This window comes from Tamandua tetradactyla, chromosome 5 (genome assembly GCF_023851605.1).
Source record: "Tamandua tetradactyla isolate mTamTet1 chromosome 5, mTamTet1.pri, whole genome shotgun sequence".
NCBI classification, from domain to species: Eukaryota; Metazoa; Chordata; class Mammalia; order Pilosa; family Myrmecophagidae; genus Tamandua; species Tamandua tetradactyla.
The window spans coordinates 156822582-156949527 of record NC_135331.1 but is presented as its reverse complement, the minus strand read 5'-3'; the positions used below and the strand labels follow the sequence as shown (position 1 = coordinate 156949527).

Below are 126946 nucleotides of genomic sequence, written 5' to 3'. Positions count from 1 at the left end.
TAATGGGTAATTGGAGCTGAAGGGATACAGACTGTGCAACAGGACTAGATACAAAAACTCAAAAATGGACAGCACAATACTACCTAATTGCAATGTAATTATGTTAAAACACAGAATGAAGCTGCATCTGAGCTATAGTTTTTTTTTGTTTGCTTGTTCTGTTTTTTATATATATTTTTTGTATTTTTTATTTTTATTTTTTTTTCTATATTATCCTTTTATTTCTTTTTCTGTTGTCTTGCTATTTCTTTTTCTAAAGCCATGCAAATGTACTAAGAAATGATGATCATACATCTATGTGATGATATTAAGAATTACTGATTGCATATATAGAATGGAATGATTTCTAAATGTTGTGTTAGTTTATTTTTTTTTAATTAATAAAAAAAAAAAGAAAGAAAAGAAATGTCCAGGACCATATGACTTCACATGTGAATTCTACCAAGCATTCAAGAAAGAATTAGTACCAATAATCCTCAAACTCTTCAAAAAAATTGAAGAGTTGGGAAGGTTACCTAACTCATCCTATGAAGCCAACATCTCCCCAATACCAAAGCCAGACAAAGATATCACAAGAAAACAAAATTAAATATCAATCTCTATAATGAATATAGATACAAAAATCCTCAACAAAATTCATACAAACCAAATCCAGCAGCATGTTAAAAGAATTGTACACCATAATCAAGATGGATATATTCCACAATGTATAAGATTGTGGAATCTTATATATTGCCCTAGGTGTTCTTTAGGATTGGCTGGAATGGTCCTGGTTGGCGGTTGGAAGGTTAAGATAGGTAGCAAGATCTACCTGAAGCTTGCATAAGAGCAACCTCCTGAATAGCCTCTCAACTCTATTTGAACTCCCTCTGCCACTGAACTTTATTAATTACACATCTTTCCCCCTTTTTGTCAGGATGTAATTGTTGATCCCACAGTGCCAGGTCTGGATTCATCCCTGGGAGTCATGTCCCACATCGCAAGGGAAACTTTAAACCTGGGTGTCATGTCCCACGTAGAGGGAGGGCAGTGACTTCCCTTGCAGAGTTGGGCTTAGAGAGATTGAGGCCACATCTGAGCAACAACAGAGGTCCTCCAGATGTAACTCTTAGGCATGCCTATAGGTAGTCCAAGCTTCTCTGCTACCTACATAAGCTTCACAAGAGTAAGCCTCATGATCAAGGGCATGGCCAGTTGATTTGTGTATCCCTAAAGTTTGACACAGTATCAGGGGATTCCCTGATAGTAAGGTTTAATAGTTCCATATTCATTCTCCCCTCCCTCAGAAGACTTTGCAGTACTTTTTGATTATCTGCTTAATATACTCTAGGATGTTAACAGGCATTGCAATAATCTATACAGGATTAAAGGACCTCTTTCCTATTCTGTACTTCCTGTGTTTCAGTTGTTCAAATAAGCTATACAGATAGGTTGAATTAGATTATGCAGTACAGAAAATTTCCGTTCCAGATCAAATAAACCTTTCTTCCATTGGTCTCAAGGAGAATGTGTGGTTCTAAAATATAGACACTGTGTTCCTTGCCCCTATGTTCTGAAGTACTTTAACCCCAGCCTGCTCAACTTTGTTCTTATCTCTAAATATCAGGTTATATAAAACAGCCTCTCAATATCCAGAAATAATAATCACCACTACAGATTTAACGTGTCTGCTCTAAAAGCTTACAATCTAGGCCCCTGTATTCTTATAAGCATTTTCTAAAGGTGACCATACCATTCTTACTTTTTTGTTTCTGGCTTATTTTGTCTCACCAAATGTCCGAATGTTCATTCACATCATTGTATGCCTCATGACAGCGCACCCTTCGTTCATAAGTATACACCATCGTTTACCAATCTACTTCTCCGTCAGTGCATCCTTCAGCCACCTGCATTCATTAGGTATCGTATAGAGGACCCAAAGTCCACAGTCCATAAACATTCTCAATTTTAGATAATTTCACTGTTCCCAAGAGACAGAAACCAATAAACACAATTTCCTTGCCAAATAGGAAATAGAAACCTCCTCTTAACTCTTGTCATTCATCCCATTATATACCTCTCCTGTTGGTGTGGTAGTGCTGATGGTTTCCTTTTGAACATAGCTCATAGCATGTGTATTAGTTAGGGCTCTCTAGAGAAACAGAATCAAGAGAAAACACTCGCAAGTATAAAATTTTTAAGTGTCTCATGTAACTGTGAGAACGCAGAGTCCAAAATCCGCAGGATAGGCTGTGAAGCCAACGATTCCAATGGAGGGTCTGGATGAACACCACAGGAGAGGCTCACGGGCTGAAGTAGGAAGAGAGCCTGTCTCTTCTGAATCCACCTTAAAAGGCTTCCAGTGATTAGATTGAGCACCACTCATTGCAGAAGACACTCCCCTTGGCTGATTACAAATGGAATCAGCTGTGGATGCAGCTGACGTGATCATGATTTAATTCTATGAAATGTCCTCATCACAACAGACAGGCCAGCACTTGCCCAACCAGAAAAACAGGTACCACCACTTGGTCAAGTTGACACATGAACCTGACCATGACACCCTGCAATAGCAGTTTTCTCCCTGTACCCTGAACTTAAACACTCTTTATAAAAGAATCATATCTTTGAAGTAATTCTTATGAGAACTCATTCATATTTCTAGTGTGAGTCAGTGAGACACGTAGGTCTATACAACCCTTTTCAATCTTGTTCATCTTCAATTTGTTAATGCTTCTAGACCCACTAGAGAATGGGTCTCCTATCTATTCCCTTACATTGGAGTTTAACCTTGTTAGCTAACAGTTCACCCATTTCTAGCCTCTATGTATCTCTAAGTCTTGTATCTTCTGTATTATAAGCCTCTGATTATACATTTATGCTGGTCATAAAAGTAGACTCTTACAGTATCTATCCTTTTGTGTCTGGCTAACTCCACTCAGCATTATGTTCTCAAGGCTCATCCATCTTGTCATGTGCTTCATGACATCATTTTGTTTTACTGCTGCATAATATTCCATTGCATGTATATACCACATCTTGTGGATCCACTCGTCTGTTGATGGGCGTTTGGTTTGTTTCCATCTTTTGGTGATTGTGAATAATGCTGCTATGAACACTGGTGTGCAAATGTTTGTTTGTGTTGTTGCTTTCAGCTCTTCTGGATATATACCAAATAGTGCTATTGCTGGGTCATCAATTCAATATTTCCTAAGGAACCTCCAGTCTTCCATAGTGGCTGCACCATTGTTGTAGTTTGCTAGCAGCCGGAATGCAATATACCAGAAATAGAATGGCTTTTAAAGAGGGGAGTTTAATGAGTTGCTAGTTTACAGTTCTAAGACTGAGAGACTGTCCCAATTAAAACAAGCCTATAGAAATGTTCAATCATAGGCATCCAATCACAGGGAAAGATACCTTGATTCAAGAAGGCCGATGAAGTTCAGGGTTTCTCTCTCAAATGAGAAGGCACATGGCAGACACAGTCAGGGCTTCTCTCTCAGCTGGAAAAGCACATGGCAAACACGGTGTCATCTGCTAGCTTTCTCTCCTGGCTTCCGGTTTCATGGAGTTCCCCGGGAGGCGTTTTCCTTCTTCATCTCCAAAAGTCACTGCCTGGTGGGCTCTCTGCTTCATGGTGCTGCAGCATTCTCTGCTCTCTCTGAATCTCTTTCATTCTCCAGAATGTTTCCTCTTTTATAGGACTCCAGAAACTTATCAAGACCCATATCGTCACCTAATCCAGTTTAACAACCACTCTTGACTAAATCACATCATCCAGGGAGATGATCTGATTACAATTTCAAACATATAGTATTGAATAGGGATTACTCTACCTTTGTGAAATGGGATTTTGATTAAAACGTGCTTTTCTAGGGGGCATACATCCTTTTAAACCAGCACAACTATTATATATTCCCACCAGCAGTGCATAAGTTTCCCAGTTTCTCCATATCCTCTTCAACATTTATAGTTTCCTGTTTGTTTATAGCAGCTATTCTTAAAGGTGTGAAGTGGTATCTCGTAGTCTTGATCTGCATTTCCCTCATAGCCAGTGAAAATGAGCATCTCTTCGTGAGCCATCTGTATTTGCTCTTAAGAAAAATGTCTAGTCATATCTTTAGCCCATTTTATAATTGGATTGTTTGTTCTTTTGTTGTAGAGTTGTATGATTTCTTTGTATATACAGTACATCAAACCTTTGTCTGATATGTGATTTCCAAATACTTTCTCCCATTGAATTGACTGCCTCTTCACCTTTTTGACAACATTTTTTGAGGTGCAGAAGCATTTGATTTTTAGGGTTCCCATTTATCTATTTTTCTTTTGTTGCTTGTGCTTTGGGTGTAAAGTTTAGGAAGCTACCTCCTATTATTAGGTCTTGAAGAAGTTTACTTATGTTTTCTTCTAGAAGCTTTATGGTGCTAGTTCTTATATTTAGGTGTTCGATCCACTTTGAGTTAATTTCTGTGTAGGGTGTAAGAGAGGGGTCCTCTTTCATTCTTTTGGCTATTGATATCCAGTTCTTCCATGCCAAATTATTGAAAAGACTATTTTGTCCCAGTTCGGAGGATTTGGGGGCCTTGTCAAAAATAAGTTGACCATATATTTGGTGGTCTATTTCTGCACTCTCAATTTGATTCCTTTGGTCAGTGCTTCTGTCTTTGTGCCAGTACCATGCTATTTTTACCACTGTGGATTAATAATAGGTTTTAAAGTGAGGGAGTGTTAATCCTCCCACTTTGGTCTTCTTTTTTAGGATGCTTTTTTAGCTATTCGAGGTCTCTTTCCCTTCCAGATGAATTTGGTATTAGCTTTTCCAAATCTTCAAAGTAAGTTGTTGGAATTTTGATTGGTACTGTGTTGAATCTGTAGATCAATTTGGGGAGAATTGACATCTCAACTATATTTAGCCTTCCTCTCCATGAGCAGGGAATGTCTTTCCAACTATTTAGATCTCCTTTGATTTCTTCTGGCAATGCTATGTAGTTTTCTGTGTACAAGTCCTTTATGTCCCTAATTAAGTTCATTCCTAAGTATCTGATTCTTTTAGTTGCTATTTTGAATGGAGTTTTTTCCTTAACTGATTCCTCAGATAGGTCATTACTTGTGTACGGAAATGTTACTGATTTTTGCACATTAATTTTATATACCGTCACCTTGCTGAATTTGTTTATTAGCTCAGGCAACTTTGCTGTAGATTTTCTCAGGATCTTCCAAGTATAGTATCATAACATCTGCAAATAATGAGAGTTTTACTTCTTCCATTCCAATTCGGATGCCTTCTATTTCTTTGTCTTGCCTGATTGCTCTAGCTGGAACTTCTAGCACAATGTTGAAAATAGTGGTGACAGTGGGCATCCTTGTCTTGCACCTGATCTTAGGGGGAAGACTTTCAGTCTCTCGCCACTGAGCATGATGCTGGCTATCGGTTTTTCATATATTCCCTTTATCATATTGAGGTAGTTACCTTTGATTCATATCCTAAACTTTCTTATAAGATCTTTCTTATCATATTTTACCCGGTTTTGGTATATTTTAATACCATTTTAGATATTAGCTTCACGAGATGAGTTAAGTAGAGTTCCTTTTTCCTAAAGTTTTTGGAAAAGTTTGAGCAGGATTGGTGTTGGTTTTTTTCTGGAATGTTTGATAAAATTCCCCTGTAAAGCCATCTGGCCCTGGGCTTTACTTTGTAGGAAGATTTTTGATAACTGATTGACTCTCTTGTGATTGGTTTGTTGAGATCTTCTATTTCTTCCTGAATCAGTATAGCTTGTTTGTGTGTCTCCAGGAATTTGTCCATTTCATCTAAGTTGTCTAATTTGTTGGTGTAGAATGTTTGTAGTATCCTCTTATGGTTTCTTTTATTTCCTCAGGATCTGTGGTAATGCACACTTTCTCATTTCTGATTTTGTTTATTTGCATCCTCTCTCATTTTTTCCTTTGTCAGTCTTGCTAGTGGCCCATCAATTTTATTGATTTTCTCAAAGAACCAACCTTTGGTTTTATTGATTCTTTCTATTGTTCTTTTGTTCTCCTATTGAATTATCTCAGCTTTAATCTTTGTTATTTTTCTTCTTCTATTTGCTTTGGGATTAGGTTCCTGTTCTTTCTCAACTTCCTCCAGGTTTGCTATTAAGTCCTCAATTTTTGCTCTTTCTTGTTTTTAAATATAGGCATTTAAGGCAATACATTTCCCTTTCAGCACAGCCTTTGCCACATCCCATAAGTTCTGATAAGTTGTATTCTCATTTTCATTGATCTCCAAATAACTACTGATTTCTCTAGCAATTTCTTCTTTGACCCACTGGTTGTTTAAGAGTGTGTTATTTAATTTCCATATATTTGTGAATGTTCTCGTTCTTTGGTGGTTATTGAGATCCAGCTTCATCCCATTGTGAGAAAGTGCTGTGAATCATTTCAATATTATTATATTTATAAAGACCTGTTTTGTGTCCCAGCATATGATCTATCCTGGAGAATGTTCCATGAGCACTAGAGAAGAATGTATAACCTTGTGCTTTGGGGTGTAATGACCTATATATGTCTGTTAGGTCTAATTCATTTATCAAAGTATTTAACTTCTCTATTTTCTTCTTGATCTTCTGTCTGGTTGTTCTAGCTATAGAGGAAAGAGGGGTTTTGAAGCCTCCTACTATTATTGTTGAAACATCTATCACTCCCTTCAGTTTTGCCAAAGTCTGTCTCATGTACTTTGGAGTTCCTTGATTGGGAGCATAAATATTTATGGTTGTTATATCTTCTTGGTGAACTGATGCTTTAAGTAGTATATAGTGTCCTTCTTTGTCTCTTATGATGTCTTTACATTTAAAGTCTATTTTGTCCGATATTAGTATAGCTACTCCTGCTTTCTTTTGGTTTCACCTTGCATGAAAAATCTTTTTCCATCCTTTCATTTTCAATCTATTTGTATCCTTGTGTCTAAAACGAGTCTTGTGCATGCAGCATATAGCTAGATTATGTTTCTTAATCCATTCTGCCAATTTATATCTTTTCATTGATAAGTTTAGTCTATTAATATTCAAAGTTATTACTGTAAAGGTGTTTCTTGATTCCATCATCTTATCTTTTTTATTGAATTTGTCAGATCTATATATTCTTTTCCCTCTTTCTCTGTATTCTTTAAAGTACCCTTAGTAGAGTGGCACCCTTCAATTCTGTGCCCTCCTCCAAACCTCTCTCTCCTTTTTTTTTTTTTTTTTTCAGCTGGCAGAACTCCTTTTAGTATTTCTTGTAGGGGTAGTCTCTTGTTGACAGATTCTTTCAGGACTTATTTGTCTGTGAAAACTTTAATCTCTTCCTCATTTTTGAAGGACAATTTGGCTGGGTATAGAATTCTTGACAGGAACTCTTTCTCTTTCAGGATCTTGAATATATCATGCCACTGCCTTCTTGCCTCCAGGGTGCTAGCTGAGCAGTCTGAAGTCAGTCTTATTTGATTTCCCTTGTATGTAATAGATTGCTTTTTTCTTGCCACTTTCAGAATTTTCTGCCTCTCTTAACATTTGACAGACCGATTAGTATGTGTCTCAGGGAAGACCTATTTGGATTTATTCTGTCTGGAGTTTGTGGTAGTTAGGTTCAGGTGTCAACTTGGCCAGGTGAAGATGTCTAGTTCTATTGTTGTGGACATGAGCCAATGGCATATGAACCTCATCAGTTGCTGATTACATCTGCAGTAGGCTAGGAGGTGTGCCTGCTGCAATGAATGATGTTTGATTTAATTGGCTGGTGCTTAAATGAGAGCGCTCAACGTAGCACAGCCCAACCAGCTAAGCATTCCTTATCTCAGCACTTGCAGCTCAGCCCAGGCCTTTGGAGATGCAGAAAGGAATCATCCCGGGGCAAGTTGTTGGAACCCAGAGGCCTGGAGCGAAGGCCAGCAGAGATTTCCCTGTGCTTTCCCATGTTAAGAAAGAATCTCAGTTGAAAGTTAGCTGACTTTCCTCTGAAGAACTATACATTAACTAAATAAATCCCCTTTTATTGAAAGTCAATCCATCTCTGGTGTGTTGCATTCTGGCAGCTAGCATACTAGAACAGAGTTATTTGGGCTTCTTTGACTTGCATATTTATGTCCTTTATGAGGGTTGGGAAGTTTTCACCCATTATATCCTCAACTACTCTTCCTAGCCCTTTACTTCTCTCTTCTTCTGAGACACCAATGATTCTTATATTTGCTTGCTTTGTCTTGTCTAGCATTTCCCTGACTTCCCATTCAGTTTTTTCCATCTTTTTTGCCATTTGCTGTTCTGAGTCTTCGAAGTCAATTATCCAGTCCTCTTCTTTCTTCTGTCTCTTCAAACCTGGTGTTTCGTGCCTCTAGTATGTTTTTTATTTGGTTAACAGAGTCTTTAATCTCTGTTATATCTGCTGTTTTCTATTTATTCTTTCAAATTCCTCTTTTTGCTCTTCAACTGGCTTCTTAATCTCTTTTATGTCATTTTCTATCCTACTTATTTTATTAAGTAGAGTTGTATGAACATCTTTGATCAGTTGTTCCAACATCTATGTCTCCTCTGGTATCTTAATTTGGTCATTAGGCAGGGCTATATCTGTCTGCATTGTGATATGCTTAATGATCTTCTGCTGTCTTCACAGCATGTAAATATCTTGATTAGTTTACTTTGGGAGTTGATTTCTTTCAGTAGTCTAAGGCCTTGTGTTTGCAGGATGAATGTACAGCAGGGAGCAGGGCATAGGGTGGAACACTCAGTACGGTGATATATTTCAGGGCAGGTATGGGCACAGGTTGGGGATGTTACACTAATACTTGTGAACATGGGTACCCAGCGGCCAGAGAGGATGTAGCTGTGCAGGTGTACTAGTATGGGGGGCGTAACCCTGGTGTGCACTGGTGTAAGACACGGGGCCCTTTGTGTGCATGCCTAAAGCTGTGGCAGCAGACTGGTTTTAGGCCTTCATGGATTGAGGGCAGATGTGATCCGGCTGTGCAGATTGGCACTTTCTAGAGCTGGAAAGTCAGGCTGAGGGCTGTGCACATGCTTGGTTCTAGGACTGAAGCAAAATGTGGTTCCCAGAGCTGAATGACGTGACTGGGGTTCTGTGCACATGCGTGGGCCTGGTCGTGTCATAAAGGGATGCACTGAGCTCAGGGAGGGTGGGGTGAAGCTGTGTGACACTATGGATGGGGGGGTGGTATCCTAGGTATGGAGATTAGTGCCTGTGACATTTATGCACTGGCAAAAGCCAGGGAACAGGGAAGGAAAGGTAGTGCTTGGAAGGTGTGCAGGAGAGCTGTGTTGGGCTGCACTTGGAGTGGGGGTATGGGGCAGGTACGTGCACTGGGGACTGGTGAAGTGGGGGCACCTGGGGCACAGGGAATGGGAGAGGGGAATGGGATTCAGGAGCTTGGGGTGTGGGGTGAGTCACTGGTCACAGGGCTGCACTGGTGAGGGTAGTGTGTCAAAGGAAATTGGCCTGGCTTACTTCCTAGTCCAGCGCTCCAGTTCATGCACTCCTGTGGCCTCTGTGGCTCCATTCCTCCACACTTCCGTGCCAGGCTCCAGCTTTCTGCCTCTTAGTTCCTCAGCCTCTGCAACCAAAGCTGCTTCACATGGTGCAGAAGTCTCTCCCAGGTCAGCTGCCCTCCCGAATTGTGACCTCAGTTGCCCTCCTGTCCCTTCTCTAATTTTTCCATGGAGCAGGGCTAATCTGAAGCTACTCTAGTCAGCCATCTTCCTGGAAGTCTGTCAACATCCTTTTTAATGAAAATACTTCAAAGGATAGGAATAGAAAGGAATTTCCTCAACATGATAAAGGGAATAAATGAAAAACCCACAGCTAACATCATCTTCAATGGGGAAAGACTGAAAGCTCTCCCCCTAAGATCAGGAAAAAGATAAGGATGTCCACCGTCACCATTGTTATTCAACATTGTGTAGGAAGTTCTAGCCAGAGCAATTAGACAAGAAAAAGAAATACAAGGCATTAAAATTGGAAAGGAAGACGTAAAACCCTCATTGTTTGCAGATGATATGATACTATATGTCAAAAACCCTGAAAAATCCACAGCAAACTACCAGAGCTAATAAATGAATACAACAAAGTGGCAGGTTACAAGATCAACACTCAAAAATCTGTAGCATTTCTATACACTAGTAATGAGCAATCTGAAGGGGAAATCAAGGAAAGAAATTCATTTACAATTGCAACCAAAAGAATAAAATATTTAGGAATAAAGCTAAGGATACAAAAGACCTATACAGTGTGGGTTATGGTGGCTCAGTGGCAGAGTTGTCACCTGCCATACGGAGACTCTGGTTCGATCCCAGTGCCTGCCCATGTTTAAAAAAAAAAAAAGGCATATACAAAGAAAACTACAAGGAATTGCTCAAGGAAATCACAGAAGACCTAAATAAATGCAGGGCACACTACATTCATGGATTGGAAGACTAAATGTAGTTAGTCTTCTAAATTTATTATAATTTAATTATAATTTAAATTAATATATTATTTATATTATATAAATATATTAATATAATATAATTTAAATTAATAATTATTAAATTATAATTTTACCTAAATTAATTTATAGATTGAATACAATACCAATTAAAAAATCCCAAAAACTTTGCAGAAATAGAAAAACCAATAACCAAATTTACTTGGGAGGGCAGCGTGCCCTGAATAGCTAAAAATATCTTGAGAAGTGAAAATGAAGTCAGAGGTCTTACACTACCTGACTTTAAGACATATTATGAAGCTAAGATGGTCAAACCAGCATGGTATTCACATAAAGATAGATATTCTGACCAATGGAATCAAACAGAGTTTTCAGATATAGATCCTCTCATCTATGGACAATTGATCTTTGATCAGGCAGACAAGCCAACTCACCTGGGACAGAACAGTCTCTTCAATAAATGGTGCTTTGAGAACTGGATATCCATATGCAAAAGAATGAAAGAGGATCCATATCTCACACTTTATACAAAAATTAACTCAAAATGGATCAAAGACCTAATCATCAGAGCTAAGACCATAAAACTTTTAGAAGAAAATGTAGAAAAATATCTTATAAAACTTGTAACAGAAGGTGGTTTCCTAGATCTTACACCTGAAGCAGGGGGTCTGAGAAAGAGATAAATGGGAACTCCTCAAAATTAAACATGTTTGTGCATCAAAGAATTTTGTCAAGAAAGTGAAAAGGCAGCCTATATTATGGGAGATAATATTTGGGAACCACATATCAGATAAGAGTCTAGTATCCAGAATATATAAAGAAATTCTTCATCTCAACAACAAAAAGACAAACAACCCAATTAACAAATGGGCAAAAGACATGAAGAGACACTTCTCAGAAAAGGAAATATAAATGGCTGAAGGGCACAGGAAAAGATGCTCAACTTCTCTGGCTATTAGGGAAATGCAAATCAAAACCACAATGAGATATCATCTCACACCCACCAGAATGGTCATTATCAAAAAAAAGAAAACAAAACAAAACAAAAAATAGAAAATGACAAGTGGTGGAGAGGATGTAGAGAAAGAGGCACACTTATCCACTGTTGGTGGGAATGTAAAATGGTACAACTGCTATGGAAGGCAGTTTGGTGGTTCCTCAGGAAGTTAAGTATAGAATTGCCCTAAGTTCCAGCAATACCATTAGCAGGTTTCTATTTAGAGGACGTGAGGGCAAGAACACAAATGAACATTTGCACACCACTATTTATAGCAGCGTTATTTACAATTGCCAAGAGATGGAAACAGCCCAAATGTCCATCAATAGAAGGGTGGCTAACAAGCTGTGTGTGCTCGTTTAAAAGAATGTATGCCCCCTAGAAAAGCCATGTTTTAATCAAAATCCCATTTCATAAAGGTAGAATAATCCCTATTCAATACTGTATGTTTGAAACTGTCATCAGATCATCTCCCTGTATGATGTGATTTAGTCAAGAGTGGTTGTTAAACTGGATTAGGTGACGACATGTCTCCACTCATTTGGGTGGGTCTTGATTGGTTTACTGGAGTCCTATAAAAGAGGAAACATTTTGGAGAATGAGAGATTTGGAGAGAGCAGAGAATGCTGCAGCACTACAAAGCAGAGAGTCCACAGCCAGCGACCTCTGGAGATGAAAAAGGAAAATGCCTCCTGGGGAGCTTCATGAAACAAGAAGCAGGCGAAGAAGCTTGCAGATGACACCGTGTTTGCCATGTGCCCTTCCAGATGAGAGAGAAACTGTGTTTGCCATGTGCCTTCTCACTTGAGAGAGAAACCCTGAGCTTCATCAGCCTTCCTGAACCAAGGTATCTTTCCCTGGATGGATGCCTTTGATTGGACATTTATATAGACTTGTTTTAATTGGGACATTTTCTTAGCCTTAGAACTGTAAACTAGCAACTTATTAAATTCCCCTTTTGAAAGCTGTTCCATTTCTGGTATATTGCATTCCGGCAGCTAGCAAACTAGAACACTGTGGTATATACATATGATGGAATATTATGCAGCTGTATGACAGAATAAAGTCATGAAGTATGTAACAATGTAGATGGACCGTTAGGATGTTATGCTGAATGAAATTAGCCAGAAACAAAAGGACACATACTGTATGGTCTCACTGATATGAACTATCATTAATGAGTGAACTTGGAGAATTTCAGTTAAGAACAGAGGTCATAAGAAGATAGAAATAGGATAGAGACTGGGTAATTGGAGCTGAAGGGATACAGATTATGCAAGGAGACTGACTAAAAATTCAGGAATGGATAGCACAATACTACCTGATTGTAGTACAATAAGTGCATTGAATGAAACTGAATGTGAGAATGATAGAGGGAGGAGGGCTGGGGGCACACATGAAACCAGAAGGAAAGATGGATGACAAAGACTGAGATGGTATAATCTAGGAACGCTTAGAGTGACCAATGATAGTGACTAAATGTACAAATTAAAAATGTTTTTGCATGAGGAAGAACAAAGGAATGTCAATATTGCAGGGTGTGAAAATAGATGGTCATTCGTATTTCAAAACTTCAAGTTGTGTGTGAGACTAAAGCAAGAAATGTTCATTTGGTACAAAATTTATATTTTGACTAGTGCATTTCCTAATTTAAATGATATGGACAGTTTAATTGAACACCGTAAGTACATGGAACCTCAAATATGGGATGAGAGTTTATATGTTTGTCCAGGTTAGTGTGATGCCCCTGTAAATTCCAGAGTGATTTGAACAGTGAATAAAGAGCTATTTGCAAAGTCCCCTTAGGGGAATGGAGATAAAGGGGGAAAAATTCAACTTCCCCATTTGGAGAATTCCTGATATTCTTGCAAGCAGTGGGGACAACCAAATCAATAGGCTGCACCCTCAATCTTAGGGTTTGTCCCAATGAAATTTATCCCTGCAAAGGACAGGCAAAGTCTACTTAAAATTAGGCCTGTCACCCCAAGGGAACCTGTTTCGTTGTTAGATGTGGCCTCTGTCAGCCAACATGGCAACTGAACTGACTGCCCTCTCCCTCTCTATGTGGGACATGACTCCTAGCAGTGTAAACCTCCCTGGCAAGGTGGGACAGAAATCCTAGAATGAGCTGGGACTCAGCATCAAGGGATTGAGAAAACCTTCTTGACCAAAAGGGGGAAGAGAGTAATGAAGCCATATAAAGGGTGAGTGGCTGAGAGATTTCAAACCGAGTGGAGTGGTTATTCTGGAGGCTATTCTTACGCATTATATAGATATCCCCTTTTTAGTTTATGGCGTATTTGAGTGGCTAGAGGGAAGTACCTGAAACTGTAGAGCTGTGTTCCAGTAGCCATGTTTCTTGATGTTTGTATAATGATACAGCTTTTGCAATGTGACTACGTGATTGTGAAAACCTTGGTCTGATGCTCCTTTTATCTATGGTATAGACAGATGAGTAAAAAAATATGCATTAACATTAAATAAATAATAGGGGGGGAAAAGGTTAAATTGGGTAGAGGGAAATAGTAGTGGTCAATGAGAGGGAGAGGTAAAGGGTACGGTATTATGAGTTTCTTCTTTTTTCTTTTTATTTCTTTTTCTGGAGTTATGCAAATGTTCTAAGAAATGATCATGGGGATGAATATACAACTATGTGCTGATATTGTGAGCCACTGATGGCAGACCAAGTATGGAATGTTCATATGTTAAGAATGTTCATGTTTATATGTTGTTTCGTTTTATCAATAAAAATTTAAAAATATATATATGGATAAGAAATAAATTATATGGGGAACAAATGTTAAAATAAATTGAGTAGACTGAAATACTAGTGATCAATGAAAGGAAGTGGTAATGGGTTTGGCATGTATGAGTTTTTCTTTTTTCTCTGTGATGATATTGTGAGGCTGTGACCATGTCAAGAATGTTTATATGCCAAGAATGTGTCTAAGTGTGTTTGCTTTTAATAAAAATATGAAAATAACCTAATCAAAATGTCCCACCCATAATAGGTTTGCACTTACAGATACAGATGCGCTTTAAGAACATGAGCTTCTGGAGTCCATGTGACTTTAAACTACCAAAAGAAAGACTGCATATCATCCATAGGGCATCTGTCTTTCCACATATATCTTTTTTACCCATCTAGCACACTTAATATTTTGTACCAATGTAATTTGCATATCAGAATTTGCACATTATTTTGCTTAAGTAACAATTTCCAGTGAACAATGTAGACAGTGAACTCTTCAGTCACACACAAAAAAGTTCCATGTTATACTCTGGAAAGGCACTTTTCAAGATTTACTTTAGAATTAATACAGTGACATAGGCACTTTTTATTTTCCTCGTAATTTGTACCGTCTAGCCTGGTAACGACATTTGAATAAAACACGGTGGAGTCGAAATATTCTTTTGGAGGTATTGCATTGCCGAAATCCTTTCCAGAAGCCATCTTGTAGTTTGGCGTACCGGAGTAGCAGGACGGAAACTTCACTGTCACCCTCCACGTTCTTTGACCAGAAAAGGAAAAATCCGGACTAGCTGGGCGAGGCACAGTGTAGCAAGTGTCCCCGGGAGAGGGCGCCCGGCTCTGACGATAACAAAGCCTGACACCGCTTCGGGGTCAGCTCAGGTCTCCGCCATTGCTTCCTATCCAGACTGGCCACCTTCAGTAAGGGCCTGCCTCCCCGAGGCGGCGACCTCGGTGGTCCTCAGTGAGAGTGAATGCTGGAATGTTCCAAGAAGATCCGATTAGACCCTGGCCTACCTGAAATCGAGCTCTGGGCGCACCAAAACCCAGCCGGAGTTGGTTCTCTTTGACCCTGGCGACCATCCGTAGTCCGAAAGTGGCGCTGCCAACCCAGCCTTCTTTAAAGAAGGAGTGTTCCTAGGGGAGAACAGACTTCCCCTTAAAGATATACTTTGCTAAATAACATGAAAATGGGTTGGCAAGGTACCCGCTACATGAGGTAACTTGCGAGACGATTCAGACAGTTGCACGATGTTGGCTACTGAGCGGAGGTGTTTGTACCCATATCAAAAATGGCGTGGATGTGCGTCAGCCGGGCAGAGTCACGTGTTCATAGACTCTCTTTAGGGATAATATGGCTTCGGAAGATAAACGGATGTTGTTATTATTCACTTCCGGGTGACACTAACCGGGCGCCATCTTGTCTTGTTCGTGAAGAAGTAGAAGCATCGAACGGGTTGGCGAAGGGTTTACGGGAGCGGTGGTGACAATAGTGTTCCGGCACCGGAGTGAGTAAGTAATGGAGAGCAATCACACGTGAGGACCTGCCGGGCCATTATGACCCTCTTGCTTTCTATGGCTGCTTGGCACAACCGCTAGAACCTCACCTTCTTAAAGCGGTGGTGTCCGCTTGACTTGGTGGATCAGAAAGGTGCTTTCCGTGAAAGGAAATCTTATTATCAAAGAGAGTGCTCGCAATTCCTTGTAACTACAATACTTTCTTCTCGGATGAAAAGATACTAATTGTTGGGCTCCTGACCGGCCGTTAAGCACTGCGCGTGCGCAGTGGGACGCCCCTTATGGGCAGGGGGTGCAGTGGGGCGGAGGAGGCTGGGGAGTCTGGGGCCCCGACCTGAAGCCCAGTGCGGTGCCGACTACGCAGGCGCGCCCCAAATCGAATTCTTCCTGTTGACTCTGATTCACTTTCTTAGTTGTGTTTTTCTTGTGTTCTTATCCAACGATGGAAATTATGTGTTAAGCTTTATGAGGGAAAAAGGTAGTAATAAGTATTTCAGTTATAATCTATAGTGATATTACTTACGGTCATCTGATAATGGGCACTCGACAGATTTTGATTGTCAGTTGGTAATTCATAGAACTTGTTAAATAAGCTTTCTTCTTTAAGATCTTAATTGCTCATTAATCTCTTCTCCCCCTTCCCCAATAACAATAAACTTGGAATTTATCATTTGAATGCAACAAGGCAAAAGCAATAAAAACCGGAACATTAGTCATTTGTAAGATTGTTCTGTTAAGTATCAAGGGGCTATAGGGAAAGCAACAGTAAATCAGTTTTTTAAAAGATGTTCCAGAGAGACTCTGCCTTAAAAAAAAGAAAAAGAAATTATTGATAGACTTTACATTTTAGAACGGTCAGAATTTAGAGCAAAATTGGATAGTGTATAGCCCTACACACAGTTTCTCTTAATACTACATCATATGTAAGTACTTAGTATAGTAGGTAAAGTACATTTATTATAATTAATGAACTGATATCGATAGCTCCATAGTTTATTCACAGTTCCTTAGTTTTTATTTAATGTCCTTTTTCTGTTCCAGGATCCCATCCAGGACACCACATTACCTATAGTTGTCATTTGTTCTTAAGCTCCTGTTAGCTGTGACAGTTCCTCAGACATTCCTTGGTTTTGATGACCTTGACAGTTTTGAGAGCTGGTCAGGTATATTGTAGGTTGCCCTTCCATTGGAATTTGTGTGATGTTTTTTCATGATTAGACTGGGGTTATGGATTATGGGGAGGAAAATCAGTAAGATAGTGTCTTTTTTATCCCATCATATCAAGGCTACATAGTATCAACATGATTTATCACTGTTGATTTACCTAGATCAAACATGTCTGAAATAGTGTTTGTCAGGTTTCTCCACTGTGAAATTACTCTTTTTCCCCTCTTTCCTTTCTGTACTCTTTGCATGGAAGTCACTGTGTGCAGCCTGCATTTAGGGAGTAGAGTAGTTTCCTTTAGGATAGAGATCTGCGTACTTAATTTGGAATTCTGCATGGAGATTTGTCTCCTCCCTCCCATTTATTTAATCATGTATATCAGTATGGACTCATGTTTATTTCATATTTCATAGTATTCAATAATACTTTATTTTATTGCTCAAATTATTTCAGTTTTAGCCGTTAGGAGTCCTTTTGATTGCCTTTTGTACCCCTTTGACATGCCCCCGTCGCTGTGTTTTATATATTTTGAGGACTTCCTTATTTCCTGGAATTACATGCCTGTTGGTTATGCAGTATTGTTTATTTTAGGCTCTGTCTCTATATTTATTTTTCAATTATTGCTGTTTTTTAATCTACCATCAGACTATTCAGTTTTCCATTATTTTTTGAGTACTTTTCTTGAGCTATAGCAGCAAAATATTACAATACTTATTGAAATACATGTCATATCAAGTAGCAAGAAGTTTTTTTTATCACATTCCAAAATGGTTACATGATAACCTAAACCATTTCTGAGTAACCTGAATTGGGCAAATTTATTTTTTTTGAGTTAGACATCAGTCAACTGGTATATAGGACCGAAATAGCAGGGTTGAAGAGGATTGTTACATTTTGTGGTCTCTGAGGTTTATGTTGGATATAAACCATATGCATCAAATGATGGGCGTGTTTCTGTATCTCTTTGACTTTGAAATTCACATGTAAAGGTTTTTAAATAAATAAATTTTATTTTTCATCCATCTCTTTGTCACATAGTCTATGAAATGACTTTTACAAATGATTTAAACAGTTTTAGGAGTCTCAGAATAATGAATTTTCTAATATAGAGTCATCTAAGGGAAAGATCGAGTAAATGATGGTCAAACTGGTGATAGTCATAAATTTGCTTTTCCAGAAATGTGATGGCTTTGTTAATAGGATGCAAACCTTGCTTTTTGATCTTTGTTCTTTCCAAATCCCAGTGGTTTTCCAAGGAAAGAGTAGTTAATTTGACCCCATGAAGGGTGATGCTCTTAAGGAAGTCTTGCAATTTAGCTCATCAATAATGGACTTTAACCTTGAGAAACTTAAACTTGAGAAATTGAGCCTGAAATCTTTAGAATTAAGTTGAAAAGAAGACCATATGAATTGGAATCAATTCTTGATGTCATAAAATTGTAGTAGTAGTATTAGAATTTTATTTTTGTGAACATTAATGTGTTTACTATATTACATCAGTGAATGAATAAACCATTTAACCACTTAATCTGGACAAAGCATTATGAAAATTTCAAAAAAGTTTATAAGACATTTCTTATGCCTTCAAGAGATTCTTTGAGCCAATACAAAAACATACAAAACTTTAATACAGTCCTTCTGTGATAAAGACTGTACATCATCTTGTATAATGGTAATATCTTGTATAATGGTCATTTTTGCAAAGGTAGAATAGTGTAGTGAAACCTAATGTACTCATCGCCTGTCTTTAGCAGTTGTCAGTGTTTTCCAAATCATTATTAAATCAATGTGTAAATGTCATTTTTAATGGTACAAAGCATATTATTCCATTAAACCATAATAAAATGACAAATTACCTGTGTTACATTTGTCAGCAAAGATTTTTATGATGAGGGAAGAAAAGAGTAGGGCTTCTAAATTGTTGCCGCCAAATCACTTATATTCATGTTCTATAATTTAAAAACAATTTATGAAACTTACCAAGCATTGTGGTAGGTTCCAAAACATAAAAAGTTTACATTAAATATTTGAATAACCTTGTTTTATACCAAGTCTTTCCCTAAAATCTGTCCTATTTCGACAAAATTTAGCATAATTCTAAATTTAGTTCTTATGATCAGAGATACCTTTTGGAGGGCTTAGAATTAGAGAAGACTAATCCAGATACCAAATAAAATAAGACAGGTCAGGTGAGTTGCCCAGTGTTTCAGTTAATTACTTTTGTTTAATTTTTATTGCCTATACCAGTCATTATGGACTGCGCTGAACAGCTTTATTTGTAAGAAATACACACTTGTGATCAAAGAATTAAAAAATGTGTGAAAATAGAAAATCTTAATTTTAAGAGTTTTTGTAATTTAGGAATTTTCTATAATAATTGCATTCTTGAAATGTATCATTTCATGTGGTATCATTATGCATGCTGTTTCATGTAATGTTATTTTCACTTAGTAATATAGTTGTACATCAGTACATGTGAGCTTATAAAAATCTTTTTGTTTTTAATGCTTGAATAGTTGTCTATTTCATGGTTCACTCTAATTTATTTAATGTTTCCCTTAATTAAACATCACTTGAAGTAGATATTTACTGCTAACAAAAAATGCTGCAGATATTTTAGTTACAGTGGAAGTTTATTCATCATGGTTTAAATCTCTGAAGAGGAATTGCTGGATCAGAGAAACTGAGGAATTGCATTTGAAATTCCAAAAAGACAATTTAGAGTTCTACCTACACCCTCATCTAATACCCAAACTCTGTAGCTTAATTAAGTTTCTCAACTCCAGTTTAATTATAGTACTTTATTAATTATAGTACTAACTTCTTACTTTCTGGACTTTTACTGTCCGTTTCTTTGCTCTGTTTTTATTGTGTACTGCCTCTCAAAATCCCACATCTTTTTATTTTCCTCAGCCTATGTATATCGAACACTACTTAAATAGTGGCCTCCATAAAAATTTTCTCAATAAATAAAAGTAGAAGTGGCTGGTTTAAACATATGGTATTGTAAGAAGTAGAGACAGGAAGACTAACTTAGACTACAGAAGAATTCTTCCAAAGATAAAACAAAATCCAGACAAATCTTAGGTTGCCCCTAAAGAAAATGAAGAGCTGAACAAGAAGTGGGTTGGCTTGTTCAATTTTTTTTTTGCCTAATAGTTGTAAACTTGGGGAGTGCTGCCAAAAGTGATATTGAGAAAATTCTGGTGGTGATATTAACCACCACTGATTGAAACTTCCTGTGCTGAGTGTTTCTTAGTTAATCCTCACAAGAACGCTATGCAATAGACACTATTTCACCCATTTTAGAGATGTGAAGACCAAGGGTTAGAGAGTAGTTTGCTCAGGTTTACATGGTGAGTGAATGGTATACCTGGGAATCATGAAACAGCTTGTGCTCTCAAGTATAGGTGACAAGTGATAATCAGAATACTTAAAAGGATTTCTGAAAAAGTCTGATAATTATTAAACATAAGTAAGAAAAGGAAACTTTTGTTTAGAGTAAATTTTTAAAATGTCAGTGTATTAGAAATGATGATAAAGAGTCAATACTCATCATTTCTCATTAAAATGGTTTTACTGTGTGCGTGTCTATCTACAACTCCAGGAGGCACTGTGTAAAACTGGTAATAATGCCTTGTTGAACAAGTTTACAGCCTGTAACAGAAAATTTTTTGTTATCTGATATACCTTTAAAGCTTTGAAAACACAGCAAGCAGTGCTTATGTGGGGTTTTTGGTTCTCATAAATACAGACCAACAACTTACGATCAATCTTTAAAAGTAAACAGAGAAAGGCATTAGAAACCATGAGTTTATTCATTTGGTGTTCATTCAGTGCCTCCTATATGCAAGATGCTGTACTGTACCTTGTGGAAGATAAAAAGGTGAATAAACTTGTCACTCTGTCTATTTTAAAAAGCTGTTGACTGGTCATTCCCTGAAACTTCGGGTATGTATGCGACACCTGAGACGTATACACATTCAGAGTTAGAGCTCTGAAGCTGTCACAGTCAGCATTACCCCATACAGCAACTGTTTAAAAAGTTGAAAAAGTGATCAGACTGACTATACTTAAGAATGAAGCTGATTTGGATAGGACTAAGGTATATCAGAATATAGGTTAAATGATGATATGGTCCATATTTTAAAACTTCGACTTCTCTGGATGAATCTCAGAAACATAATGTGGAACGAAAGAAGCCATACATGAGAACATCTTGTATGATTGCATATATATGAAGTTCAAAATGAGCAAGGCTGAACTTTACTATTAGAAATTAGGGTCATGCTTGCCTTCGGGTATGTATGTAAGGTCATTCTCTGCATGGGCAGAGAATAAAAGGTATGCCTTAGGTGTGAGTCATAACTGGAGAGAAAGGGCCACTGTAAGTTTGGGTAATGTTCTGTGCCTTCATTTAGGCAGTCTTTTTTCTTGGTGTAAGCTCATTAAGTTGGACAATTATGATTGTTCATTTTTATGGAATTATGTTATACATCAATGAAAGCAAACAAAAAACAAAAAGAAAAGAAAAGAAAAAACTTCAACTTCTGTGTGAGACCAAAGGAAGGGATGTTTATTTGATGCACAATTTATATTTTAGGTAGTGGATTACGTAATTTAATGTGTATGGAGAGTTTATTTGAATACCATAATTACACAGAATCTTGAATAGGGTGTGAGATCTTAATTGATTTATACAGGTTAGCATGATTCCCTGATATATCCCAGAGTAATTTGGGCAGAGAATAAAAAGTATTTATGAAGTCCCCTATGGAGACAGAGAGAAAGGAGTAAATATTAAACTTCCCCATCTGGGAAATTCCTGATATTCTTGCAAGGAGTGGGGACAATCAGTTCAGTAGGCTGAGCCATCGACTTTGGGGTTCTCCGCTGTGAAACTTATTCCTGAAAAGGAGAAGCTAAGCCTACTTAGCCTAAGAGTCGTTCCCAGAAAGCCTCATTTGTTCCTCAGATATGGCTTCTCTCTAAGCCAACTTGACAGGTGAACTCACTGCCCTCCCCTCACACACCCTACTCCCATGTTGGACATGACTCCCTGGGGTATAAATCTTCCTGGCAATGTGGGACAGGACTCCAGGGATGAGCTGGGACCCTGCATCATGGGATTGAGAAAGTCTCTTGACCAATGGGGGAAGAGAGAAAAAAGACAGTTTCAGTGGCTGAGAGATTTCAAATAGAGTGAGGAGGTTACCCTGGAGGTTATTCTTATGCATTGTATAGATATCCATTTTAGGTTATGTTGTATTGGAGTTGTTAGAGTACCTGAAAATGTTAAACTGTATTACTTGATTCTTGAAGATGATTGTGTAACTATATAAAGCTTTTACAGTGTGGCTGTGTGATTGTGAAAACCTTGTGTCTGATGCTCCTTTTATCCAGGATATGAACAGATAAATAAAAAAATAAAGGATAAAAAATAAATAATAAGGGGAAGATAAAGGGTAAAAAATTGGGTAGATGGAAATACCTAGTAGTCAGTGAGAGGAAGGGGTAAGAAGTATAAGATGTATGATTTTTTTCTTTTTTCTTTTTATTTTTCTGGAGTGATGCAAATGTTCTAAAAATGATCATGGTGATAAACACAACTATGTGATGATATTGTGAACCATTAATTGTATACCATGTATGGATTGTATATATGTGAAGATTTCTCAATAAAAATATTTTTTAAGAAAAGCTGTTAAGGTAATGAGAAGAAACTAAATAATTGCAGAGACTTATAATTCCATCTTAATTTGGTTATGTTTGTACTTTCACATTAAATCTTTAGAATTTATTTTTATTAACTTGAGGAAGTATTTCATAATATAAAAGAAAACATAATCTTTTTTTTTTTTCAGGGCATAAATAATCTTGCTGCTATGCCTCCAAGCTGGAGTCTAAATCAACCTAAGTTTTAAACAGAAGGTGAGTCTTTGAGATCAGTTAAAATAGCAGTTGGTGTTTCTCCTGGGTGTTTCTTCTTTATATAGTCTTTTAACTTAAAGTCGTAAGTGAAGTTACTTTTCAGGGGTTCTGATGACTTGTTTTGAAGGGCTTCAATGGTATGATTGGCAAAAGAAAGGAGAAAAAGGGAGAAGGAAGAAAAAACTGAAAAGAAGTTACAAAAAGAAGTATATTTAGTTTGGAGCTGATACTCAGTCCAGTTGTTGGCCTCAAGTGTAGTACTGTTTAGTGCCTGAATTTGTCATATCAATGCCATTATTATAGATTATAGCTAGAAGACAAGTGCGTAAGTAAATCAATGTAACATAACAGTGCATCTTCCTTAATTCAATGTTGAGAGCTCACACTCTGTCACTGATAGAAGTATATATACATTGTTCTGAGAATGCTGCAAAAGACTGTAATTGTAAAACTCTTAAGAGCCTGAATTATAACAGCCAGTTGTCCTATTTGAATTGGTGTTTCCTATATCCTTTTTACCTATTTTCCCTATTTTTTGTGAACTAAGGCTTGGTTTTGTTTTAATTTTTCGAATAGAGGAAGGATTCGTATAGAAGGGTTCATTTAGTAAATATTTCTTGAATGCCTGCAAAGTGCTAACCCCTGAGATACAAAAATGCACGTGAAACGTACCCTCTGCACTGTGTAGATCAAATATGAACCAATGTAGATCATTGGTTCTTGAACAGATTGTACATCAGTGTTGGTGAAAGCACAAAGTTACTAAATTTATAGGAATTTTAAACTTTTTATTATGAAAGTTTTAAAACTAGTTTACAGAAAAATAGACTAGTGTACTGAACCCTTTTACACCCATACTCATTATCTAGATTTAATAGTTATTAACATAAAGTACTATCATTCCTTTTACATAATATTTACATGTTAAGAAACCAGGTCTTGGTGAATATGTTGCCTTCTGGATTTGTCTAATTGTTTCTTTTTAATATTACTTACCTTGTTCCTTTATCCCTGTTATTCCTTTCCACTGGAAGGGTGATTAAAAAACTCAGTTGGATTCAGTTAAACATTTTGGTAAGAATATTCTTAGTGATGCTGGGTATATAATATTGTATCTCATGAGAGATACAAAACGCGTAATAATCTGTGGGAGTGATATTTTGGCAACCTTTGAATTTCCTGTTTCCCATCAACTTTTCATCTAAGGTTGCTTGAATTGTTGCAAGAAATCAATTATTTTGTTAGGTTTGGCAATATGACAATTTTTTGGTTCTTTTATACCCTCTGCATTTTTTACCTGTAATTTTTTTTATATGGAAGAATTTCCTTCATCAGCTAGAGCTATTTGGTTACCCTTTTAAAGGAGTCTCAGTTGAGGGAAGTTAAATCACTTTCTAAAATAATCTTCAAATTTATTTAATTAGATTTTCAGAGATTTATGTTGGGAAAAATTGATTTTTTTCCCTCTCTTTTTTGTACTAAACCATTTAGAGCTGTGCTTGCAACCACACTCTGAGATTAGCCAATTATACGGAATTTTCTACTCTTGCTTGCCAACCTAAAAATTCTTCTTGACTCTGGCAGTTTATTGGGATCAGAATTTTAGAACTCTGCTCACATAAATATATCACCGTATAATATTTTCTGATGTGTGATGTAAAATTAAAGAACTCACCCTTTAATTTTTTAACTGTGTTTAATTTGTTGAAGATAGAAAATCAGATATATTTAACGAGTCAGGATGTGGGATCAAGGTGGACAGCCTTGGCAGCAGTGGCCTTTGAACCAACAACAATGGATGCAGTCATTCCAGCACCAACAAGATCCAAGTATGGAAATAAATTGAATTGGGGGAGGGGAGGTAGTTACACAGTGCTATTAAGGGAACTAAAATTATGATTAATTTATTAGACTATTTTATGGTCAGAATTTTCATAAATAGCCTTGCTATAGCATATGTAGTAGGTAATGGATTTCCCTTTGAAGGAGTTTCTCAAAGAGCAGAAAGCTTTATGAAGTTTTTATGTCTTTCTTTTAAGAAAAAGGGAAATCTTTCTAAAATGTATTGCTTCATTTTCCTGACTTGTAAATAGAGCATACTCACTGTTAATTTCAAATCTTAAAGTGACTCAAGCTTAAGTTCTATATAGATTGTATTCAGCTATATGGTGTATCATTTTTAAATTTTCTTTTTATTATGGAGCATTTCAAGCCTCTGCAAAGGTAGAAGAGTTTTAAAGAAGACAGACCTATTTATCATTCAGCTTTAACTTATCACCATTACTACTGCTCTGCCCTGACTGGGTTAATTTGATGCTGTGTCTCTTTTTGTTGTTGTTATTTTTTTTCACATGGACGGGCACCGGGAATTGAACCTGGGTCCTCTGGCAGGGCAGGCAAGTATTCTTGCCTGCTTAGCCACCGTGGCCCGCCCGATGTGTCTCTTTTTAATAGCTACATGGCATTCTCTTGTAGGACTATACTATAATAATTTAACAAATCCACTTTTGGATATATAATTGTTTTCAGTTTTTGAAATAATTAGCACAATCTCATATACTTATCATTATTCCCTTTTCCTTGTATTTCTTCAGGAAAAATTCTAAGAATTGGGTTTACTTGGTCATAGTTACACATCTGAAAAGTTTTAAAAATTCATTGCATTGCTTAACTCCACATAGGTGATGCCAATTCATGTTTCTACTGAAGTGTGTGAGAATGCCTGCTTTTAAATCTTTACTAAAATGAGATGTGAAAAATTGTATCTTATTCTACTTTGTGTTTCCTTTATTAATAATATTAATCTTGAAACGTTAAGTATAGATACTTATGAAGGTAGGAAGACCTTTAAGATGGTGGGAACAGTGTATTTTGAGTAAAAAAATGGCTAAGAAGCTATTAAGGAGACCATATTGACTAGAGAAGGGAGCCATAGCTGGGATAGTTAGCTACACTTTCAAGGAATGTAGACTCATGGAAAAATAAATAGGACATGTTGATGGAAGAAATGACAGAATTTGATAATTTATTTTTATGGTGTTTTAAAAAAAAGGAATATGACTCAATAAGCTAGGGTGCATGGGATAAATTTCCTGTGTGTTGGTATTAGAAATGGGCTGAGTGTTTTATGGAGTGCATTATGAAAATCTTAAGTAGTTTATATGATTTTTGAACGTGTATATGGATTATTTTCTAAATGTCATTTCAGCCATAATCTATAATATTTCAGATTCCTGGTAAGGAATATCTGAGATGATTGGTATAGTTTCTATATGGTAGTGGCGCTACTCTTTTAGTGCCTACATTGTGAATGCTGAATTATGCCATGTTGACTTATGTTAGGCCAGATCGACTGGGCTGCATTGGCTCAAGCTTGGATTGCCCAAAGAGAAGCTTCAGGACAACAAAGCATGGTAGAACAACCACCAGGAATGATGCCAAATGGACAAGATATGTCTGCAATGGAATCTGGTCCAAACAATCATGGGAATTTTCAAGGGGATTCAAACTTTAACAGAATGTGGCAGCCAGGTTTGTTCATGTTTTCCATATTTAGAACTTTGTTTTTAAAATAAAATTAGTATTGAAAGTAAATTGTTTAATTTGCTTAGCTTTATGACTTCTTGAAATTAATGCTCCTTAAAGAATAGGCAGCCAATTTGATTTGACATTGACATTTTGTGGTTAAAATTATTCTGTACTCAGTTTACTAGCATTGTGCCACTCCATTTGATTCTTTTCTTGGTTCTTCATTCCTAGGCTGACAGGGGCTGGGAACACTCTGGAAACCTCACTTGGCATCTAGGGAAGAGAGCATTCTATGTCTCTCTGTTGCAACCTCTGGCCTTATCAGAAGCAGCACTGGCAGAGCAAAACATGTCTAGCCTCTAATTAAAGAAAAATTGTGTCACTATGTGACAGATTAGTCTGTCAAATATACTCTGCCCCTACCATCCACCTACCTTTTTCTTCCCTCTTATTTTAGATGACTTTTTGTCTCTTTTATTTTTTTGTTTGTTTGTTTTTTACTTCACAGTGTGATTTAGATTTCTTGAAACTAGTTCATTTCTCCATGGCTTGTGTTATTAATTTTAATAGTCACTTCAAATTATTTATAGAGGAATACCACATTTGGGTATGTTGATGGTGAAGTCATATCACCCTTTTCCCATTGATAATTATTATTGTTTCTCATTGTAAGAATGGAAAACTCAGGAAGTTATCCTCTAACATCACTCCTAAAAGGATAACAAATATTCCAATCTTTGATACTGTGAAGTGTTCCTAGTTTTCTGGAAGCTATGCCAAATTTCCCCAAGTTTGAAAATGTTTTGGTTCTGAAGTTCAAACTTATAAATGACTCACCTTGGAATCCCCACCACCTAGTTTTACTCTGCTGACTTTTTCTTTGACCCTGGGCAAGTGAATTACCTCTGTGTGCCTCAATTTCCCTGTCTGAAATTGGCAAAAATAATCCCTACCTCACAGGGATGTTGTGAGGATAAATATGTTCATGGAAGAAAGAAATCATATAAGATCTCAAGGTATTTTTTTGTGTGGTTGTTATTAAACAAAAATAGAAAATTTTAATGAAGAATTGCTTTGATTTTGTTACATTTATTAAAAATAATTTTGGACGTTTGGTTTCCATTTGTTTAGGGTATGGATTAGAGTAGATAGAATTAGCTCTTTTGGATTATTTATAAGCCAGTTAAACTAATTGCTTATTTTTATTACGATATGCAAAAGGAATTTGACCAAGAAGTCATAAACTTATCTGTTTCTTTACTGAAAACCTAGCTTTCTTGAAATCATAGCAGTTTGTTTTGATTTTCTTGTAACCCCCTGTTGAATGTTTTTATGCCTAAATCCTAAATAGAATGGGGAATGCATCAGCAACCCCCACACCCCCCTCCAGATCAGCCATGGATGCCACCAGCACCAGGCCCAATGGACATTGTTCCTCCTTCTGAAGACAGCAACAGTCAGGACAGTGGGGAATTTGCCCCTGACAACAGGCATATATTTAACCAGAACAATCACAACTTTGGTGGACCACCCGATAATTTTGCAGTGGGGCCAGTGAACCAGTTTGACTATCAGGTGAAAGATATTTTGTTGCTTTAATATTGTAGATGTGCACGTAATCCATTCTTTGGAAGTGTCTCATCAAAAAGAGTACCTAAGATGTATGTTACACTTTTCAGGCTTGTGCAGATAAACACATTTTTATGTTTTAGGACAGTAATCAATTCTTGAGTATTGGAATAGTTTTTATTTTCTGGTTATTTGTTTAGGAAAGTGGTATAAAGGGTCTTTAGGGAGAAAATTGGATAAAGTGAAAAATGTGAAAGTACAACAGCTATATGTTTTGTTCTCTAATTTATCATTTGAAAATGGCATTTTAAATATTAAATAAAGTTTAGAAAATGCACAGTAGTTGATTACATTATTTATCAATAATAGATTATTGTTAAGATGTGCATAAAATACATGAAGAATGTAGGCCATCTTCCTAGTTGCAGTTCCTTCTAATACATAGAATTATGACAGTACTTTTAGTGTTGTCTTTTATTTTCTTTTTCCATTCTGACATGACATGTTATGGAATTGTACATAATTTCCTTTGTAGCATCCAGTTCATTCCTAGGGACATAGAACTCTATGGGGAGTAGTATCATTATGTGGGATTTTATTTTCTCCATCTACTCTGTGAGATTTTACCCTGAAATTATAGTGCCGGTGTCATTTTGAAATAACTTTTAGTTGCTACCTTATAAACTGAGTTTGATAATTTAAAATTTTGAAAAAAAACCCAAACATTTAAGTGAATGATGGATTTGATAATGGACATAAATGTAAACAATAATTACCTTGAGGTAGTAGCCTCTTATTCATACATAATCATATACTTACTGTATACTTAAAATTGGTATACAGATATGACAGTTTTTTGTTTTGTTTTGTTTTTGAAGAATGTAGTGGCAGGAAGCTTCTTATACATTTGCTTGGTGTAGGTTCCCATATTTAGCAAGACAAGAAGTTCTCTTGCATCTGGCATAGAAAAGCCTCTGGAAATAGCAAAATTGCAAAAATATTTATAGATGATTTGGTAATTTCTACCTTTGCTTGCATATAGATATTTTTTGGAGGACTATGGAAGTGACTTAAGTTGACTGGAAACAACAAGTTGGAATTGATTAAAAACTTTTTTTTCCAATATTCACTAATTATAGAAAATTGGCATATATTTAATGGCGGTATAAGTTTATAAATGGATTCAGAATATATCCTTTTCTTTCTTGAAAATAGTGTATCAGATGGCTTTTAGTAGGCTCTTTGCATTTAAATAGACAGAAAATCTTTTTCTTAAGAAAAGTAAGCTTAGGTTCTTGGGGTTACAGAAATATCGGTGGATATTAGAACCATGGAATTCTTGGATTTGCTGCACACATGGATTTCTACTGTCCCAGTTCATAACACGCGTGTGTCCCAGAGAGTATATTGTATTAATGTGAAGAAAAATAAACTGCAATACTCTTTCAGCATGGGGCTGCTTTTGGTCCACCGCAAGGTGGATTTCATCCTCCTTATTGGCAACCAGGACCTCCAGGACCTCCAGCACCTCCCCAGAATCGAAGAGAAAGGCCATCATCTTTCAGGGATCGGCAGCGTTCACCTATTGCACTTCCTGTGAAGCAGGAGCCTCCACAAATTGGTAGCTATTTAAGTTTAATGAACCACAATTGCATGATTCTTGATCATGTAAAAAGGATGTCCTGTGCTTTCTTGAATTGTTCTCATGCCTTTAATATAGTAAGAACTATAAAGCCCTTTTTATAATTATAAACCTTAAGAAATATTTAAAAATTAGCTACATATCCTAAAATTCAAAAAAATTTAATAGTATTAAAATAAATCTTTACCTTTAACTCCAGACTTAGGGATGAAATTTAAATTTATATTTAAATAAATTTAAATTTATCTAATACTGACGATTTAATACATTGTACCAATCAATATATGAGCCAGTGCCCTTTTAAAAAAACCTTGTAATTGATCTCTCTTATCTTTAGTCTCTTTTTACTCTGAGGAGTTCATCTAATACATTGCTGCCAGATTAATTTTTCCTTTTGATTTTTTCATTTCCCATAAATATCCTGGTAGAAAAATTAAAATTTTAAATGACATCTTAGAGCTAACTTATTTCCAGTGGTGAGTTACAAATTTATGCCACTTTATATCTGCTAAGCCCCAAATCATCCAGCACCTAATGGACCACAAAATAGGCATTATAGGAAGATTTTAATTCACTGCGTAATAAACTTACTGAAAAATATTTGTTCAGATGAATTCTTATTCAGTGTGATAAACAGACTAATGCTTTTGTTTTACTATGTTCTGTTTTCACATTTTAGGAAGCAGTGTAGTGTAAGAATTTGGCTCTGAATTAGCCCACATCACTATTTACTGGCTATATAACCTTGGGTAAATCACTTTGCTCTTTGAGCCTCAGATTCCTCACCTGCAGAAAAGGATCATTAGTAGTCATCTCCAATGGCTTTTCTGAGGACATTATGATTTAACGTGCTTTGATGTGTCCATTGTGTTCACTGCTGCTGGTAATGGTGACAATTTTAAAGAAAAGCACAGTTTAATGGATTGTTTTTATTACTACTGTCTTGCTGGAGAGTGACAGTATTTTCTTACAAGAACTCAAGTAGCACCAAAATTCTCTCTCTTTTTTTTTTTTGATTTACTCAGAAAGGCTTTGTTTGTAGAAATTCAAGAACAAAACTCTTACATTTATGATTTATACTTAAATGATTTGTAAAAAAAGTTTCCCTTGTGAAACAGATGCGGTAAAACGTAGGACTCTTCCAGCTTGGATTCGTGAAGGTCTTGAAAAAATGGAACGTGAAAAGCAGAAGAAATTGGAGAAAGAAAGAATGGAACAACAGCGTTCACAATTGTCCAAGAAAGAAAAGAAGGCCTCTGAAGATGCTGAGGGAGGAGATGGCCCTCGTTTACCTCAGAGAAGTAAATTTGTGAGTAGAATCCCCTAACCTGAAACTCCATGTAAGAATTTTGTTCACATGAAAAGTTTATTGAGATAAACAGGTATGTTGGCCTGTAGAAGAGAATTAGAGTAATGCTCCTGAGATTACTTTCAGTAGTAAGAATATTAAGGATTATGTTTATATGTTTGTGTTCAGGAAGGTAGAATAAGGAGAAAAGAGGCATCCAGTAGTTTATAAAGCATTCCATTCCAAAGAGAAATCCTGCAGTGGAATGCTGGATAGGGTTCATCTTGTCAAACAAATCTGTTATCTTTTGTTGTGGTACAGCTAACTTCTTAGTGGTAGATTATAAAACAAAATTAAATTAAAATGTAGTAGAGAAGTAAATATGCCTTTTATGAGCATTTAAATATATACTTATACCCAAGGATGTAATAACTTTCATTGTTCCTGACATGAACACTGAAAGTAAAAAGTTTTAAATCTTTATCAGTTAGAAGGCATGAGTACTGGTTTAGGGATTTTTTTAACTTTAAGAATAGCATGCTCTTAGCTGGTGCAGTGGCCATGGCATTGGTCTATCTGCAATTCAGGAAATGAGTCTTCCTCTCTCTGCTTTACTGCTTTTCAGAAATAAATCTGAAAAACAGCAAGACAACTAGATTTAAGCAGACATTCTTTTTGCTTAAATTCAATAAATATAGATTAACTTTTATTTTTCCCAAAAGACTCATACTTAAACTATGATTTTATTCTGGGTATTATGAGAATAAGAGACAAGAAACTAACACCACTGAAGTTTACTTGTTCTTCTTTAATCTTTAAATGAAGTAGTGGATTTCTAAATTTGATTTTTTAGCATTGATAAAAATTGTTAGACATTAACCTTCTCCTCTCGCTTCCCAAATGCTTTTTTTGTGTTAACATACATTCTTTCTCTGGTAGTATTTTTTCCAGAATAGTATTTAAGTGATTACCTACTTTTTTCCTCACTAGAATTGGTTTAAAGTAACTATGGGACACTTCTTTGCCTAAATAGGAGTCCCCTTTTTAGTATTTCCCACCTGGGTAGTGAAAATCTAAAACCATACAGAATGAGAGACAAACTGCTAGCATTTCATCAGTTTGAAGTAGACCTCCTTTCTTATCTATCCACTATGTAACTTGAAAGAAGCTAGTTTCACCAAGTTGTAAAGCCACCTGAAATCTTGGAAGTGACTAGAGAGTTTTCATTTTGAGTCAAAAGATTTTAGGTAAATAGTTTAAATGTATGTAACTGTAAAAGTTACACTAAATAATATATCTCTGGTCCATTTAGCCAGCATTCTCTAAGCCACTCATTTTGTGGCCATATGATGATTTATTATTTCTTATATAACGGGCATACATTAAAATCATTCTCTGGGCATGATGGTATTCTGGTAATTTACAAAATAAGGTTAAATTGTTTAAGGAAAAATAATTAAAATAATTTCTTTTCATAAGTCATCTTAAAATTTTACATTTCTTCCCAGGTAACAGATTTTAAGTTACCAAAAGAAATCTGTAATAGAAAACTATAATTTAGAGAGCAATTTCACTTTTGTATTTTTATTTCATATATTGTTTTTAATTTAGATTTTAAAACTTTGATATATAAGATAGTGGCTTTAAATTATAAACATGAAATTGGCCTACTCACACTATTACTTTTATATATATTTAATATATAAATAATATTACTTTTAGGATAGTGATGAGGAAGATGAAGACACTGAAAATGTTGAAGCCACAAGCAGTGGAAAAGTCACCAGAACTCCATCTCCAGTTCCTCAAGAAGAACAAAGTGAACCAGAGATGACTGAAGAAGAGAAAGAGTATCAAATGGTAGAATATTAAATTTCTTACCATGTACAAAGATTTATTTTGATTGTAATTTTTAAAAATCTGTTGGTTGGCTATCTTTAAACATTTAAACCAGTTCTAGTGAAATAGTTATTAAATGTTTATAAATATATAAATTTGCTGGGCAAATAATGTCTGTAAAATCCAGTAACACAATACAAAACCACAGCCTATGAAGTCATCATAAGCCCATTTCCTAATATCAGTGTAATTAATCCGTGTTCTATGTGAAACCCAAAAGATATTCATCTACTATTTTCTAAAGCATGTTTTTTTTAACTAGAAATACTGAGATGGGATAAAAGAATTATAGATTGAACGTAGTTAAATATTTACTGCAAGATTTTTCAAAGCCTTTAATATCTGTATGGTATATTGTCATTTTTTTTTGAGGTTGGGAATCTAATAGACTGTTCTTCCCTTGTTGAAAGACCAGTGATCCTTGATATATATTTGAGAGATACTGATTGAGTCAAGTATCATTTTAATAGATGAGTAATCTGGAGCCAAGAGAGGCTAAGGGACTAATAAAGTCCACATTTCAAACACGTTTTCGTAATCAAACTGGGCCTAGAGTCCAGCCTTTCAAGTCTCGTGTACTCTTGATTTTGTGTCTTGTTGAGTCTTACTAAAGGATTGTTACAGTTTATTAGTTTTTTAAAATAATAAAGAATAAAAGGACTTCATCTGGCATAATGGAGTGACTGCTTTTTCCTTATGTTCCTTGTTTTTTTTCCCTCAGATTTTTTATCTGACCTTGAGCTGATGACTATTATAATTTCTAAGTGACTTAAACTAGAGTGTTGCATATTAATAGCACTGTTAAATGAAGGGATAACCCTTTTGACTTAAAATGACCTTTGAAAATTTTTATTAGGGACTTTTTCATATTTTGTTTTTAAAATTAGAGTTCAGTGTCTCTGCAGGTAAATTCATGTGTTTTTTTAATCTGTATTATTTTGAAATTTTTAAAATTTTGATGTTTTCTAATAATTTCCATTATTATTCTTTGGAATGGCAGATGTGATTTCCCATCTAAAATTTTTTTTGAAAATACTCAATTGTATTAGTGGCAATAGTAATTAAATTAGAAATGATTTATAAAATATTCTTCCTTAGATGTTGCTGACAAAAATGCTTTTGACTGAAATTCTACTGGATGTGACAGACGAAGAGATTTATTATGTAGCCAAAGATGCACACCGGAAAGCAACGAAAGGTATATTGTGGGTGTTCTTGGTTTTGTGGGAGTGTTTTGATGGCTATCTTGGACTTTTTTTTTTTTTTCGCTCTTGTTGAATTACTGTTAGGTATTTTGAATTTTCACTTGCATGTTTTAACTCTTTGGGAAAGGTTAAATTCGTAGACACCATATTAACACTGTACAGATATTCTTGTTTCATCTGACCTACTTGAGCACAAATTAGCAATCATGCTGTTATCCTATAAAATGCAGTGTGAACGATTCCTGATGTTCAACTTACTTCACCTTATTTTTTTCCATACATACGATGGTACTGGTGTCTGACTTCCTCATATTAATTTATTTTGACTAATGAATTATGAACCCTCAGAGTTTTATGTTCACTGTTTACCAGTTATAATTCTTATAGAAGCAGTTGATTCCCCCTCCATATTTTTAGTAATATTTTAAAAATATATTAAAAACAAAAATTAAGTTATGGTCCATGCCTCAGAAATAGAAATACAAATATACTAGTCCACATATTCCTCATTATAACCCTATTTCAGCTCACATTCGAGTTATAATTTCAAAGCCAGACATGCTACTGGTTTAAAATGAATGTTATGTTTTTAATGTTTCTTCTCTCCCCAAAAAGCAGCACTAGTAGTAGATTTAACAATACCATAGACTCTCATGACTATGAAATCGTGGCTATTTGTGTTAACATGTTGTTCCTGTTGTTGATGTGATACAAAGCTCCTGCAAAACAGCTGGCACAGTCCAGTGCACTGGCTTCCCTCACTGGACTCGGTAAGTGTTCTCCTTATTTGTGAGAGGGCCTTAAAGGGAAAATCACACAACCGTGTCTCTCTACGTGTTCTGTTTTGAAACTGTACTATTCCTACTCAGTTTATAAAACCTAGGCCTTAGGGTTAAGACAGTCTCTGAAAGGCTTACCTTTTTTCTTTTTGACTAAGCATTCACAGTGGAACTATTATGAATGTGATGGATAATTCATAGTTTATTGGTACAAGTTGTAATAGAGGATTTCCTCATTAACTGTTCCAATAAAATATGTGTCTTGTTTATACTTAATAGTTTCGTAATTTAGCTGTAATAATATCTAAGCTTACTTTCAGAATTATTGCAAATGTACTTGAGGGAAGAACCTATCCACTTAATGCTTTTTTTTTTTTAACTTTTTTTTCACTTAATGCTTTTAATGACTTTTATTTAAATTGTGTTGCAGCAAGTCAAATTTTAATAGAGGAAAGGGTTTTATCTTATCACCATGGTATAATAGTAGTGATGTGTTCGTAATTTGCTATTTGCATGATAAATAATCAAGGCCATAAAAGCTTGAATTTGCCTTTTCCACATCTTCATTTGAAATGAATCTTTGTGAGGATCAAAAGAAATAGAACCAAATGGCCATGTGATTTTGTTATGATTACTATTTGAGTCACTTCAGAGTGGGGAGTAGTTTTAGCACCAGTATCATTTCTTCTGTACCAGTGACAACTGCAGTGCTCTATCTTTTTTTTTTAAGAGAAAAATACTTAGCATGGTACCTGGGATTTCTAAGTGTTGAACAATAAAATTCTTAATTTTAGAAACATTTCCAAGGTCATCATAGTTTTTTTAAGGTTGTTGAATTGATTAGGCTTTAGTGAAGCTTTATTATTGCCCTGCTAAGTGTTTTTATTTTTTTGTTTTTGTTATCATGAACAGTGAAACAAAACCATTATTACAGTTCTTCTATGGTGAGAAATACATAAAAAATTCAGAAAGAATAAGAAACCATTTGCATGAGGGTTCTATGAACTCTGTGTAAGCTGTGAAATTTATATTCCTCCCCACCCCGAATAAGCATATTCTTCCAAGAAAAAGCAATGAAAAGAGAAATGAGCTTCCTTCTCAGACCTTAAAAAGTTTTTAGCATATATGCTAAAATTTTTCTGTATGATAGACTGGGCTTTATGCATGCAGGTGGACTGGGTGGTTATGGATCAGGAGACAGTGAAGATGAGAGGAGCGACAGAGGCTCTGAGTCATCTGACACAGATGATGAGGAATTACGGCACCGAATACGGCAAAAACAGGAAGCTTTTTGGAGGAAAGAAAAAGAACAGCAGCTGTTACATGATAAACAGATGGAAGGTATGTCTTTTAGAGTTATTTAGATTTGAACCAGTTTTGCTTGTATTTTTATTGTTTAACCAACCTAGAAATATCAAAGGATAATACTGAGCCTAAATCATAACTAGGATGTGATGTAACTGCAACTGCAAATAACAATAAATAAATGAAATGTGATGTATCTAAAATTTTTACTAAATTAAAATAAAATTAATATTCAAATGTGGCAGTTTATGAAGGGTGAACAATTCTCTTGTTTTAGGAGCCATTAATTTCAGTGACTGTAAGTTAAGCTATTTAATATATTTTTATTTCTTGTTAGAATACTTTAAGAAAGAAGACTTGAAATAGGGAGATATATCTGTAAGAATATTGGAAAGGCAGTAATTTAAGTTATAGATGGTAATTTATAGTTTTAAATCTATAATACTTATATGAGTGTAATTCTTAAGCATTTATACAATGTTAATAAAAAATGAAAATATTTAGAATTTCTCTTTTGAAAATCTTAATTTGGACAAATTTGAAAGGTAATTATTTTGCTTTCCAATTTTCATTTTGTTTTAATTAATGGATTTTATAAGGGCAGCTAAAAATTCACTGTGAATCATTTATTAACAAAGTTGCTTAATTGGACAAAAAGGAGATACTTTCTTCACATGTGCCTATACATTTTAATACAGTGTTGCTTCACTAAGGCCTTCATCACTTTCTACACATAGCTGTTGAGCTGTAGGAGTGTGGCTAGCCCTAATTGAGATGTGCTGTAAGTGTAACACACACACTGAATTTCAAATACTCTATACAAAAAAAAAAGTCAAAATATCTCAATATTCTCTCACTGATTACATGTTAAAAAGATAATCTTTTTTTTTCTACATTGGACTAAAAAATGTTTCTTTTTACCTTTGTAAGGTAGCTACCAAAAAATATTTAATCATTTACATGGCTTATATTCTGTTTCTTATAATCTGATAGCTTGAAATTTGGTAGTATGAGAATTTTTACATTGTACATTCTATTTAGTATTTTGATCTTTTCTCTTTCAGAAGAAAAGCAACAAACAGAAAGGGTTACAAAAGAGATGAATGAATTTATCCATAAAGAGCAAAATAGTTTGTCACTATTAGAAGCAAGAGAAGCAGATGGTGATGTGGTTAATGACAAGAAAAGAACTTCAAGTGAAACTGCATCAGCTTTAGAACCCAAAAAAGAGCATAAAGAAAAAGAGAAACAAGGAAGGAGTAGATCAGGAAGTTCTAGTAGTGGCAGTTCCAGTAGCAATAGTAGAAGTAGTACCACCAGTAGTACTGTCTCTAGCTCTTCATATAGTTCTAGCTCAGGTAGTAGTCGTACTTCTTCTCGGTCTTCTTCTCCAAAAAGGAAAAAGAGACATAGTAGGAGTAGATCTCCAACAGTTAAAACTAGACGTAGTAGGAGTAGAAGTTACTCTCGCAGGATTAAAATAGAGACCAATAGGGCTAGGGTAAAGATTAGAGACAGGAGGAGATCTAATAGAAGTAGCATTGAAAGAGAAAGACGAAGAAATCGGAGTCCTTCCCGAGAGAGACGTAGAAGTAGAAGTCGCTCACGGGATAGGCGAACCAATCGTTCCAGTCGCAGTAGGAGTCGAGATAGGCGTAAAATCGATGATCAGCGTGGAAATCTTAGTGGGAGCAGTCATAAGCATAAAGGTGAGGCTAAAGAACAAGAGAGGAAAAAAGAGAGGAGTCGGAGTATAGATAAAGATAGGAAAAAGAAAGACAAAGAAAGGGAGCGTGAACAGGATAAAAGAAAAGAAAAACAAAAAAGGGAAGAAAAAGATTTTAAGTTCAGTAGTCAGGATGATAGGTTAAAAAGGAAACGAGAAAGTGAAAGAACATTCTCTAGAAGTGGTTCTATATCTGTTAAAATCATAAGACATGATTCTAGACAGGATAGTAAGAAAAGTACTACCAAAGATAGTAAAAAACATTCAGGCTCTGATTCTAGTGGAAGGAGCAGTTCTGAATCTCCTGGAAGTAGCAAAGAAAAGAAGGCTAAGAAGCCTAAGCATAGTCGATCGCGATCCATGGAGAAATCTCAAAGGTCTGGTAAGAAGGCAAGCCGCAAACACAAGTCTAAGTCCCGATCAAGGTAGTATACTTTTTAAAGTATTTTGTCTGATTTTTTTTTTAATTTGACTGAATTTATACAAAGTTGAAAGTGTCCTTTCTCTTCTCTCTCTTTAATAAACTCAGTTTGGCACTTGATAAATGATCATAGTCTTAAGTAATTTTAGAGATCCTATATAATAATATTTATTTAAATTGCAGATTCTTTTGTTTAAAATACATTTTTATTTTTAAATTTTGTCTTTCCCCCCTTTTTTTTCTTCCAGATCAACAACCCCTCCCCGTCGTAAACGCTGAGGAATGATGTGGCCAGAATGCCATGATGTTGTTTAAAAAATTCCATGAGTTTTAAGGGCTTGTCTCATTATAGAGGCACATTGTGGCTGTGTAGGTGAAACCAGAGTCTTTTTTTTTTTTAATCTGTAAATAGGTGTACCTTTTCCAAATGCTGCTCCAAGTTACTTCATAGAATTTCTTTGTATTACTTTTTTTTCCAAAAAAAATAGTGCATAAGACTATAAACATGCCATTCTCTTTCAGCTGTAATGTTCTTAAAATTATTCTCGAATGTACTGTGATGTCAATAAAACTCTTTAGTTCATTTTTGTTAACCTCTGGCACCTTAATTTTATGATTTCTAAGGAACGTAGTACTTTTATAAAATGGCAGCTGGAATTTTGTATACAGGTTTTAAAGGTACTTTCTCCCATCTTCCCCAAAGAAAATGGTTTTAACTTAATAATTTGTCAAAGTTTGTAAATTGTATCCTTCAACGTTTGTCAAATTCCACCTTTAAGGGTGTGGAAGAGGGCCAAAAAATACCTATATTTTTCATTTGGAAGTATTTGACAGCTTTCTAAACTTCTTTTTTTGGGGATTTTCAAGTAATACAGTCTCTGTACAAAGTATGGATCACTCCTATGAAATGACAATGCTGAAATCATTCAAGCCAGTGCAACAACAGAATTATAAGGAATGACTTTATTTGACACTAATAGTCAAGTCTGGAATTATTTTCTGCAGTTACCCACTTCCATTTTAGAAGCATATTTTAAACACTTTGGATTATTATACCAATAAGACTCATGATTGAATATCTATTTATTTGTATTTTTAAAGTGTTCTATGACCTCAACTCAGTGAAAGAATTCTGTTTTCAGGTCTGTGTCAATTTCGTAATATCAAAATGGTCTGGTTTTGTCCAATTCTTAAAATTATGATCAATGAGTAATTTAAGCCAGTCATAGTTTATGAGTAAAATGTGACTCTGGAGGCATTTTAGTTTAAGTGTTCAACTGCTTTCGGGGTCCATTTTTATAAGATTATTCACTTATGCGGCAATAGACAAATTTCTGAAGACAAATTCTTTTAAATTTTGCTTTCAAAAGAAAAGAATTGCAGGTACAGGATACAAAAGTCTTAAAGTCTGCCTTCTTACCAACAGTTGTTCATTTTAAAATAATGCCAGATTTTTGCCAAGATCAGTGTTTCCTCAAAATGAAGATAGAAATAGATGTGTGCTCTTGTACCTCTACATAGATTCTTATGTAATTTTGAGCAGTTATGCATTTATCTAAAGGAAAATCAACTGTGAATAAATGCACGTTTACCACATGGCTGTTTTACAGTGCATTTAGTTCTGGTATTTATAAAGTTGACATTTCACAGAATAACTTTATATAATTTAGTTCATCAGTCACATCTGAAGACAAAAAGGAAAATGTGCAATATTTTTTAAGTAGGTAAACCTGGTGTACCTAGTTGCAGAATTAATCTGATTAATTTGTAAAAGATATGTTGTATAACATTTTCATATCTAAAAATGTTTTTTAGCTCAATCTTCCAGTGAAAAATTATTTTCAAAATAAAGTTCTACAGAAAAAAATTCTGCTGGTTATGATATGCACATTTTTGGGCAAGATAAAAGCTAGAACCAAAAGTAGTATTTGACAGTTTTATTTGCCACATTTTGCAAGCTTCTTATCAGTTATATCTAGTATTTTTTTTTAAATATAGTCATGATGTACATGACTATTGGTAAATAAAACAGTGTTACAATGAGATATATAGGTTTTTCAGATTTTCATGGATAAGTTAGAGAATTCATCATTGCTATGTAATGTACTGTGGTTTACTTTGGTCATATTTTACAAAATAGGGCTTTGATTTCTGTGATTTAGGATTTGAATGCTAGGACTTACTAATAGGTTAATTAAATATATAATTTGGTTATGAAATCTTCTAAAATGATACTACTAGAAAATTAATAGATTCAATTTCTGAAGCAATCGTGGGTCTGGGTTGGTTAATAAAAACTATTTTCTTCAAGGTACTCTCTTTTAAGATATTTCTAGTGTATTAACTCATACTTGTTTCTATGGAGTGGGGATGAATCACACCATTAAGAGGATAAAATGTAATTTGGAAGAGGTAATTATAACATTTGTTTCGGGCCCCAAATATAAATAAAGATTGGTGTGGAATCTCATTAGTGTATATGTTTTCTGCCATAAAATGCCTTTTTAGAACCTGTTTCTATGGTATGATATGATGAACTTCCCCAGTATTGTATTGTCTCAGTTATTTTGCTTCTTCAGAGAAATAACTAAGTGCATTGGTAGATGAGCTGTTTAAATTTTATGTGGGGATTTTTGTTTATAAATTATAATGCAGTTTCATTGGTAAACATTCACATACCATGTAATCATCCTAAATGTAATAATCAGTGGTTCACATCATCATATAGCTGTGCATTTATCATCACTATCAACTTTTTTCTTTTTTGTGAAAAATGACATAAAGCAATAAATTTCAAAGCACACTGCAACAATTAGTTATAGAACATATTTCATAATTTGTATGGGTTACAGTTCTACAATTTTAGGTTTTTATTACTAGTTGCTTCAAGATACTGGAGACTAAAAGAAATAGGAGTATACTTATTCAGTAATCATACATCTTTGTTAAACCCTTCCTTCTCTGTATAACTCCACGATCACTTGAATCTTTCTCTTAACTCGTAGGGATGTTTGGGCTATGCCCATTCTAATTTTTCATGTTGGAAGGCACTGTAAATAATATGGGATAGGGGGATGGAACTAGTTGATGTTCTAGAAAGGCTGGCCTCTCTGCATTTCAGAACTTGTCTGGTCAAGGGACCCATCTGGAGGTTATAGTTCTCTGGAAAGTAACCCTAGCACATGGAACCTTTGTAATATTTAACACCCTAGGTGTTCTTTAGGGTTGGCAGGAATGGTTTTGGTTGAGGTTTTGGCAAACTGTGATAGGTGGCAATGCTTGTGTTATGTAGAGATTTTTACATAGGCAATGTATAAAATCCATAGTCCCTGTAATATTGATTTATGGAAACCTTTACTTTTAAACTGGGTTTTCTTTTATATAAATTGTGTATAAAATTTTCTAAAAGGTGCAAAGCGTGGTTTAACGGAAGTAGGATTAGATTCCTTGGATTGACCTGGTTCTGCTACTTGTGTCTTGGGCAAATCATATTATCACTGTGGTCCTTAATTTTCTTCACTACATAAGAGAGGAATTGGGTTATCTATAAGATCTTAGACACTTCTAAGTAGTATTTGGTTGTAATGTCCAAAACCTAAATGAGGAAATGGGCTTTTTATTAGCTTTTAAAATAACACAGGTTACATTTATACCATAAATGCTTATCAAGTATCATCAATAGAATTTTCCTACAAACATACTGTAGGTTCAATTTCCTACAGTGTTATTACAACCTAATTAGAATTATCCTAAGTTATTAATTTATGTAGAATGTTCGATTAAATACAAAATTTACTAGTTAAACCTAGTAGATAAAGTAGTATATGCATTTCGAAAGGATGACTTTGTTACCTATAATGAAGCACTTTGCCCTTAACATGAATGGAAAAAATTATACCTATGTAGAATAACAAAATTGAATTGAAAAATATTAAATAAATTTCAGAGTTTTATAGCAAAATAAAATTATAGACTCTGGTTTGCAACATGTTTATGGGTGAGACTGTAGCACTAATCTGTGAACATCTCCAACCATAGCCTTACACTGCTTTACAACCACTAGGTTTTCCAACACAACTCAGAATGAAGTCACTGGAAAGTGTCATTCGAAAAACTGTATTTTGATCATAGAAAAAATACCAAGAACTGATTTTCCGTATCTGGTGCTGAATTAGTTAATGGAAGTTCAAGAGACTTTTTCTTCTTGTTGGTATTAAGCAAATTGCTGATTGCCTTTTCTGTTGAACTGAAAAAACAATGGCAAGGCTTAACAGTCCAATGAGATGGTATATTCAAAGTATATTTAAATTTAAAAGTTTAGAACTTTAATAGTAAGTTACACTTGCAGTTCTCTTTTTCTTTGGAGCTGTTACTCCAACAATTAACAATATGCTAAATTTACTTTTGTGGGGAGCTTTTCTGCCCTTTGTTGAAGAGAAGGAGGGCAATTCTGAGGAGGACATAACAACTGAAAAAATGTGAAGACATTCTCAATGGGAGGTCGGTGTTTTAGCTAAGGAACCATAAGTGAAGGGCCATTCCTCATCATTACGGTCCACTAATTCTAAGAACCTTTACCAAGTTGAACTTGCCTGTTGAAATTGTAGAATGATGTTTTTGGCTTTAATCTTCAAATCGTTCCTACCCAACTAACGGCTTTTGTACATTTAGAAGGAAAATGTTTCTAGTCGCTCTTTCTAGCTCTAAATGAAGTTTGCCTAGCCTGAGTGGTACTCTCCTAATATATATCCTGTCTAGGATTTTAGAGGTCACTTGCCCACACCTGCAAGCCGTATTCCTGGTCCTCTAATTGAATGCCTTTGGAAGGGGAAACTTTTCTATCTATACAGAAGAAACATTTCCAGTCTTTTGTGATTCTAAGAATTAAGGTTCAGTGTCTTGCAGAAGTGTAAATGGCCTTAAAAAGACAGTGACTAAATATGAGGTAGAGCTACGCAGGAACGAGTATTAGATCTTATAGCGCAGAGTAGCGGGATGACTGATGGCCGGCACTTGACCATGAGGTTTGAGGTGATCATACAGGAATAGGCATAAAAGAACCTCATAGGTCGTTTATGATAAATAGAAACATTGTATAATTTCACTGTGTCCACAATTTGCCAGATGTTGAGAGTGAAGCGTAACTACAGCCACACATTTGTATGACAACCACTTATGTAATCATGATTAAGTCTCCAACAGTGGTTTCCGGAAGTTTTCTGTTGGGACCCTTTAGCGGGGGGGACCGGAAAAGAGCTGGATCTTTTCCGTCGCGATGTGGGGAGCTCGTCGGTTGTGCTCCTCCGTTCGTCGTTTTCTGGGAGTTTTTGGGTCTGGGTTCCGAGGCACATTGGCTGACTATTCTCGTCTAACTTTGTCGGCGGGTGAGTGAGCATGTGTTTAGGTGCGTGCGTGTGTGTAGGTTCCTTGCACACTGGCCACAGTGAAGGCCGGCGTTTCCGCGCAGGCGCCGGGGGGGGGGGGGGGAGCGGCGGACTGCCGTGGTTCTCCGCTGCGCGCGGTCCATGCGAGACCTGGGGTCATCCTGGCCTCTGTGTTGCACACCAGCCTGCACTCTCTCCCCTTCTCAGAAGTCTGGGGAAAGAGCTGAGAACTAGTGGTTTTGCAGGGAGAGCCCGGCATGTTGGTCGCTGTTATACATGGAACGACCTTTGTCTGATCTTGGTTGCACTCCCTGTTCCAGGGGCGACAACCCATTCTGCCCCCGGGTCTCATGGTCGTGCTTTTTTTTTTTTTTTGCGACGTGGGAAAGTCACACCAGCTGCTGTCTCATAATTATTTGTAAGCGTTGTATTTCTGTTTTATTTGCACAAGTCTTACATTGTTTCAGAAAGAATTTAAAGTAGCTATATATTTTTTAATATGTTAGACTATTGGCAGTGGATATCTATAACACCGAACTTACAGACTTGTGGTCTAATTACTTAACTTCTAACAACCAGAAAGTTAAGTTCATCCTTTATAGGAAACTCATTTAACAAATGCTATATGTTAACCACTGTTATAGGCACTATGAATTTCAAAACGAATGGTACTTCGAGTCTTAAAAAATGTTAGGATAGATCAGGATATAATGAGCAAAAAAATGGAGACCTAAAGGACCACCAATAGAATTGAAAAGTTAGTGTTTCACGTACCGTGAAAAACTGCGGCAAATAAAAGTTGATTTAAATCTACATGTATCCATATAGAAAAATGATTTGGATATAGTTTTAAGAAAGTAAGTTGTGGGCGGGCCACGGTGGCTCAGCAGGCAGAGTTCTTGCCTGCCATGCCGGATACCCGGGTTCGGATACCCGGGTTCAAATCCCGGTTCCTGCCCATGCCGGGGGTGGGTGGGGGGGAGTAAGTTGCAAATCAGTATGAGCTTGGAAATATACATGAACATATAAATAGAGAATGTACACCAAGATTTTAGCAGTGATTTTTTTCTGTGGTGAATCTAGCATTTCATCCTTTTAATATTTCTCTTTTTCTGAAAATTTTCCAGTGGATATCTATGTCTTTTATAGTCATAATTTAAAAAAATACAATAAAACTATTTCCAGTTTTAGGGAGGTAAACACAGAGAAGAATCTGGGATTAGAGAAGCTTCTTGAATGATGTATTAAGGGAATTGTCTTGAGGAGTTGGCCAATTGTAGAAGTAATTTTACTTACTTTAGAACTAAAGGAGGAACTTGGGTATCTGTAAGGAGGTTTCTGGGAACAGTAAAGTGTGTGGATGAAGGGCAGGAGATGAGGCAGAGAGTGTCCAAGGATGGGACAGAAGACTTTTAGGCCATGATAAGTTAATGAAAGGCCACATGGATATTCTGAGGTTGACTTTATCCTGAAGACAGTGGGAAATTACTGAAGAAGCAACATGATTATACTGGTGTTTAAGAAATATAACTTGGTAGCTGTGTTGATAGTGGATTGGAGGCAAGCAGGAGTCGGGGAGACTTTAGAGTAATCAAAGCAATAAATGATGATTGGCAGGATAGGACCTGTCTGTCTCCTGCCTTTTTCAGTCTTAACTCTGTGTGCTGAGTGTAGGTGCTGAGTAAATTTATTTTTTATCTTTTTATATGGGCAGGCACCGGGAAACGAACCCGGGTCTCTAGCATGGCAGGCAAGAATTCTGCCGCTGAGCTTCTGTCGCACTGCCCCGAGTAAATTTCTCTTGAATGAATTACATGAAGAAAAATTGAATTCCTTTCAAATCTCAAATCCAGGATGATTATGGACGTAAGTAGAGAAGAAATTGGTAGCATTCTGTTTATTAGTACGAACTAAATTAGTCTTAGTTATAGCAAGCTGTTCTTGAAAATTTTTGAGAACTCTGCCAATACTGATGAATGAAGAATTCATTTTCCATTAATAGGGGAGGTGAGAGTCAGATCAGTGGATGGTGCTTAGTAGAGGGCAGAAACTATGTTAAAATCTCTGAGGCTATTTTGTAATAATAATACCTTGTCTATGTATCACAGTTTGCCTAATTCTCTAATAATATTTCATTTACCTTCCTAAAATCGTATAGGAAATGATATTTGAACTGGTCTTAAGAGATAGTAGTCCATACAAGTTTGGTGAAGGGGGAATAACAGGAGCAAAAAAGCCAGAAGCATAAATGTGTTATAATTTTTTAGAGCATTGAAGTAGACCACACTGTGAAGGACCTATTAAAAAAAATAAAGAGCTCAGAAGAAAAAGTGGCAGAGACTATGAAATGACAAGACATGAAATACAAATGGTCATTAAATTTAAGAGGATTTTAAACCTCATAATAATTAAAACTGCACTGAGATACCATTTCACCTTTAGGATAGCAAAGACAAAAAGTTTTATAACACATTGTATGGATGACAATATGAGGAAACCAGCATTATAAGTTGGTTCAGTATTTATGGATAGCAATTACAAGCTTGCCCTTTGACACAGAAGTTGTTGGGATTTTTACCTACAGGCACATTCTTAAGTTACTGTACATAAGGGGTTTGTTTTTGATAATAGCAAAAAATTGGAAATAATCTAATTGTCCACTAATAAGGGGCTGCTTAAGTAAATTAAGAGGTTACCATGCAATGGATTACCATGCAGCCATTAAAAAAAAATTAGAACGTTCTTTATACTCTGTTCTGAAATAATCCCTAACATGTTTTGAAAGCTGAAGAAAATGTGCAAAATAATGTGTATATTGTACTACACTTTGTATAAAATAAGAGGAGTAATAGATACACAAAAATAATTGCATAGGTATAAAATATCTCTGAAAGCATACATTCCAGGAAACTGAGTGGCTAGAGTCAGGTGTAGGAGACCTACTTTGTGGTGTACCCTTTTGTACTTAAAAACTTTTAAAACCTTTTTATTTTGAAATAATTTAAGACTCACAGGATGTTGCAAAAATAGCATAGAAAATTCCTGTAAGCCCTTCACTTAGTGTCTTTTTTCTCCGGTGACATCTTAGCCATCGCACATTGTCTAAGCCAGGAAATTGACATGATACCGTGCTATCAACTACTACAGACTTTATTTGGATTTCACATTTTATACACGCTCAGTGTATATGTGTGTGCATGCACATGTGTACTTGTGTGTATAGTAAGTACACATACATAGATTTTATCACATGTATAGGTTTATTTAACAGTGACCACAATCAGGATACAGAACTGTTCCCATTCCTACAAAGAAATTCTCTGGTGCTGCTCCTGAAGTCAGGTCCACTCCCAGCCTTAACCCCTGGCAACTACTGATCTGTTCTCTATCACTAAAATTTTGCCATATCAACAGTATATAAATGGAATTGTAAGTATGTACTTTTTGAGATTTTTTTTCTTTCCTGCTCAGTATTAATATGCTTGAAATCCATCCAATTTGTGTGTATCCATAGTTTGTTCCTTTTTTATCTCTGAGTATCACTCCATGGTATGCATGCAACACAATTTGTTTAACCATTTAAGTGTTGTAGGATATTTTGGTGGTTTTCAGTTTTGGGCTATTATGAATAAAGCTGCTATGAACATTAGTGTATGTTTTTGTGTGGACGTAAGTTCATTTCTCTGGCATAAATGCCCAGGAATACATTTGGTTGGTCATATGGTAAATGTATGTTTAACTTTATCGTGAACTGACAAACTGCTTTCCAAAGTGGCTGTACCATTTTACATCCCCACCAGCAAGTAGTAAGAAATCCTGTTACTTCTAAATCCTGGTCTGCCCTTCGTGTTGTTAGTATTTTTATTTTAGCCATTCTGATAGGTGTGTATTAGCATTGCACTGTAGCTTTAATTTAAATTCCCCTAATGGCTAGTGACTTTAAACATCTCTTCATTTGCTTATTTGCCATCTGTAGATCTTCTCATAAAATGTCTGTTCATGTTTTTTGCCCATTTTTAATTGGAATGCTTTTGTTGTTGTTATTTTGTTTTCTATTGTGAAATATATACATACAAAAAAGCAATAAATTGCTCTAATCTTTGTTTCTTCTGCTTGATTTGGGTTTAGTTTGCTTTTCATTTTCTACTTGTGAGGTTAGGTCTCTGATTTGAGATCTTTTTTTTTTTAGTGTAAGCATTTAGAGCTATAAATTTCCTTCTCAGCACTTTTGCTGCATCCCATAAGTTTTGTTTTGCTGTGCCTCTTGATATTTCGTAATTTCCCTGGTGACTTTTCCTTTGATCCAGTGATTTAAATTCCTAATTGCTTTATTTCTACATACTGTTCTCCCTGTTATTTATTTCTAACTTCATTCCATTGTGTTTGGAAAAGATACATTGTATGATTTCAATATTTTTTTAATTTACTGAAACTTGTTTTGATCTAACATATGGTCTATCCTAGAGAATGATCCATGTGTACTTGAGAAGAATGTGTATTCTGCCGAGTTGGGTGAAGTGTTCATAAATGTCTGTTAGGTCTAGTTAGTATAGGGTGTGGTTCAAGTCTTTTGTTTCTTTATTGATCTTGTGTCTAGATGTTCTATCCATTATTAAAAGCGGTGTATTGAAGTCTCCTGGTTTTAATGTAGAACTGTTTTTCTCTCTTCAAATCCATCTGTATTTGCTTCATATATTTTGGGGCTCTGCCATTAGGTTCATATATCATTATAAATTTTATCTTATCTTGTTGTAGTTATCCCTTTATTTAGATACAGTGACCTTCCTTGTCCGTTGTAACAGTTTTTGACTTAAAGTCTATTTTATCTGATACTAATATAGCACACCAACTCTCTTTGGTTGCTATTTGCATGGTATATTTTATTCCATTTGTTTTAGTTTTCTAGGCGGCTCAAAGCAATATACCATGAAAGGGTTGACTTTTAACAATGAACGTTTATTAGCTTACAGGCTTACAGTTTTGAGACCTTGAAAATGTCCAAACCAAGACTTCATCAAGATGATGCTTTCTTTCAGAGGCCCAGCTGCTGGCAATCCTGGATTCCTAAGGCACATGGCAGCATCTACTGGTCTGTTCTTTCTCTTCTGGGTTTTGTTGCTTTCAGACCCTTTCTTCCAGGGCTTTTTATTTTCTCTTTTCCTGAATTACATTCTCTTCTAAAGGACTCCAGAAAGAGGATTAAGACCCGCCCTGGGCCACACTTTAACAGAAGTTACCTCATCAAAAGGTCTTAATTATGATAAATGTATATGCATAGGAATGGATTAGTTTTAAGAACATGATTTTCTTGGGTACATACAGTTTTAAGCCACACCATCCTTTCCCTTTTAACCTGCTTGTGACTTGAATTTTAGAGGAGTCTCTTATAAACAGTATACTGTTGGAACAGGCTTTTTTTTCCAGTCTGCCAATCTCTGTGTTTTAACTGGAGAGTGTAATCTATAAATACTGATAATGTAGGACTTCCTTCTGCCATTTTACTATTTTGGCTTTGTGAGTCTTCTACTTTTTTTTTTTGACCTTCAATTCTTCTATTAATTCTTACTTTTGTATTTATTTGATTTTTTTATATTGTATCATTCTGAGTCCCTTCTCAATTCTTCCTGAATATATTTTTCACATATTTTCTTTGTGTTTACCATTAGGCTAATTTTTAACATCCTCAGTCTGTAACAATTGTGCTTGATTTGATAGCAACTTAAATAGTGTACACGTAAACACCTTCTCCCACCTTTATGTTGTACTTGTTAAATATATTTTTATACATTGTATGCCCCAAAGCATAGATTTATCATTACTTTTTATGCCTTTACATTTTAGAACCTGTAAAAAGTGAAGTTACAAACTAAAATACAAAATGCAATATTATTGGCATTTTTTTGTTGTAGTTAAAAAAATTTTTATTGAAAAACTTAAACATACAAACATTCCATACATGGCATACAATCAGTGGCTCATAATATCATTGCATAGTTGTGTATTCATCACCATGATCATTTTTTTGAACATTTGCATCTCTCCAGCAAAAGAAATAAAAAAGAAAAAAGAAAACACTCACACATACCATACCCTTTGCCCCCTCCATTGACCACTAGTATTTCAATCTACTCTCCTTTAACCTTTGTTCCTCCTATATTTCTTTTTTTATTAATTTTTAATTAAAAAAAAAAAATACCAAAAAACACCAAACAAACACAAACATTCGCAACTTTTAATCTTTCTGTTCTACATATGTAATCAGTAATTCACAATATCATCACATTATTACTGGCATTTTAAATGACCTATATGGATACTTTTACTGGAGGTCTTTATTTCTTTAAGCTCCTTCAATTCATTGTCCTTTTCTTTCGGTTTGAAGAACTCCTTTTGCATTGCTTGTAGGGCAGGTCTAATGGTGACAAATTGCCTCAACTTTTGCCTATTTGGTAATGCCTTAATCTTTGTCTGATTTTTCAAGTACAGTCTTGCCTGAAACAAAATTCTTAGTTGGCAGTTGTTTGTTTCAGCACTTCAAATATTTTGTCCACTGTCTTCTTGTTTCCATGATTTCTGATGAGAAAGTGGAACTTCATTTTATTGGAACTCCATCGTATATAACATGTTGCTTTTCTCTTGCAGTTTTCAGGACTCTCAGCTTGTCCTTGTCATTTAGCAGTTTGACAGCTATAGTTATCTTTGAGTTTATCCTGTTTGGGGTTCATTGTGTTTCTTGAATGTGCACATTCACGTCTTTCATTAAATTTGGGGAGTTTTCTGCCATTATTTCTTTGATTATTCCTTCTGCCCTTTCTTTTTCTTCTTCTGATATTCCCATAATTCATATATTGATGAGTGGGATGACAGTCACCTACCCAAAAGAAGATTTCTGAAGACAAGAGGTTAGATCAGAGACAGCCACTGTTTTCTTTCTTTCTCATGAGAAAGGGCACCCACCAGATAAGCAGAAGCAGGCGAGTGCATTGGCTTTGCATAGTAACAAAGATTAAATAGGCCCCCTGGCACAATTGCCCCCTTCCCCTGCTCACCCATCCCCCATTGGCTGGGAGTTGTGGGCTTACAGTCTTGAGTGTGAAAGCTAATCCAATTAGAAAGAGACATGATCCTCCCTTAGGAAGGTTCAAGGTTACAGTTACATCCCCCCTTGTGGACGTGGAGTGGGGAATTGGACCAGCCTGAAGGAATGTGAGTCTTAGTTGTGCTTATCAGGACTTAAACAAGGAACCAGGATGTAGGAGGTTGGGCAAGCAGATCTGAGTCATTTTGTTTCCTGAGAAGAGGCCATTTTCCCTATTTCTCTCATTGGTATGTTAATAGTGTCTCAGAGGTCTCTTAGGCTCTGTTTTTTTTTTCATTCTTTTTCTTTCAGCTCCTCAACCTGAATCATTTCAGTTGTCTTATCTTCAAGTTCATTGACACTTTCTTCTGCCAGCTCCAATCTGCTGTTGAATCCCTCTAGGGAATTTTTCATTCTCATTATAGTGGTCTACAACTCTAGTTTTCTGTTTGGTTCCTTTTTTTTTTTCTCCATCACATTGTTTGGTTCCTTTTTAAAATTTTCTACTTCTTTTTTCAGAGTCTCATAGTGTTTGCTTATTGATATTTTGATATCCTTTAGTTCTTATCTCCTTGAGCATATTGAACATCATTTTTTAAAAGTCTTTGTCTGGTATACCTAAAAGCTGATCTTCTTCATTGATGGTTTCTGGCTTTTTGTCTTTTTCCTTTGGATGGGTCATCATTTCCTGTTTTTTTTGTTTGTTTTTGTCATCATTTATTACCCACTGTACATTTTCATATTTAAAAGTGTTAATTGTCAGATTTAATCTTGAACTGTCTGTTTCTTAAGTTTGTACCCAGTTAGTTATATGACAGAGATTTCCTTCAGTGCCAAGAGTTAACAAAAATGGATCAATGCAAAAAAACACCTTTCACAGTTTTTTCAGATTGGCTGGTGCTTTTCAGAGTTTAGCCTTCCTAACAAAGAGATCAGCCAAAGTGGAAGTGAAGTGCAGGAGCCTCTCAGACTTGTCCAAGCCTGAGTCTTGTTCTGTTCTTGTGCTTGCTCATGCCTTAGGAGTTTTCCCATTTATAGTAATTTGAATGCCTCTTCTATTTCCCATGAAATAGAATTTCACTTATTCAGTGTCCTCTATAGCATGACTTAAAGAAGGTATTCCTTTGCCCCAGGCCACTGTGGGCTACTTATTTCTTACACTGCTTTAGCTGGCCACAAACTGTTTCTACCTGCAGGGCAAATTCTAGGAGGGTGAGCCCAAGATGAGTTTCCTGGTTCAGTCTTTTAGGAAGCCACCGAATAGACTTGTACCAAACACAGGCACCCCAGTTTGCACATAGGGGTTACTCTGCTCCCTCCACAATAGAACTAGTTGTCCACATTGGGAGTGCAGGCCGGCTCCACTCTGTGTCAATGAGGAAATGGGGAAAGGGCCAGCAGAAAGTGCTATGAGTTTCTCCTACCATTTTTTAAAGCTGAATTTTCTTGATTTGGCACTCATCCACTTATTACAAACCTATTAACTGTTTTGTGGAGTTTTGAGGACAAGTGCTCTTCTAGATTTTGCTAATTGTTCAATGATTCTGTGGAGGAATGGCACCCTAGAACATCTTATGCTGCCATCTTGGGCAATCAGAAGTCTTGAACTAGTTTTAACTGGTTATTTCAGAATTAATATCACTCTGGTTTAAAAGACAGCAGTTTTAATTTGAATATCGTTTGTTATAATTTTGTGCTGCATATGTGAATGGAAAACCTAATGACATGGAAAAGTTGTTCATATTAACTTATTTTTACTAATCATAGTTTCAGAAATGTATGGTTACAGTACAATGGCAGAATGCAGACCATATTCCATTTATTTTTTATTCATCTATGTCTGTTCTCCAAGTGTTAGCATCTGTGTCAGCTCTGGTCTGAAGTTTTTGTCGCCTCTGTCATTTCCTCTCTTAAAGGACTCTAGTAAACTAACCAAGACCTGCCCTGAATGGGCTGAGTCACACCTTCATCTAATCAAAAAGTCACAACCACAATTGGGCACATCACATGCCTGTGGAGGTAATCTAATCAAAAGTTTCTACCTAAAGTATTGAATTAGGATTAAAAGTAATGGCTGCCCCTACAAGATTGAATCAGAATTAAAACATGATTTTTCTGGGGTACTTAGTACTTACAAACTAGGACGTTCCACTCTCTGACCCCCCAAAAAGACATGTTTTTACCACATACAAATGCATTCACTCCATCACAATATCACAAAAGCCTTAAACAGTCTCAGTAATAATACAAATACAATACAAATTTAAAACAGGACAAAATCTCATCAAAATCTGTTTCGGGTATGGTCTGTTCTAAGGCAAAAAATTTTCTTCTGGCTCTGGACCTGTGAAACTCAGAACAAGTTATCAGCTATCAATACACAAAAGAGGGACAGTCATATGATAGATGTTCCCACTGCCATAAGGACAAATCAAAAGGTAAACAGGGGTCACCAGACCCAACAGTTCTGAAACCCTGCAGGGCAAATTCCATTGCATTTCAAAATCTGATAGCCATTTATCCTTGGGGTTTTAGAAAGCAGCAATCCCACCCTTTCTAAAGGCCTGTGCAGTGGCCTTGCTCTCTCTCCAAATGCTGAGTGTGTTGCAACACTGGGTTTCATTGGGGGGACCATCTTTCTCTTGGCTCTACTTTCGGTATACGTCGGGGCAGCACCTGGGATCTTTGCCATCTCCAGGGCACTCTACCCTTCCAGAACAACAGGGTGGCAGTCAAGCTCCCTCTAATCCCCACTTAATGTGCTACACTCTCCAAGGCCTGAGGTGGTACAGCTGTTCCTGAACAATGAAGAGGAAGACCCCACCTCTGCTTCTGAGGCAAACTCACCCTCTCCACGTGTGTGAATAGGTCCGCTTTCCTGGGCTGAGATTGCCTGGCTCCAGACCTTAGCTTCCACGTTTCTGCCTCCATGGAAATAATCTAATCAAAAGTTTCTACCCTACAGTATTGAATTAGGATTAAAAGAAAACAGCTGCCCCCCACGAGATTGAGTCAGGATTAAAATATGGTATTTCTAGGGTACATGAGACTTTCAGACCAGCACACGGAGCATTCAAATTTTTTTTTTCAGTTTTTTCAGAAAATCAGCCTAGTTGGACTCTGCCATGGGTTTTCAATGAATACAGAGATATGTGGCCCAAATCTTGTAGGATGACCTTTGCCTGTTTAAATCGAATGAAATGTTACAGGTGAGTTTATTCATTACTGTGTGCAATAGTAGTTTAGTATTGATTGTGTTAATAAATTTTATTAGTATATAATAGCTCATGTAGTTTATTGAGTGTAGCTTTTATTTATTTAAGTATTTTTAACTAATTTATTTTCCAATAACTTTTGTATTTGAAAATTTTCAACCCCCCAGAAAAGTTGATTGAGAGGTACATTGTCTATCTGGTCATACTCATCATCCAGGTACAGGGATGGCTTTTATTTTTAATATATCAAAAATAAACTGAGGCATTTAAAATATTTTATTTGGGGACAACCAAATCAATAGGCTGAACCCTCAATCTTGGGGTTTGCCCCTATAAAACCTATACCTGCAAAGGATAGGCTAAGCCTACTTAAAATTAGGCCTAAGAGTCACCCCCAGAGAACCTCTTTTGTTGCTCAGATGTGGCCTCTCTCAGCCAACGCGGCAAGTGAACTCGCTGCCCTCCTCACTGTATGTGGGACATGATTCCCAGGGGTGTAAATCTCCCTGGCAACATGGAACAGAAATCTTGGGATGAGGTGGGTTTCAGCATCAAGGAATTGAGAAAACCTTCTTACCAAAAGGGGTAAGAGAGAAGAGACAAAATAAAGTGTCAGTGACTGAGAGATTTCAGAGTTGAGAGGTTATCTTGGAGTTATTCTTATGCATTATATAGATAGCCCCTTTTTAGTTTATGGTGTATTAGAGTGGCTAGAAGGAAGCGCCTGAAACTGTAGAGATGTGTTCCAGTAGCCATGTTTTTTGAAGATGATTGTATAATGTGACTGTTGTGTTTGTGAAAACCTTGTATCTGATCTCCTTTTGTCTATGGTATGGACAGATGAATAAAAAATATGCATAAAAAATAAATAATAGGTGGAACAAAGGTTAAAATAAATTGAGTAGATTGAAATGCTAGTGGTCAGTGAGAAGGAAGAGTAAGGGGTATGGCATGTATGAGTTTTTCTTTTTTCTTTTGCTGAAGAAATGCAAATGTTAAAAAATGATCATGATGATGAATACACAGCTATGTGATGATATTGTGAGCCATTGATTATATACCATATATAGAATTTTTGTATGTTTGTTTGCTGTAGACAATAAAAATATATATTTTTTAATTTTATTGATGTTTATTTTGGCAACAAACAATTCACGAGTTGGACACTGCCAAACCAAATGTGGTAAGGAGCTCTTCCAAGGGAGTGTAAAGGGGAAGCTTATGTAGGGCAAATGCAGAAGCAAGTAAGGAAATGTTCTGATTGGCTGATGTTAGGTTTCCATTTTACATAACGGAGCCTTATAACATGGGAAGCAGAAATACATTGATTAATATGGTATGCTTGTCCATTCTCATAAGCTGTCTGTTTCACTAAGTATTGCTTATCTTCAGTTCTGTAGGGTATGTTCCATTGTTTGATTTTTTCAGAAAGCCCCTGAGGTCAATTGTGTTTATCTTCTAGAAAATCCTTTCTTAGAAAGGGGTCCCTCCCAGCAACACTCAATGTAAGGGGCCATTTTATTTTACTTTACAGATATAAGACAATATTACTTAGAAAAGTGCTTGCCAGAACACAAATAATGCAGTGCTTGAAGTCATAAATGTAAGGGTGTAACAATCAAATGATAAAGGAGATATATATTTATTCTAGGTAGTAAAGGAATACCCTGGGCTCTAGCTGAGGATCTATAAAAAGACAAAGTAATGTCTTTCTGTATTTGTATTTTATAAAACAATTTCTAATTTTGTGAAAAATACTACATAATGTTACTACCAAACAAAAGCAGGGGCTTCTCTAACCAGTGCACTGAAAGGACCAATTCCTGAGACACCAGGGTTTCAAAGAGAGAAAGAGTTTATTGCTAAGTGCAAAGTAGGAGATCAGGTGGCCTATCAGCCTAAAAATCTCTCTCCCTGAATCTAAAGAGTTTAGGGTTTTTATGGATTCAAACAGTGGAAGTTAGAGTAGTTACTATTGTAATAGCAAGTATGAACAATGACTGGACTAGTTCAGCCATTTTCAGTAATTTCATGTATTAACTTTTGGCTATTCTGCAATATACTGGAAGGTTGAGGAAAAAAGCATCTATAATCATTGTTATTTTTAACTCAGTTACAACTCCTCCCTCTTGCTTGTTGATTTCTTCAGTCTTGAAGGATATCTGAACAACAACCATTCTAACTTCTTTATGCTGAAAAGGAGCATTGGCAATGTAGGGTAGAGGAATGAAACTGGTTGTTATTCTTGGGCTTTAGAGCTTAACTGGCATAGGAACAATCCAGAGGCATTAAGTCTGCAAAATAAACTGAATAAGTAAAACTTTATAGATCCTCAGATAGAGCCCGAGGTATTCCTTTAGGGTTTTCAGGATCACTGTTGCTTATGTCTTTGCATACTGTGGCAGTTAGCAGTATCTGGCTGAAACCTACATAAGAATAACCTCCAGAATGACCTTCCATCTCTATTTGAAATCCTTAGCCATTGAAACTTTTTGTTTTACTTCTTTACCCCCTTTTTCTCAAGGAAGTATTGCCAACCCATGGTGCCATGGCAGGATTCACCCCTGGGAGTCAGGTCCCACGTTACTAGGGAGACTTACCCCTGGAAATCATGTCCCATGCAGTGGGCAAGGTAAAGAGTTTATTTGCAGAGCTTGATTTAGAGGCCACATATGAGCAACAAAAGGGGATGCCAGGGTGACTCTTAGACATTATTTATAATTAGGCTTAAACTTGCCATTACAGAAATACATTTCATAAGGGTAAGTCTCAAGATTGAAGGCTTGGCTTATTAAATTGGGGGCCCCTATTGCCTGAGAGAATAGCAGGAATTCCCCGGTTGGAGAATTTTAGTAGTTCCTCCAAGGGACCTTGTAAATACATGTTCATTTTATGCCCAAAACACTCAGAAATGCATCAAGGTATTACATCAACCTGTAAAGAATGCAAAGATCTCATTCCCTAGGTTCCATATCAAATAAAGCTGAATTAGGGTGTCCAAATAAACTTACTGACCAGACAGGTTAAATCAAATAGTATGCCACAGAAAATTTAAATGTTGGACAAAATAAATCTCTCCTCCTTTGGTGTCTCACACAGAAATTAAAGTCCTAAAATACAGACAATATCATCCTTTACCCTGTATTCTGATTCACCTTAGTCCTAACCAGATCAGCCCTATTTATATCCTCAATTAAAGTCTGATCCCATCTTCAGCATCTTTAACAGTTGTGGTATGGAGTAATGCTGCTCCTTCAGTACCTTCAGAGCTGGAGAATTCCAACTCTGAATCGTAGGTGTCACATAGACACCCCAAGTTCTAAGGAGTTACAGGTCACACTCCCAAGGAGCATAGCTCTTCAAAATTTAGAAATAACTAAAGCTCAGAAATAAATGTGACTGCTGCAGGAGTTTATAATTCAGGCCCTAATTCCCATGAGCGTTTTCTAAATGAAGCTATTTCCAGAAATAAAAAACATTTGACAATTAATTATATTGAGATCATCAACCACAGCAGGTTTTGTCCTGTCTCACCTTTACACTTTTACCAGTTATTAATTAGCAGGTAGAACATAATTTATAGACTTGCCTTGCTTCTCTTTTAAAGTCCCTTTTTGTTGAGGATGAAAATCTGATCTGTAGCTGAGTGTTTGCATTTTTAGAAAAGTGTTAGAGCAAAACAGTGTAACTGACAAGGAAATTTGGTTGTTTCCATGACATGTAACATTCTTCTAAGGATAACTAAAACCCTGACCAATGATATGCTATTGTCTAACATAACGCAGATCAGTGTCAGTGCATAACATGGACAATGAGAATGCTGTCAAATTTTTAGGAATTTTATATATATAAATATATGAATAAAATATCATCCATACAAATTTAACTACCAGAAGGTTAGAAAATTCCTTTTAATTAATTTAACTCTTCTTAAATACTTCCTATGCAATATATTAAACTATTTTTAGCACCTCATTTTTACAAGGTGAAAGAGCAAATCCTTTGTAGCAGTTTGCCTTAAAAGTGAGAAGACTTGTCTTCTGAAATAAAGGGTTAAAAGGTCAACATAAGTATCAACAAAGATATTATTCTGATATGATATACAATCTTTGTCTTCTAGACCAAAACTGATTTGGTTAAGAAAATTTTTTATAGCCTTTCATTAAGAGCAGACTAAAAATCCAAGAAAATTTCATTATTTTAAGAGAAAAAAAAAACAAGTCCAGTTTTGTATGAATATGCGGTTTGATATAAAAACTCTTAAAAAATTGTAAACAAGCTTATCAAAGTTTAGTCAGCATGGACTACAACAAATACAATTCATTTTAACAAATCCTCTGTGACTTTCCATATCATACATTCAGGTTTTATCCTACATATTCCTGAAAAAACCATTTTACCTTAGGGCAAAATCACACTCCCTTAAACAGTTTAATCAAATTTTATTCAGCGTAGTCTATGACGAACAAAATTTACTTCCACAAACCCTTTACAACTTTCCATATCCATTCAAGTCTTGTCCTACAATTACCTCTCATTCTGTGAAAAACTAGCCTTTTGACTTTAGGACAAAACTATACTCTTTCCTTTAACAAAGCATATCCTGTATAGTTTATTTACCTGAAAACTTTTAAGTTACCAAAAAGGTTTTTGAACTGCTTTCACATATCTTACAAAACACAATAAAGTTTGTCAAACTAATAACTTAATTTCTTTAAACACAACCATACATTTTTCATTATCTCAAAGATCTACTAGCTCACTAGTTCATTTTGTCAGTACTCCTATAAACCTAGGGAGAACATACCCAAATAGGAGAAATTGAAATAATGATAGTTTACACCAGAAATGTTTTTTGTTTTTTTTTCACTCCTCTGTAGGAAGTTAAAAAAAACTTTTTGTGTCCTTACTATCCTAGAATTATGAACAACCTCAAAAGCTTACTGACTATAAAACTCTGGAAAATATACTGCAGTTGTTTAATTTGTTCCAAACATAATCCAGGAAAACCTTTTCCATGGCTCTCAAGGGCATTTTCCTTTGCTTACTGAATATTAGATTTTATTTAATTACCCCCATCCCAAATTTAATAATGATTTGTCTTCTGCAGCTAAGGAATTCCATAATTGGAGAATTATCTCAGAATTCTGCAGTAATCAAGGAATTCATTCCATAGGGAACACCCATGCAAACCTAGTTTATTCTGCAATACTTCCCTTGCACCCATCACCCCCAAACCCCAGGCTCAGTTAAACACACACCTCCCCCTTTTTTCTAAAGGTTTTAGTCTTTGGAGGGAACATTGTAAGTGTTTTCATTATAATATCCAGCTTGTTTACAGTTATTGTAAGTACTAACACCCTGAAACCTGGTGCCTAGAGGGTTTATTGGAGCTTAATTTAGCTGCTGTGAGGAGGATTTCTCTTTTTTCTCTTCAGTTTTTGTCCGAATAGTTTTGTCTGTCTAGATTTTGGCATGACTTTCACCAGTTCTATATATTAATTGGTAAAGGTATTCTGGCTTATAAATTTAAATGAGCACTAGAAGCTAGGTTTTCCTAATCTTTGGGATCTAGAAGTATTAAGTTTTATATATATATACTTGTTTATTTTTTAAAGCAATTTGAATAGAGTTCTTTTAAGAATTTTTTGTTAATTTGCTATTACCATCTGGAGATATGAAACATGTTGGACAAGCAGACAGACAGAAATAGAGTTGGACATATCAAAAAACAGGAACAGAAATACAGAACTCACTGATTTGAACTGTAATTTTTCACTCTTTACTATTATGACTTGGAATTAAGATATCTTCTACATTTATTTCTGTTATAGGAGCTGAAGATTTGAATTTAATCTTACTACCTGAGGCTCCTTGTGGGAGATTGAGAGAAGTGTGTTTTCTTTTTGTGGAATCTATGTCTAGTGCATCATCTGACTGAGGCATCTGGAATTAAGTCACCGCTTCTTTGGGGAGTTCCCCCCAGGGGCAGCTAGGGTAGTCCCTCTTCCTTGTTGTATGCATATTGGTTGGTTTTTAATTTCTTTAGAACTTCTGTCCCTTGAGGAGGGCCTAGGGTTCTTATTTTCCTGCTGTTGTCTTGTCCTAGTTGTCCTTAATTCATTAGAGCCCCAAAGAATGCTGTTTGCTTCTTAAGGTATTGATCTCAAGTTCTGCTTGCTTTTGGAAGTACTGTCTTCTTTAACTTGGTCCTTACTGGTACAAACTTTAAAGGTGATTTCAACCAACCTAGAGATAGGCAATCCTAGTCCATTGTCATTTTTCTGTAGCTTTGTTCTTATATCAGGAAAACTCTGAGTGGTAAAGGTCATATTTAAGTGTCTGGCATTCTCTGGACTTTCCAGATCTATATCAGTGTACTGTCAGTAGGTAGTATAAATTCATTCAAGGAAAGCTGAGGAACTGTTCTTTGGTTCTTGTTCTTGTATTGCTTCCTTAATTTTTAGTAAGTTTATAGTTTTCAGGACCTCTTTTTGCAGACTGGCAATAATATACTCTTTATAGTGTTTTGTGTGGGGTTTTTTGTATGCTGTTTGGCGGGGTCACATTTCATTCTTTTTCCATGTGAATATCCTGCTATTGTAGCACCCTTTGTTGAATATTTTGTTTGGTTGGTTTTTTGTTTGTTTTTTGAGAATTGCATGGGCCGAGAATCAAACTCAGGTCTCCTGCATGGCAAATGAGAATTCTACCACTGAACTACCCTCGCACCCCCATGGTGTTTTTGTTTTTTTTTTTAACTTTTTTTATTGTGTATTATGACATGTATACAAAGCAACAAAAGAAAAAAGCAGTACTTTTCAGAGCACTCTTCAACAAGTAGTTATAGGACAGATCCTAGAGTTTCTCATGGGTACCATATCATCCTCTCTCTCTCTGTTCATTTTTAAACAGTTTGATTCACACATCATACAAACCAGACTAAGCATATAGACATGCCTTTGCCACCATCCTCTATCTGAAGACATTTCCTTTCCTTCTACTAAGAATCCATATCCCTTTCCAAGTCCCTCTGCCTGTTGACATTTAGTTTTGGCATAATGCCTTTGTTACATTCAGTGGAAGCATATTACAATGTGATTGTTGACTGTAGACCCTAGCTTACATTGGATTGTACATTTTCTCATATACCATATATTTTCAGCACCCTGCAACACTGACATTCACTTGTTCTCCCTCATGCATATTTTTAATTTGTACATCTAATCACTATTATCGTACACTCTAGGCATTCCTAAATTATATCATCTCATTCTTAATCTCTGTCTTTCCTTCTGGTTTCATACGTGTCCCCAATCCTTCTCCCTCTATCATACTCATATTCAGTTTCATTCAGTGTACTTATAGTATTGTGGTACAATCAGGTAGTATTGTGCTATCCATTTCTGAATTTTTATACTCAGTCCTGTTGCACAATCTGTATCCCTTCAGTACCAAATGCCCAATCTTTATCCTGTTTCTATCTCCTGATAACTGTGTTTTTAACTTCAATTCTCCGGTTCACTCATTAATTTTAGTTCATATTAGTGAGATCATACAGTATTTATCCTTTTGTTTCTGGCTAATTTCACTCAACATAATGTCCTCAAGGTCCATCCACGTTGTTACATGTTTCATGACTTTATTGTCTTACAGCTGCATAAATTCCATCATACGTATATACCACAGCTTGTTTAGCCACTAATCTGTTGATAGACATTTGGGCTGTTTCTATCTCTTGGCAAAGTAAATAATGATGCTATAAACATTGGTGTGCAAATGTCTGTTTGTGCAGACACATTTTTGGATAATGGCCATTCTAGTGGTGTAAGATATCTCATTGTAGTTTTGATTTGTATTTCCCTAATAGCCAATGAAGTTGAGCATCTTTTCATGTGCCTTTTAACCATTTGTATTTCTTCTTCTGAGAAGTGTCTGTTCATGTCTTTACCCATTGTTTAATTGGGTTGTTTGTCTTTTTGTTGTTGAGTTGAAGAATTTCTATATATATTCTGATACTAAACCGTTATCTGATATGCAGTTTCCAAGTATTTATATACCAGATTCTTAACAGTTAAGAATCAATGCCCAAGAGACTGATTCAAGACCTAACTTAACAGACACTAGAGCTAGACTATGAGCTCCATGAAGATATAGCCCTTCTGTGAGTTTTCAGGCTGTCTTTAAGGAAGCAAACTCCATATCAGAAATCCCTGCCCAATCTTAGGTGCAAACTGTTTGAGACTGAACAGGCAGGAAAAAGTCACAAAACAAGGCATGAATCTGTAAAGACCGGCTATTGAAGGTAGCAGCTCTTTCTTGTTTGTGGTCAACAGAACTCTCAGCAGGGTGTGGCCAAAATACAATTCAACAAACCCTGCCCATCTTCTCTGAAAACTTGTTAGTAAGTGTGGAAAAGGGGAAAACAGACAACACTGCAGTCCATAGGATACATCTGTGGCAAGTAGATGAAGTCGTAAACCTGAGGGTCCAGTTCCATCTCAAAGAACATCTACACTCTCAGCATACTCACTGCCCAGGAAACAGCTCAGGAGCATCACAGGAGTCCTGCACGCTGTCTTCACAATTGCTCCATGGGGGATCTGGAGGGAAGGTAGGTCATGGGTAAAATTGGGCTCATACTTTGTAGCCTCAGTCCATGAGTCTAACTGAAAAGAGAAAAACAGTCCTCTGAAGTTGAGATGGAGGAGCTACTCAGTTGAGTTGTATACTCCAGGATTGATTGCGCAAGAAAACTGGTCAATCTGCTCAAAGGTGGGACTGATGGCCTGAGTTAAAATGCACTCCACAATATTTTAATTTTACTTTAGTCAAGTCTTATACTTTAATCACCTTAAGTCTCTGATTGAAAGCATCAAACAGTAGCTTGATTCTGTCCTGAGTCAGCTAAGAATGAGGTCATGGCTTAGAGGAGACTGCTCAGTGAGAAGAACCTGGACATTTTTGATGATGTAACAGTGCTTCTGAAGAATGGCCACTGCCTGAGCCAGAGGTATTCCCAACGTGAATTCCCATTGCTAGTTCCCCAGAGAGCGCTCAGTCACCACCTCTAGATCCAGCGTTGGCTTGGGTCGCTGGAGCGGCGTCTCTGCGGCAACACGGAAGGAATCAGAGCTGAGCAGACAAACTAGTGGCTGACCCGCTGCCCCCGCCAGCCAGCAGTGGCCCTTTCTCCACCTCCTCTCCAGGTGAAGGTGGCACGAGAGCAACACCACACCTCACCCTCACTGACAGCAGCCCCCCTATGGTGTTTTAATTTTCAAATTTTTAGTACCTCTTTTTGCAGACTGGCAATAATATATTCTTTATAGTGGGTTTTTTTTGTTTGTTTTGTTTTTTGTATACTGTATGGTGGGGTCACATTTCATTCTTTTTCCATGTGAGTATCCCATTATTGCAGCACCATTTGTTGACTTTTTTGTTTGGTTGGTTTTTTGTTTGTTTATTTTGGGGGAAGTTCATGGGCCAGGAATCGAACCCTGGTCTCCTGAATGGCAGGAGAATTCTAACACTGAACTACCCTCGTACCCCCTGTGGTATTTTAATTTAGCCTGGTCATCAGCACCATTTGGATTCCATTTAAAATCCCTTACTGGTGCTGTTAAATTTACACCAGCGAACATGGTTGCCAGGATTTTCTCTTTGTTTCTTATCTGCTGCCTGCCCCATTTTTTCTGTTACAATTCTTGGTTCTTTTCTTGTTATTAAGGAAGTTAACAAGACTTGTATAAGTAGCCCAATTTGGGTTACAGGTTGTTAATATTGAAACAAATAAGCTTTCTAGTTTCTTTGGGTCTTCTCCATAGTTATCTTTCTAGTTATATAAATGTGATGGGGCAACAGGATTTGCATATAAATAAATTCTTTTGGGTTTCCCAGTTCTTCTGTTCCTGCAGGAATTTTGCCAGAGGGGTAGAAATTTTGCAAGTGGCTCAGCTGCTGGCTTTAGAGAGCAGCCTTCACCAAGTTGAGTATTCTGATGGGTATCGGAGTGGGGTATTATTTCTGTCTCAGGTTCCTTTACCTCTGGTAAAGAGGAATGCAAAGGAGGAGTTAATAAAGGCTCTGTTGGACCTTCTGGACTTGAATTAGGGAGGGCGTTTTCTTTTCTGTGCTAGAATTTACAGGTAATGTTTTATGTTTTCTCACAAACATTGACTGTTGAGTGAGACAAAATAAGGATAGAGTATACATCTCACCTCATTTCTGTTTTCTTCTGCAGAACAAATCTAACTGTAATACATGTTCTTTTCTATAGAATCATTTTCAGATCATTTCTCTCCTGATATTTGAGTCCAGACTATTCAGATATAAACCATTTTTTGTTTCTTTCATAGGCTCACAACTAAAACTTTGCCAGTTTTTCAAAATACAACCCAAAAAAGCTACATTCTAGAATGCTATTAGAATTAAAATTTCCTATTTAAAGAATTTCAGTTAGTAACCAATTAGGAAGAACTTAACAATACAATTGCAATAACACGAATTAACCATTAAACAGAAACTAAATACCTACTATATCTAAGTAACACTCCAATTAACAATTACACAAGTACTTAATAATTTCTGTATATCATTAAATACCAATTAATTGCTGGATTACTTATATTTCAGGAATATACTCAACAGACAAACTCAGGTTAGGGCCTCGAACCCCAGCCAAATGGCATTCAGAAAACAAAAGGTTGCATACAATGCTTCTGCCAAAACTGCCATCTGTGGACTTACAGAATGCCTTATCTACCATGATGGTATTCCACACAGCATTGCTTCTGATCTTGGAACCCACTTCACAGCAAATGAAGAGTAGGAATTTGCACATGCTTATGGAATTCTCTGGTCTTAGCATGTTCCACATCATCCTGAAGCAGCTGGATTGAAAGAATGATTGAATGACTATTTGAAGACCCAAGTACAGTGCCAACTAGGTGGCAATACCTCAATACCTTGCAGGACTGGAGTAGTATTCTCCAGGAGGCTGTGTATGCTCTGAATCAGCATCCAGTCTATGGTGCTGTTTTTCCCATAGCCAGGATTCATGGGTCCAGGAAACAAGGGATAGAAATGGTAGTGGCACTACTCACTATTACCCCTAGTGATCCTCTAGGAAAATTTTTGCTTTCTGTTCCTGTAACCTTGAGCTCTGCTGGCCTATAGGTTTTAGTTCCAGAAGGAGGAATGCTTCTACAAGGAGACACAACAGTGATTCCATTCAACTGGAAGCTCAACCTGCCACTTGGTCACTTTGGGCTACTTATGCCTCTGGATCAACAGGCAAAGAAGAGGATTACTTTACTGGCTGGGGTGATTGACCCAGACTATCAATGGGAAATAGGACTGCAACAACTCAGTGGAGGTAAAGAAGAGTTTTCCTGGAATACAGAAGACCCCCTAGGGTTTCAGAGGAGTGCTGTTAAAATGGAAACTACTAACAACATTACAATTAGTAAGGGCCACATAAGAGCAGTGACAGAAGAGAAACTATATTGACAGTGCTGTCACATAATAGAAATAGTCTCCAGAACAGTTAACAACATGAAATATATGCCAATCCTAAGCCAGAAAGTAGACAACACACAAATACAGCAAAAAAGGAAATGGCGAGATACTTCACAGATTAGTAACATCATTTGGTCAGTAATATTTATAAACAACATTGTTATTAATAAATGAAATGAAAATAAGGCATCAAAATTCCAAATATATATGTAATACATAAAATCAGACACTACCCAGTGGGGCAACAGTCTGGAAAAATGGAGACTCTCCTCCAGCATCAGTGGGAGGTCCTCTTTGTCTGACCACTTAGAGGACATGATAGTCTCCTGGACAACATTTGAAATGCCCCAAAGCAATGATCTGGTGCTTCCATTCTCTACTTTCTTTTCATATCAGCAAGTGTATGTGCACCAAAATATCCAGAACAAGAAAGTTAATGGAAGACAAATACTGGAATCAACAGAAATATAAATGAAAAAGAGCAGGTATTAAAAAAGAATCTACCCAAGATCTACTGGCATGCAGCAGGTTCACAGCTGGATTTCAGGAAATCCAAATTTAATTCTTGAGGAAATTAGACATGAAGCCCCAAGGAGATTGAGCAGATGACAGGTCATTACACACAGCCTCAATTCCACAGACCTCATCCAGCCCAGAATATGAAGAAGTGATGGAAGGGACCACTGGAGGAAAGGGTTCCCCCACCAGAGGAGCAGGATGCCAGGGAAAGTGAAGGGACTGTGGGGCCTTTGTGCACATAGCAAGAAGCTTTAGGTGACCCATGAAGTACTGGGGTCAGACCCTTACCGTCCAACCTTTGGGGTCAGATTAGAAAGACAAGGAGAACCTGAAATCATTGAAAACCCTGGAACTCCAGACCCTAGGTTCCTTTAACAAGATTGAGAGGTGGGACAATGACAATGGCAAGAGGAGAAGCAGTGAAACACTGTACTCCACAAATTTCCCAGGAGAATCCAAAAGAAGTAACTGCAAAACGGGAAGGAATTGACAGAATCCTGTGACTACCTCAGGCATCCTTGCCAGTCAATGCCTGTCCCCACAACCAGGAAGAGACCTGAACTGGACCACATTTGGCATATAAATTGATAGTTCAGGCTACATGCCATGAGATCCATCTGCTCTGCAGTATTCCCATTAAACATCTGAAGTGAGCATCTTCTCTCCTCATGGAGAAACCAAATCACAGGAAGTGGATATCCCTGACTCCCCACAGCTGGCATCCAAGCACATTAGCCAGTACCCAGCCTTCATTGTCCACCTGACAGATAACAGGCCTAATGTTTGCTCCCATGAAGTTCCCCAACTTGACTCTAAAAAATCTTAGCCTGGAACAGGATCTCAACCTCCAGGCAGAGGACAAATGTCTGGATATGAACTCAAATTCCAGACTAGAGCCTGTCACATATAGATTGGCCAAGGACTCCAAAGTTAGCCAAATACCTCTCCAGACTTGCCAGAATCCCCAAAAGAAAGTGAGACTCAGCCCCATCCAGGTACCCAACAGAGCACTCAGATTTTGGGGCTGCTTATACTTTCCAAGCTCCCATTCATACAATTGGACTAGAACACAAGGAGGCACCCAAAGGATCATGAGGATACCTGTACAGATGGCAAGTAGAGACCTCCAGGATACACACAGCAGGCCTCACCTGAATATTGTCCAGGTATGCACCACATCCCAACTTTTACCACCAAACCATGGTCCAGGCCAGCCCCTCAAAATTGTCTTTGGAGATAATTCTGATTGGACAATGGATGGTAGAGCTCCAGGTTTAGAACATTCCCCACCTCCCAGCCTCCTGAGAAGTCTGTGTCAGAGTCCTCATGTCTTAGAATAGTCTGAAGTACACAGTTCCGGTACCCCACTGAGTGTCCTCTCTAAGGATCTTCTGATCTCCTCTGAGGGAAGTGACTGGGAGGGAAAACACACGTGGCAGAGAAGACTCAGCATCTCATCTCACTGTAGTATCAATAAGGAGCTATGAAATTAATTTATTTTAGTGTGCAGTTAACTGAATTTTGGGGGACTCTGTTGAAGGGAATTTGCAGCTTTAAAGCAGTCTGTACTGGGAAGAAAGTTTTTGATCTCTGGAAATATTTCAGTGGCAACTATTATGGGAAATATTTTCTTGGCACTTGGTTATTAAATGTCATAGTAATGATGTGGGTCTTTTTTTCCAATTACAATTAACTTTATTGATAGGGTAGTTAAAGCTTATATTTTATTTAAAAACTTCCTACATTTTGAACTTATGAGCCAAAACTGTAAAAAATTATTTGTAATTAAGGGTAAACAACTTAGAAAATGTTTTAATTCTTCATTTAAGATGTTTTAATTCTTTATTTAAGAAAACAATACACTTAGAACCATCAAAAGTAGATATCTTAGTTAGCTTAAGCATAGGCATATTTAAATAAGTATCCATATAATCATTGTAAAGCCTGTGTTTGCACAGTAAGTTTCATAAACCAATGTAAAATTAAGGTAACCAGGAAAAAATCTACAAATTCAGATAGCAAAGTTCTTAAATTCTAAGTGTTAAACTTAAGGCTGTGTGACCATGGCTCAGTGGCAGAATTCTTGTCTGCCTTGCCGGAGACCTGGGTTCAGTTCCCGATGCCTGCCCATGTGAAAAAGATAAAAAAAAACACCCACTAACTTAGACACCATTCGATCAGCTGTTAAAACTGTGAATGTTCTCAAAATATCAAGTAGAAAGTTCTTATAAATACCCACATTGCTATAGTAATGACGTATGCTACTAAATATTTTCCTGATTTCAGGGAAAATACCAAGGTATAAATATTTTTACAATTAACATATGAAAATCTTTTTTTTCTTGTTTCTTGACAACCATCAGAAAAATCATTTAATGAAATAAAGGGTTTCTTCTTTTTTTATAACACTTGAAAGTATAAAATTCTACATTTCCAAAAATATGTTTTTTCTGCACCAGCACCCTTGTACAGTTTAAGTATCTACTTTTTGTTCATTTGTTTCAATGCACTACACTTTATCTACAATTACATGTCTTATGATTTTTTTTTTCTATACAGGGAGATTTAAAAAAAAATTTGAACAGTTTGTCCAGTAGTGTGACACATAATGCATGTACCTTGTTCTCATATATTTTTAAGTAGGTGTAAAATAAAAGCTCAGTAATTGTAACTCAGATTTTTTTCCATAAAAAATAGTGTTGCAATTTTGTTCTTTGAATTGCTTTTCAAAATTCCTTGTTAATTTTTCTCTCATGGCACATTTTTTTCCTAATACTTCAAATTTTGGCAGACAATAGAAAAAACAGCAAATCACATTTTGAATACTTGTTGAAGTGACTTCACCAATGACATCCCTGACCAAAGGTTCATGCATGATGCATCATCACACAGTACATTCAGAGAGTGCTCGGACTTCACTATGAGAAGAAAGATTCCTAGAAGTCTCTCACAGTAACTGCCTCTGTCACTGAATAGTTAAGGGCCATTTGTCTCCCCTTCTTAAATGAGGGTTTCTTACTGTTCGTTTAGAATAGGACATTAAACGATGATCAGTGCTGTGGGATGAATTGGGCCTCATTGCTTTAGTACTATTCAGTGCAGGTTCTAGAATCACTTTCACCCAAACAGGAAAAAAAAAAAAAGCTGAGTTGGAGGACAACAATTTCTTTGTCTTTTGTTTGGTTAGATGATAAGATGAACAGACAGCTCACTGCACTGACAACAGGCAAGTAAAGACGATTACCAGTTAACTGATCAGCACATTTCTAGCAAATTATAAATTTTTCTGGACCTTATCCTTCAGATTTATTACTTGATAAATGTTTCCTGAGTACTAACTGTGGTCCAGAAACTGTGCTGGTCACTAGAATAAAATGATGAGCAAAGCAGCCCCTGCATTGCTCTTATAGTGCTTATGGTCTAGTGTGGAGAGAGCCATGATCAAATAATCATAGAGCCTTGTGAAAGAGGTGCAGAGTGGTATGGGAGTTAAAATAGGAGAACGTGACCCTGTTCCAAGGGCTTTTTAGATAGAGAACACTTCTTAGATAACATACCACTCAAGTTAGGATCTGAAGAATAAGAAGGAATTAGTTGTGTAGAGGGGGCGGGGGATGTGAGAATTATGTTCTTCCAAAGGGAACAACATAGGCAAAGTGCCTGAAGAAGGAGCAGTTAGAAAACTGAAAGAAGACCTGGGGAGCTGGACTGGGGAGGATGAGGAGAGTAGTGGAAGGTAAGAATGGGCATTAGGGACTTAATTCAGAGCTTTATAGGACATGCTGAGGATTTTAGAATGTTTTCTAAGAACACTGGGAAGCCATGGACACAGTTGAAGCAGGAAAACAACATGAGATTTGTATTTTGAACTTATTGTTCTAGATACATTGTGGAGAACAAATTGGAGGAGGATGAAGTGAGAAGCAACAGAATAATTAGAAAGCTGACATAATAGTTCAGGCAAGAGATGATCAAAGCATGAACCTAGGGGTATAGCAGTAGAAGTTTCACAAAATTCCATTTTAGTTGTAACTTGCTTTGAAAGCAAACTTATGTTTCATCTGAGCCTGTATAATTATAAACAGTATAATTACAAGAAAATGTGTTTTGAAAGTATCAAAACTGAACAATATATGTATACAGACTCTAATACATTGTAAATAAGACTATCTTTCTACATAATATAACCCATTTTAAAGTTTACATTTTTTAATTACATCAATATGTCTGGTTCTTCATTTCCATCCTGTAGATATCCATGGACGAGACTGTACAGTACTATGCAAAGCACCGTAGACAGCAGCGAGGTGAAAACCTTCCAGGCCCTGGCTCACAGGTGGTGGGATGAGCAAGGAGTATATGCACCTCTTCATTCCATGAATGACTTGAGGGTGCCATTTATTAGGTAACGTTTCAGAAACTCACTCTTTTTCAGTGCAACTCTTTCTAATAATTCTTTTGAGTATTTTTCTCTTGGTTCATACCTATGTTCAAAATACTGCATTTTAACTTTGCTTTGGAAACTAGGTAGATTCTCTGAGCTTGGGGCTGAAATCTGTAAGGGCCACTAAGGTGAATTAACATAGTATACTTCAAGAATTTACAGTTGGCTATGTGAGAAGAGGCCAAGGATTCATCATTATTCATCAAAAATTATTCATTTGTTCTTTTGCCCATTCTTTTGTTCATCAGACATTTTTGAGCAGCCAATATAGGCAAGTCACTTGTAATGAACGCTAAGAATATCAGGCCTCAGGCTGTGACCTCAGTGACCTTCCTGATTGGTTTTTGTTGGTATATCCAAGATCGATGCAGCAAAAAAGGGAAATATTGATACCTTTTTTATTACCACTGAATTAGTGGATCACTGAAACACCAAGGCAGAGAAAAACATTAATTTTATTCTATTAGGCTAGATCAGTGATCCTCAAAAGTGTGGGCCCTGGACCAACAGCATCAGTATCACCTATAGAACTCCTAGAAATGCAGGTTTTCAGGTCTCATCCTGAACCTCCTCAGCCAGCCACTCTGTGACTTCATCAATCTGTGTACTAACAAATAGTTCAGGTGATTTTGATGCACATTCAAGTTTGAGAATTAGTCTGTTCAAACACTGTGACACCTTCATTTAGAAATCACAATAAAATGTCACCCAGGACTTTGTGGGCTGTGGTTACAAGTTTAGATTTTATTCCATGCGTAATTGGAATTATGAATGAAGGTGACATTATCTCAATTATGATATAAAAGAGTTATTTTGGCTACTGTGTGAAAAATGGATTGAACTCTTATCGAAATGAGTTCTTTTTGTATATTATAACATTCCAAACTGATCTACTTATCCACTGTGCAGGTTTGTCTCAAAATTCAATTAATTTTTAATAGCAATGAAAGGTATACTAAGATATCCTCATTATATATAGTATATATATATATATATAATTTAGTGCAAGTATAATTAAAATACGTATTCTAATTTAAAAATTTAGTTTGTAATACCATCAGGTACATATCTACCTATGTATGTGTGTGTGTATGCATGTGCGTGTGTGTCTGTATAATAAAGTATTACTGTGATTATTACTGTTTACATGCTCATCGTGAAACGTGTAGTAAAGTATTACTATGTGTAGTAAAGTATTACTCTGAGTGCCTGTTTACATGATCATGCATGAAAACACAATTAATTTAGAAAATTAAAGAGATTCTGTTTAGAAAGTAATGTAGATGAATCCTGAAAATACAGTTTTCACGTTTGCTTCTTCTAAGTCCTGTAAAATTACCCATTTATTTGGTGACATGAAATCAGTCTAGCAAGTGCTGACAGTATGGCTAATAGCTGCCTCAGGTGTCAAACAAATAAAATTAAGTTAATCTAAAGTAGATTATTTTAAAAGTTCTTTATTACTGAAGTACTAAGTCATCAGAATTATTAGATTATTTCAGAGTTTTGCTTTAAACCTACTTTTGATTACTGACAATATTTTATAAATTAAATTCAATAATGTACGTAGTGCTGAAAATAAAAGATCTGTATATCAAACAAATATTAGTAATCTATAAAATGGAAGTTTAAAGTTTCCTCAAAAAGCATATACTTTTAAGATTTGATTTTAATTGATAAAATTCATCATTTGTCTTTGTATGTTTTGAATTTTTTAAAAAGAGACAATCTCTTGAAAACAGTTGCTAATCACCAGGCAGGAAGACCTTTGTCTGGGATGAAGATTCTTGATGTTGGCTGTGGTGGTGGATTGCTAACTGAAGTAAGATTCTGATTTATTGCTTTCTTGCCATTTTTAACCAGGGGGAAGAAATTGAGAGGGAGAGGGTTTATGCTTCATTTCAACAAATAATATTTTTTTATTAAAAAATAAATACATAATGTTTTGTTTTACCTTTTATGATTATAAAAGTCATGCATGCCTTTTTAAATCTAAAAATTTTGAAAAAGTCAAGTGGAGGATTTTTCTTTTAGATTTATAAAACTGAGATATCAAGGCATTTAAATATCAGTCTTTTCACCTTGAAAATTCTGTATTCTCTTCTTTCCTAAGAGATTAGGCAGTTTTTTCTGGTTTAGAAGCAATGATAGTCTGTCATGTTGTCCTTGTTTCAATTACAGTACTTAATAGAATTTTGTCAGCTTGTGGAGCACTTTCCCTAGGTGTTTTAGAGTACTTGGAAAAGTAGCCATTCTTCCTGAGTATTTACTTAGCGTATGTTAAATTTATACCCTGTGGCCCTATTTTGCATTCTTCTCTTAACACAATAACTTTTTGTTTCAATGCTATATCATACTCTAATCTTTGAAAGATACTTTAAGCAACAGTATAGGATACAAATGTAGGTTAAGATTCATTGGGATGTGGTACTATCCAGGTACATAACTCAACCACCTTGACAATGTAGCTAACAAAGGCCTTTGATGCACAGCTAAGTTTCTCATGCACGGGCAACCTGTTTGTTGGTTGACAGTGGTCTACTTTCTTTTGACATTAATTTTAAGAGGTATTACAAATTTCAGGAAAGTTTAAATATGTGAAACTACATCTCTTAGAATCAAGAATATGTGGCATATCAAATTGTGAATAAATAAGATTATACTGTACATATTCTTCAATCTGCTCAGTGTATTATAGCATACTTTATATTGCTAAAATTAAAAATGTGATTGTACTTTTAGTTTATGGACTAACTTTTATTGTTTACTAGAAATACTGTATAAGTTTTTCAAAATTAAGGCTGTGTTTAAAAACTTCATCATGTCATGAGAAGTAATTGAATGTAACACCTGAAAAAATTATGTAGAATTATTTCTAGATAGTCACAGAAAAAACTATTAAGAAAAAAGCTGTTCTTTATAAAATTTGAGTTATCCAAAATTGATTACTGATTTTACATTAGTGTGCTACATTTATAAAACTTTAAATAAGTTAATATCATACCATGTGCAAATAAATATGCCTAGAAAATAAAGACAAAAACTTTTTTCACTGTGCTCAAGAGGTTTGTGATAAGTTTTTTTTTTTGTGATTGTTGTTCTCACTTATAACTTTTTATTATAGAAAATTTCAAATGTATACAAACTAGAGAACATGCCATGAAGAACTCTCATGTATCCGTAAACCCTCTCCAATAATTATCGCCTCATGGCTTATCTTGCTTAATTTGGGTAAACTATTTATTGCTAACATGTGTTCTATTTTGTTCCTGAGGGTAACGGATTTTTTATGCCATTAGCCTTTAGGACGGCTTGGTGCTTCAGTTATTGGAATTGATCCTGTGGAGGAGAACATTAAAACAGCACAGACTCATAAATCATTTGATCCAGTCCTGGATACGAGAATAGAGTATAGAGTGTGTTCCCTGGAAGAGATTATGGAAGAGGCCACAGAAACATTTGACGCCGTAGTAGCTTCCGAAGTTGTAGAGCATGTGATTCACCTAGAAACGTTTATTCAAAGCTGCTATCAAGTATTAAAAGTAAGACTTATGGAGTTTACTTGTCTTTAACTCTGTGTGTGTATATATATGTGTCCACAAAATTTTAACAGTTCAGCAGGCAAAGTATTGGAGAAGAGAACAGTGAAGCCAGGAGGCCACATCTGTGCTGGAGACTACTTCTGCCTGCTTCATACTGTCAGTTTGACTCTCAAAATTGGTATCTTTTTTTAAATATTATTATTATTTAGAGCAGTTTAGGTCTACAGAAAAACCATGTTGATAATACTGGTATCTTTATACCTATTATGGATATCTTGATGCCCAGCAATACTGGAAAATGTTGCTGAAAAATTTGAAAATATACATTTATAGCATTATTTTTCCACTGGTATGGTCTGAATTAAATAATTAATAAACATTGCATGAAATTTACCAAAAAATGTATTAGAATTAATACTTAAAAAACAATAAAACAATTATTCTTAGGAATTTATTTTAACAAATAGCATTTAAGTTACTCTCTATATAAAATATATATGACAGTTTTCAACCTGTAAAAGAATACTTTGCACATAACAATCTTCTCTGATCTATCTACAATCAGGTGAGGAAGGTAAGGCAGGCATTATTATCACCTTTGGCCAAAGAGGACTCAAGATTTGAGATTTAAGAGTTCATTGGGCCAGTAAGTAGGACTTAAGGCTAGGCCTTATCTCCTATAATTTGTGACCGTTTTGGGGGTGTTTCCTCTTAAATAGAGTTTTATTAAGCTTATCTTCTATTTTCCAAGTAAAACACTTTAGTTCTTAATTTTGTATAGTGTGTTAGTCAGGTATGAAAGGAGGTTCTCTCACACATATGATGAGTACTGGCATTATGGACTTTAAAGCTAATTTTTGTTTTAATATAAACTCTTTTTTTTAAAACGAATGACCATTGCTTGCCACCGCTTCCTCAGAATAAGTTTTTGTAGAATGCAGATTGTATATTCATAAATGATTTTTTGATAAGATACTGTTAGAGTACTAGTATTGTACGGAGAAAAGTCACAATGTGTGATGATGTAGTATATGATATTTCAGATTTGAATTTAGGGGCACATTCCAATATTTCAGTCTCCTCTTTTGTATTTTTGATTCAAAGTGGTGGTTGAGATACATTATCTCTTTCTCCCTTGATCCTTGTCTATATCCCTAGGCCTACAGTAAAATGATTATTTTGGAGGGACTCTTTGGCATTTTATCCCCATCAGACTGATAAGAATGTATAGAAGAGGGAGAGGACATTAATGTCCTTGCCATTTGTGGGAGTAAATAGAGTAAACCATAGATGGTTTGCATTCATCTAAGTGTTTTTCTTAATCTCTTCATATTCTTCATACAAATGAAATCAAAACAAAACCTTCCAATGTAGTCATTGATGCTTTTGTCAGAGAACACAATGTTCCCCTGCACAAGGTATGTAACTGTGCTGTGCTTAAAAAGTTAGGCAGGCTCAGCATTGCCCCAGGTCATGTGTACCCAGAGAAAACAGTGTTGACATATGCTACAATGTAAATGTGGACCTGTAACAAAAATGAACGGCCTGATCTCATTACTCTGTTCTTATTTTGAACTATTTGACACATGCAAAAGAATATATGTAGTATAAATGTCAGTCGTGGCAATGTCTGATTTTAAGAGTTGTGAAGCACTGTTACAAACTCAGTGAGTGCCAAAGTAGAGGACTGCCTTTAATAATGAATTTCCCAAGCTAAAAAAAAATACTATTTTGTGAAATTTTATTTTATTCTTACTTATGTATCTTAGCTGCACTTAAATTACTTGGAAGGAGGAAAGTGAAGTTAAACCTTTACTTAATTGATACCTAATTTAAATTTTACCTCTCTCTATATTTTATAGCCTGGTGGTTCTTTATTCATTACTACAATCAACAAAACACAACTTTCCTATGCCTTAGGGATTGTTTTTGCAGAGCAAATTGCAGGTTTTGTACAGAAAGGTACTCATAGCTGGGAGAAGTTTGTTTCACCTGAAAAGCTAGAGAGTATTCTGGAATCAAGTAAGTATTAAGAAGAATTTTTTCAATATTCAAGGCCTAACCAAACTTTAATGTATCTGTAATTCTTAATCACACAGCCTGGCACTTAATCAAATGGGCCACTATTTTTTGGATGTTACTTTCATTTCCTGAGGAAGGTCATATATTTCTTGAAGTCAGGAGTAACTATTAGTTACCACTTCTTTCTCACCTGTAGCAGTTAGACTAACCAAATAATAGATAATCAGCAAATATTTCTTTGGCTGTTTAGTCCTCACTTGTTTAAGGATAAGATACAAAGGTATTACATATACATCCTCAGTTTGCCTAGTGAGACCCTGCTTGTATCCAGTTATCTTTCTATTGCTTTTCCTGATTCCTCCACATTCAGATATATTTTGAACTTTATATTACTTATAACATGCCTTATATTATACTTATTTGGATGTTTCTTAACCCCCGTCTGGCCTGCTAGCTCCTTGAGGGCAAAAGACTGTCTCCTTTTTGTATTCCCTTCAGTACCTAGCTCTGTGCTTTGCACAAGTACTTGATTTATGTGTTGAATTCCTGTCAAATAACATTTGTCAATTCGTTTGACATTTAGTCTTCCTGTTGAATACTTAGGTTCATGTATTTTTCATGTGCTTTAGTCATACAACAGTGTATCGATAAACTTGATTTTAATTGGAATGTTATCACCCATAGCAGTGTAATAAGTTTTGAAGACTTCTTCAAGTTATCTTGTGGAAATGGAGTAGAAAAAATATTTTACAGATGCTTTGTAGGAAAATTCAGTTATTAGCAGGAATTTTCTAATGACAGCTAGCTTTTATTGAGTAATTACCAAACGCCAAGGACTGTGCTAAAGATTTGACACGCATCATCTCACTTAATTCTAATAACAATGTGAGATATGTTTTATACATATGAGAGAATGGAGATTCAGAAAGGTTAAGGGATTTGTCCATGATCACCAGCTAGCTAAGTAACACAGCTGGGATTTGAACCCAGGTAGTCTGTTGTAGAGTCTGTTTTCTACTCTATACATCTGTATCTGTATATGTTTACAGAGTAGTTTTACCCACAAAGTTAGAAATCCTTTTTGAATATGGAGAGCTGCATAAAATCTATGGCTTTTAGAAGGTAAATATTTATTAAATCTACTCTTTCTGATTTTTTTTTTTTTCAGATGGTCTGTCAGTTCAAACTGTGGTAGGAATGCTCTACAACCCCTTCTCTGGCTACTGGCGTTGGATTGAAAATACCAGCCTGAACTACGCAGCTCATGCAGTAAAGCCTGGTGTCCAGGAACCTCCGGTGCCTACAGAGTGTGTTTTAAAGGGGGAGATGGAAGAATCCCAAGCTAAAGCGACCACGAACCCAGGTGCACATGAAGAATTGAAGTAATGAATCATTTCTGAGCACTATCATATATGGCTTGAAAATGTGATGTTTACAAATACAAAAAATATATAATTTATCTTTTGAGAAAGAATCATGAGAAAAAAGGTCAATAAAAATGCTTTAGACAAAAGATCTTGTTGTTTACACCTAATTGCTACTTTCAAGAGATTACTCTATGCTTAAAAAGTTTTGCCAAGCTATTATGTGACATAGGAATTTAAGTCCCTTAACCTTTGATATAGAAATAGGGCATGCATAATTTACTTCATTTTACAGATTATGTATATTTTTCCTGCATCTATTTGCATTCATATATGCTGTAAAGGGTTTTAATTTAAACGAACCCATATCCCTATTGTTTGGTTTTAGTTGAAGGTAGTCATGCTTCTGACTAATGAAAACCAAACATAGTTTTATTAGGTAAGATCAAAATATTTTTTCCTTTAAATTTTACTTTGTGAGAAAGCCATTGGGTTAAGTCTATGCTGGATTTGGATTCAAACATTAAAACCAAGAAGTTCAGATTATATTGGATATACTAATCTATGTAGTTCTAAAAATGTTTTATGGGGTTTTTTTGTTTTGATTTTAAGTAGAAAGAATTTTTTTTAACTCAGTATAACAGTTCAGTTATGGAAATTTCCCTTTTTTAGCTAACATTTTAATAATTAAAGAGGCTTACATGCAATATATTTTTATGCCTTTTGAAGTATGTGAATCTCTAGTGGTAAATACAAAGTCTGTATAAGGATATAAATGGAGGTACTTGCCAAATGTGGTGAACATGGATTGAAGGCATGTAGCTAACCCCTTTCACTTTAAATTCATATGTTTTATATATTCATTTATCACTGCCTTTGGATTTGGGCTCCTTGGGTAAATACTTCTCAACCATCTTAGCTTATCTTTGCTTGTTCTCAGTGGCATTTCAGGGGAGGAAACTGAAATTTAGAAGAGAATTTTTAACTTCAGTTGCTAATGGCTAACTAGGGGGATAAAAATAAGGAGTATTCCTTGGCCTTCATTTAAAAGTTTCATTCCTAGTTCAAAGTATAGTAGCTGTTACCAAAGCAAACCTCCTCATTCTATCTGTTGGAATAAAAGTAGTGGTATTAAAACTATTAAAGATTAAGGAATGTATAATGGAATTGATTTTTTTAAAAAGTCCCCTAAAAAACATATTTATTTTAGAAAGAAATTTCTAATTTTCAAAATTATTAAATGTATATATTTTCATGTGCTGGAAAATCAGTGTGTTTACCTTGATTTCCTTTGGTGTGAAAAGATGTTTCTTTGTATAATTTGATTTTGCAGGCCAATTTCAACCAAATTTCAGGAGAAACAGACTCAAAAAGACACTAAAGGGCGGGCCACGGTGGCTCAGTAGGTAGGAGTGCTTGCCTGCCATGCCCAAGGACCCAGGTTCAATTCCCGGTGCCTGCCCATGTGAAAAAAAAAAAAAAGACACTAAAAATTTCTAAAACTGTAGTTACAAAGTGAGGATTTCCCAGCTAAAATTTTTTAATTTTGAGAACCACTTAATCTAGCAATTTTGGGTTATGGTGGGGAGATTATTCTGCAGAACTCCTTGAGGAACTCTGGGTTCATGAGAGTCTCCTGCAAAAAATAATAATGGATACTGATAGAACAGCCAAAGAGATCGTAGACCTGTCTTTGAAAAAAAAAGAACAGGTTTGGAAACAGCTGGAAGGTAAATTTGGTTTGGAATCACAGGAACAACTGTGGTGAATTTGAGAGATAACTGGACTACCTAGTCCTGATGAAGAAATCATATTACCCATTGAGGTTACTAACTAAAAATCATGAGACCATTTAAGATTGGTTCAAAGGGCATATAAGTAGCAGGTGATCAAAACTTTCAGCACTTAGAAGTAGCAGTTAATGATTAGCAAGGCAGATCGTGACAAGAGAGGCTACGTTGTATAGCTTTTTCCAAAACCTACCATAAGCACTGAGAAAGAATAGGAGCCAACACTCTACACACATACTAAACCTTCCCTTCCATGACTGCAGCCTCTTTGACTAGGCCACTCTAGATTACTGGCCTTTCCTGCTTTATTCTCCCACTAAATGTAGGAATTTAAAAAAATCTGTTTCCATAAGCAATCTTACCCACACTTGCTTTAATTACCATTGATACTTAGGTCGCTCCCAAATGTGTCATTATCTCAGCCCAGAACTCCAGGTTGCATTTATCAAATGTATAAACTCAATGTCACTATGCCCAAGTAATGATATTTCCCTCAAAAATACCTAGCCCACTTTGAGTGTTCTTCATTTCAGCAACCAGCACCTCTCCCATCCAGTTGTGCAAGCTAGAGACTGAGGCATCATCCTTGATTCTTTCCTCTGCCACCTTCCCCATATTCAGTCCATCCCTGTCTTGTGAATTTTACCTACGTTTCTTTTCATTTCTACCACACCCTAATGTACTCTTTTCTGGAGCACATCTCAGTAGCCTACTGTGGTGGTTTGTAGGCCATATGTACCCTAGAAAGGATCATGTTCTTTTCATCTGTTCCTGTGGGTGTAGACTTATTGTGGGTGGGAACTTTTGCTTAGGTTATTTCAGTTGAGATGTGACCCACCTCATTCAAGGTGGGTCTTAATCCTTTTACTAGAGTCCTTTATAAGAGGATGAAGCACATGGAGATGAAATTAAGAGAAGTTTAGGAAAAAGCTCCAGAGAAGCTAAGAGAGGACTCAGAAACCCAAGAGGAAGCCACTAAAGCCAGAAGTTGGAAGCAGTGAAACCCAGGAGAGAAGGGCCAGCAGACACTGGCTGTGTGCCTTCCCATGTGACAGAGGTGTCCTGGATGCTGGCAGCCTATCTACAAAGTCTGAATATAGTTCTGTCGATGCCCTGAGTTGGACATTTTTGGCCCGAGAACTGTAAATTGTAAGTTAATAAAACCCCATTGTAAAAGCCAACCCATTTCTGGTATATTGCATTCCAGCAGATTTAGCAAACCAAAACAGCTACCAATTCACTTCCCAGAACCACCTAGACTCACATCCAATGCATTCTCCATATAGTAGTTAGTGTGATCGTTTTTTTTGTTTGTTTGTTTTGGCTTTTAAGAAGGAATTTAATAAGTTACAAGTTCTAAGGCCTTGAAAATGCCCAAATTAAGGCATCCAGGGAAAGATAGCTTGGTTCAAGAAGGCCAATAATTTTTGAGATTTCTCTCAGCTGGAAAAGCACATGGTAACATCTGCTAGCTTTTTCTCCAGTCTTCTTCAATGACTTCCCCAGGACTCTGTCTGTTCTGTTGGCTCTGTCAGTTGTGGCCACTCTAAAGCTTTTTCCAAAATGGTTCCCTCTTAAAGAGCTCCAGTAAGCAACCCCACCTTGAATGGGTGGAGACACATCTCCATGGAAACCATCTGATCAAAAGATTACCACCCACAGACATGAATCCCAGGGGTGTGAATTTCCCTGGCAATGTGCGACAGAAATCCCAGATGAGCTAGGACCCAGTATTAAGAGATTGAGAAAACCTTCTTGACAAGAGGAGAAGAAAGAAATGAGACAAACATCAAGTTTTAGTTAGCTGAGAGATTTCAGAGTTGAAAGGTTATCCTGGAGGTTATTCTATTCATTATATAGATATCCCATTTCAGTTTATGGTGTTTTGAAGTGGCTGGAGGTAAGTACCTGAAACTTTTGAGCTATCTTCCAGTAGCCTTGGTTCTTGAAGATGATTGTATAAAGATTTAACTTTTACAATGTGACTGTGCGATTGTGAAAACCTTGCTCCTTTTTATCTAATGCTCCTTTTATCAAGCGTATGTATAGATGAGTGAAAATATATAGATAAATAAATAATGGTGGGGATAAGGGGTAAAATAAATTGGGTAGATGGAAATACTAGTGGTCAGTGAGAGAAAAGGGTAAGGAGTATGTTACGTATGAGTTTTTTCTTTTTTCTTTTTTTGGAGTGATACAAATATTTGAAAAAAAATGGTCATGGTGATGAATACACAACTATGTGATGATATTGTGAGCCACTGATGGTATGATTCCATACATACATACCATGTATGGAATGTGTGAGTGTGAAGATTTCTCAATAAAAATATATATTAAAAAACTGCCACCCACAATTTGGTGGATCACAGCTCCATGGAAATAGTAAAAAAAATATCCTACCCAGCAATGTTGAATAAGGATTAAAGGACATGGCTTTTCTGGGGTACACAACAGATTCAAACTGGCACATTCCACCATTTGAACCCAAAAAAAGACATGTTCTTTCCAAATGCAAAATACGTTCATTCCATAACAATATCAGAAAGCCATTTCAGTAACAATACAAATATAATATGAAGTCAGAAACAGTAAAATATTTCATCAAAGTCAGCTACAGACATGGTCTGTCCTAAGGCAAAACTCTCCTCTGGCCGTGGGCCTATAAAACTCAGAACAAGTTATTTGCTGCCAACTTACAAAGGAGGAACATTCATAGGATACATTTTCCCATTTCCATAGGGGGAAATTGGAAGGAACACAGGGGTCACTAGACCCATATAGTTCCAAAAACCTACAGGGCAAACTCCATTAGATTTCAAAGTCTGGGAGTCATTTATCCTTAGGGCTTTGAAAAGCAGCAGCCCCACTCTTTCTACAGGTCTGCACAGCACCCTGGCTCTGTCCAAATACAACCTTGAGGAACAATGGAGAGGCCACCTTTTTCTCAGCTCCACCCTCTCCAAGCCTCAGGGCCGTACCCAGGCTCTCTGCCATCTCCCAGGTACATGCTCAATCTCTCCACAACAATGTGGGGACAGCCGGCCTCTCCTCAATCCCCAAGGAATATGCCCTACTCTCCAAGGTCTGTGGGACAACTCTTCAAGAACAGTGAGTTGGAAGGTCCACCCTCTGCCTTCCAGGAAAACTCACCCTCTCCAAGTACTTGGGTGTGTCCCCTCTCCTGGCCTGAGTTTTCTTGACTTCAGACCTTAACTTCCATGGTTCTGCCTTTGAAGTTATTTTTCCTTCAGTTCGTCCTTTTTCTCTTTTAGTTCAGACTGGCAGTGGTTCCATTTATACAGATCCTGCAACACTTGTTGGGTTTTTATGCAATACATTTGGATCATGCCCAAAGACAAAAGGACTTTCTACAAATCCCGGATAACTCCATCTCCAATCCTCACTTGTCCTGTAATGGCTGACAGCTTCCGTGTTTGGTCAGATCCTCATGTGGGGCATTATTCTCTTAGGTCTCCCTTTCTGGAAGCCTAGCTTTTCCAAACCATCGATTTCTGGTTTCTTCCTACCCAAAGTTCAGTTTTCAGCTTATCTCTTTCCTGTTGCATTTCACTATAAACTAAAAGGAGAAACCAGGCTGCACATTTCACGTTCAATTTGAAAATCTCAGCCAAGTATCCTGGGTTATTGCCTTTAAATTCTAGCTTCCATCCAAAACAATACATAATTTCACAAGATTCTGTGCCACTTTAAAACAAGGATCATCTTCCTTCCAGTTTGCAATGGCACATTCCTCATTTCTGTCTAAAGCCTCATTGTAGGCTCATTTAGAGTCCACAATTCTACCAACAGTCTCTTCAAAGCATTCTAGGCCTTCCCTATCAAGCACCTCACAATTCTTCCAGACTCTTCCCCTTATTCACTTAAAAAACATTCCAACATGTTTGGTATTTGCAAACCACAGCAGCACCCCACTTCTCTGGTACCAAAATCTGTTCTTGTCTGTAAACTGCCAGAATACAATAAACCAGAAAAGAAACAGCTTTTAAAAGGGGAACTTAATATTTAAGTTGCAAGTTTACAGTTCTAAGGACATGAAAATGTCCAAATTAAGGCATCTAGGGAAAGATACCTTGGTTCAAGAAGGCTGATGATGTTCAAGATTTCTCTCTCAGCTGGAAAGGCACATAGTGACATCTGCTAGCTTTCTCTCTATGCTTCCCTGGGGCTCTGTCCACTCTGTTGGCTCTATTGTTTCTGGTGGCTCTCAGTGTGGTCTTTTCAAAATGCAGATGAGATCATGTTGCTTCCACATAAGCACCTGTGCTGGATCACTTCTGTTTTTTCTTTGGGTTGTCTATTGCTGTCTAACAGTTTGTCCCAAAACTTAAGTGGTTTAAAATAACAATTCTTTGCTCATGATTTTGTAGCTTAGGAATTTGGGACGGGCTTGGCTGGATGGTTCTCATTTGGTGTCTCTTAGGTGGTTGCAATCAGACATTAGTTCAACTGCACTGGATGTCCAAGATGCTCAGTCACATGACTTGCAGATGATGTTGGGTGGCAGCTGGGAATTCAGTTGGGGCTGAGCACTGGAACATCTATATATGGCTTCTCTTGGATTTAGGCATCACAGAATATGGTAATTGGGTTTTCAGAGCAAGCACTCAGAGAAGCAATTGTTCCAAAAGATCAGAGCAGAAGTTACAAAGCTTTCGACCTGGCACTGGGAGTTGTGCAGAATTTATTGGTTAAAATTAAGTCTCTAAGTTAGGCTAGATTCAAAGAGGAGATTTAGTCCCATCTCTCAATGGGAGGAGTGACAAAACATTTGCAGTCGCCTTTAATGTACCATTCTTCAGACCTACTCACCACCCATCTTCAACTGCTCTCAGCTGTAGGAGGCTGACCTATTTGGACTACATCAATCAATGAATTCCTATACCCTCTGGCTTCTGGTGGTGTTTGACCAAAAGGGGAACCTCTATAAGAGATCAGAAGAAGGAAGGAAAGTGAGGTCAGGATATATATTCCATTAGCTCTCTTCAAGGCCACCTGTTGGCTTTAGTTGGACGGTTCCCCCTTTTGTAGTTTCTGAGTAACAAAATCCCCCTCAAATGATCTTATTTTGAATGTAAGATGTTGCTTGTTGGAACACTCACTGATATACTGACCCTACTCCCAACCTCTGCTTAAAATCTTTCAGTGGTTTCTTGTCCCTGAGACAAAAGGTTTAAATCCCTTAACATGCCACCAGGGCCTTTCATGGTCTGGCCTCTGCCTGCTTCACGAGTCTCACTGTGTTTTGACAAGTATACTGGATTTTGTTCGTTATATATCTTTTGCATTCTTTCAAACCTTATATTTTAAAATGATTTCAGACTTACAAAAAAACTTGCCAAACTCATCTAAAGAGCTCCCGTATACCCTTCACCTAGCTTCCCCTGAACGTCTGTAACCACATTGCAAATAAAAAACCCAGGAAATTAACTTTGATACACTACTATTATCTAATCTACAAGCCTGTATTAGTTAGGGTTCTCTAGAGAAACAGAATCAACAGGGAACACTTGCAAATATAAAATTTATGAAAGTGTCTCACGTGACCGTAGGAATGCAGAGTCCAAAATCCACAGGGCAGGCTGCGAAGCCGATGACTCCAATGGATGGCCTGGATGAACTCCACAGGAGAGGCTCACCAGCCAAAGCAGGAATGCAACCTGTCTCCTCTGAGTCCTCCTTAAAAGGCTTCCCATGATTGGATTTAGCATCACTAATTGCAGAAGACACTCCCCTTTGGCTGATTACAAATGGAATCAGCTGTGGATGTAGCTGATGTGATCATGACCTAATCCTATGAACTCTGCATTCCTACGGTCACGTGAGACACTTTCATAAATTTTATATTTGCAAGTGTTCCCTGTTGATTCTGTTTCTCTAGAGAACCCTAACTAATACATCTTGGTACCAGGAGTGGTTCTTAAGGAACAGAATCTTAAAAATGGGTTTTTATGAATGGTTTTCTACTCTGACTGGGCGCAGAGACACTAAGGACTCTGATTCCCGTAATCAGAATGACACTCCCAATCCATGGACTGAGTTGGCAAAGGAGATAGTCAAAATATCATCATTCGATTCTCCTAATGCTTCGCTTGTACGAAGCCAGACTCTGGGGGATAATGTTTTTGACACCTTTACAGAGTTTTGTAGAAATAAGAGTTATAGAGATGTTGGTTGGTTGTTGTTAGATACACTGTCTACATTAAAGGGTGAAAGGGATGGGCTTAAGGCTTCAAACAAGAAGCTTAAGTGCCGTCTGAAAGATGTAGAGGTTTCTATGAGTATCCTGAAGGAAAATTTTATTTCCTGTAGCCGTAGACTTGAGATCTCTGAAAATCAGACTCAGAATCTTATTGTTAGAGTAGCAACTTTACAACGTAAACTGAAATCTCAGTCTTGCATGGTGTCTGCCGTTAAAGTGAGGGCATTGATTGGAAAGGAGTGGGACCCTGAGAAATGGGATGGTGACATATGGATTGATAATGATGTTGGGGGTGAGGTTGAAACCCTAGACCATGCTGAGCCTTCTTTAGATAACCCTGTAATAGTCTGCCCTGAGGACATAGCCACCCCACCTCCAGCCTGCCTTGAGGAATTGGCCACCCAACCTCCTCCTGAAGGGATTAGCCCTAGAGTTATTAATCCTGTTTCACCAGATGAAACTGCAAATGAAAGCCCTGAAGCAAATGGCTTGGAAGATATTTCTAATTCTTTTCATGACCCACCCCCACCACCCCTCATTTCTTCTAGACCTATAACTAGACTAAAGTCCCAACAGGCCCCTAAAGGTGAGGTACAAAGTATCACACATGAGGAGGTACGTTATACTCCAAAAGAACTGTGTGAGTTTTCCAATTTATATAGACAGAAATCAGGGGAATATGTGTGGCAATGGATTTTAAGAGTGTGGGATAATGGTGGAAGGAATATAAGGCTGGATCAGGCTGAATTTATTGATATGGGCCCACTAAGCAGAGATTCTGCATTCAATGTTATAGCTAGAGCAGTTAGAAAAGGTGTTAACAGCTTGTTTGGGTGGTTGGTTGAAACATGGATCAAAAGGTGGCCAACATTACCTGAGGTTGAAATGCCAGAACTGCCCTGGTATAATGTAGATGAGGGGATCCAGAGGCTTAGAGAGATTGGGATGTTAGAGTGGATTTATCATGCAAAGCCTGCTCTTACACCCCAGGAATGTCCAGAAGTTGCACCTTTTACCAGAACAGTGAGAAATAAGTTTGTGAGACTAGCACCATCATCCCTCAAAAGCTCTGTGGTTGCACTTCCCTGTAGGTCAGATATTACTGTAGGAACTGCTGTCACTGAGCTGGAATCCTTAAACACAATGGGGATGACAGGATCCCGAGTTGGCAGAAGCCAGGTGGCAGCACTTAATCACCAAAGACAGGGTAGACGCGGGTATTATAATAGACAACAAACTCAAAGGAGGCATAAAAATTATATGACACGCAGAGATTTGTGGCATTGGCTAGTAAATCATGGGGTGCCTAGAAATACAATAGAAGGGCAGTCTACTAAATTCTTGTTGGAGCTGTATAAACAAAAGAGTTCTAGGTCAAGGGAACAGAAGTCTAACCTGAATTACAAAAACACAGAGTCACGGCCCCTTAATCAATTTCCAGACTTGAAACAGTTTACAGACCCTGAGCCCCTTGAATGAAGGGGAGGCCAGGTCCCTATGGGGAAGAAACCTGTTACACTGCCACAAATTTATACTGTTGACCTTCCTCTAAGTCTTCCCCAAGGAGACCGACGGCCTTTTACCAGGGTAATGTGCATTGGGGAAAAGGAAATGATCGTATATTTCGGGGATTATTAGACACTGGTTCAGAAGTGACATTAATTCCAGGGGACCCAAAACGTCACTCTGGACCACCAGTCAGAGTGGGGGCTTATGGAGGCCAGGTGATCAATGGAGTTTTAGCTCAGGTCCGTCTCACAGTGGGTCCAGTGGGCCCCTGGACCCATCCTGTAGTTATTTCCCCAGTTCCGGAATGTATAATTGGCATAGACATACTGAGCAACTGGCAGAATCCCCATGTTGGTTCTCTAACTCGTGCAGTGAGGGCTATTATGGTGGGAAAGGCCAAGTGGAAGCCACTAGAACTGCCCCTACCAAGCAAAATAGTAAATCAAAAGCAATACCGTATTCCTGGAGGGATTGCAGAGATTACTGCCACTCTTAAGGACTTGAAAGATGCAGGGGTGGTGATTCCCACCACATCCCCGTTCAACTCTCCTATTTGGTCTGTGCAGAAAACAGATGGGTCTTGGAGAATGACAGTGGATTATCATAAACTCAACCAGGTGGTAACTCCAATTGCAGCTGCTGTTCCAGATGTAGTATCATTGCTTGAGCAAATCAATACATCCCCTGGTACCTGGTATGCAGCTATTGATCTGGCAAATGCTTTTTTCTCAATAGCTATTAGTAAGGACCACCAGAAACAGTTTGCTTTCAGCTGGCAAGGTCAGCAATATACTTTCACTGTCCTACCTCAGGGATATATCAACTCTCCAGCCCTATGTCATAATCTTGTTCGCAGAGACCTTGATCGTTTCTGCCTCCCACAAGACATCACACTGGTCCATTATATTGATGATATCATGTTGATTGGACCTAGTGAGCAAGAAGTAGCAACTACTCTAGATTTACTGGTAAGGCATTTGCGTGTCAGAGGATGGGAGATAAATCCAACAAAAATACAGGGGCCTTCCACCTCAGTAAAATTTCTAGGTGTCCAGTGGTGTGGGGCATGTCGAGATATCCCTTCTAAGGTGAAGGATAAATTGCTGCATCTGGCCCCTCCCACAACCAAAAAAGAGGCACAACGCCTAGTTGGTCTTTTTGGATTTTGGCGACAACATATTCCTCATTTGGGTGTGCTACTCCGGCCCATTTATCGAGTGACCAGAAAAGCTGCTAATTTTGAGTGGGGACCTGAACAAGAGGAGGCTCTGCGACAGGTCCAGGCTGCTGTGCAAGCTGCTCTGCCACTTGGGCCATATGATCCAGCAGATCCAATGGTGCTGGAAGTGTCAAATAGAGATGCTGTCTGGAGCCTTTGGCAGGCCCCAGTAGGAGAATCACAACGCAGACCCTTAGGATTTTGGAGCAAAGCCTTACCATCTGCTGCAGAAAACTACTCTCCTTTTGAGAAACAGCTTTTGGCCTGCTACTGGGCCTTAGTAGAGACTGAACGCTTAACCATGGGCCACCAAGTTACCATGAGACCTGAGTTGCCTATCATGAGTTGGGTGTTGTCTGACCCACCAAGCCATAAAGTTGGGCGTGCACAGCAGCACTCTATTGTAAAGTGGAAATGGTATATACGAGATAGAGCCAGAGCAGGTCCTGAAGGCACAAGTAAGTTACATGAAGAAGTGGCACAAATGCCCATGGTTTCCACTCCTGCTGCCACATTACCTTCTCTTTCCCAGACCAGAGCTATGGCCTCTTGGGGAGTTCCTTACAGTGAATTGACTGAGGAAGAGAAAACTCGGGCCTGGTTTACAGATGGTTCAGCACGATATGCAGGTACCACCCGAAAGTGGACAGCTGCAGCATTACAACCCCTTTCTGGGGTGTCCTTGAAGGACAGTGGTGAGGGGAAATCCTCCCAGTGGGCAGAACTTCGAGCAGTGCACCTGGTTGTTCATTTTGCTTGGAAGGAAAACTGGCCAGAGGTGCGTTTGTATACTGACTCATGGGCTGTTGCTAATGGTTTGGCTGGATGGTCAGGGACTTGGAAAGACCATAATTAGAAAATTGGTGACAAAGAGGTCTGGGGAAGAAGTATGTGGATAGACCTTTCTGAGTGGGCTAAAAACATGAAGATATTTGTGTCCCATGTGAATGCACACCAGAGGGTGACTTCAGCAGAGGAAGATTTTAATAATCAAGTGGATAAGATGACCCGTTCTATGGATACCAGTCAGCCTGTTTCCCCAGCAACTCCTGTTATTGCTCAATGGGCTCATGAACAAAGTGGTCATGGTGGTAGGGATGGAGGTTATGCATGGGCTCAGCAACATGGACTTCCACTCACCAAGGCTGACCTGGCTACAGCCACTGCTGAGTGCCCAATCTGCCAGCAGCAGAGACCCACACTCAGCCCCCGATATGGCACCATTCCCCGAGGTGACCAGCCAGCTACATGGTGGCAGGTTGATTACATTGGACCACTCCCTTCATGGAAGGGACAGTGATTTGTTCTAACTGGAATAGACACATACTCTGGATATGGGTTTGCTTTCCCTGCACGCAATGCTTCTGCCAAAACTACTATTCGTGGGCTTACAGAATGCCTTATCCATCGTCATGGTATTCCACATAGCATTGCTTCAGATCAAGGAACACACTTCACAGCAAATGAAGTGTGGGAATGGGCACATGCTCATGGAATTCTCTGGTCTTACCATGTTCCCCATCATCCAGAAGCAGCTGGATTGATAGAACGGTGGAATGGCCTTTTGAAAACTCAATTACGGTGCCAACTAGGTGGCAAAAACTTGAAAGGCTGGGGTAATGTTCTCCAGGAAGCTGTGTATGCTCTGAATCAGCGTCCGCTGTATGGTGCTGTTTCTCCCATAGCCAGGATCCATGGGTCCAGGAACCAAGGGGTGGAAATGGGTGTGGTGCCACTCACTATTACTCCTAGTGATCCACTAGGAAAATTTTTGCTTCCTGTCCCTGCTACCCTGAGTTCTGCTGGTCTACAGGTTTTAGTTCCAAAACGGGGTGTGCTTTCTCCAGGAGAAGCAACAGTGATACCACTGAACTGGAAGTTAAGATTGCCACCTGGCCACTTTGGGCTACTTATGCCTCTGGATCAACACACCAAGAAGGGGATTACATTATTGTCTGGGGTAATTGACCCTGACTATCAGAAGGAAGTAGGACTGCAACTACATAATGGAGGTAAAGAAGAGTTTTCTATTCTGGAGAGATTTAATGTGTTTCCAGTTATATACTGGACAGTTGAGTATTGTCAGGTAAAAGAAAAAATGTGTGCTTATTTGTTTTCATTTGGAAATTAAGTATGGTCTAAGGTGATATATATATATATGTGTGTGTGTGTGCCAAGTTGACAAGGGGTGGACTGTCATGGTTAGGAACAGGTGTCAACTTGGCCAAGTTGTGGTACCTGTTCATCTGATTGGGCAAGTGCTGGCCTGTCTGTTGCAATGAGGACATTTCATAGGATTAGGTCATGATCACATCAGCTACATCCACAGCTGATTCCATTTGTAATCAGCCAAAGGGGAGTGTCTTCTGCAATTAGTGATGCTAAATCCAATCATGGGAAGCCTTTTAAGGAGGACTCAGAGGAGACAGGTTGCATTCCTGCTTTGGCTGGTGAGCCTCTCCTGTGGAGTTCATCCAGGCCATCCATTGGAGTCATCGGCTTCGCAGCCTGCCCTGTGGATTTTGGACTCTGCATTCCTACGGTCATGTGAGACACTTTCATAAATTTTATATTTGCAAGTGTTCCCTGTTGATTCTGTTTCTCTAGAGAACCCTAACTAATACACAGGGCTTATTCTAACACTCTTTCTTTATTTATTTACTTATCTGCTCAAAACAAGAATACTCATAGTTTCTTGATTGCTTAAACCATATCCCTATGTGAAACACGTTTGCTTTAGACTTAATCTACGTAGTGAAAATTTCCAGAGTTAATTAGGTCAGTTTTTTCTTGCCCATCCATCTCAATCTGGCCATATTATTCATTTTAATACAGTTAGATTCATTTGCTACTGTTTGTATTCCATTTGGGGTTCCCTTCTCCCTACATCTTGGCTGCTTTAAATTATTTACTTTTGGAATATGTGCCACTAACATGGTTCTAAAGGTCAGAAGTATACATGAGATATGAGGCAAGTTCCTACCCCATATCCCAAGTACACTGTTCCCACCTCCACCTCCCCATTCTTTCCATTCCTAATCTGCTTATTCGCAGTAGGCAACTGTGGCAGATTGAATTGTACCCGGTCTGGGCATGTTCTTGGTCCACACTTGGGTGTGGATCTATTGTAAAATAGGACTTTTAAGATGTTGTTTTTATTTCAGTTGTGGCCAACTGAATCAGGATGGATATTAATTCCACTACTGGAGTCTTTAAAGAGCAGGCCACAGGGAGAAAGCTGGAAGACAATGGAACCTGGAAGAGAAAGGAAAGACGTTGCCACCTGCATTGCCATGAGACAGAAGGGCCGGGAAAAAAGGATCACTGGCAGCCACCGCTGAATGCCACAGTCTTGTAGAAGAAAGCATTGCCTTGCTGAGGCCTCAACTTTGGACTTCTCCCACCCTCAAAAGTGTGACCCATAAATTCACTTTGTAAAGCCAACCATTTGTGTGGCACTTGTTTTAGTAGCTGGGAAACTAAAACAGTAACCAATCTCTTTATCATTTTTCGTGTTTATCCTGTGTACCTATGTGTGGGCTTGTGTGTTTCACACTAGTGAGCACTAGTTCTCATTTCCCCTTCTTGCTTACATTAGAGTTAGCACACATTAAGGACTGTTTTACACTTTGTCTAAGCCTCATCTTGTTACATTCTGCACTCAAGTAATGGGAGCAACCTCTCTGTTCTCCGGCACTCTCAACAGCATTCAAACTCTCTGATAAATGGGTAGCCTGTCCCTAACCCCCTGTCTGCACTTAGTTCACTCTACTTTTCCTTCAGAATCAGGCCTAAGTAAGCATCATCTCCCATGGGAAGGTTTCTCTGACCCTCTTTACTACGGCAAATATCCTTTATTATATTATACCATCTCTCTCTCTTTTATAGCATTTATTATTATTACAGGTTTAGATTATTCTGTGTGAATATTTGTTTAGAATCTATTTCATGTAAGCACGGTGTGGGCTAGGACCATTGCCCTGTTTTGCTGGCTAGCACATCCCCTGACCATTGCAGTGCCTGGCACCTGATTTATATTCGTTGAATGAATAAATAAATGACTGAAATATTGGTAATATATTTATCAAAGTTCCAATAAAATCAAGTAATTTGGATATCCAACAGGTTATTTTAAAATGGTAGTTTACATACCTTTTCTTCATTTTGGGGCTACCCTCTTCATGAAGCCCAGATAAATAAATACAACTTCTCTTGAGATTCTGAAAAGTATTTAATCTGCCTATTCTCAATTTCCCCTTATCTTTTTCTAAGAATATCTGTTTTCATCTTTCCAAACATTAACCCCTGCCATCCCCAATTCCTGAAGAGCCTCTCTCTTTTTGCTCTGCACTAACTACCTCTCAGTGACCCTGCTTCTGAATACAGACAAATGTAGGCTGCTGGATGTCCCCTAGATCTATTCCTTCCTTCTGCAGCAATAGAACTCCCTATTTTTAGCTGCATTTCTTAACCTCCCCGCAGCTTGGTGTGATCAGGTAATTTAGTTATGGCCAATGAGATGTAAGTAGAAATGTATGTGTAACTTCCATGATGTGTCTTTAAAGACAGAAGAGTGCTCTCTTCCTTCCCTTCTCTCCTTTCAGCTGGCTGAAAAAGACACGTGGCTTGGTTTGGAGCACTCATCTGGGACTTTGAGTTGGAGCAACAACAAAGAGGAGCCTGAGGCTGTGATGCGCTTTATCAACCCTGGGCTGTCTGTCTCCAGACTTTGACTAAGGCGATAGAGAGAGGGAAAAAAAACTTGTTTAAGCTGCTGATCTTTTCTATCACTCACAGCCAAACTGCATTGCCATAACATCCAGGCCTAGAGCCAACATTACCACTTAGTGAGAATGGATGGGATAAATAATCTGAACAAAACTTACACTTGTTGAATGGAGGATCCAACATAAAGCCAAGTATTGATTTAGAGATCCTTATAAGAGTGGCCCACTTTAAGGATGAAGACACTGAGGGGCAAGTGTCCTCTCGTCAATTTGTTGAGTCGCTAATCTGCTTCCAGGCTCAGTCCAAATGTCATCTCTATGAATTCATTCCTGACCAGCCCCACTTCTCATACAGAATTAATTATTTGCATCTTAGAATCACCCTCTCCATCCTTCCCCCATCTGGTATCCTGTATTTATTCTTTCAAGAGGGCAGCGTCCTTCAAGGGACAGGGGGATGGGGAGTTAATGCTTAAAGGGTGATTTCTGATGGAAAAGTTTTGGTAATGGACGAATTGTGAATATCACTGGATTGTACACTCATGTTGTATATACGTTATCGTGTTGCTTATTTAGCGCTATTAAAAGTTCTTTGGGGAGTAGGACTTGCATTTCTTATACCTATATTATATCCCTGGTATAATACTTGGCATACAACAGACTATTAAATGAAAATTGAATGTATAAATATTTGTCTGGCCAGATTCAATTCAGAAAGCTAATCTACTTATAAAATAAGATAATTCCTACAGCTAGTGTAAGAGCTCGCATGATATCCAAGCACATGTTTCTCCAACCTTTAGATATTACTCTTCCCTTTTAGCCCTGCCTCTACTCTCTTTAACTGACCATTCAGTCATTCTAATGAAAAGTGCCTGCATTGCCTACAATGTAATAATTCAGGCAAGTATCATCAACTGATGCTAAAACCAATGTTGTAAATGTTGAGGGACGTGAGCTAGTCATTGGATTCCAAAGTGTCACCCAACAGATTGCCTGCTAATTACAAATGGGTAAATGTTCCTTCACAATGGAAAGATCAGACTTAGCATCACTCATAGTGGACAAGCTTACATTATGTCCTCCTGCTATGATACAACATGAAGTAAATGATATCACCTATGATGTATTCTTGCTATAAATGTTTGAACTAATTCCAAGCAAGCTTCTAGGCTTAAGTTTCCAGAAATACAGGTGGGGAAAGGGGAATAAGCTGAAAGATGCCACAAGGAAAAAGTCAGACAAATAGAAAATGTGAGAAATTTTATAAGATAACTGGCATTAATTCTTTAAAATCAATGCAAAGAGGGAAAATTAAAGCAGGTGGTGGAGGTGGACGAAGGGAGGGTGGGATGCAGATGAAGAGACCAGTGCAAGAACTTTGACTAGATTCTGGATAAAACAATAAAATAGGTATTTTTGAGACAACTTGGGAAATTAAATATTATTTGAATATGAACTGGATATGAGATAATATTATGGAATTATTATAAATTTTCTTACTTGTGATGATCATAGGTTTTTGAAAGAAAATGTCCTATTTTTTTAGGACTTGCATGCTGAAAAGTAAGATATCTGCAAGTTACTTTCAAAGAGTTTTTTAAAAAATAAAAACAGGCAACTTTCTTAGAAAAGGATAAGGGGAAAATGAGGCTAGTTAGATAAAGACAGACAGATTGAATATTTTCAGAACTTCAAGAAAAGCTGTAGTTATTTACGTTTCTGTGAATGTGTGCATGCTTGTTTATAAACATTCACAGAGAAAGTAAATGAAGCAAAATGTTAATTGGTGAATCTAGGTGGAGGGTACACAAGTTTACATTGTACTATTCTTTCAACTTTTCTCTAAGTTTAGGAATCTTCAAAATAAAAAGTTAATGGAAAATGATATTGAAATTGTGATTTTTTAAATTGGTCTAACAAAGAAAGTCTATACCAATGAATGTAAAATTTGTTCTCATATTGCTTTTGTTAAAATTCATAGTAGTTCTGCCACTTACTGTAATCCTTTGCATCTATGGAGTGCCCAGCCTTGTGCTAAGTGCTAGGCATACAGTGTCTCATTTAATCCTCACAACAGCCCTGTAAGGTACTATCCTTAGCTCCTTTTCACAGAGATGTTAAGTGCTATGTTCAGAGTTCCACATCTAGTAAGCTGGAGCCAGGATGAGAACCCAGCATGTGTGGTCCCACTTTTATTCTGGTGCCCGGCATCCATGCCACTGTATGGTCACAGTAATAGTGCAAACTCTTATCAACTGGGTAATTGTCACATTTAAAAATTTCCGTATGCAAGGTAGCATTTTCAAAAACATTTAAATAAAAAATGTCACCAAGTTTTGACTTCGGGCTGTTTGCCTCAATTCTCTTAAAGGATCGTTGTCATGCTATGATTAAAACAACTATTTACTAATAATTACAACTTAATAAAATACTTTGAAGACCCTGAATAAAATTACATCCTTACTCTCTATGTCATAGTTACAGATTTTACTACTGTACCAATGAAAACTTCAAGAAAATATGAATGTAAATGTTTCTACATCAAAAAGATTTTAGTCAAGGGTGCACGGGTGGTTCAGTGGTGGAATGCTCGCCTTCTATGCGGGAGACCTGGGCTCAATTCCCGGACCACGCACCCCCCCAAAAAATATTTCAGTCAAGAAAAAAATGTCACAGTTTTTAGGATAATTTTTTTAACTGTTTGAAATATCCTTTTGATGTGTGCTAGAGACACTCATAATAACTTGGGGAGAACACACATAACCCTGAGAGGCATTGAGAAGAGATTTAGCGAGACTGCTCAGTTACCAGGCACAGTGTCAAGTCATAATTACTGGAAATATATATTTTAAATTTTTTATTAATTAAATAAAAAAATTACAAGAATGAAACACAAACATTCCCAACACATACACTCAGCAATTCACAATATCATCACATAGTTGCATATTCATCATCATGATCATTTCCCAGAACATTTGCATCGATTCAGAAAAAGAAATAAAAGACAATAGAAAAATAAAACAAAAACAGAAAAAAAAATTTTACATACCATACCCCTTACCCCTCCCTTTCATTGATCACGAGCATTTCAAATTAAATTTTTTTTGACATTTGTTCCCTCTATTATTTATTTTTATTCCATATGTTCTACTCATCTGTCGACAAGGTAGATAAAAGGAGCATCAGACACAAGGTTTTCACAGTCACACAGTCACATTGTGAAAGCTATGTAATTATACAATCATCATCAAAAAACATGGCTACTGGAATACAGCTCTACATTTTCAGGCAGTTCCTCCAGCCTCTCTGTTACATCTTGAATAACAAGGTGAGATCTACTTAATGCATAAGAATAACCTCCAGGATAACCTCTCGACTCTGTTTGGAATTTCTCAGCCATTCACATTTTGTCTCATTTCTCTTTTCCCCCTTTTGGTTGAGAAGGTTTTCTCAATCCTTGATGCTGGGTCTCAGCTCATTCTAGAGTTTTTCTCAATCCCTTGATGCTGAATCTCAGCTCATTCTGGGATTTCTGTCCCATGTTGCCAGGAAGATCCACACCCCTGGGAGTCATGTCCCACATAGACAGGGGGAGGGTGGTGAGTTTGCTTGCTGTGTTGGCTGGAGAGAGAGGCCACATCTGAGCAACAAAAGAGGCTCTCCTGGGGGTGACTCAGGCCTAAATTTTGAGTAGGCTTGACCTATCTTTTGTGGGGTTAAGTTTCATATGAACAAACCCCAAGACTGGGGGCTCAGCCTATAGCTTTGGTTGTCCACGCTGCTTGTGAGAATATCAAAAATTCAACTTGGGGAGGTTGAATTTTCCCCCATTCTCACCATTCCCTGAAGGGGACTTTGCAAATACTTTTCCACTCACTGATCATATTCAGGGCATCATCAGGGCATCACCTGGACAAACCAACATGGAAATATTTTTTAAACTTAGACTGGAAGTTCCACAACTTCATAAAACACATTGTATCATTGTGGACTATGAAGTAAAAAATAAAAAAATCTAAGAAATGTCCACATAGAAATAAAGATGGAAACAAGACCAAATGAAAGCAAGTGTATACAGCTAATGCTATATAATGTCGCAATGACTATGTGACATTATTATAAGTGAGAGTCTTACTTGACCATTACTAATGAGATGCAAATGGCATACAAGCCTTTTCTTGATCTGAGGGTTTGCATAGAAGACAACAACAAAAAAACTTATCATGCAATCAATAAACCTCTTGTATCTCAGCAAGAAAAGGATGCAGCAAAATATAAATGAGCCACTGTTTAGATGCTAAAAGGCACCAGTCGGACTCAAAGGAAAAAAATATGTTCTCAAGAAGATGTGATGGCATAGTGAGGGAGGAGAGTTACAAGATAAATATGGGCATGAGATGTTTCCACTTCAGATAGATTTGAACCCTTGTTTCTTGTTGACAGGACATATTGGATATAGAACTCACATCACAAAATCCCCACTCATTTCCTGACTCTAAAACTGGACGAAAAATTGTATGTGTGTATTTTTCTGCTGAAAATGTCCCAGAGCTTTCACTGGAGTCTCAAAAGTGTCCCTGGTCTCCCAAAAGGTTAAAAATCACTGCTCTAAAATATTGCAGTGAGGAAATATAGTTCTTACTTGATAAAGTCATGAAAAGAAAAATATGATTATCTTCTCTTTATATTTTGTAAATGTGAACATGAAGTTATGAAAGACAAAAACTGAGATTTAAATTGCCTCTTTTTCATTGTTATTTTGATATGCAATTGGAGGGACTTCCTGGAATTCTGTTTTTGAAAGTATTTTTGGTCAGAATGGGATCATAAAAGGCCGATCTGTATTAATTAGCAGTCAGATTTATGCAATGTTTAAAGAATCTCAACTCAGTAAAGAAATCCTGTAATGCTTAATGGGTACAGTTTCTCTTTGGGATGACTGAAAAGTTTGGTAATAGATGGAGATGATGGTAGCACAAACATGAATGCAATCACCAGAACTGAATTGCAGACTTAAAAGTGGTTAAAATGGAAAATGTTATGTTGTACATATGTTACCAAAATATAAATAAAAATAAAAAAAAAGAATCACTGGTAAATGGCTAGATTAGTAGGTAGATAGATGGAAAGATGGATGATTGCATGAATAAGAGATATTCAACCATCATGTTGATGGAGAGCCTAGGGAACTGTTTTAATGCACATGCAATACCCAGGAAACTCCTCCCTCCCCTCCCCCCAGCCTCCTCACGCACCACAGGGTGGCACCCAGACCCACCACACAGTGACCAAGTCTTTGTCCTCTCAGCCTCTGCTTGCCTACCCGGCTACACACAGACCTGGTAGCTTTGAACCCAGAACTTTTTCTAAGAACCAATCAGTGGTGGCTGAAGCTAACCCCTCCAGAGGCAGACCTCTCTATGCCCCTGTAATGAAGCTTTCCTCTGAAAGTCATCACTTCAGGTCCAGGTGACATCTGAGGGGACGCGTTCCAGGGACCTTCTGGGGCTGAATTGTTTTGCCATTCTTGTAGATTCATAAATCCACCTCACTCCCCACTGCTGCTCTCCCTAGTTCAAGAGTTAGATACCTCAGTGCTGATGCTTTCCTATAATTCTTTCCTAAGAACATTCCTTGGGTTTGTTCTCCTTGACTCTACCTCCCAACTGCTCCCTCCTCCTATACTCTTCTGCTATGATCTCCGTGATCCCCATTTCATGACAAACCAAGTACCCTCTCTTCTCAAGTCTTCATTGAAGTCCCTTTTGGGTCCTACCATAAATGAAACCTGGTTCTCCTCTGAAAGCTTCCCCTGGAGTCCTTTGGAGTGGCAGTTTCACATTTTCAATGAACCTCAGGGTTGGAAGATGGGGTTCATGTCCTTTTCACTTACTGTCCCTTTATGTAAAAGCTAACATGTCTCTGAGCCTCAGATCCAGCTCTCCTGTCCTCTATACTTCCTCTATTGCCATCTCCCACTTCTAGTCATTCCCCTCAATCAAGGGTCTTTTTCCAACTTCTCCCCTGTCCCCAAAGTCTTCCCATCCTCCTGAGTAATTCCAGCGTCAATATGCATGATCCATGTCCTACTTTATCAGCAATGATGGAAACTTTAGAGGTTTTTATCTTCACAGCCACCTGTGAATATTGAGGTCACCTAAGACTATCTGAAATCGTAGATTTGAGCATCTTCTCCAAAGGAGAAGTCCTCTCTAAAACTATGATAGAAAACCAAGAAGCCACAACAGAAAAGATTGAGAAATGACAAAACTGGGGAAAATATTTGCAAGTCAATTCACAGTCAAAAAGTTATTTTTCTCAGTAAAGATCTCATATAAACGAATAATAAAAATACCAATAGCTCAATAAAAATGAAAAGTTTGCAAAAAAGTCAATATAAATGTATCTTTAAAAAATGCATTCAATCTCACACATAAGAAGAAAAACTTCTATTGACATATTAAGATGTCAATTCTACCCAAAATGATTTACAGATTCAACATAATCTCAATCAAAATTCCAAAGCCTTCTTTTCAGAAATAGAAAAGCCAATTATTAAATTTATTGGAAGGGTAAAAGGTCCCAAATAGCCAAAAGCATCTTTATAGAGAAGAACAAAGTTGGAGGGCTCACACTTCCTAACTTTAAAGTATATTACAAAGCTGCAGTGGTCAAAACAGCACGGTACTGGCACAAAGATGGATATATAGCCCAATGGAATCAAATTAAGAGCTCAGAAATAGACCCTCACATCTAGGCTAATTGATTTTTTTCCCTTAGGCAGATCTACTTTGATGTAGTTAAAATAAAAATGTACACACAATTTTGTTTCCCTTTTTTTTAAAATCTAGCTTATTAAAATACTTCCTAAACTGCCACATTCTTTTTTTTTTTTTAATTCAAAGCACATCACAACAATTAGTTGTAGAACAGATTTCAGAGTTTGGTATGGGCTACAATTCCACAATTTTAGGTTTTTACTTCTAGCTGCTGTAAAACACTGGAGAATAAAATATCAATATAATGATCCAGCAATCTTACTTGTTTGTTAAACCCAATCTTTTCTGTACAACTCCACCATCATCTTTGACTTTCTCCCACTCTTTTGGGGTATTTGGGCTATTACCATTCTAACTTTTCCATATTGGAAGGGGCTGTCAATAATATGGGATAGGGGGATGGAAATAGTTGATTTTCTGGAGAGGCTGGCCCCTCTGCATTTCAGGACTTTTCTGGCCCAGGGACCCATCTGGAGGTTGTAGATTTTTGGAAAGTTACCCTAGTGCATGGAACCTTTGTAAAATATTATATAGTGATCTAGCTGTTCTTTAGGATTAGCAAGAATGGTTTTGGCAAGTTATGGTAAGTAGCAATGTCTAACTGAAGCGTGCGCAAGAGTGACCTCCAGAGTGGCCTCTAGATACTGTTTGAATTCTCTCAGCCACTGAAACCTTATTTGTTACACTTCTTTCCCCTCTTTTGGACAGGATGGCATTGTTGATCCCATGGTGCCAAGGCCATACTTATTTCTGGGAGTCATCTCCCATGCTATGATTTTTTTCTAACATTCAGCATAGTTGTGTTTTTTTAAATTTTTATTAATAAAACTGATCAATATACAATGCGAACATTCCATACTTGGTGTGCAATCAATGGCTCAAAATATCATCACGTAGTTGTATATTCATCACCATGATAATTTCTCAGAATATTTATATCACTCCAGAAAAAGAAATAAAAAGAAAAAAGAAAAAACTCATACATACCGTACCCCTTTCTCTTCCCTCTCATTGAACACTTGTATTTCCCTTTACTCTATTTATTTTAACATTTGTTCCCCCATTATTTAATTGTTTATTTTATTTATTTTATTAATTTTTTAAAAATATAACAACAAACACAAACATTCTTAACATACGATCATTCTGTTTACATATATAATCAGTAATTCACAATATTATCACAGAGTTGCATATTCATCATCATGATCATTTCTTAGAACATTTGCATCGATTCAGAAAAAGAAATAAAAAGACAACAGAAAAAAATTCATACATAGCATACCCCTTACCCCTCCCTTTCATTGATCACAAGCATTTCAAACTAAATTTGTTTTGACATTTGTTCCCCCTATTATTTATTTTTATTCCATATGTTCTACTCATCTGTCGACAAGGAGCATCAGACACAAGGTTTTCACAATCACACAGTCACATTGTGAAACCTATATAATTATACAATCATCATCAAAAAACATGGCTACTGGAATACAGCTCTACATTTTCAGGCAGTTCCTCCAGCCTCTCTGTTACATCTTGAATAACAAGGTGAGATCTACTTAATGCATAAGAATAACCTCCAGGATAACCTCTCGACGCTGTTTGGAATTTCTCAGCCATTCACATTTTGTCTCATTTCTCTCTTCCCCCTTTTGGTTGAGAAGGTTTTCTCAATCCTTGATGCTGGGTCTCAGCTCATTCTAGAGTTTTTCTCAATCCCTTGATGCTGAATCTCAGCTCATTCTGGGATTTCTGTCCCACGTTGCCAGGAAGATCCACACCCCTGGGAGTCATGTCCCACATAGACAGGGGGAGGGTGGTGAGTTTGCTTGCTGTGTTGGCTGGAGAGAGAGGCCACATCTGAGCAACGAAAGAGGTTCTCTGGGGGTGACTCTTATGCCTAACTTTAAGTAGGCTTAGCCTATCCTTTGTGGGGATAAGTTTCATATGAACAACCCCCAAGATTGAGGGTTCGGCCTATTGATTTTGTTGTCCTCACTGCTTACGAGAATATCAGGCCTTCTCCATATGGGGAAGTTGAATTTTCTCTTTCTCACCATTTCCCCAAAGGGAGTTTGTAAATACTTTTGTAGTCACTGTTCAAATCACTCTGGGATTTATTGGGGCATCACTCTGGACAAACCAACAAAATCTCATGCCCTATTCAAGGTTCCATATACTGATGGTGTCCAATTAAACTGTCCATATAAGTTTTATTAGGAAATGCACTAGTCAAATTGTAAATTTGTACCAAATAAACATTTTTTGCTTTAGTCTCACACATAAGTTAAAGTCTTAAAATATGAATTACCATCTATTTTCAACACCCTGCATTACTGACATTCCTTTGTTCTTCCTCATGCAAAAACAATTTTTAATTTGTACATTTAGACACTATCATTGTACACTCTAGGCATTCCTAGATTATACCATCTCAGTCCTTATCATCTATCTTTCCTACTGATTTCATTTGTGCCCCCAGCCCTCCTCCCTCTATCATTCTCACATTCAGCTTCATTCAGTGCACTAACATTATTGTATTACAGTTGTATAACAGGTAGTATTGTGCTATCCATTTCTGAATTTTTACAATCAGTCCTGTTGCACAATCTGTTTCCCTTCAATTCCAATTACCCAAAATCTACCTTATTTCTATCAACTGATGACCTCTGTTCTTAACTGAAATTCTTCAAGTTCATTCACTAATGTTAGTTCATATCAGTAAGACCATATAGTATTTGTCTTTTTGTTTCTGGCTAATCTCATTCAGCACAATGTCCTTAAGGTCCATCCATGTTGTTACATACTTCATAACTTTATTCTGTCTTACAGCTGCATAATATTCCGCTGTATATATATACCACAGCTTCTTTAACCACTCATCTGTTGATGGACATTTTGGCTGTTTCCATATCTTGGCAATTGTAAATAATGCTTGCTATAAACATTGGTGTGCAAATGTCCATTTGTGTCCTTGCCTTCATGTCCTCTGAGTAGATACCTAGCAATGGCATTGCTGGGTCATATGGCAATTCTATACTTAGCTTCCTGAGGAACCACCAAACTGCCTTCCACAGTGGTTGTACCATTTGACATTCCCACCAACAGTGGATAAGTGTGTCTCTTTCTTCACATCCTCTCCAGCTCTTGTCGTTTTCTGTTTTGTTTTGTTTTGTTTTGTTTTGATAATGGCCATTCTGGTGGGTGTGAGATGATATCTCATTGTGGTTTTGATTTGCATTTCCCTAATAGCCAGGGAAGTTGAGCATCTTTTCATGTGCCTTTTGGCCATTTGTATTTCCTCTTCTGAGAAATGTCTGTTCATGTCTTTTGTGCATTTTGTAATTGGGTTGTTTGTCTCTTTGTTATTGAGTTGAGCAATCTCTTTATATATTCTGGATACTAGACCCTTATCTGATTTTTTTTGTTTCCAAATATTGTCTCCCATTATGTAAGCTGTCTTTTTACTTTCTTGACAAAGTTCTTTGATGCACAAAAGTGTTTAATTTTGAGGAGTTTCCTTTTCTTTCTTTCTTCAATGCTCACACTTTGGATGTAAGATCTAGGAAACTGCCTCCTAGTATAAGATTTATAAGATATTACCCTATGTTTTCTCCTAAAAGTTTTGTGGTCTTAGATCTAATGTTTAGGTATTTGATCCATTTTTAGTTAATTTTTGTATAGGATGTGAGATATGAATCCTCTTTCATTCTTTTGCATGTGGATATCAGTTCTCTAGACCCGATTTATTGAAGAGACTGTTCTGTCCCAGATGCATTGGCTTAACTGCCTTATCAGAAATCAGTTGTCTATAGGTGAGAAAGTCCATATCTGAACACTCTGTTCAATTCTATTGGTCAGTATATCTATCTTTATGCCAGTACCATGCTGTTTTGACCACTGTAGCTTCCTAGTATGCCTTAAATTCAGGTAGTGTGAAACTCCCAACTTCATTTTTCTTTCTCAGGATATTTTTAGCTATTCGGGGCACCCTGATCTTCCAGATGAATTTGGTTATTGTTTTCTATTTCTGCAAAATAAGTTTTGGGGGTTTTAATTGGTATTGCATTGAATCTGTAAATCAACTTAGGTAGAATTGACATCTTAACTGTATTTAGTCTTCCAATCCATGAACACAGTATGCCCTTCATTTATTTAGGTCTTCTGTGATTTCTTTTAGCAATTTCTTTTTGTCTTCTTTGTATAGGTTTTTTGTATCCTTAGTTAAATTTATTCTTAAATATTTTATTCTTTTGGTTGCAATTGTAAATGGAATTTTTTTTTGATTTCCCTCTCAGATTGTTCATTATTAGTGTATAGAAACACTACAGATTTTTGAGTGTTGATCTTGTAACCTGCCACTTTCCTGTACTCATTTATTAACTCTAGTAGTTTTGCTATGGATTTTTCAGGGCTTTCAACATATAGTATCATATCGTCTGCAAACAGTGAGAGTTTTACTTCTTCCTTTCCAATTTTGATGCCTTGTGTTTCTTTTTCTTGTCAAATTGCTCTGGCTAGAACTTCCAACATAATGTTGAATAACAATGATGATAGTGGACATCCTTGTCTTGATCCTGATCTTAGGGGGAAAGTTTTCAGTTTTTCCACATTGAAGATGATGTTAGCTGTGGGTTTTTCATATATTCCCTTTATCATGTTGAGGTGGTTCTCTTCTATTCCTATCCTTTGATGCATTTTCACTAGAGGGATATTGACTTTTGTCAAATGCCTTTTCTGCATCAATCAAGATGATCATTTGGTTTTTCTGCTTTGATTTGTTGATATGGTGTATTACATTAATTGACTTTCTTATGTTGAACCATTCTTGCATACCTGGGATGAATTCCTCTTCGTCATGGTGTATAATTCTTTTAATATGCTGCTGGATTTGATTTGCAAGAATTTTGTTGACGATTTTTGCATCTATATTCACTAGAGAGATTGGTCTGTAGTATCTTTGTCTGGCTTTGGTATGAGGGTTAGGTAGTCTTTCCACCTCTTCAATTTTTTTGAAGAGTTTGAGCAGTATTGGTACTAATTCTTTCTTGAATGTTTGGTAGAATTCACAGGTAAAGCCATCTGGTCCTGGACTTTTCTTTCTTGGGACCTTCTTAATGACTAATTCAACTTCTTTACTTGTGATTGGTTTGTTGAGTTTGTCTATTTCTTCTTGAGTCAATGTTGGTTGTTCATGCCTTTCTAGGAAGCTGTCCATTTCATCTACATTGTCGAGTTTATTAGCATAAAGCTGTTCATAGTATCCTGTCATTATCTCCTTTACTGCTGCAGGGTCAGTTGTTATGTCTTCTCTTCCATTTCTGATTTTATTTATTTGCATCCTCTCTCTTCTTGTTTTTGTCAGCCTTGCTAAGGGCCCATCAGTCTTATTGAGTTTCTCATAGAAACAACTTCTGATTTTGTTTTTTTCCTTGCTTGTTTTCATGTTCTCAATTTCATTTGTTTCTGCTCTAATCTTCATTATTTCTTTCTTTTTGCTTGCTTTGGGGTTAGTTTGCTGTTCTTTTTCTTTTTCTTCCAAGTGGACAGTTAATTCCTCGATTTTTACTCTTTCTTCTTTTTTTGATATAGGTATTTAGGGCAATAAATTTCCCTCTTAGCACTGCCTTTGCTAATTTTGATGCCTTTACTAATTATGATCCCATAGATTTTGATATGTGGTGCTCTCATTTTCATTTGCCTCAAGATATTTACTGATTTTTTTTTTTTTTTTTTTTTTTTTTTTTTAGAGAGAGGGAGGAAGGGAAGGAAAGACAGAGAAGGAAGGAAGGAAGGAAGGGAGGAAGAAAGGGAAACATTTTTAAACATTTTCTTGTTTTATTATATTTTGTTTGTTTGTTTGTTTTTTACATGGGCTGGGGCCGGGAATCGAACCGGGGTCCTCCGGCACGGCAGGCAAGCACTCTTGCCCGCTGAGCCACCGCGGCCCGCCCTATTTACTGATTTTTGTTTGTAATTTCTTTCTTGACCCACTGGTTGTCCAAGAGTGTGTTGTTGAGCCTCCATATATTATATATTTGTGAATCTTCTGGCCTTCTGCCTATTATTGATTCTTCATTCCTTTATGATCTGAGAAATTGTTTTGTATGATTTCAATCTTTTAAAATTTATTGAGACTTGTTTTGTGACCCAGCATATGGTCTATCCTTGAGAATGATTCATAAGCACTTGAGAAAAAAGGTGTATCCTGCTGTTGGGGGTGTAATGTTCTATAAATGTCTGTTAAGTCTAGTTTGTTTATTGCATTATTTAAATTCTCTGTTTCTTTATTGATCCTCTGTCTAGATGATCTATCTGTCCATTGATGAGAGTGGGAATTGAAGTCTCCAACTATTATGGTAGATGTGTCTATTTCTCTTTTTCAGTGTTTTCAGTGCTGCCTCATGTATTTTGAAGCACTGTGGCTTGGTGCATAAATATTTATGATTGTTATGTCTTCTTGTTGGATTGTTCCTTTTATTAATACATAGTGCCCTTCTTTGACTCTTTTAATTGTTTTACATTTGAAGTCTAATTTGTTGGATATATAGTATAGCTATTTCTACTCTTTTCTGACTGTTGTTTGCATGAAATATCTTTTTCCAACCTTTTACTTTCAACCTACATTTATCCTTGGGTCTAATATGCATCTCCTGTAGACAGCATATAGATGGGTCCTGTTTTTTAATCCATTCTGCCAGTCTATGTCTTTTGATTGGGGAGTTTCATCCATTAACATTTAGTGCTATTACTGTATGGGCAGTACTTTCTTCTACCATTTGACTTTTGGGTTTTATATGTCATTTTAAATTTTTCTTCTTTTTACCTTTACTGATAGTCTTCATTTCTACACTCTTCTCCACACCTCTCTCTCCTGTCTTTTCCTATATTTCTCTAGTGCTCCCTTTAGTATTTGTTGCAGTGCTGGTCTCTTGGTCACAAATTCTCTTAGTGATTTTTTTTGTGTGTCTGAAAATGTTTTACTTTCCCCTCTTTTATTTATTTATTTTTGTTTGTTTGTTTTGCATGGGCAGGCACCAGGAGTTGAACAGGTGTCTGTAGCATGGTCCCCCTCATTTTTGAAGGACAATTTTGCTGGATATAGAGTTCTTGGTTGGCGGTTTTTCTCTTTTAGTATCTTAAATATATCATACCACTGTGTTCTTGTATCATGGTTTCTGCTGAGAAATCTATGCATAGTCTTATTGGGCTTCCCTTGTATATGATGGATGCTTTTCTCTTGCTGCTTTCCAAATTCTCTCTTTCTCATGACAAGTGCTGGAGAGGATGTGGAGAAAGAGGCACACTTATTCACTGTTGGTGGGAATGTCAAATGGTGCAACCACTGTGGAAGGCAGTTTGGCAGTTCCTCAAAAAGCTGAATATAGAATTGCCATATGACCCAGCAATACCATTGCTAGGTATCTACTCAGAAGACGTAAGGGCAAGACACAAATGGACATTTGCACACCAATGTTTACAGCAGCATTATTTACAATTCCAAGGAGATGGAAACAGCCAAAATGTCCACGAACAGATGAGTGGCTAAACAAACTGTGGTATATACATGTGATGGAATATTATGCAGCTTTAAGACAGAATAAACTCATGAAATGGGTAACAACATGGATGGACCTTGAGAACATTATACTGAGTGAGACTAGCCAAAAACTAAAGGACAAATACTGTATGGTCTCATTGATATGAACTGACATTAGTGAATAAACTTGGAATATTTTGTTTGTAACAGGAGATAGAAATAGGGTAAGATATTGGGTAATTGGAGCTGAAGGGATACAGACTGTGCAACAGGACTGGATACAAAAACTCAGAAATAGATGGCACAATACTACCTAACTGTAATATAATTATGTTAAAACATTGAATGAAGCTGCATGTGAGAATGATAGAGGGAGGAGGGCTGGGGACATAAATGAGATCAGAAAAAATATAGATGTTAAAGATTGTGATGGTATAATCTAAGAATGCCTAGAGTGTATAATAATAGTGAAATGTACAAGGTACAATTTTAAAAATGCTTTTGCATGAGGAAGAACAAAGGAATGTCATTATTGCAGGGTACTGAAAATAGATGGTAATTAATATTTTGAAGTGTCACCTTCTGTGTGAGACTAAACCAAAAAAATGTTTATTAGTTACAAAATTTATATTTTGACTAGTGCATTTCCTAATATAACTTATGTAGATAGTTTGATTGAATGCCATAAGTACTTGGAATCTCAGGTAGGACATGAGATTTTGCTGGTTTGTCCAGAGTGATGCCCCGATGAATCCCAGAGTGATTCGATCAGTGAGTGGAAAAGTATCTGCAAAGCCCCCTTTGGGGAGTGGTGAGAACGGGGAAATATTCAACTTCCCCAAGTTGAATTCTTGATATTCTCACAAGCAGTGTGGACAATCAAAGCTATAGGCAGAGCCCCCAGTCTTGGGGTTTGTTCATATGAAACTTAACCCCCCAAAGGATAGGTCAAGTCTACTTAAAATTTAGGCCTAAGAGTAACCCCCAAGAGAGCCTCTTTTGTTGCTCAGATGTGGCCCCTCTCTCCAGCCAACACAACGAGCAGTCTCACCACCCTACCCCTCTCTACATGGGGCATGACTCCCAGGGGTGTGGACCTTCCTGGCAATGTGGGACAGAGATCTTGGAATGAGTTGAGACTCAGCATCAAGGGATTGAGAAAAACCCTAGAATGAGCTGAGACTTAGCATCAAGGGATTGAGAAGACCTTCTCAACCAAAAGGGGGAAGAGGGAAATGAGACAAAGTGTCAATGGCTGAGAGATTCCAAACAGAGTCAAAAGGTTATCCTGGAGGTTATTCTTATGCATCAAGTAGATATCATCTTGTTATTCAAGATGTAATGGAGAGGCTGGAGGGAACTGCCTGAAAATGTAGAGCTGTGTTCCAGTAGCCATGTTTCTTGAGGATGATTGAATAATGATAGAGCTGTCACAATGTGACTGTGTGATTGTGAAAACCTTGTGTCTGATGCTCCTTTTATCTGCCTTGTAAACAAAGGAGTAGAACACATGGAATAAAAATAAATAATAGGGAGAACAAATGCTAAAATAAATTTAGTTTAAATGCTAGTGATCAATGAAAGCAAGGGGTAAGGGGTATGATAGGTATAATCTTTTTTTTTCTTTCCTGTGTTCATTTTATTTCTTTTTCTATTGTCTTTTTATTTCTTTTTCTGAATTAATGCAAATGTTCTAAGAAATGATGAATATTCAACTAAGTGATGATATTGTGAATTACTGATTATATATGTTGTTTTATTTTGTTTCTTTATTTTTTTAAATAATAAATAAATTTTAAAAATTCTCTCTTTCTCTTTGACATCTGACATTATGATTGGTAATGTCTTATTGGTAGTGTCTTAGAGTCGTCTATTTGGATTTATTCTGTTTTGGGTACGCTGCACTTCTTGGATCTGTAATTTTAAGTCTTTCATAAGAGATGGGAAATTTTCAGTGATAGTTTCCTCCATTAGTTTTTCTCCTCCTTTTTCCTTCTCTTCCCCTTCTGGGACATCCACAGCATATATATTCATGCACTTCATGTTGTCATCCAATTCCCTGAGTCCCTGCTCATATTTTTCCATATATTTTCAGTTGCTTGTCAGATTTCAGATGTCTTGTCCTCCAGTTCACTAATCCTATCTTCTGCTTCTTGAAATCTAACATTGTAGTTTCCATTGTTTCTTTCATCTCTCCTACTGTGCCTTTCATTCCCATAAGTTCTGTGGTTTGTTTTTCAGACTTTTGATTTCGTCTTTTTGCTTGTTCCTTGCCTTCTTTATAACCTCCCTCAATTCACTGATTTGATTTTTTGATGAGGTTTTTCATATCTGTTTGAACCTTCTGAATTAATTGTTTCAACTCCTGTATCTCATTTGAATTGTTGGTTTGTTTCTTTGACTGGGCCATACCTTCAATTTTCCTAGCATGATTCATTATTTTTTGTTGGCATCTAGGCATTTAATTTCATTAATTAGTTTATTATAGAGATTGTTTTCCCTTTTTTTATCTAGGGTTTTCTTGCTGGATGAATTTGTTGTCTATCTGTTCTTTGACATTCAGTTCAACTTATTCTAGATCTCTAGCTTAGGTTTTGTTTAACAGATCAGAATTTTTCAGTCTTGTTTTCTTGTTTCTTGCCTTGCCTGTATGGTGCCTTTTTTTTTTTCCCCTGAGGAGGGTCTACTTAGGTATTATAGACCCTAGTCAGATTTTCCCAGACTGAACTGGCCTCCTTTCAGGAGGAAAGAGTCACCTGCATCAGTTTTCCCTGAGGGTGAGATCCAGCAGATTGAAAGACTTTTGTATGAAGCCTCTAGACTCTGTGTTTTTCCTATCCTGCCCAATATGTGGCGCTTGCCTGCCTGCGGGTTCCACCAGCATAAGGTGATGTTTATCTTTTAATTTCAGTAGACTCTCTCTGCTGGGGGCATGTTGAGACAGAGGAGAGGTTGTAGTCTGGCTTTAAACGCTTCAGTTTTCCAGACCCTGGACTCTGAATTCCTATAGGGAGGGATTCCACCTGGGCTGGGCTGGGCCCCATCCCTCTCCTGGGGAAGACACAGCCTCCAGACAAACTCTCAGGAAAGCTTAATTCTGTCCTTGCCTGGGGCAGGTGGAGTCTGAGAAGCCCTGCAACTGTATCCAAAGAGCAGTCAAGCCATAGAAATACAGCCACAAAAAAGAAAAGGAAAAAAAGTCCTTTTCAGGGCAGGATCCCCATTCCTCGGGTTTGCCAATCAAGAACTTAAGTTGGTACATTGCTCTCTGTATATCCAGGTCCTATGTGCCCCCCCACCCCCTTTCCTTCAAGGCCCAGACCCTTTCAAGTATTTTGTGTTGTCTGATCCAAAAAAACTTCTGTTTTTGTTTTTGTTTGTTTTTTTTTTTTTTCCTTTTTCTCTCAGTCTTGCTCCCTCTGCACTGGAGCAAAAACCAGTAACCTCAGCTTTTACTTGAGATTCATCTGAGCTGGGGGCCTATTTTTAGTAGTCAGAATTTGTTAATTAATTCCACAATTGGTGCTTGGTTGCACTCAGTCCCTGCTACTAGTAAAGTCCCTTTCCTTTCCCCTCTGGGAACCAGCCAGCGGGGGAGGGGTGCCAGCCACTGCAGCTTGGGGGTCTCATGATTCTGGGTGGGCTTGCAGATGGTCCAGCTTGTCCAGACTGGGGTATGCTGTGTGTCTGGTCACTGACATCACCTGTGGTAGTTAGATTCAGTTGTCAAGTTGGCCAGGTGAAGGTGCCTAGTTCTGTTGCTGTGGACATGAGCCAAAGATACGTGAACCTCATCTGTTGCTGATTATATCTGCAGCTGGCTAGGAGGCGTGCCTGCTGCAATGAATGATGTTTGATTTAATTGGCTGGTGCTTAAATGAGAGAGCACAATGTAGCACAGCCCAAGCAACTCAGCATACCTCATCCCAGCCCTTGAAGCTCAGCCCAGGCCTTTGGAGGTACAGAAAGAAATCACCCTTTGGAAAGTTGTTGAAACCCAGAGGCCTGGAGAGAAGTTCAGCAGAGATAACCCTGTGCCTTCCCACATAAGAAAGAACCTCAGTTGAAAGTTAGCTGCCTTTCCTCTGAAGAACTAACAAAATAAATCCCCTTTTATTAAAAGCCAGTCCGTCTCTGGTGTGTTGCATTCTGGCAGCTAGCAAACTAGAACATTGCCCCAGCCAGTTCTGTACTGTTCCTGGCTATTTACTAGCTGCTTTGGAGGACGAACTAAATCCCACACCTCACTAAACCGTCATCTTGGCTCCTCCCCTCTTCCCAGTTGATTTTTGACAAGGCTTTCAAGTCCACTTGTTTTAGTTTATTGAAGCTGCCAGAATGCAATATCCCCAAAATTGGATGGTTTTTTAAAAGGGAATTTATTAAGTTGCAGGTTTACAGTTCTAAGTCCATGAAAATGTCCAACTAAGGCACCAACAAGAGGTTACTTTCACTCAAGAAAGGCTGATGCCATCTGGAACACCTCTGCCAGCTGGGAAGGCATGTGCCTGGCCTCTGCTTGGATCTTTGACTTCTGGGCATGTCTCTCAGCTGGGAAGGCAGATGGCAGCATCTGTTAGCTTTCCCCAGGGGCATTTTCCTTCTCCATTGCCAAAAGGCTATGATTGTGTGGCCTCTGAAGTATTTTCCAGAATGGCTCCCTCTCAAAGGACTCCAGCAAGCAATTCTACCTTGAATCAGTGGAGATACATCTCTATGGAAACCACCTAATCAAAACGTACCACCTACAATTGGGTGGATCACATCTCCATGGAAACAATTAAAAAAGGTCTTACTCAAAATTATTGAATCAGGATTAAAGAACATGGCTTTTCTGGGGTAAACAACAGTTTCAAACTGGCACATTCCACCTTCTGTACCCCCAGAAGACATGTTCTTTCCAAATGCAAAATACATTCACTCTATCACAATATCACAAATCCTTAAACCTTTTCAATAACAATACAAATACAATACAAAATCAGAAACAGTACTAAATCTCATCAAAGTCAGTTATAGGCATGTCTGTTCTAGGGCAAAATTCTCCTCTGGCTTTGGACCTGTGAAACTCAGAACAGGTTATCTGCTGCCAATATACAAAGGATGGACAGTCATGGGATACATATTCCCATTTCATAGGGAGGAATTGAAAGGAACATTGGGGTCAAGGTCCCAAACAGTTCTGAAAACTTGCAGAGCAAAGTCCACTAGATTTCAAAGTCTGAGAGTCATTTATCCTTGGGTCTTTAGAACGCGACAGCCCCACCCTTCCCAAAGACTTACACAACAGCCCTGTTCTTTCTAAATGCAACCTTGGGGGACAATGGGAGACCAACATTTTATCAGCTCCACCTCACCAAACATTGGGGCAGTACGTGGGATATCTGCCATCTCTGCTCAACCCCTCCAGAACAATGGGGTGGCAGCCAGGCTTCCCCCAATCCCAGTTATGCATTTCACCCTCTCCAAGGCTTGGGGTGGCACAACTCTTCCTGAATATCTAAGTGGAAGACCTGCCCTCTGCCTTCTGGATAAACTCACCCTCACCATGTGCATAGTTGGGTCTGTTCTTTTGGCCCGAGGTTTCCTGGCCTCAGACTTTAGCTTCCATGGTTTGTACTTTGAAGTTATTTTCCCCCCAATTTGTCCCTTTTAGTCCAGACTGGCAGTGGTTCCATTTATACAGATTTTGCAACACTCTTGTTGATTTTCTATGTGGTATGCAGAGATCATAACCATCAGACAATAAGACTTTCCACAAATCCTTCCTGGATAACTCTATCTCCAATCTTGGCTTTTTCTAAAATGGCTGACTGGTTCCATGTTTGGTCAGATCCTCAAATGGGGAACTATTCTCAGGGGTCTCATTTTCTGGAAGCCCAGAATTTTCCAGACCATCAATTTCTGTTTTCTCTGTATCCAAGAGTTCAGTTCTCAGCTTATCTCTTTCCTGTTGCACTTCACTATAAGCTGCAAAGAGAAACCAAGCTGCACTTTCCACATTTAATTTGGAAATCTCTTCAGCTAAGCATCCTAGCTCATGGCCTTTAAAATCTACCTTCCATTTAAAACCAGTGGCTAAATTTTCTGCCACTTTAAAACAAGGATTACCTTCCTTCCAGTTAGCAATAACAGATGCATCATTTCTGTTAAGGTCTTATCAGAAGTATCTTTGAAGTCCACATTTCTACAGTCTCTTCAAAGTATTCCAGGACTTCTCTATCAATATCCTCACAACTCTTCCAGAATCTTCCCCTTATCCATTTAAAAAGCTGTTTCAACATGTTTGGTATATGCAAACTGCAGCAGCACCCCACTTCTTCAATACCAAAATCTGTGTTAGTGTGCTAAGCTTCCAGAATGCAATATACCAGATATGGAATGGCTTTTAAAATGGGAATTTATTATGTTACAAGTTTATAGTTCTAGTGCTGAGAAAATGTCCAAACTAAGGCACCAACAAGCATTACCTTCACTCAAGAGAGGCTGATGTTGTCTGGAACACCTCTGTCAGCTTGGAAGACACCTATCTGGCATCTGCTGGCCCCTTGCTCCTGGGCTTTGTTGCTTTCAGCCTCTGGGTTCATTATTTGGCATCTTTGGGCCTTCACTTAGCTCCACTGGGACACAACTCTGGGTTCTGTCTTGCTTAGCATCTCACAGGAAGGAACATGGTGACACTTGCTGTCCGAACATCTGGGTTTCATGTTGGCTCTGTCAACTCTGAAGCAACTGTTCTCCAAGCATCTGCACCAGCTCTCCAAATTCTGTGTCTGTTTCTGCATCTGAATTTTCTCCAAAATAGGTCCCCTTTTAAAGGACTCCAGTAAACTAATGAAGACCCACCTTGATGAATGAATACACAAAATATGGCATATACATACAATAGAATTATTATTCAGCCTTAAAAAGGAATGAAGTTCTGGATCATGCGGCAACATGGATGAACCCTGAAGACATTATGTTGAGTGAAGTATGCCAGGCAGAACAGGACAAATATTGTATGATCTTACTGATATGAAATAAATCAGGATAATCAAACTCACAGGGTTAGAATCCAGAATGTAGGTTACCAGTGGCGAGGTTGGGAGTAGGGAATACAGAGTTAATGCTTAATTTGTACAGAATTTCTATTTGGGCTGGTCATAAAGTTTTGGGGATGAATGGTAGTGATAGTAGCTCAACATTGTGAGTGAAATTAAAAGCATTGGATTATATATGTGAATGTGGTTCAAAGGGGGACTTTTAGGTCATATATATGTTACTACCATAAAAATTAAAAGATAAAACATCACTGTATACAGTGAACCATAGTGTGAATGATGGACTATAGTTAATAGTACAATTACGAAAATGTCCTTTCATGAATTATAACAAATACACCACACTAGTGCAAGATGTTAATAATAGCATGGTATATTAGAAAAAAATATTCCTAATGTAAACAATGGACTATAGTTAATACTACAATTCTAATTCTTTCATCAGTTGTAACAAAGGTACATGCAAAGTGTTACTAACGGTGTGTCTGTGTGTGTGTGTGTGTGCTGGTTTGAGACTGTTGTGTAACCCCAGAAAAGCCAGTTCTTTTTTTCATAAAGTTTTTTAAAATATAGTTTTATTGAGCTACACTCACACACCATACAGACTATTTGAAGTACGTTCACAGTATCATCATGTAGTTGTGCATACATCACCATGATCAATTTTGGAACACTTTCATTACTCCAGAAAGAAAATAAAAATAAAAAATAAAACCCAAGTCCTCCCATCACTTTTATCCCTCCCCACCCAGCCACCCATTGACTGATAGTATTGGTCTGGTACATTTGTTAACTGTTAATGAAAGAATACTGAAGTATTACATTAATCATAGTCCACAGTTTGCAATAGGTACATTTTTCTCCATGTAGCTATTATTTTTTTAAAACATTTGTTCCCTCTATTATTTATTTATTTTTTAATCCATATGTTTTACTCATCCGTCCATACCATAGATAAAAATCAGACACAAGGTTTTCACAATTGCACAGTCACATTGCAAAAGCTATATCATTATACAGTCATCTTCAAGAAACATGGCTACTGGAACACAGCTCTACAGTTTCAGGCACTTCCCTCTAGCCTCTCTAATACACTTTAGACAAAAAGAGGGATATTTATATAATGTGTAAGAATAACCTCTTGACTTTGTTTGAAATCCCTCAGCCACTGACACTTTATTTTGTCTTATTTCTCTCTTCCCCTTTTTGGTAGAGAAGGTTTTCTTGATCCCTTGATGCTGAGTACCAATTCATTCTAGGATTTCTGTCCCACGTGCCAGGGAGGTTTACACCCCTGGGAGTCATGACCCACGTAGCAATGGGGAGGGCTGTGAGTTTGTTTGCCATATTGACTGAGAGAGATAGGCCATATCTGAGCAATAAAAAAGGTTCTCTGGGGGTGACTCTTAGGCCTACTTTTTAGTAAGCTTAGCCTATCCTTTGCTGGGATAAGTTTCATATGAACAAACCCCAAGTTTGAGGAAAGCCATGTTCTTTAATCCTGATTCAATATTGTTGAGTGGGATCTTTTTTATTAAGTTGTTTCCATGTAGAAGTGACCCATTACTGAAGTTCTTTAAGAGGGGACCATTTTGGAAACCGCTCCAGAGCTGACATAGACAGAGATGTTAGGAGATGCAGAAAGAAAACATCTCTAGGGAAGCTGTTTGAAACCAGAAGTGAAAGGTGCCAACCACCTGCCTTCCCAGCTGACAGCTGTTCTGGATGCCATCCACCTTTCTTGAGTCAAGGTATCTTTTTATGTATATCTTAGTTTGTACATTTTTATGGCCTAAAAACTGTAAACTTGTAAGTTAACAAATCCCCTTAATAAAAGCCAACCCATTTCTGGTATATTGCATTCCATCAGCAATAGCAAACTAAAACAAGGGCTATATGGGAACACTATTTTGTACATGATTTTTCTGTAAACCCACAATTTCTCTGATTAAAAAATTTTAAAGAAAATTGAGAGTATAAATTGCCTTGAATGGAGGACAATATGCTAGTATCCATCACAACTATAACACATAGCCCCTGTGGTCCAGCAATTCTACTTTTAAGTACAAACACACATACACACACACACACACACACACACACATATGTGTAAGAGTTTTATAACCCATACACATAGATATTTGTGATCATTCATAAGGAGCTATTATACAAATTACAATGGAATTCTATGCAACTAAAAAAATAATAATTAGGGAGCTCTGTGTTAACAGAAAAAGGAAAGGAAGGTACAGGACAGTAGCTATATGCTATAGATTGTGGAAAAGTATTTAAATCATATATATGTTCAGATATAAAATGTGGACATGCATATATACATACGTGTATAAATATTATGCTTTCATAATGCATAGACTACCTCTGAAAAATTACACTGAAGCTGGAGACTATATTTGTCTCTGGGGAGATGTGCTAGTTTGAAAGTGTTGTATACCCCAGAAAAGTCATGTCCTTTCATCTTGCTTCAATATTGTAGGGTGGAAACCCTTTTGACTAGGTTATCTGCACAGAGATTTGATGCTCCCAATTGTGGGTGTGGCTTTTTGGTTAGAAGGAGATGTCACACCACTGATTCAAGGTGAGTTTTGATTAGTTTACTGGTGTCCTTTAAAAGAAGAAACATTTTGAAGAAACCTCAGATGCTGACCTTGGAGAACAGTTGCTTCAGAGCCAGCACAAGACCCGACATTTGGAGATGCAGGGCCCGGCAGACTCACCATGTGCCTTCCCATCAGATACTAAACAAGCCAGAACTCAGAGTTGTGTCTCGGTGGAGCTAAGTGAAGGCTCACAGATATTAGAGAGGGAACCACTGCAAACACAGGCAGTAAGCAATGGAGCCCAGGAACAAGGGACCAGCAGATGCCAGCCAGTTATTTTCCCAGCTGACAGAGGTGTTCCAGATGGCATCAGGCTTTCTTTAGTGAAAGTAACCTTGTTGGTACTTAATTTGGACATTTTCATGTCCTTAGAACTGTAAACTTGCAATTTAGTAATTTCCCTTCTTAAAAGCTGTTCCATTTCAGGTGTATTGATTCTGGCAGGTGAACAGACTAAAACAGGAGGGGAACTAAGTGGCTGGGGGAAAAGACTAAGTGGCTAGGGTCCCAGCAGGAAACTCAGGACACACTGAAACTGGATATTTTGAGGGGGTCTTTACAAATGGGTAGCACCCCAAGGATAGCAATGTCAGAGAGCTGCCCCCAGGTTCCCCGCTGAAGCAGCAATTGTGAATGTGCTTACTGAAAACCGGAGAGGGTAGCAGTGTAGAGAGGGCTGCCCGACAGGATATAAGGCCCTGTGTGATTTTGCAGGAAAGGACAATTGAGAATTGGTCACCCTTCCTTATTGTCCTCCAATCTCCATTGTGGGACAAACTCCATGAGGGAAGTGTCTGTGCCTACAAGTTGAAGTCACAGTGCAAGTGGTGCACCGATGTGGCCCATACAGTCAGAAAGCAAGGAGCAGAGGCTCAGCGTGATTCTGGCGGGCAAGTGGGGAACATCTGGAATGGATATTAACTTCATTGTATTCTTATTTTGAAGCATTTGAATTTGCACTCTGTACATTTATTAATATTAAAAATAAACCACATAATCATTTTTAATCAATAAAATAATATTTATCCCTACACCCCCCCACCCATCACCTTTGCTTTCTTCTTGTACAATCAAATTCTTTAGAAGTGTTACCTGAACTTACTATCTAACTCTTCATTTTTTAATCCCTTTTGCTCCCTTGACATGGAGCATGCTTGCCTGCCAAGGTCAGTAATGTCTACCCAGCTGGCTAAATTTATTTTAGTTGACATTGTGGGAGTATATGACTTGTATTAATTTGGAAGCTGCCAAAATGAGATATCCCAGAACTGAAACAGTTTTTAAAAAGGGGAATTTAATATGTTACAAGTTTACAGTTCTAAGGAAGTGTAAGTGTCCAAATTAAGGCATCAACAAGAGGTTACCTTCACTCAAGAAAGGCTATTGGGTCAGAAACACCTCTGTCAGCTAGGTAGTCATGTGGCTGGCACCTGCTGGTCCCTTCTCCTGGCTCCATTGCTTTTGCCTCTGCTTCTGTAGTAGGTTCCTCACTTTGGTTCTCTGGAGCTGGTTTTCCTTTCTTGGCTTCCCTTGGCTTTCTCCAAGTTCTGCCTTGCTTAACATCTCATGATGACTTCTGCTGGACTTCAAGCATCTCCAAGCATGACACAGGCATCTGTGTCAGCTCTGAGGCTTCTGTAGTGTTTAACTCTCTCCGAAATGTTTCCTCTTTTAAAGGATTCCAGTAAACTAATCAAGACCCACCTGGAATGGGCAGAACCATATCTTCATCTAATCAAAGGTTATGCTTTTTTATACAACTGAGTGTGTCACGTCTCTATGGAGATACACTAATCAAAAGATTCCAACCTACTTCCGGAGAAGATGGCGGCTTAGTAAGACGCGCGGGTCTTAGTTCCTCCTCCAGAAAAGCAACTAAAGAAACAGAAACAATACGAAACAGCTCCCGGAGTCACAACAGAGACCAAAAAGACAGCGTACCCCATTCTGGAACAGCTGAACGGGCAGGGAGAATCTGCTGCGGTGAGCTACCCGAGGGGCGCGCGTTTTCCCGGCCGGGGCGGCTGGCGACTGGGGTCCCCTCCACGCACGTGGCTCCCCGGTCTGACTGGGAACGTTGGATAGCGGGGCCCTCCCGTCACGCTTGGCGTTTCGGGCCAGCTGGGCAATTAGGACCAGCACTCTCCCAAGCCGTGGCGGCCAGCGACCCCCACCTCCACGCGCGGTTTCCCGGGCGACTGCCGTGCAGACAGACGAGCGCCACGAGCGCCACCTACTGGGCAGGAAAAGAAAAACAGAGCCCAGAGATTTCACAAAAAAAGCTTTCAACCAGCTGGGTCCCACACCCAGGGAAATCTGATCAAATGCCCAGACACCAGCAGAAAATAATGGATGATGCTCGGAAAATTGAAGATATGGCCCAGTCAAAGGAACAAACCAATAGTTCAAATGAGATACAGGAGCTGAGACAACTAATGCTGAATATACGAACAGAAATGGAAAAATTCTTCAAAAACCAAATCAATAAATTGAGGGAGGACATGAAGAAGACATGGGCTGAACAAAAAGAAGAAATAGAAAATCTGAAAAAACAAATCACAGAACTTATGGGAGTGAAGGACAAAGAAGAAAAAATGGAAAAAACAATGGATACCTACAATGGTAGATCTAAAGAGACAGAAGCTACAATTAGTGAACTGGAGGATGGAACATCTGAATTCCAAAAAGAAACAGAAACTATAGGGAAAAGAATGGAAAAACTTGAGCAGGGGATCAGGGAACTGAATGACAATATGAAGCGCACAAATATACGTGTTGTGGGTGTCCCAGAAGGAGAAGAGAAGGGAAAAGGAGGAGAAAAACTAATGGAAGAAATTATCACTGAAAATTTCCCAACTCTTATGAAAGACCTAAATTTACAGATCCAAGAAGTGCAGCGCACCCCAAAGAGAATAGACCCAAATAGGCGTTCTCCAAGACACTTACTAGTTAGAATGTCAGAGGTCAAAGAGAAAGAGAGGATCTTGAAAGCAGCAAGAGAAAAACAATCTGTCACATACAAGGGAAACCCAATAAGACTATGTGTAGATTTCTCAGCAGAAACCATGGAAGCTAGAAGACAGTGGGATGATATATTTAAATTACTAAAAGAGAAAAACTGCCAACCAAGACTCCTATATCCAGCAAAATTGTCCTTCAAAAATGAAGGAGAAATTAAAACATTTATAGACAAAAAGTCACTGAGAGAATTTGTGACCAAGAGACCAGCTCTGCAAGAAATACTAAAGGGAGCACTAGAGTCAGATACGAAAAGACAGAAGAGAGAGGTATGGAGTAAAGTGTAGAAAGAAGGAAAATCAGATATGATATATATAATACAAAAGCCAAAATGGTAGAGGAAAATATTATCCAAACAGTAATAATACTAAAAGTTAATGGACTGAATTTCCCAATCAAAAGACATAGAATGGCAGAATGGATTACGACCCAGCAATACCACTGCTAGGTATCTACTCAAGGGACTTAAGGGCAAAGACACAGACGGACATTTGCACACCAGTGTTTATAGCAGCATTATCTACAATTGCAAAGAGATGGAAACAGCCAAAATGTTCATCAACAGACGAGTGGCTAAACAAACTGTGGTGTATACCTACGATGGAATATTATGCAGCTTTAAGACAGACTAAACTTATGAAGCATGTAATAACATGGATGGACCTAGAGAACATTATGCTGAGTGAGTCTAGCCCAAAACTAAAGGACAAATACTGTAAGGTCCCACTGATGTGAACCGACATTTGAGAATCAGCTTGGAATATATCATTGGTAACAGAGACCAGCAGGAGTTAGAAACAGGGTAAGATAATGGGTAATTGGAGCTGAAGGGATACAGACTGTGCAACAGGACTAGATACAAAAACTCAAAAATGGACAGCACAATAATACCTAAGTGTAATGTAACTATGTTGGAACACTGAATGAAGCTGCACCTGAAATATGGTTTTTTGTTTGTTTGTTTGTGTGTTTGTATCTTTTGTTTTTGTTTTTTCTTTTTCCTTTATATATATATATATATATATATTATTAGTATTATTATTTTAATTCTCTTCTCTATATTAACATTCTATATTTTTTTCTGCTGTTTTGCTAGTTCTTTTCCTAAATCGATGCAAATGTACTAAGAAATGATGATCATACATCTATGTGATGATACTAAGAATTACTGAGTGCATTTGTAGAATGGAATGATTTCTAAATGTTGTGTTAATTTCTTTTCTTTTTTTTGATTAATAAAAAAATAAAAAAAAAAAACTCAGAAATGGACAGCACAATACTACCCAATTGTAATGCAATTATGTTAAAACACTGAATGAAGCTGCATGTGAGGTACAGGTTTTTTTTTTTTTTTATTTCTATTATTGTTTTAATTCTTATTCTGTTGTCTTTTTATTTCTTTTTCTAAATCGATGCAAATGTACTAAGAAATGTTGAATATGCAACTATGTGATGTTATTAAGAATTACTGATTGTACATGTAGAATGGAATGATTTCTAATTGTTTTGTTAATTCTTTTTTTAATTAATAAAAAAAAATTAAAAAAAAAAAAAAAAAAAAAAAAGATTCCAACCTATAGTATTGAATCAAGATGAAAAGAAGCAGCTGAGCCCACAAGATTGAATCAGACTTAAAACATGGCTTTTCCGGGGTACATAGTAGATTCAAACCAGCACAGTGACACTGCTGATCCCACCCTGCATTTTCTTGAAACACCCTCTTCCCTTGGCTACGGTAGGCCCAAACCTGCCTGGTTTCCTTCCTCCCCCAGTTTTTCCTTTTCAGTTTCTTGGAAAGGTCTCTATTCCTTTGCCCCTCCTTTAAACTTATTTAATTAATCTGTTCCAGGTGTGGGCACCTGGAAAAGGCCACATGATATCATTCACCTCCCAGGTAGGGAAACAGTATAAATCACTTATTCTCTGTTCCCTCACTTTTGCCCTTTCTTCCCCTTCCCCACATCTCTCCTGCCTTGTCATTTCCTCCCTCAGCTCCAAGCACTTGGGAATCTGGTCAACCTCTCAGAAGGGATGTACATTACTCTCTGTTCTTATTGTTTGCTCAAAATCTGTTTTCATTTTCTTTCTATTTCTCATTTTAGTTTTGTCCCAACCCTTTTATATGCGTCTGGTGTCCAAAACATCAGGAATGGCGACTTAAGATTGGGTTGGTTAGGAACCATGCTGCATGGGGGGCCCTACTGAATAGAGTTCTTGATCATCCCCATCAGCCAGTGGTCTAGACCACTGATACTCAAAGTGTGGGCTGCTACCATCTGCAAGTTTATTAGAAATGCAGAATCGTGGGCCCCTCCCCAGAAATACTGAGTCCGATTTGCGTTTTAACATGATCCTAGTGGTTCATACGCATACACTGTTTGAGAAGCATTCATCTAATTGTTCCTTGTCTGATCATCATGGCAGAGCCCAAGGTGATTTACATGCACTTCAAAATTTAGGAAACACTGATCGATTTGTCCCTCTCTGATCATCACGGCCAGGCTGCAATCATATTCCATAAAGCATAGCAACATGGGCATAAGGAACTGTCTCAAGCCATTTTTCTTATAAGGTGATATTTTAATTGGCAGGCCTTTGAGGTTTTATAACCACTCAATTTAGACACAGTTCAGGTTGGACCCACTGAAAGTGGCAAAGGAAGGAAAGCCATGGGCAGCACTCTGCACTATTTGTTGGGAAGCAATGTGCCAGGTGGAAAGCACACAGGGCCGCTGGCAGGAGACACGCTTGGCATTGGATCCTGGCTCTATCGTTACCTAGCTTTAGGATGTGAACTTGTTAATTACCCTCTCTGGGCCACAGTTTGTTTATTTGCAAAATGGTAATGCATATCTAATATTGGTTGATTTGAAAAATAATTGAATGATAAATAGTACTAGTTAGGCAGGTGCTCAACAAATATTGGCCCAGTTCCTCTTCTTGTTTTGTACCATCATAATCAAAATTGTTTTTTTGGGGGGGGGGGATGGGGAGGGTGGATGGTCTGGGAATTGAACCTAGATCTCCCACATAGAAGGCAAGCATTCTACCACTGAAGCACTCAGGCACCCTTAAAATCGGTATTTCAAAAAAGTATTTTAAAAAGAAAAAATAATAAGTTGCCTCTAGCTTGGAGCTAATGCCTATGGTTATGACCACAAAGTCACCAAAATCGGTGGTAGTGCTGGGAGAGGTGGAGTAAAGATGCTCACTCTGGTTCCTGAAGTCTTCATTCCATTTCACCAGCTGGAGGAGCCCAGGAGAAGAGCTGAAGTGCAGAATTGTTCAACTTTTACACCTTCAACCTGCAGCGTGGGGTGGTGGGCATAGAGGAGTGAACCTAGGATCTGACTATGCTCAGGGGATTCTGAGGAGCCATTCTTGAGTCAGTCTCTCTGACTCCTCTTGCTAGCCCAGCTCTGTCCAATTTCCCTCTGACTCAGTATAGGCCACTCTTCTGGGGCTGACTCCCCGCCTTAGTTTTGGTCTCCTATCTCTCTCTCTCTCTCTATGTTGCTGAATTGTGGCCCTTTATGGGGTAAACCAGGTAGGACTAGATTTGACCTCAGATGAAGAGTTGACTAATGTTTTCTTCGCTGCTGTGCCTTAACAGTTGTAGTTGCTTTCCTTGATTCCCAAAGTCTTGTTCTGATGTTCTAATACTAGTTTCGGCTCAATGCTTAAGTCTGCTGACTCCTCACGGCCTAATCTGACTCCTTTTACCTTTATACAAACCCTTGTTATAATAACCTTCTATCATCTAGGTCATGGATCTGAAAGCTAAAATTTAACCTGTATCAGATTTCTTAAGATTACCGTTCAGCATCTCTTGTAGGATTTCCTTTTACTTTCACTTGCTTCTTTCATTTTTCTTCATATTTTAACATTTTTATTGTGAAATGTAACATATATACAGAAAAAGAAAATTCTACAATTTTCAAAGTATATTTTAGCAAGTAGTTACAGAAGAGCTTTCAAAGTTTGAAATGGGTTACCAAACCACAATTTCAGGTTTTTCCTTCTAGCTGCTCCAAAATGCTGGAGGCTAAAAGAAATATGAATATAGAGATTCAGCAGGCATACTTATTTGTTAAATCCTTGTTCTGGTTTACTAGCTGCCAGAATGCAATATACCAGAAATGGAACGGTTTTTAACAAGGGGAATTTAATGAGTTGCTAGTTTACAGTTCTAAGGCTGAGAAAATGTCCCAATTAAAACAAGTCTATAGACATGTCCAAATTAAGGCATCTGGGGAAAGATACCTTGGCTCGAGAAGGCCAACGGCATTCAGTGTTCCTCGCTCAGCTGGAAGGGCACATGGCGAACATGGTGGCGTCTGCTGGCTTTCATGTGGCTCTACCAAAAAGGGGCTCTCTCCAAAATGTTTCCTCTTTTAAAGGATTCCAGCAAGCAACTCCACCTTCAGTGGGTGGAGACACACCTCCATGGAAATCATCTAATCAGAAGTTACCACCCACAACTGGGTGGGTCACATCTTCATGGAAACAATCAAAATGCTCCCACCCAGCAATATTGAAAGAGTATCAAAGTATCATGGCTTTTCTGGGGTCCACCACAGATTCAGACCAGCACAATCCTGTCTTCTCTGTTACAACTCCTCTTCTCTTTCAATGCTGCTCCTACTCTATAGGAATCCATGGGCTTTGCCCATTCTAACTTTTTCGTGTTGAAAAGGGGTGTTGATAATAAAGGATAGGGGGATGGAATTAGTTGATATTCTTGGAGTTTCAGGACTTATCTGGCCTAGGAACCCTCTAGAGGTTACAGGTTAACTTAACTTAGTTAAGTTAAGTAAAGTAACTTAGTTCATGAAACTTTTGTAGTGTCTCAGTTAGAGCCCTAGGTGTTCTTTAGAGTTAACAGAAATGATACTGGTTGGGGTTTGGCAAACCATGGCAATTAGTACTGTCTAGTTGAAGCTTGTATAAGAGTTGCCTCCAGAATAACCTCTTGAGTCTATATGAACTTTCTTAGCCACTGATGTCTTGTTTTGTTACATTTCTTTCCCCCCTTTTGATCCGGAAGTCATTGTTGATCCCATGGTGCCAGGGCCAGGCTCATCCCTGGGAGTCATGTCCCATGTTGTCAGGGAGACTTTCACCCTTGAATGTCATGTCCCATATAGCGGGGAGGGTAATGATTTTCCTGGCAGAGTTCAGCTTAGAGAGAGAAACAGAGAGAAAGAGAGAGAGAGAGAGCAAGAGAGCACCTGTGAGCAACAAAAGAGGTTTCCTGTAAGCAATTCTTAGGCCTAATTGCAGGTAGTCTTAGCTTTTCCAGTACAAAAGTAAGTTTCATAAGGGCAAGTCACAAACTCAAGTGCTTTGCCTATTTTCTTGGGAACCTCTAATGTTTGCAAGAGTACCAGGGGTTTCACAAATGTGAAGTTCCATATTTTCCTCCAGTCCCTTAAGGGATTCTACCAATACTTTTTAAATGATCAGTCTCCCATGTCTATACAGATTTACAGAATTTATACAGAATTATAAGGCCTCATTCCCGTTCTGGGCTCCATGTGTTTGGGATGTTTAAATGAGCTATCCAGACAGGTTGATTTAGATTGTGTTACAGAAAATTTAGGCTCTAGATATGATAAACCTCTCTGCCTTTCGTCTCCTATAGTAGGTGATGCTCTAGAGTACATACACTATCTTCCTTTGCCTTGCATTCTGATTTACCTTAGTCCTCACCAGATTGGCTTCGTTTTTATCTCTAATTGAAGTCTGATCGCTTTTTCAGTTACTTTAACAGTTGCTATATGTAGCAATGTTGACTTTCGGAGCTGCAGAACTCTAGCTTAGGTATCAAAGAGGTACCTAAAATTCCAGGGAAGTACCAGCTTACACACATATAGCACAGCATCTCAGACTCTAGAAATACACTGAAAACTCTGGACTAAGTATGGCTACTATAAGAGTTCACTTGCTTCTAAAAGACGTTGCTGCACTGTGTCTCTGAAAATTTCAATCATATTTTGAATCAAAGACCAGATAATGCTCAGCAATTCTCTGATAGTTACCCAGGAAGCAGCAGTGGGTCGATCGTCTCATCCAGTCCTGGGCTCTCGCTGGCTCCTGGAATGCCAACCAGAGGAGCTGTGAGAGTGAAATGCAGCAAGTGGTTTTCTGGGATCAAAATATTAAACTTCATCTAGTTTCTGACTTTGTTTTCTGGACACTCTGTTCCTCAATGTTAATTCTCCCTTGTGCCCTCCATATTCCTTCACTCAAGCTAAGTACACCCACTCCCATTGCTGGACCTAGACACTCAGGCAAATAATTCTGTAGCAGACCTCAAACTGATGTTCTTTAAACACTGAGTTAACATTTACTTAGAGGAAAGGCTGTATATTATGTGGGGAAGGACTTAGAAGGAGAACGGAGAATTCTGCTGCCAGCCCTCCTTGGTCCTGGCGATGTAGAGCATCTCCGGTCTGATCCCAAACTCTTGCACTCTGATTCCCAGGGGCAAGGCCCTGCAGCCTCTGGATCCCTCTCTTTCTGGAAGGCAGTCTGGGGATCACCTCTGTCACTCCTGCAAGCACTTGGGTCTCACCCCTCCCAGGTGCGCATGGAAGATTCACTTCCAACCACACTACTACTTCTTCCTGAGGGCGTCCCATAAATTCCATTCCCAGTGGTGTCTGGGGTCCCCAGGAGCTGGTGCTTGGACACCAGCCCAGGCTAGTCCCACCCCTGCCCCCTCAATCTGGTTGGGGCTTGCTTAAGTAGAGAGAGTCGTTCATGTTGTATCAAGATACACCCACTCTCACTGCCTGCTTTAGATTGCTAGTGGGGGTCGGGGAAGCAGAAAGCAAGGGGGAATCCCATTCCCCGCAAGCTCTGTTTTCTCAAAGCCTGTAAGGTTATTACGTCCTTTCAATTTAGGAGTGAGGAAACCTCAACGACTTGAATTTTTTTAAAATTTCATTTCATCCGAATTGAATTTTAGGGTATGCATGCTCTTACTAAAATTTGTACGTGCCTTGCAAACTTCTATGAAACATGGTCCCATTCTTTGCCCCGATGGATTTTTCAAAATGAAGATAACAAAAACAACAAACACAAACACACAGTCGTTTGCACGATTGTGCAATCGTCTGTCCCCAGAAGAATTTTAAAAACACTTTAAAATAAATATATGGATCAGGGAGTTCCCTGAAAATACTTTCCAAGGAATATTTGGCGGTGGGGGTGGGGGGGTGGGGGTC

General features: G+C 37.5%; 2 protein-coding genes across 14 annotated transcripts; both read left to right on the top strand.

The window, feature by feature from the left end:
* Positions 1–9168: 9168 nt before the first annotated feature.
* Positions 9169–38737, top strand: PNISR (PNN interacting serine and arginine rich protein). 10 transcript variants are annotated; one of them, XM_077162466.1, is made up of 13 exons: positions 9169–9299; positions 22726–22792; positions 24507–24621; positions 26135–26323; positions 27672–27895; positions 29339–29510; positions 30650–30840; positions 32542–32679; positions 33817–33916; positions 34640–34693; positions 35873–36043; positions 37072–38158; positions 38403–38737. In XM_077162466.1, exons 3-13 carry the CDS (start codon positions 24534–24536, stop codon positions 38431–38433), a joined length of 2445 nt encoding a protein of 814 aa, XP_077018581.1. In that variant the 5' UTR covers positions 9169–9299; positions 22726–22792; positions 24507–24533; the 3' UTR covers positions 38434–38737. The 10 variants fall into 10 exon arrangements, with proteins under 10 accessions (XP_077018581.1, XP_077018579.1, XP_077018577.1 ...); XM_077162464.1 differs by having other exon boundaries at positions 24503–24621; XM_077162462.1 differs by lacking the exon at positions 9169–9299 and adding an exon at positions 15562–15690.
* A 4631-nt stretch (positions 38738–43368) lies between these two features.
* Positions 43369–80213, top strand: COQ3 (coenzyme Q3, methyltransferase). Of its 4 annotated transcripts, none has more exons than XM_077162472.1 (9): positions 43369–43538; positions 53708–53825; positions 56356–56463; positions 70123–70275; positions 72037–72136; positions 73614–73856; positions 75719–75878; positions 77047–77241; positions 79904–80213. In XM_077162472.1, exons 1-9 carry the CDS (start codon positions 43430–43432, stop codon positions 79921–79923), a joined length of 1206 nt encoding a protein of 401 aa, XP_077018587.1. In that variant the 5' UTR covers positions 43369–43429; the 3' UTR covers positions 79924–80213. The 4 variants fall into 4 exon arrangements, with proteins under 4 accessions (XP_077018587.1, XP_077018586.1, XP_077018588.1 ...); XM_077162474.1 differs by lacking the exon at positions 79904–80213 and adding an exon at positions 45253–45404 and having other exon boundaries at positions 43428–43538; positions 77047–77393; XM_077162471.1 differs by lacking the exon at positions 79904–80213 and having other exon boundaries at positions 43372–43538; positions 77047–77393.
* The last annotated feature ends 46733 nt before the right edge of the window (positions 80214–126946 follow it).

Coding starts and splice junctions, on each gene's coding strand:
- PNISR (XM_077162466.1), top strand. CDS start 24,534: ATGTGGGATCAAGGTGGACAGCCTTGGCAGCAGTGGCCTTTGAACCAA. Junction 27,896..29,338: donor TGAACCAGTTTGACTATCAG/GTGAAAGATATT, acceptor ATACTCTTTCAG/CATGGGGCTGCTTTTGGTCC. Junction 36,044..37,071: donor ACATGATAAACAGATGGAAG/GTATGTCTTTTA, acceptor TTTCTCTTTCAG/AAGAAAAGCAACAAACAGAA.
- COQ3 (XM_077162471.1), top strand. CDS start 43,430: ATGTGGGGAGCTCGTCGGTTGTGCTCCTCCGTTCGTCGTTTTCTGGGA. Junction 53,826..56,355: donor AATCGAATGAAATGTTACAG/GTGAGTTTATTC, acceptor CTTTTTCTCAAG/GAAGTATTGCCAACCCATGG. Junction 73,857..75,718: donor GCTGCTATCAAGTATTAAAA/GTAAGACTTATG, acceptor TATATTTTATAG/CCTGGTGGTTCTTTATTCAT.